General features: G+C 40.0%; 1 protein-coding gene across 2 annotated transcripts; it reads right to left on the bottom strand.

Annotated features, from left to right (window-relative positions):
* Window positions 1-58636: 58636 nt before the first annotated feature.
* LOC148015356 (nuclear pore complex Nup85-like protein) lies at window positions 58637-129567 on the bottom strand. Of its 2 annotated transcripts, XM_087664891.1 has the most exons (18): window positions 129053-129567; window positions 108989-109091; window positions 108765-108875; window positions 108595-108678; window positions 108429-108500; window positions 108282-108338; window positions 108079-108198; window positions 107764-107964; window positions 106316-106426; window positions 106137-106174; window positions 105890-106046; window positions 105588-105692; window positions 105452-105508; window positions 71243-71392; window positions 70609-70679; window positions 66403-66514; window positions 59479-59535; window positions 58642-59394 (listed from the first exon to the last, which is right to left on the bottom strand). In XM_087664891.1, exons 1-18 carry the CDS (start codon window positions 129463-129465, stop codon window positions 59209-59211), a joined length of 2205 nt encoding a protein of 734 aa, XP_087521017.1. In that variant the 5' UTR covers window positions 129466-129567; the 3' UTR covers window positions 58642-59208. The 2 variants fall into 2 exon arrangements, with proteins under 2 accessions (XP_087521018.1, XP_087521017.1); XM_087664892.1 differs by lacking the exon at window positions 107764-107964 and having other exon boundaries at window positions 58637-59394.
* Window positions 129568-144179: the final 14612 nt, after the last annotated feature.

The raw sequence follows: 144179 nt of genomic DNA, 5'->3' as shown, positions 1-144179 counted from the left end.
TTGAAAAAAGTTGGCATCCACCATTTTGGCCATATCTCCCAACTCGAAGCTCCAAAAAATTATTTTAAAAATACCAGCCAAAAATTCAGCTCATGCACTACAACTTTCATGTTGAAAAGTGTTTTTGGATTGGAGTGGAAGTATTTTTAAAAAATCTTAGAAAATCATGTGCCTGATTTTTCTTTCACTAATGCTTCCAAGAAGGGTCGCATTTGGTTGAATTATCATAAGGCTCCAAAGTCATGACATTATGAGACTCACATGCCCTTTGGATGGCTCCAAATCCATTTCATATCTTTTCTTTTCACATTATACATTTTTACTTCACCTTACTCCATTGCACTTTACTCTTCACTCCCCCCTTTGGTAAACTGGTCCATGAAATATTTCCATCCAGTGATTTCTTGGATTTCCCAAGACGTTGTTCCCACCCTCTTCTTTATTTCAAAGCTCCAAATGTACAAAAAATCAACAAAGTGTTAGAAAAATATTTTTTTATGATTTCCTGGGATCACTTCCTTAATTAACCCATTAATCACAGGTTCCTTTTCATAATTTAGGGCACAAACATGAAGACAAGATAACAAGATCAAACACTTCCTTAACTTATCTTCACATTAATGTTTGTCTTCCACCCATACAGGAGAATTAAGTGTCCCTTTCTGCCTCTGCAGAAAAATCCTTCTATCTCCCACCAATAAAACCCGAAGGTTTATCCTACCAAGATTTTGCCTTGTAACTAGTATCAAGGCCTCGAGATCCCATCTCGAGTCACGTAGAATACTTATGTAGGGTCCGGAGGCCTTGGGATTAACGGCATGAGCCCTCCCTGGCACCCTTGCATCCCCTTATGCCAAGTAATTTCCACGGAGAGACCTCTCGCAGCGGGTTCGGTCCACATTTTCGGCGAATATTCATAACCCCCTTGGTTAGGGTTTGGCAATTCGTGGGGGTAGCTAGCACCATCCTTCCTTAATTATCCCTTTAGGAAATAATCCATAGCTAAAGCAACTAGCCTAATAACATTTACCAAGTAAAACATCCCTTTTGTTCCCATCGCAATTTATCCTTACAGTTCTCGCCATGAAAATATAATCACTTGGATATTCATCCAAAACCACAACCAATCCTTAAGTACCCTTTAGGAAACAATCAAGTTGAAACAACCAGCCTAACATCCTTAACTAGGAAAACATCCTTTCCTAATCCAGCAAATAACCACTCTGCTTACTAACCTCTTTTCCATCTTCAACAAGGTCAACCAAGGCAACGGACCAGCCTTATTTGCAACCCAACCAAGGGTCTTTTATTCTTCCAATTCTTTACTCAACTCCCTCTAACCAAGTTCAGTTTACACACTTGGCAACGCAAGACTTTTCATCTAGGCCTTCAAGATACAGTCTAGATGCATGCGTCCCATCCATTTCTCTTAGTGCGGTACTATGTGGAATTTTCCAATCAAACTTACCCATCATGCACATGGCGCATTTAATATATTAGTACATCCTAAACGACCTTTAACTCTCTTCGTACCTGACAATGAATACTTATTCCTAATGCACCGGATCTCATGTGACTTGCGTATATGAAATTCTAGGTTTCTACCCATCCGTGCAATTGCTTCCTATGAATGGAAACTAACATTTCATGTTTTTAATTTTTACACAGATGCAAATCGTGATTTTTATTGGTTAATTTAAGCATTGCTCTACGTGAAGGTCTATCATTTTATGTAAAAATTTATGAAAACCTTATCATTTCATGTGTGTCAATCCATGCAGAATCCATTCTATTTGTCCACTTGACTCCCATGCAATCATCTCGTATTTGTAATATTTCGTGCAACAATATTTCATGTACTAGGCTAGTTCATATTTCATGCAACTCATCCACTTGACTTTCAATAATCATGCACTTTAAGTATGGAAGAAAACCATGAACAATAAGCAATAGGAATAGCGGGAGGGTTAGAGGACACCATTTTTGAGGGGGTGGTCAATGTCATCTTGCTAGGTATCACGAGCAATCCACGGACTTCTGGTCTCATGCGTCTGCATAACCCTAAGTGTCCTTGATTTCTTGATGGCCGCAAACAAGTCTTCATGCTTGGCCTTCTAATTTCTCTTCAAGTTCTCTTCTCTCTCCCTCTTCTTCTCTTTCTTCTTCCCCTTCTCTCTCTTCTCTCCCTCTTCTTCTCCTTTTTTCTCTCCCTTCTCTTCTTCTTCTTATTCCTCTTCTTCTCCTCTCTCCCTCTTCTTCTCTTCTCTTCTTCTCCTTCTCTCTCTCCCTCTTCCTCTTCTTCTCTCTTCTTCCACTTCTTCTTCTCCTTTTCTCTCTTCTCTCCCTCTTCTTCTCCTTCTTTCTCTCCCTTCCTCTTCTTCTTCTTCTTCCTCTTCTTCTCTGCTTCTCCTCTCTCTCCCTCTTCTTATTCTTCTTCTTCTCCTCTCTCTCCCTCTTCTTCTCCTTCTTCTTCTCCTTCTCTCTCTCCCTCTTCTTCTTCTTCTTCTTCTTCTTCTCCTCTCTCTCTCCCACTTCTTCTTCTTCCCCTTCTCCTTTCTCTCCCTCTTCTTCTCCACCACCAGGGGCGCTAAAATTACGAGGGGGGAGGGGTGCTGACGTCACGACCAAGGGGGATGCAGTTGCCTGGCAAAGACGGACGAGGGGAGGAGGGCTTGCGGCTTCTCCAAACAGAGGGGGGAAAAGGGTGTTGTCCCCTTATAATGGGGGAGGGAGGGAGGTATGGGAAGGGGAGATGGCGCTCACCGCCATCTGGGGGGGTTGCATGTCCCCCCTTCTCTCACTTCTCTCTCTCTCTCTCTCTCTCTCTCTCTCTCTCTCTCTCTCTCTCTCTCTCTCTCTCTCTCTCTCTCTCTCTCTCTCTCTCTCTCTCTCTCTCTCTCTCTCTCTCTCCACCATGCACATGGTAAGGGGAGAGAGAGGGAGGGTAAAAAAATTTAAAAAAATTAAAATTTTCTTTATCGGGGGTTCTTATGGGAGAAAACCATGAAGTATGGAAGAAAACCATGAACAATAAGCAATAGGAATAGTGGGAGGGTTAGAGACACCATTTTCGAGGGGGTGGTCAATGTCATCTTGCTAGGTGTCATGAGCCATCCACGAACTTCCGGTCTCATCCATCTGTGTAACCCTGAGTGTCCTTGATTTCTTCATGGCCGCGAACGAGTCTTCAAATTTCTCTTCAAGTTCTCTTCTTTCTCACCTTCTTCTTCTTCTCCTCCTCCCTCTCCCTCTTCTTCTCCTTCTTCTTCCCCTACTCTCTCTTCTCTCCCTCTTCTTCTCCTTCTTTCTCTCCCTTCCTCTTCTTCTTCTTCTTCCTCTTCTTCTCCTCTCTCCCTCTTCTTCTCTTCTCTTCTTCTCCTTCTCTCTCTCCCTCTTCCTCTTCTTCTCTCTTCTTCCACTTCTTCTTTTATCCTTCTCTCTCTTCTCTCCCTCTTCTTCTCCTTCTTTCTCTCCCTTCCTCTTCTTCTTCTTCCTCTTCTTCTTCCTCTTCTTCTCCTTTTCTCCTTCTTCTTCTCCTCTCTGTCCCTCTTCTTCTTCTTCTTCTCCTCTCTCTCCCTCTTCTTGTCCTTCTTCTTCTCCTCTCTCTCCCTCTTCTTCTTCTTCTTCTTCTCCTCTCTCTCTCCCTCTTCTTCTTCTTCCCCTTCTCCTTTCTCTCCCTCTTCTTCTCCACGGCCAATGGCGCTGAAATTACGAAGGGGGGTGCTAACGTCACAGCCAAAGAAGGGGGGAGGGCTTGCGGCTGCTCCAGACGGAGGGGGGGAAGGGTGATGTCCCCTTATAATGGGGGAGGGAGGGTGGTATGCGAGGGGGGGAGATGGCGCTCCCCACCATCTGGGGGGGATACATGCCCCCCTTCTCTCACTACTCACTCTCTCTCTCTCTCTCCCCGCCATGCACATGGTAGGGGGAGAGAGAGGGAGGGTAAAAAAATTTATAAAAAATTGAAAATTTCTTTACGGGGGGGGTTCTTATGGGAAAGACACGGGGGGGAGCACGAGGGTCACGAGGGGGACATTACATCCTCTCCCCCTTAGAGGAATCGAGATGTCCTCATCTCGAGAAGAAACTAGGAAAGACAAGCACTAGTGGGGCTTATGACCTATGGGTTAGGACCCACCATGCATCTACTGTGCAACTCTAATCATGTAGCACTCAATCCTTTAACATTTTCGCTCCGATACCAATTGTAACGTGCCCGCTCCTCAAATCGCGGGACATGTCTTAGCACTCCATCCAAAGATATATCTAGAAGATGCCGCCCGGTACTCCCAAGGAATGATCTGGGGTTTGCCAACTAGGGTCTCTCGAGTTTGCCCCGCAACGGAACTTATCTGGATGTTCCCACTAGGATCGACGTGAGGTCCGGGTTCCTTGTAATCGGGTCTTCCTAACAACCTTCTAGCATTGATCTACAATTGCTCCACTTTGCACAGACACAACTGGGCCAAAGCAGACTTAGACTGCACTTGGTTCAAAGAGAATGGAAAACAAGAGGGTTGCATCGCTTGACCTCTCTGCCCGTAGGGCATAGTCCCATTCTGGTCCCCTAAAATGGTATGAATTAGGGTTCTAACCAACACTATCTAAGGTCATCGTTCGACTTTTCCTAATATTCCTCGTTAACATTTTCTTTGAGGAAAGCTCTCGGCTAACTGAGACCACACTTTCGTAGAATAGACCCATTGGTCACATCCACCACGCTTCCCTTGGGGGTTGTTTTAGTTATCTAATTATCTACCACATTATGTTTGACACATAAAAGTAGCTTCCTTAATTAACCTGTTAATCACATGTTCCTTTACGTAATTTAGGGCACAAACACAAATACAAGATAACAAGATCAAACACTTCCTTAACTTATCTTCAGATTAATGTTTGTCTCCCACCCATACAGGAGAATTAAGTGTCCCTTTCTGCCTTCCGTCTCTCGGCAATAAAACACGAAGGTTTATCCCACCAAGATTCTACCTTGTAACCAGTATCAAGGCCTCGAGATCCCATCTCGAGTCACGTAGAACACTTGTGTAGGGTCCGGAGGCATTGGGATTTACGGCCAGAGCCCCCTTGGCACCCAAGCGTCCTCCTATGCCAAGTAATTTCCATGGAGAGACCTCTCGCGGGCAGGTTCGGTCCACATTCCTGGTGCAGATTCATAATCCCCTTGGTTAGGGTTTAGCGATTCGCGGGGGTAGCTAGCACCATCCTTCCTTAATTATCCATTTAGGAAATAATCCACGGCTAAAACAACTAACCTAATAACATTTACCAGGTAAAACATCCCTTTTGTTCCTATCGCAATTTATCCTTACAGTTCCCGCCATGAAAATATAATCACTTGGATATTCATCCAAAACCACAACCAACCCTTAAGTATCCTTTCCGAAACAATCAAGCTGAAACAACTAGCCTAACATCCTTTAACTAGGAAAACATCCTTTCCTAATCCAGCAAGTAACCACTCTGCTTACTAACCTCTTTTCCATCTTAAACAAGGTCAACCAAGGCAATGGACCAGCCTTATTCGCAACCCAACCAAGGGTCTTTTATTTTTCCAGTTCTTTACTCATCTCCCTCTAACCATGTTCAGTTAACACACTTCGCAGCATAAGACTTTTTATCTATGCCTTCAGGATACAGTCTAGATGCATGCGTCCCATCCATCTCTCTTAGTGCGGTACTATGCGGAATTTTCCAATCAAACTTACCCATCGTGCACATGGTGCGTTTAATATATTAGTACATCCTAAACGACCTTTAACTCTCTTTGTACCTGACAACGAATACTTATTCCTAATGCAATGGATCTCATGTGACTTGCGTATATGAAAGTCTAGGTTTCTACCCATCCGTGCAATTGCATCCTATGAATGGAAACTAACATTTCATGTGTTTGATTTTTACGCAGATGCAAATCGTGATTTTTATTGGTTAATTTAAGCATTGCTCTATGCGAAGGTCTATCATTTTATATAAAAATTTATGAAAACCTTATCATTTCATGTGCGTCAATCCATGCACAATCCATTCTATTTGTCCATTTGCCTCCCATGCAATCATCCCGTCTTTGCAATATTTTGTGCAACAATATTTCATGTACTAGGCTAGTCAATATTTCATGCAACCCATGCACTTGACTTTTCATAATCATGCACTTTATGGAAGAAAACCATGAACAATAAGCAATAGGAATATCGGTAGGGTTAGAGGACACCATTTTCGAGGGGGTGGTCAATGTCGTCTTGCTAAGTGTCACGAGCCATCCACGGACTTCCGATCTCATCCATCTGTGTAACCCTGAGTATCCTTGATTTCTTGATGGCCACGAATGAGTCTTCATGCTTGGCCTTCTGATTTCTCCTCAAGTTCTCTTCTTTCTCACCTTCTTCTTCTTCTCCTCCTCTCTCTCCCTCTTCTTCTCCTTCTTCTTCCCCTAGTCTCTCTTCTCTTCCTCTTCTTCTCCTTCTTTCTCTCCCTTCCTCTTCTTCTTCTTCCTCTTCTTCTCCTCTCTCCCTCTTCTTCTCTTCTCTTCTTTTCCTTCTCTCTCTCCCTCTTCCTCTTCTTCTCTCTTCTTCCACTTCTTCTTTTCTCCTTCTCTCTCTTCTCTCCCTCTTCTTCTCCTTCTTTCTCTCCCTTCCTCTTCTTCTTCTTCTTCTTCCTCTTCTTCTCCTCTTCTCCTTCTTCTTCTCCTCTCTCTCCCTCTTCTTCTTCTTCTTCTTCTCCTCTCTCTCCCTCTTCTTCTCATTCTTCTTTTCCCCTCTCTCCCTCTTCTTCTTCTCCTCTCTCTCTCTCCCTCTTCTTCTTCTTCTTCCCCTTATCCTTTCTCTCCCTCTTCTTCTCCACAGCCAAGGGCGCTGAAATTACGAGGGGGATGCTGACATCATGGCTAGAGGGGGGGGCCAATTGCCTGACAAAGACGGACGAGGGGGGGAGGGCTTGTAGCTCCTCCAGACGGAGGGGAGGGGAGGGCGCTGTCCCCTTATAATGGGGGAGGGAGGGAGGTATGGGGAGGGGGAGACGGTGCTCCCCACCATCTGGGGGAGCTGCATGCTCCCCCTTCTCTCACTGCTTGCTCTCTCTCTCTCTCTCCTTGCCATGCACACGGCAGGGGGAGAAAGAGGGAGGGTAAAAAAATTTATAAAAAATTAAAAATTTCTTTACGGGGGGGTTCTTATGGGAAAGACACAGGGGGGAGCACGGGGGTCACGGGGGGGATATTACATCCTCTCCCCCTTAGAGGAATCGAGATGTCCTCATCTCGAGAAGAAACTAGAGAAGACAAGCACTAGTGGATCTTATCACCTATGGGTTAGGACCCACCATGCAACCGCTACGCAACTCTAATCATGTAGCACTCAATCTTTTAACGTTTTCGCTTTGATACCAATTGTAACATGCCCACTCCTCAAATCGCGGGACACGTCTTAGCAGTCCATCGAGAGATATATCTAGAAGATGCCGTCTGGCACTCCCAAGGAATGACATGGGGTTTGCCAACTAGGGTCTCTTGAGTCTGCCCCGCAATGAAACTTATCCGGCCGTTCCCACTAGGATCTACCTAAAGTCCAGGTTCCTTGTAATCGGGTCTTCCTAACAGCCTTCTAGCATCGGTCTACAACTGTTCCACTTTGCATAGACACAACTAAGCCAAAGCAGACTCATACCGCACTTAGTTCAAAGAGAATGGGAAACAACAGGGATGCATCGCTCGACCTCTCTACCCGTAGGGCATAGTCCCATTCCGGTCCCCTAAAATAGTATGAATCAAGGTTCTAACAAACATTGTCTAAGGTCATCGTTCGACTTTTCCTAATATTCATCGTTAACATTTCCTTTGAGGAAAGCTCTCAGCTAACCGAGACCACCCTTCCGTAGGATAGACCCATTGATCACATCCACCACGCTTCCCTCAAGGGTTGTTTTAGTTATCTAATTATCTACCACATTATGTTTGACACATAAAAGCAACTTCCTTAATTAACCCGTTAATCACAGGTTCCTTTATGTAATTTAGGGCACAAACGCGAAGACAAGATAACAAGATCAAACACTTCCTTAACTTATCTTCAGATTAATGTTTGTCTCCCGCCCATACAGGAGATTTAAGTGTCCCTTTCTGCCTCCGCAGAAAAATCCTTCCGTCTCCCGATAATAAAACCCGAAGGTTTATCCTACCAAGATTTTGCCTTGTCACTAGTATCAAGGCCTCGAGATCTCATCTCGAGTCACGTAGAACACATGTATAGGGTCAGAAGGCATTGGGATTTACGGTCAGAGCCCCCCCTAGCACCCAAGTGTCCTCCTACGCCAAGTAATTTCAACAGAGAGACCTCTCGCTGCGGGTTTGGTCCACATTCCCAGCGCGGATTCATAACCCCCTTCGTTAGGGTTTGGTGGTTCATAGGGGTAGCTAGCGCCATCCGTCCTTAATTATCCCTTTAGGAAATCATCCATAGCTAAAGCAACCAGCCTAATAACATTTACTAGGGAAAACATCCCTTTTGTTCCCATCGCAATTTATCCTTACAGTTCCCGCCATGAAAATATTATCACTTGGATATTCATCTAAAACCACAATCAATCCTTAAGTATCCTTTCGGAAACAATCAAGCTGAAACAACCAGCCTAACATCTTTTAACTAGGAAAACATCCTTTCCTAATCGAGCAAGTAACCACTCTGCTTACTAACCTCTTTTCCATCTTAAACAAGGTGAACCAAAGCAATGGACCAGCCTTATTCGCAACCCAACCAAGGGTCTTTTATTCTTCCAGTTCTTTACTCATCTCCCTCTAACCATGTTCAGTTAACACACTTCGCAACACAAGACTTTTCATCTAGGCCTTCAGGATACAATCTAGATGCATGTGTCCCATCCATCTCTCTTAGTGCGGTACTATGTAGAATTTTCCAATCAAACTTACCCATCATGCACATGGTGCATTTAATATATTAGTACATCCTAAACGACCTTTAACTCTCTTCGTACCTGACAATGAATACTTATTCCTAATGCACCAGATCTCATGTGACTTGCGTATATGAAAGTCTAGGTTTCTACCCATCCGTGCAATTGCATCCTATGAATGGAAACTAACATTTCATGTGTTTAATTTTTACGTAGATGCAAATTGTAATTTTTATTGGTTAATTTAAGCATTGCTCTACACGAAGGTCTATCATTTTATGTGAAAATTTTATGAAAACCTTATCATTTCATGTGCATCAATGCATGCAAAATTCATTCTATTTGTCCACTTGACTCCCATGCAATCATCCCATATTTGCAATATTTTGTGCAACAATATTTCATGTACTAAGCTAGTCAATATTTCATGCAACTCATGCACTTGACTTTTCATAATCATGCACTTTAAGTATGGAAGAAAACCATGAACAATAAGTAATAGGAATAGCGGGAGGGTTAGAGGATACCATTTTCGAGGGGATGGTCAATGTTGTCTTGCTAGGTGTCACGAGCCATCCACGAACTTCCGGTCTCATGCATCTGCATAACCCTAAGTGTCCTTGATTTCTTGATGGCCGCAAACGAGTCTTCATGCTTGGCCCTCTAATTTCTCTTCAAGTTCTCTTCTCTCTCACCTTCTTCTTCTTCTCCTTCTCTCTCTCCCTCTTCTTCTCCTTCTTCTTCCCCTTCTCTCTCCTCTCCCTCTTCTTCTCCTTCTTTCCCTCCCTTCCTCTTCTTCTTCTTCTTCTACCTATTCTTCTCCTCTCTCCCTCTTGTTCTCTTCTCTTCTTCTCCTTCTCTCTCTCCCTCTTCCTCTTCTTCTCTCTTCTTCCACTTCTTCTTCTTCTCCTTCTCTCTCTTCTCTCGCTCTTCTTCTCCTTCTTTCTCACCCTTCCTCTTCTTCTTCTTCTTTCTCTTCTTCTCCTCTTCTCCTTCTTCTTCTCCTCTCTCTCCCTCTTCTTCTTCTTCTTCTTCTCCTCTCTCTCCCTCTTCTTCTCCTTCTCTCTCTCCCTCTTCTTCTCCTTGTTGTTCTCCTCTCTCTCTCCCACTTCTTCTCCTTCCCCTTTCCTTTCTCTCCCTCTTCTTCTCCACGTCCAGGGGCACTGAAATTACGGGGGGGGGGGGGGGGGGCGGCGGGGGTTGTTGATGTCACGGCCAGGGGGGTTGGGGGGCGCAGTTGCTTGGCGAAGACGGACAAGGGGGGGAGGGCTTGCGGCTGCTCAAAATGGAGGGGGGGAAGGGCACTGTCCCCTTATAATAGGGGAGGGAGGGAGGTATGGGGGGAGATGGTGCTCCCCGCCATCTAGGGGGCTCCTGCCTCTCCTTCTCTCACTACTCACTCTCTCTCTCTCTCTCTCTCTCTCTCCCTGCCATGCACATGACAGGGGGAGAGAGAGGGACGCTAAAAAATTTAAAAATTTTCTTCAGGGGAGGGGGGTTCTTATGGGAAAGACACAGGGAGGAGCATGGGGGTCACAGGGGGGACATTACAAAATACATGTATATCCTTACCTACCTCATAAAAGACTCAATAATGCAAAGTGGACTTTACATACCTTAATATATGTCTAATTTTATCCAAATGAGGCTTTCTAGGCATCTGCATAAAGTGACTAACAAGACTAATAGCATGACAAAAGTCTGGCCTTGTGATAGTAATGTAAATTAGACTCCCTACTATCCTTCTAGATATAGTAGGACCTTCTATCTCATCCCCAACATTAGCACTCAACTTCACATTTTACTCCAATGACACTAAAATAGGCTTATACATTGTCATATCCTACTTAGAAAACATATCCAAGCCATATTACCTTTGGGATAGTCATATATAATCATCATATTTTATCACCTCAATACTAAGAAAGTACCTTAGCTCACCCAAATCCTTCATTTCAAACTTCTTTTTCAAAAGATTCTTAACTTTATAATCCCACTGTCACTGTCACTTGTAATAATCAAATCATCCACATAGATGATGATGATGATCAAACTTGCATCTCCCTTTCTCACACAAAGAGAGTGATTAGCATCAGAAACATAAAATCTAATGTTGACAAGATATTCTCTAATCTTGTTAGACCATACTCTAGGTGCTTTCTTTAGCCTTCTTTAACTTGCACACATATGTGGTATGCTCTAAATCCTCATAAGCAATTGATTGCTCCATATACACCTCTTATTGCATTTCACCATGTAAGAATACATTATTTATGTCCATTTTCTTCAAACTTCAAACCTTTGGCTACTGCTAAAGCAATCACATATCTAACAGTCACCATCCTTTCATAATCTTACCATATTGTTACAATATAGGCATGGGAATTCACCCTAAGCAAGAGTATATGAGGATAGATGGATGTGAATGGCCTTAAGGGGTAGGGGAAACCCTAACCCTAACTTGGCAGAGGCCATATAACCAGCCTATGGGTCATTATCAAGTGTGACATAGAGTGTACCCAAGTTGTACTTTGAGCAACTTAGTAAGCAAGATTTTGTTTTTGTACCTTGAGCTCTCATCTACCTCTTGTGCACATTCTTCTTGATTCAAGTCTAATTTTCCACATGGTATTAGAGCCTCCTATGATCCTTTTAGCTTCCTCTAACCTCAGCCTCACTAAGTGCATAAGAAAAACTTCATTCTCTCATCTTGGACCTTCAACCTCCATAGCTATCTTGACCCCCTGACTTTGGAGGACCTGGGCAAGCCAAAGGAGAGCATTTCAGCTCCTAGCTTCAACTAAGAACTTCTTCCCCAACACAAGGCACTTCATCATGGCACGTTAAACACAGGGATTAGTCGATGTGAAGGGCAGTATTGCTCAGTTCTTAAAAATGGCATAGTTTTGGGCAGTGTGATGTTCCAGGGCATGGCGTGGTCTGCAAGTGGTGCAATCTTCCTAGCCACCTTAGGGCTTTCAAAGCCCCCTTAGTGATCTATCTACCTCTAAGAGGTTTTGGTGAAATTCTTCCTATGGTAGCTGCAATCAACCAAACCCTAACTGTTTATTTCTTGGCAGCCATAGCCAGGAAGCTTCAAGCTTTTTCATTCTTCAAAATTTTCAATGTCTGAACACTAACAGTGATTCTAATCACTAATCGATCTTCTCCAAAGTTAGTTGAAGGTTTGAAAGCTCAATTTCAAAGTTCTTACACTCGGTGGATCTCTTTAATTCGGCAAACAATCCACATCTTACATCTCAAGTGGCATAAACCTTGAGATGAGTGCTTGTAAGCACTAATGTTGCATTTTACAATCATGTTACTAGTTGGATTATTAACTCAATCTGGTTTTTTTATCAAAAAATTAAATCCATCAAAGTGTTTTATAATATTTATCCCTTCATGCTTGGTTGTAAGGCTATGTGTACAACTATAAACACATAGACCATATCCCAATATTCGTCTATTGGTACATCAGAGATATAAGTGTTATTATTTGATTCATCCAAGAGCATCATCCAAGAGCATAGAATTGATCGATAAGCCATGCTCCACCAAGAGCTCCTCTAATAGGCCACATTATCGGAAAAAGCCTGAAATCTAGTCAAAACTCACCATGTTGAAACCTAGAAAAACAATAAAACCTAAATCAAAAGTTGTTCGAAGAACATGACCTCCTAAATCCTAGCTTGAGATATTGCATATATGATTTCCAACCGTTTTGAACTCTACAACTCTAAAACTTGGCTATCACTTCTATTATTCGGTTGTACTTGGCCACCTGTAAAGGATTAGACACTACCATTGCTTAAGGCAATTGGTAAGACCTTCCTACAATGGCCATGGCCTGTGTAGATGTAAGGCCTCAAATTTGCAAATTTAATGGAAAAGATTTCCATCCTTGGCAAGTCTTGGTAAAATACAAAATGATGGAAAGAGACTACTTGCCCTTCATAAAAGGGACCAAAGTAATTGACCCATCCAATAACCATGATGTAGAAGATGATGAACGGGCTCAGGCCATCATCATGCTTCATTTAGATGAATCTTTAATTCATCATATTGACCAACTCTCCACTGCCAAAGAAAAGTGGGATGAGCTTGAAAGGCTCTATGGTGCTACAGGGAAGAACTCTAAGATATTTCTCAAGATTGAGTTTTTTAGCTTGGAATACAAACATGGAGAAGATCTAAGCAAGTTTATTTCACATATGAAGGGACTTATGGCACAGCTTGTCTATGTTTAAGCACCCATCCATGATGAAGATGCCATTGCCATCTTGCTAAAGTCTGTGAAGAAGGTTTTTCCAACCCTTATGACTACCATAACTAATATCCCAAACCCAACTTTGGCAAGTACCATCCAGTCTTGCCTGGATGAAGAGAAGAGAAACCATACTAAAGGAACTTCAGCAGTCACTTCTCGTGAGCAAGTGTTAGTCCATATCGCTTCTACTAACTGCTCCTTTTGTCACAAAAAATGGCATATTGTAAGCAATTGCTAGAAGAAATGCCCTAACAAAATGAAGTGCAACAAATGCAAAAAGACTGGGCATATCACCAGTAAGTGTCCTAGTGTTCCATCAGTATCTAAGGAATTGGAGGCCAACTTTGCATCGCAATCCACTGATGATCAACTCTTTTGAGTCTTGTAACATCCTCTACCTATGAATATCCTTGTAGCCTGATTTATAAAGGCATCCCACTTGATCAAGGGGGGAACTTTAACATGTCTTGTGATGCAATGCCACCCTGGCATTGAGGGGGGATGTTAAAATATAGGCATGGGAATTCACCCTAAGCAAGGGTATATGAGGGCAGATGGATGTGAATGGCCTTAAGGGGCAAGGGGAACCCTAACCCTAGCTTGGCAGAGGCTATATAAACAGCCTATGGATCACTATCAAGTATGAGATAGAGTGTACCCAAGTTGTACTCTAAGCAACTTAGTAAGCAAGATTTTGTTCTTGTACCTTGAGCTCTCATCTCCCTCTTGTGCACATTCTTCTTACTGCAACTCTAATTTTCCACAATATATTAAAGCATAGTCTTTTCCAACTAGCAGTCTTATACTTGCTAAAAAAACCATTTGTATTATGCCTAATTTTGTAGATCCACTTACAGTCAATAGCTTTCTTCCCATTAGGAAATGATACTAGATTGCATGTCTTATTGGCCTCTAATGCAACCATCTCCTCATCCATTGCTACATCCCAATGAGCATGACCAACATCATCTTCAAAACAAGTGGGCTTAACATCCTCAACCACCTTTACCATATAAGCATAATGGTGAGATGTATAATCCTCAAAACCAAATATTCAACATGGTATCCAACTTTTCTAGACTTGTGTATCACAGGATCACTTAATGGAGTCTTTACATTACCATGTGCTCTCTATACACTTGGTGTCCTAGTGGCTGAAACTCATAATCTAAACTCTTTGAACCATTGTAATCTCCATTAAACCTCAAATGACTAGAAAATGCATCATTACCATCTAACACTTTCTTCTTCCCTTTGTCTTTACTTACAATACTTGTAGATACACATGAAGATGTGTGGCTACTACTTAGTCTTCCTAATTGTAGATGTAGTACTAGATGATATTTATGGTCCACTAAGATTGTGTGATTGTTGCTTTTCTTTCTGCACATAACTATCATGATCATGATCATCATCCAATGCATCACCATTATATGCATGCCAACTGCTCATCTCATGAAAAATAACATCCCTACTCACTCTAAACTCACCCATGAGACAGGGTTATAACAGTGATATCATTTTTTCTCTAAAGAGTATTCAGTGAAAATACATTTTTCAACCTTTGAATCAAGCTTCTTGTGCACCTCCTCAAGTACATGAACATATACAATACAACAAATACTTTTAAGTGTGAACATTGGACTTTTTGCTTGTAAAGCATTCTTTAGGGGTCATTCCACAAATTGTAGCTACGGGATTTTTGTTCATAATATAGATAGTAGTATGAACATCTTTAGAGTTAAAATATTCTTATAACTTTTTTTCAACTATCCATGCTTGTGCAAATTTTGCAATACCTATTTTTTCTTTCTGCAACTCCATTTTTCTATGTGGTGTACCTGCAAGTAAATGATCTCTTTATTCCATGAGACTTCAAGAAGTCACTAAACTCATTAGAGAGGTGCTCTTTCCTTCCATCATCTGACCTCAAGCACTTAAATTTCAAGCATGTTTCTATTTCAATAGCAGCCTTGAAAGTTTTGAAATGCTAAAAAACATCAAGCTTTTCCTTCATGAAGTACATCCATAGCTTCCTTGAACAATTATCAATAAATATGACAAAATATTTGTTGCCACCAAGAGATATGTTCTGTGTAGGTACCCAAACATCTATATGTACAACATCAAGTATATTCCCGCTCACATCTCTAACATGCAAAACATGTTGTCTTGCTTGCGTACCAAACTGACATGCTTCACACACTTTATGAAACTTTGCAACTCTAAAAGTAGGAAACCCTATAAACAACCCTTTAGATTGCATTAATTTTATCCTTTGTACATTTTCATATCCAATACATTTGTGCCATATTTCAATGTCTGCAACAACCACTCCTTTTCCTTTAGTATACACAACAACATTCATAGCATGAATTCTAGCATCTAAAGTGAACATGTGGCCAACTTGACTTCCTTTTGTAACCAACTTGTACTTATCATTAAAGTCCTTTATGAAACAACCTTTTGTATGAAATCAAACCTTGCATGTTTATTCCCACTTCTTTCAAACGATTCACCTTGCATATTGATCTCTTTCAGTGATCATGAGAGAGACCAACTCATCAAAAACTGGAAACAGCCTCCGTGTATATACAGAAGTGATAAATGATCTCTAGGCTTTCTCATTATTAAGGCCACCCAAAGTAGATGAAACCAAATCATGATCATCAAGCATTACATTAAAGCTGCTAAGGCCTCTGCAATACTTCTCACTTTTAAAACATACTCATTTACAAGAATCTTTCCTTTCTTTAAAGTATTCAAATCTTTCTTAAGTTGGATCTTCCATGTCTTTGTGTTTATAGAAAACATATCCAAGCTCCATGTGAAGTTTTTTCATTTCTAATATGCCCCAACATAGTGTTATCCAATAACTATAGATAGCCAATACATTCTCTTTTTATCTTTTACATTTTATTTTTTCCATGCCTTTAATTCTTCTACAATTGTAGGATTACTTAGCTCTAGCTCCTTTTCTTCACTTGAACAAACTCATAGAGGCCTTTTCCAATAAGAAAGTTTATTACATGAAACTTCCGTGACGGGTAGTTATTCTTGTCCAACTTCTCAATGATGAGGTTTCCACTATTCTTTACCATTATCAAAAAATTGGTACAAAATACCAAGCAAGACTTCTGTAACCTTTCACAACAAGTGCACAGCAACACACCAAGTAAATTTTTTCATTATGCGCAATAGTACATGTGATATGTAACTTGTTAGTAGATAAAACTTATGTTTCTTCCAAGCAAACATCTCAAAACTTATAGATTCAAAATCTGTAATATTTGCACCTACCTTTGAGATCGACACAATTGAAATTGTAGTATACCCTGAAATTGCTATCCGCTATTATGGGAGCACTAGGCTATGCTCGAGAGACTAGACTCGATGCAAGATTTGTTACAAGAATTCTGATTACAAGATAATCCCATGTACATGCACAAGGTACAATGACAACTCAACAAGATTCAAAAAATCCCACACTCCAGACCATAGGTATGGATATAAGATGTTAGAATTACAAGATCTCATGCTAGGATATTACATGGTGATTAGACAACACGAGTATAATGGAAGACAAGAAAGACTAGATGCCATGACTAGACAAGAATTAGAACTGGAACTTGAAATTACTTACTTGGAGGTCTCGACTCCTTGAGCTCCCAAGACTGGCATTGGCAAGACTGAGGAGCTCTATGGCAAGCCCCTCCTTTTTTAGGTATTCGAGGGTGGCTAACAGGTCTTCTAGAATGTTCCATGATGAGATCATTGATGATGTAGGTGATGACTTGGCATATCTTCTAGAAGGTTCTATGATGACATGGCAAGGGTGGGTTTGCATGGTTGGCTTGAGGATGTCTTGGTAAGGGTGCATTCACATGGGGTGTGGATTCATATGGCACAAGTAGGAATTAATCCGTACACTTGATCATGGCATATTTGTGACATCACCCCCTCCTCTCGTGACAAGTTCCGAGAGAAACGGTTTGTTGGTTTGGTCCCAGTTTCATTGGGTTCCTCTTATGAAATTCTTTAACTTTGAGAGGTGTTCTTTTGAAATATTTTGCAAGTTCCCAAGTGCGACCATTGATGTCATATCCTTTCTAGTGAACAAGGTATTCCAATCAATCCTCGACAAGTCTAAGACATGCTCGATCTCAAATTCTTCATGATCTTCAATTTGGACAAACGATGGGAGATTAGATCTCTCCCCACTCAGTGTGGTGAGCTATGGTATGACTTGAGCAAGGAAGCATGCAAGACTAGGTGGATCTTCACAGTGGTGGGGAGTTGGAGTCGGTAAGCAACTGGGTTGATTTGGGATATGATAGTAAAGAGCCCAAATTTGTGGTGGTCTAGCTTGGTGGAGTGCCTTGTTGTTTGGAGGTTATGCCTAAGTAACGATACTTTATCACTGACTTTGTATGTTGGATGTTGGAGAAAATGCTGGTCCACATAGTGCTTATATTGATTCTGAGCCTTTTGGATTTTTTGCTTGAGTTCTTGATGTATATCTGCTAGAGGTGTTGAGCTTTATCTTAAGTGGAAGTGTTCTTTACTTAATTGGAGAGGTGCACATCCATCATTGGATATTGTCTATAGTTTGCAAAGAAAGGATTTTTCTTGGTAGATGCATGTATACTATTATTATAAGTAAACTTTACAAAGGGCAAGAGCTCAAACCAATCATTTTTTATATTAGTTGATGGTACAACGAAGATATTCTTCCAAGTCTTGATTTAGTCACTATGTTTGACCATTAGTCTTTGGATGATTGGTTGTGGATAACTTAACTTGGACTCCCAGGAAGTTGCAAAGGCTCTTCCAAAAATGAGATATGAATTGGGGTTCCTGATTTTCTGATGATGTCATCTGGGAGTCCATGTAATCTAAAAATGTATCTGAGGAAAAGTCTAGCGGTAGCTATGCCTATGATGGTCATGGTAGTAGGGATGAAATGTGCCATTTTTGTGAACCTATCTACCATAACAAGAATAGAGTCATGTTTCTTTGATTTGTAAGATCTGTTATGAAATCCATGGATAGATAAGACTAGGGTCACAATGGAATGGGCGAGGGTTGCAGGAGACCATGTGGTTTGTGATGAGCTGCCTTGGTCGTATTGCAAGTATCACATGTTTTTATATATTCTTAACCTCTTTCCACATCTCGGGCCACTAAAAATCTCTTGAAATAAGCTCTAAGGTCTTATTAACTCCAAAGTGCCCTGCTACCAAGATCTTCATAAAGATGATATTCTCAAAATATCCAAAGGATCATGAGCACCATGTAAAATTAGTTTTGGAAAAGCTCCAAGAAAAAGGATTATATGCAAAACTTGAGAAGTGTTTTTTCCATAAGAAAGAAGTGTAATTCTTGGGGTACAATGTCTCCGAAAGAGAAATCTTCATGGAGCCCAAGAAGATCAAGACTATTCTTGATTGGCAAACAACCACATGTGTCCACGATGTCCAATGTTCCCTTGGCTTTGCCAATTTCTACATGATATTTATCAAGGATTACTCAAAGATAGTCACACCACTCACCAAACTCATAGGAAAGTCAAAGTTCTCATGGACCCCAAAAGCCAAGAAGGCCTTCCAAACCTTGAAGACCACTTTCACCACTGCCCCAATCCTAGTCCACCTAGATCCTACCAAGCCATTTTTCTTGGAGACCAATGCATCATCAGACTATGCCTTAGGAGACATCTTGTCCTAGCATGGAGATGATGGCCATATGCATCCAATGGCATTCCATTCAAGGAATTTCTCCCCTCCAGAGATAAACTATGAGATCCATGACAAAGAACTCCTTGCCATTGTAGATCCCTTTGATACTTGGCGTCATCATCTAGAGGGTGCAACAACTAATAAAGTTATCATCTATACAGATCACAAAAATCTAGAATATTTTACAATAACCTACATCCTCAATCAAAGACAATCCCAATGGAGTAACTTCTTATCTAGGTTTGACTTTATCATCACCTATCACCCAGGATCCCAAAAATGCCAATTAGATGCTTTATCAATAAGAAGATCCTACCTCACACCTAAGAAGGGAGAAGAAGCTTTTGATCAACAATGAGCAATACTACTCAAGCCACAGCACCTCCAACTAGCAGCCATCTTTAATTGTCACCAAGATGATCCTACCTTGATCCAATTAATCCACGAAGCCCTACTGCGTGATGATTTGGCTAACAATGTCAAGAGAAAAAAATCAAGAGGGAAAAGGAAATGAAGTTTCTGAGTTTCAAGAAACTAATGGATTGTTATACTATAAGGATCTACTTTACATCCCTCCACAAAATTGAGACTCCATGTACTCCAACAAATCCAAGGTGTTCCAAGAGTTGTGGTATCAATGGAAAAGGGTATCGATTCTTAAATGTTATCCTTTTGAGTCCTAGATAATCCATACACATTCAAAGTGACCTATCTTTCTTCTTCAAGAATAGAATTGGGGCTCTAACAGGAGCCTTTGAGAGTTCCTAATGAACCCCTTGGCTAAGTTCTCATCAATCTTCTTGGATAATTTAGCTAGTTTATCAGGGGGGATAGCTTGTAGATGGGTCCAAAAGGTGGTTGAGTCCCCTCATGGAGTTCTATAGCACAATCATATGGTTTGTGTTTGGGAAAGAGATGCGCATTTTTTTTTCAAAGACATCTTGAAATTCTTGATACTAGGGCTTGGTAGCTTCATTCACTCATCCTTACTAGATTCTTGAGCTAGTATATGATATATCATGTAGGTTGGTTCCTACCTTGCTATGTGCATAAAGGCTTGGGCTCCTAGATATATCATCTGTCCTTGATTTTCACAACGCGTAATATTTTGATTAACTTAATCAATTTTTTATTTGTGTTTCTTTAGCCAAGGCATCTCAAGGATGATTGGATTTGTGGGACTAGATTTGACATTAAAGCATACATGAGATTTGTGATCTCCAAGAGTTACCTTGAGTGGTTGGGTTTCCTTGGTAATATCTCCAGATGCTAGAGTTCTTCCATCCACAACTCTAGCTATTGCAAGATTGGTCTTTTGGAGTATTGGAATTCGGTATCTGTTCATAAAGCCATCATCAATGAATAGGAGGCCTTATAGAGTTGACTAGGGCTTTGAGGGAAAGGTCTTTCTTGGTAGGATCATCTGAACTATGACAAGCAAAGTTTCCATGGATGTGGTTGAGATCAAGAGACCCTTTCTTATATCAAGATCCAATTATACAGTCTCATTTACAACCAGGATGATGTGTCCGAGGTTTCCACAATATAGGCATAGATGATTCCCTCTTTGTTTTTGCTTTTCTTATGGGATCAAGGGGGGCTAGAATTTGGTATTATTTATTTGCATCAATTCTCTGATTGGGGTTGGGTTCCATTGGGGAGGCCTTAATTCTTCTCGCTTTTCTTATTGCCTCTTGAACAATCTATTATCACACTAGATGGCTTGCATGATATAATCGTTGAGTGTTTTTGCCTCATACATAGTGAACATGAGGTCCTTGTTGATGTCATCTCAAAGACCCTATCCGAATTGGCTAATAAAATACTCCTCATGCCAAGTGAGGTGAGATTAATTGCCTAAAATTAAATGCATAAGCAGAGGCAAGGCAATTACCTTGTCATAGCTTCCAAATTTTTGTTTTTGCTACTTGACTAGTATTTGCATCTCCAAATGTGAAATTGTACTTGCAAAGAAATGCATCATAGTTATGAAGTACTAGCATATTCTTTTCCAAGATTGGGACAAATCATGATAAAGCTTGACTACAAAGCAAAGTCCCATCCGGTTGCATGCAAATATAGAGCTTTACTTGTTGCAAGAATTCCCTGAATTGCCAATGGTTGCCATAGAACTTCTGTGGCATGTTGATATTGGGTTCTCTTGTTGGGGGTTGATAAACATGCAGAATCATCTGATCACTCCCTTTGTTATTCTACAAGTCTTGAATTTGGTCTTGCGTCCCTTGAAGCACAAGGCCTAGATGCATAGGGTAAAAGCTGCTGAGTTGTCTAAAACAACGCAATAGAATACTTCAAAAACTAAGGCAAGAACCTTCATCGCATTGTATTGGAGCTATGGAGGTGCTGAGTTGTCCGAAACAATGCAATAGCATAAATTAGAACTTTTGCAACAACCTACATCTCATCGTGTCGGGGCTATAGAGCTTCTTCTTGTCTTCTTGCACTGCATCGTGTTTGGGGAACTCATGCATTTGTGTTGCATTGGAATCTGCCAATACAAAGTAATTAGGGCAAAGGAGGAACTCAATTTTGCTCTATCGTGTTGTATTGGTCTAGCCTTTATTGCAAAGTGAGAAGGAGGAGTTCAAGGCTTCCATCTAGTCTCTATTACGGTGCGATGGGAGTCAGTTGTCTTCATGTTTAGCTTCCTTATCATGCCATGTGGGTTTCAATGGCTAGGACAAAACAAACTGCAAGAAAGGTGTTGGTGAAGAAATCTTCTAAAGAAGGCCACTGTTGAGGAGACAGTTGAAGAAATTGTTGTCCCTGTTACACCAACTGGTAAAGTTTGTTTAGGTGAATCCTCAAAAAACAAATTATGTGGTGAGTTTGAGTCCTTAGCTTCTCCTCACTCTCAGGTTTTCAAGGAAGCCCGTGTGAGGAAAAAGAGAAAGTCAATATGTTTTTACATGCAGAGGTGTTTTGCAAAGATCAGGAAAGCTCAAAAGTCAACTAGTCACCTCATTCCTAAGTCTACATTTTTTAGACTGGTCAAGGAGACATCTGATAGGTTGTCCTCTGTTGCTTCTATGGATGACCTCAACAAGACATGGAAACTGTCTGCCCTACTATGCTTGTAAGAGATAGCATAGGAATTTTTAATAGATTTTATGAATGATGCTTATATTGCAGCTGCCCATGCACATCGAATTACTTTAGTGAATAAAGACTTTAGTATGGTTAGCAGACTTAGATATAGGTTTGACAAAGTTTTGAAGCCTCTTCCATCAACTAATCAAAAGGCATTTGAAGTCCTCAATGTTCCACCCAAGAGAAAGCAGAAAGAGTCACCAGTACCCAAGATTGAAGAGGTTGCCCATTTGTATCCTACAAGGGTTGCAAGTGAGCAGGAGGTTGTCTTGGAGGAGAAAAGGAAAGAGGTAATAGAAAGTGAGGATCCGATCTGGCAGAGAAATATTTTGTCTCTTGGCCAAGTAACATACTAGAGGATGGGAAAAGTGTACGGCCAAATGGTCGTGAATGTTTCTGTTAGTTCCTTGAGAAAGAAGACTACCTCCCCATTTCTCTAGAGGATAAGATTCTATTTGAGAAAAATGATACTCAACTAACAGATTTAGTAGTTTATTGTTGTTTGAGGTAAGGTATTTTGCTTCTCTTTATTTATAATGAATTTTTCCAAGGGTCCTTATATTGCACTTATTCTCTTATTCATTCTTTACTTTGTATATAGGGCATATATTGCTTTTCTTAGCATTGATATTGCTAAGGGTATATTTGTTATTGATCCACTTCTCTCTGTGGATTTGTTTTCAAAATCCGATTCAAATATTACAAGGTTTTTTAAGGACTTTGATAGTGTCACAAACCATCATATTTTTTTTCCATATATTGAAAGGTACTTTCTTCAACGTTTTATCTCTTGACGATTTGTCTTTAAGGTTGTTTCTCACTTGTATTTTGGTTTATAGAGGACATTGGAGCCTAACCTACATTGGCATTCCTGCAAAGAGAGGTCATTTTTATGAATTCTCTTTCAAGAATCCATGGCCAATCAAAGATGCACTGTCAATAAATGCTCTTTATTTTATCTTTTATTGGATAAAATTTATAGTATTCGCTAATAAGTTAATATGTGCAATGCTGCTAGACTTGTTACTGCCCACTTGGACACCAACTTTCAAAGCATTGTTGATCTTAGAGACCTTTCAAGTTTCTACTTAAAGAGGTCCCATTGCAAAATGACATACATAGTTGTGGCTAGAGAGTGGTTTCAAATGCTTCGAGGATAATAGATTCAAAGTTACTGAATGTAGAGGGGGTGAATGTAAGTTTCCTATGCTTTATCCTTTTTATAGTGAAAGTCTCTTGCTACTTCAAATAACTTGTGTGCTTTGTTACAGTGCAAAGACTGCCCTGAGTCATACATGTGGTGGATACGAGAGAGGTGTATTGAACTAGTTTTAGATAGGGCAAGTACACCAGTGGACCCAAATTCCCCTCTCCTAGCTAAAAATTCCAAAGGATAGGCAACAACGAAGGGCAAAGGCAAGATAATGGCAACCACCAAGAAAAAGAAGTCTCCAAGGTCCAAACAAAAGGGGATCAAAATGAAGGGCATGCCTAAGCTTTCTCCATTGAAATTTAGTCCATCCCCTCAAAAGCCCAAGGAGAAAAGAGTGCCTAAGGTAATTAAGTTCTTCGAGCAACCAAGGAAAACACCTACTAAGAGGAAAGTAGTGATGACGAATGAAAGTATGGAAGATGAAGCAACTTTTCCAAAGAAAGAGAGAAGTCTTAAGGAAAGAGAAGCTATAGGTCAAGGAGAAGCTAAAGAACAACCCAAGGATGGAGAAGCCAAAGATCAAATAGAAGCTAAAGAACAGCCTTATAATTACCAGGTTGTATATTTGTATTGAAGTAACAGTCCCCTTGTGTATACATCTGTACTACAATATTTTAACCCAACATGTAATGATATGTGATTTTGATCTTACCCATGAAAGACGTTATCTTGTTCATAGAATCATAGAGAATTATAAAGCTTTTACCAAGTCTTTCTTATTAAATTGTACTGCAATTTTTTAACTCATGATATAATGAAATCATTTTGGTCCACAAACGACGATTTGTTATTCACAGAATCACTGCAAAGCTTATACCAAGATTTTTTTTAATAGTACTTATCAATATGTATAATTCCATGTTTCTTGCAGCAGTATTTGTGAGCAAAAGAAAGATTCAAAATTATTTATACATGCATATTTATGGTCTGAGACTCACAACACTAGGAGGTAAACAACTCATACATGATATAGAGATATCAGCTCTTTTTCCAATTACAACACCATTTACCTTGAACTTATATCCAGTAGTAACATTCTCTAGAAACTCCAAGGTGTCTCTTACATCCTTAAGACTCCACTTTGAAGTAATGTTCACCTCCTTTAGTTCTTGTGCGGTAACTTGCAGTGTAAGTTTCAATGTCTTACAATCAATATCTGAATCTAAAGGAACCCAAGCACCCAATCTAAGTTTGTATCTTCTGTAATCAAAACCTACGATAAGAGATTGTTGAGATATATTATAGGATAAATCCAATGATTGAGGGCAGACTTTGCACCTTATAAATTCACCTTTGTGGTCAGATTCCTTGACTTTCCAATATAGACCTAAAATTTTGTTCAAATATTTCTTTGAAAATTTTCTGTTTAGCCATGAAACCTTCATCCGTTGTAAACATGCTATTTTAAAGCAAGCTACAAAAACATGTAAGGGTAAAAACCATGATAAGTGTACTCTTCTCAAAATCCTTCTAGGAGTCATAGCCTTTTGAAAATCTTGAGCAATCTTGAGTTTAAAACTCTCCATTGTTGCTTCATCAAGCATCTCCCAATCCAAAGATGAGAAGCTTGGTAACTGCAGATCTTCAAGGTATACATACACACCTGCTCTTGAAGGAACCACATATTGTGCATAATCCATAAAGATTTCATTTTCATGGAAAAAACTTGTGGTTTGATCAGCATAAATAATGTCTGCAAATTCTTTATGAATGGCATGGAATGTTTCGCTTAGGCTCTCCACAGGTTGCCACTCGAAACTTATTGATGGAAAGATATCTACAACCAACAATCCATTATTTAGCATATGCTTCAAACAAAACCATATACTCACGTAAACCTCACAACTCAAACTTACAGTGTGCTTGCTGGAAAAACATTCCCGTGGAGCCAAGTGCATATATCTAGCCATGTAAACATGTTGCACCAAAGCAAACCAAGCTTGAGGCATGGTTTTAAAGGCAAAGATACGTCCCTTCAAATGATATTTGATATCCCCTTGTTTTGTTTTTTTCACTCTATGAGAGCTCATGCAAGATGGTATCATTGTAACCCAATCATTTATAATAAATTTTTTGGGCTCCCATTCTCCATTTGTGCTCTTTCTATACATGGTGCAAGAGTTTATGGAATGAGAAGGACGCCTTGTGGATGCCATGTAAAAGACAGCGAGTATGCAGACAATGTGCAGAGAAAGAAACCTAAAAAGAGAGGTCAAGGAGACAAATTAAAAATACTACGAGCACCAAGAACTTTGAAAATTCTCCCGATTTTCAAAATGGTCTTAATTAACTTAACTTTTTCATGTCTTTGTTTGAGGTTTTGACAGCTTTTATTAGTTAATAGGGGCCGTTGGGACTACCAAAACTTGTCAGGGTTTGAAGATTTGGGCTAAATAGGAGGGGAGAACCACAAAATGAACTCTATTATCTCAAAAGCAGAGGAGACAAGAATACCATATTTTTGTCCACGTGGAAAAATCTCTTTGGCCCTTTTCTTAATCCATGGATTAACAAAAGTGTTGTTTATAACATTTTTCAGCCCTAATGTATGGTTTCTTTATCGAATATAGAGATTGAGTACAGAGATGCTACTATGGTAGCATGTGAGATGGTATGGCTACAAAAGTTATTGGATGAGTTGGATGTGTAGGGAGATAGTCTAATTGTCATTCACTATGATGACATGAGTAGCATACAGTTAGTTAGGAACCTAGTGTTCCATACTAGGACAAAACACATTGAGGTGACTTACCATTTTGTGAGAGAAGATACTTGTTGTAGGTGAGGTCAACTTGGTATATATTAGCACATAAGATTAGATAACTAACATTTTTACAAAGGAATTGGATGCAAAGAAGTTTGGAAAATTTCAAATCTCACTTGGAGTTGTAGAGATACAGTTGATCTTTAAGGGGGAGTGTTGAGATGGCAAGCTCAACAAATCTAGACATTGATGATAGACCGCCTAATTAGATGGATCTACATGGCTACACTTAGCACATCGATGGTCATTATGACTCTGACATGGCCACTAACTTATCATTTATTGTATTTGGTTTGTTGCACCTACCTATAGTGAGCATAGTTATAGCACCAATCCTAGCATTGGTTTTGCATCAGTTGATTAGTATAGCATGTTATATGTAGTGCTTGACTTGGTAGACCACTTTCCTTCATATTATATCTTATCTATACTTTGTGTTCATTATATTGTGCATGAAAGAAAAAGAAAAAACCAACAAGAAAATGCTTTATCTCTATATCTCTTCTTGTATTCTTGAGTGAGCTTCCTCTCATGTGTATGGTGTGTGTCAAGTGCAACAACTCAAGCAAATCCCCTACCATGAAATTTGTGACAATCATCTCCAATGAAGGCATATCAATAGACCTTGCTATAGTTAAGGATATTTATAATTGGCTACCACCCAAGAGTATTAGAGAATCTAGGGATTTCTAGGTCTCACAAGTTGGTACATGATTTTTATCGAAGCTTACTCCTTGATAATAACACCTCTTATTGAATTTTTTAAAAAGAAAGTAAAAATTACACAGACATTATGAGAGAAAGAGAGCTTTGATAAGCTAAAGAAAAACCTTAATATTGCTTTTATCATGAAGCTTCCAAATTTTGCAGAGGAGTTTGAGGTCGACGTTATTGATGCCAATATCATGCTACTCAAGAAGGACGTCTAGTCGCATATTCCTCTCGCAAGCTTAAGCCTTACAAAAGAACTATGCTACGCATAATATTAATCTTTTAGTACCATTCATTCATGCCTTGAAACTGTGGCATCACTATTTGCTCTGGAGAAGATTCACTCTTGTGAGATATAATAAAAGTGTTAAGTGGATTTTCACACAACCTGATCTCAACATGAAATAGAGATGATGGATTGAAGTCCTTTAGGTATTTCACTTTGAAACAAAATTTTAATCTAGAAAGGATAATATAGTATCTAATGCCCTAAATAGGAAATCCTTCTTAAATTCTTTACTAATCAAAGTACTAGCGAGCAAAGTATTTCTTCCTAGTTTAATTTTCACACCTAGTAATCCCATTTCAGATATTATAGTTGTTGAAATTTCTAATGACCCTAATTACCTTGAGCTAAAAAGGTCCATTAAATCTAGGAAAGATAGCCAACATGTCAAGGCCAAATTCAAGGCTTACTATATTGAGGGTGAACATTTATACTATCACCAGAGTTTATGTGTGCCCAATAGTTGAGACCTTAAGAAGAAGATTCTATGGGAGGCCCATGATAGTACGATAGTTGGACATCTTGGCTACACAAAGGTTGTAAATGCGATAAGAAAAAGTTATCATTGGCTAGCACTGAAAGATGATGTATTAATGTAATATTCCCGTGCCTCCCCACAGGAACTCCCCCCTAATTTTTTTTAAAAAAATATTAATTTTAGTGCAAATTTTTTTAACTCCCCCTCTCTCTCCCACCGACAGCACATTGAGGAGAGAGAGAGAGGGAGTGATGTGATAGTATAGGGGGGCATGCAGCCCCCCAAGTGGGAGGGGTGGCGGCCATGCCACCCTCCTCCTCCCCCTCCTATAAAGGGGACCTTCCCCCCCCCCCCTCATGAAGGTACAGACGGCACCCCCCCTGTACGTCGACAGGCATCTGTGCCCCCCCCCCCCTCGTGCTCGTCACCCCCTCCCTACGGCAGCAACAACAGCCCCTGGGGCTTCCAACAAGGAACTCCCCCCCCCCCTCCATGAGGCAGCAACAGCATGCCCCCCCTGGGGCTCCGACTGAAACCTCCCCCCCCCCCCCCCCCCCCCCCCCCCGCGTGATCAGAGAAGTAGAAGAAGGAGAGGGAGAGAGAAGAGAAGAAGAGGAGAAACAGCGAGAGAAGAAGAAGGAGAGGGAGAGAGAAGAGAAGAAGAGGGAGAGAAGGAGAAGGAGAGAAGAAGGAAGAGAGGGAAAGAGAAGAGAAGAAGAGAAGAGGAGGGAGAGAAGGAGAAGGAGAGAAGAAGAAGGAGAGGGAGAGAGAAGACAAGAAGAGAAGAAGAGGAAGAGAAGGAGAAGGAAAGAAGAAGAAGGAGAGGGAGAGAGAAGAGAAGAAGAGAAGAAAAGGGAGAGAAGAAGAAGAAAAGAAGGAGAAACAGAGGGAGAGAGAGAGAAGGAGAAGGAGAAGTGAAGAAGAAGTAGAAGAGGTAGAAGGAGAGAAAAGAGAGAAGTACAAGTAGAAGCAGAGGAGGTAGAACGAGAGAAGAGAGAAGGAGAAGAAGAAGAGAGGGAAGGAGAAGAAGAGAAAAAGAAGTAGAAGAGGAAGAGGAGAGGGAGAGAAGGAGAGAAGGAGAGAGAGAGAGCGAGAGAGTAGGAGAAGAAGAGAAAAGGAGAAGAAGAGGAAGGAGAGAGAGAGAGAGAGAAGAGAAGGAGAGGGAGAGAGAGTAGGAGAATAAGAAGAGAAGAAGAGGAAGAGAGAGAGTAGGAGAAGGAGAGAAGAAAAGAAGAAGAAGAGGGAGAGAGAGAGGAGAAGAGAAGAAGAAGAGGAAGAAAGAGAGAGAGAGAGAGAGAGAGAGAGAGAGAGAGAGAGAGAGAGTTGGTGAGTGGTGAAGGTTCGAGGAGCCACACTCAAGCCAACCCCTCATCAGCAAAGGACCCCTTCCCACGACCTTTCCTTCCCGAGCCTGTCATCTTGAAGGCCGTTAAGGACGGACTATCCAAACTTCGCATGGAAATGGCTCCCAAAAAGAGAGTCATGGAAAGTGTAAGTGTCAAAGCTATCATTGGCACTGGAAATGTGAGAGAGGTGAGCGGAGCAACCAACGCAATAAATGCCCCTATGATCACGAATCAAACCCAGGTTCTTTTTGAATATCCTAGGTTTTATAATCAATGTTGATTAAGCATATTTTGTAGCTACATGCATGGGACAATAACAAGCATTAGGACTTTTTGTTACTCTAAGCGCTAGGTTGCATGCATAAAATGGTAGAGTATGGAGTTCTCATAAGTTTATATGCATGAAATGATAGCTTTTGCACACATAGAATGATAAGGTTTTCGCATTATTTCATATAAAATAATAGCTTTTAAACCATTTCAGTGCATGAATAGTCATTTGGAATTCATGCTTCGCAATCATGATTAAAAGAAACACATGAAATGTTAGTTCTGTTTGTAAGATGCATTTGCACCATTGGAAATAAACCTAAACTTTCATATACGTAAGTCACATGTGATCCAGTGCATTAGGAATAAGTATTCGATGCCAAGTATGAAGAGAGTTAAAGGTTGTTTAGGATTTACAAATATACTAAATGCATCATGTGCATGATGGGTATGGTTGATTGGAAAACTCTGCATAGTACCACACTAAGAGAGATGGAAGGGACGCATGCATCTAGACTGTATCCTGAAGGCCTAGATGAGGAGTCTTGCGTTGTCAAGTGTATTAATTGAGCTTGGTGTTAGAACTGGAAGAATAAAAGACCTTTGATCGGGTTGCAAATAAAGGCATGTCCATTGCCTTCGTTGACCATTTAATGCTTTGGGTTAGGGTTAAGATACCATAAGGTAAAACCCAAGGGAAAGAGCAAGTCAAATTAAGTTAACTTACCAAGAACATTTGCTTGCATGGTCTTGTTCGAGATTATTGGGATCTCACCAAGTCGCAAACGATCTAGGATTGGATGCTGGGAGCATCCGTGAAAAAGGTCCAAGATCGAATGCTGGGAGCATCCGGGAAAAAGGAATCACACCTTAGCAATTGGTCGTACAAATGGCCTCTGAAATGTTTGTGATTGTACACTTAGGTACATTATTTGATCTCCTTTTCTCAAGGAACTAATTGAAAGAAAAACACTTAATGCTTCAAGTTAAAAGCCTAGAGGAAGAGGTAGGAATAGTTACCTCCAACTGTCTACTTGGCCCTATCTAAGGGTTTGTTAGCCGCATCGGGTATATGGACCTAACCCGTCGCGAGAGGTCTCTCCATGGGTGTTGCTTGGAGTGGGAGGACGCTTGGGTGCCAGGGGAGGCTCTGGCCGTAAATTCCTTGCCTCCGGATCCCGCACAAGAGGTCGACGTGACTCGAGATGGGATCTCAAGGCCCATGTACTAGTCAATGGACAAAACTTGGAGCAACAATCCTGTAGATTGCTGCGATAGCCTTCGGGCATGATTTTGGATGTACTCCAAAATCATGATAAATAAAGAATAAATATTTGAGAAAAATGAACTTGCTTGACATTGTTCTTTTGTTCAGTGTGCCTAAGTTACGTAAAGGAACCCGTGAACGATTTGATTAATTAAGGAAACTGCTTTTGCATGTTAAACGTAATGTGGTAGGTAATTAGATAACTAAAGCAATTGAGAAAAGTGCGGTGGACATGAATTGGTTCTGTCCTACGGAAGGGTGGTCCCGGTTAGCTGGGAACTTTGTTCAAAAGACGAGACAACGAGACTATGAAGACCTAGCATCAGTAGGGTTAAAATTCCGATTTATGTTGTTTTAGGGGAAATGAATGGGAGTATGCCTTACAGGTAGAGAGATTGATCTTTGCATCCCTCTCATTTTCCATTCTCCATGAAGCAAGTGCAGCATGAATCTACTTCGACTCTATTGTTTCTACACAAAGTGGTTCATCTAGAGCTCGACACTAGCCTCTTCCTAGAGACTTTGCTGTGTGACAGGTGTTGAGATGACAAGCTCAACACATGAGGACATTGATGATGGAACGCCTGGTTAGATGGGTCCACACGTCTCCACTTAGCACGTTGGTGGTCATTATGACTCTCACATGGCCACTGACTCATTACTTATTATATTCAAGTTGTTACACCCATTTACAGCTGGCATAATTATAGTGCCAGTCAACTAGTGTAGTCGGCTATGCATTGTTTGACATAGTAGGCCACTTTCCTTTATATTGTATCTTATCTATACTTTGTGTACATTGAAAAGAGTGTGGAAAAAGAAGAAAAAAACCAGCAAGAAAACGTTTTGGCCTCCATCTCTCTTCTTGTCTCTTGAGTGAGCTTCTCCTTGTGCATTCTGTGTGTGTTCGCAGCACAGTATCTTGAGCAAGTCCCCCCACCACGCAATTCTTAACAACAGGAAAGGAACCTTGAGTTCAGGTTGATCCTAAGTGGTAACTGTAAAATATTATACGATGCAGCAAACAGAATCTAAGAAAGAGATAGAGAGTACACAACAGATAAGAGGAAAATCAGTAAATTCTTTAGCTTCAAAGAATTGATACAAAGATGGCTCTATCCACCCGTGCGCTTCCACTGTGTGAAGCTTAGATGGCGATCTAGATAGAAGATAGATGAAGAGCTTAAGGCTAGCTGGAAGAACAACTCTGACTGGGTGAAAGATGAATAATGGATTGCTGTGAAGGGGTTTAGCTTTTATAGCCTGCGAAGGCCATTACGTCGACCTGATCGACCTACCATATAAGCCTCCACTAGTCGGCCAGGGAATATTCCACTAGTTAGTCCCCGGACCCCAAAATAGGGGCTGCTTTTACCTCCCTTACCACGCAACTCAATGCAATGCACCTCGAGTTGCTACCAACTTAACCACTCTGTCTAACCCAAAGATTAGACCCACAATAGTCACCTTTTTGCCATCCGGTCACATAGACCTCATCTGATATACAAGTCAGGACTCCACCAATGTCCGGACTCACATTCGGCTTCTCCTCATAATGGGGGACTTACAACTTTGAGCACCATGGATCATTGGTGGCACCTAATAAGGGTGGAGCATTGATCATATCTAACACCCCCCCCTCAATGTCCACCCATAGGTGAACTATCTCCTCGTCCCAATGCCGAGTCTCTGAAGATGAACTTGAAGCAGATCCTTCCTAAGTGCTTTGGTAAAGATATCTGCTCCATTCTCCTCTGTTGGACAGTAGGCCAGTTCCACTATCCCATCCTCCATCAAATCACGCACATAGTGATACTGGATCTCTATATGTTTGGTGTGTGCATGAAACACTGGATTTTTGGCAATGGCGATGCAACTCTGATTGTCACATCTCAGCACAGTTGGTTCTTCATTCTGCACTCCCATATGCCATAGAATCCATCTCAACCATACTGCTTCACATGCAGCAAAACAAGCTGCCTTGTACTCTGCTTCGATAGAAGACAATGCCACTGTTGACTGCTTCTTACTAATCCAAGAGAAAATTCCTGAACCCAAAGAGAAACAATAACCAAAAACTGACTTCCTAGAATCAATGTCTCCTACCCAATCTGAGTCACAGTTCTGCACAAGAGAAGTTCCAAAATTATATGTGATACCATAGTCAAGAGTTTCCTTCAAGTATCTGAGCACCTGCATCCCAGCCTTCCAATGACTCTCATGAGGCTTGTTTGAGAACCTGCTCAAAACACCAATAGCAAAACTAATATCTGGTCTGGTGTTACACAAGTAGATTAGAGTGCCGACCAACCTCCTATACCTCCCAATGTCTGCTAGTGCTAATGTATCCTCAACGGATAACTTTGCATTCACTTCCATAGGTGTAGCTATCTCCTTGCACTCAGTCATGCCAAATGCCTTCAAGATCTCCCATGCATACTTCTTTTGAGAGATGAAGATCTTTCCTGGCTCTTGCCAGACTTCAATCCCCAAACAATAGTGTACCAAGCCCAAGTCTATCATTTCAAACTCAGAACTCAAAGCCTTTCGAGTTTGATTGATCATATCTTCACAGTCACCTGTAATAAGAAGGTCGTCCACATATAGGACAATCACTACAAACTTTTTACCATCCCTGTAAACATACAAGTTAGCATCTAAGGCACATCTTTTGAAGTTTAGGTTTAAAAAGAACTTATCTATCTGCTGGTACCATGCTTTGGGGGCTTGTTTCAGCCCATACAATGCCTTCTTCAGCTTACACACTTTGTTCTCAGAATGGGGGGCCTCAAACCGTGGTGGGTGGCTGAGCCACGTACACCTCCTCCTTGAGGTCACAATTTAAGAATGCTGACTTAACATCCATTTGGTACACTGGACACTTCTTGTGGGCACCCACTGCAAGTACCGTGCGAATAGTGGTCATTCTGGCAGTTGGGGCAAATGACTCTTGAAAATCAAACCCTTCAACTTGTGAAAATCCTTGGGTAACCAATCTAGCTTTGTACTTTTCTAAGGTACCATCAGCCTTGTACTTTACCTTCCAGATCCACTTGGTGTCAATAACCTTCCGCTTTGCTGGTCGATCCACTAGCTCCCAAGTGTCATTCTTCATTATGCTGTCATACTCTGCTTGCATAGCAGCCTTCCATGATGGATCTGCAAGCGCTCCTTCTAAGTCAGTTGGCTCCTTTACTTCTCTCATAATCTCAACCATCAAGGCCATATTGACTATGTGAGCAGAAGCCCTCCTTTGCTCCTCTATTCTCTGAGACCTCCTTGGTCCATCTGCCTTCTCCTCAACAGATGCAGGCATAGGATTATTGTGGTCATAGAGCTGCTTCACCCAGCACGGAAATGGCTTTTCCGGTGGGGTAATGTTAGGTTGGTGAACTTTTTCCTCATCATCTGAAGATGATGCTTCCTCCTCCTTAAGGATAGGGACAGCTCTCGGGACAGGTTCATAGTGGACTACTTCTTCGCTTGATGATAAAGTGGAAGAACTTGCCTTCTCCTCCTCCACTGTATGCGGCTCCTCCTTGAACACCACATCACAGCTCGCGATGATATTCTTTGCCTCTTGCTCATATAATTTGTAAGCCTTCTGCTCATTGCTATAACCCAAGAAGATACATTTTCTACTTTTTGGTTTTAACTTGTTTCTCTTCTCATCTGGAACATGAGCATAACATTCACATCCAAAAATTCTCAAATGTGAGACAGATGGTTTCTTACCAGTGTAAGCCTCATGAGGTGTTTTTCCCTTGAGAGCCTTTGTGTAGCTCCGATTTAGAATGTAGACTGCAGTATTAACAACTTCAGTCCAAAAATGGTTAGGCAATCCCTTGCCCTTTCGCATGCATCTTGCCATCTCCACAATGGTGCGATTCCTGCGTTCCACAACACCGTTCTGCTGAGGTGTGTGAGGCGTCGTCAATTGATGCTTGATCCCTTTGCTCTTGCAAAAGCCTTCAAACTCCTTTGAGTTGAACTCACCACCACCATCTGTTCTAAATTTCTTCACACTTTTCCCTGTTTCATTCTCAACAAGTTTTAGCCATTATTTAAACTTACCAAAAGCTTGAGCCTTATCATGAAGGAAGTACACCCACATCTTCCTACTGTAGTCGTCGACAATCAACATAAAATAAGAAGATCCCCCCAAGGCCTGTGTAGGCATCTTACCACACAAGTCAGCATGCACCAACTCTAGAGGAGCCTATGCTCTATTCTTGCTTTCTTGTGGAAATGCATTTCTCTGTTACTTGCCCATCATACAAGCTTCACATGGTTCCTTCAATTTAGTTATTGTAGGTAGGTGAGCAACCATACCTTGCTTTTGCATCTCCTTCAACACTGCAAATCCGATGTGTCCAAACCTTTCATGCCAAAGCTTACTTGTGCCCACTCCAGCGGTGGCTGTAAGAGCACTTAGCTCATACAGGTTGTTCCTTCTTTCTCCTTTCCCAACAATTGTGCCAGCACTATCAAGAATTTCTGCACCTGTCTTCTTGAACCTCACTTCATGACCAAGATCAGTTATGGCAGCAAACTGATAACAGATTTCTCCTAATTTCGAGAACATACAACACATTTGAAAGCTTTTTGACTTCACCATTTGCAGAAACAAAAGAAATAGTACGTGTGCCCACAGCAGGGCATTTAGCATCATTTCCAACCGTCACAGTGATGGATTCTTGTAGAGGCTGCATAGAACTGTATAGACCTTTCTTGTTGGTCATGTGACGAGAGGCCCCACTATCCAACACCCATGAGTTAGTGGTAGATTCTTCTTGCGCCGAGGAGCACACTTCCTCAATGGTCACCATGAATAATTCCAACTCTGCTTCAGCCGTATTGGCTGTCTCTTTCCCTTTACTTTTAAGGGTACCATTCTTTTCATCTGCCTTCTTGACACGACAATCTACAATTGCATGTCCTTTCTTCTTGCAGTAGAAGCACTCCCCTTGAAACTTCTTCTTGCCACCCTTCTTCTTTTTGTCACCATCATTTTTGGTGGAGGAACCACCTTTGCCTTTTGCATTGGCAGAGAATGCAGTATCTCCATTGTTGCTTCCTTCTCGGGCTTTCAGCCTCAACTCCTCCTCCATCAATAATGCACAAAACTCCTCAAAATTCAAAGCTTGAGGTCTTACCTGAGTATTAAGGGCAGTTACTAGTCCATCAAACTTTTGTGGACAAATCCGAAGACACCTCGGAGCTAGCTCTTCGCTAGTCTTTTGTATCCCAGTGCCAGCCATTTGGTCGCGCAGATTCTTAATCCGAGTGATGAATGCTTCAACCGTCTCTCCTTCAGCAAACTTCTCCACTGTTAGTTGATTCTCCAAGTTTTGAATCCTTTTTTGGTTTCGTGTTTCATACTGACTCCTTAGTACATTCCAAGCCTCTGACGCTTTGGTTGTATGCCGAATCAAAGTCAAAACACTGTCAGAACAGCTTGTAACTAAGGCACACAATGCATCTGCATTCCTTCGTTTCCAAGCGCGTAGAAGATCTACATTCGGAGGAATCATCACACTAGGATTTGATGGGTCGCAGGTAGGCTGTGGTTCTGCATCAGTCCCCAGCGCAGTCTCCAGAAGCTCATAAGAATCAAGGATAGTTGTAATTTTGAACTTCCACAAGGTGTAGTTTGTACCATCTAACTTGCCTTCGCTAAAGGTTGGTGGACGAATCCTCAGTGTTTGAATAGCCGATACAGCAGCACCACCTCCTGCACCGCTTCCTGATGCGCCAGAATGGCTTCTGGAAGTCGACATAGTTTCTCTTTGCTGTTGAAGCCTTTGCCTCTTGCACACTCTCTAATCTCTAGAGTCCCCTGGGCTCTGATACCATGTAAAATATTACATGGTGCAGCGAACAGAATCTGAGAAAGAGATAGAGAGTACACAGTTAGGGTGCTATGAGAAGAACGGGTATCAAAGGAAGGGATACCCCAAGCTTCTTATGACTTATTGTTTCCTGAAAATCCATGACCCCACTCCATATTATTATTCCCTCCATGTAGCCAATTGTAACACAATCCTATTTTCCCCAAACTGATGTATCAATCAACTTGTCCTACTTACCCAAAATAAATGTACTCAAAGGGTTATGCCCTCATGAATGAATAATACTTTTTACTATCGTCTATCTTGATTGTAAATATTAGCTAAGGTGTTAAGTGATCAAATCACTTGGCTAAAAGCTGTGCTAGTCGTATTAACATAATATGGGAAACGTTTGATAAGTTGTTAACATAAAGAATCTTATTGTCCAGACGCAACCCCAGGCGCAAGTCCCAAGTCCCCGACTCCTGCACTAAGTACAGCTGTGGTTCAAGAGAAGAAGTTCATTCTCAAAAAAATTAAGCCACCCGAGTTTGATGGCAAGGGGAGGACTGTTCAAGCCGATGTCAAGATCTGGATTGAGTCCATGGATGACTATTTTGAGGTCGCAAGAACTGCACCTGCTAACCAAGCCATGCTCGCCAAACTTAAGCTTACAAGCGAAGCGAGACTTTGGTGAAAACAGTGGTGCAAAGACCAAGCGATCTCGAAGGGGACAGTCACTTCGGAGAAGCTTAAGGAAGCTGTGCGAGGGAGGTATCTGCCACCTGCCTACCGCACACAAAAGATGAATGAATTATATGACTTGAAGCAACTAGGACTATCCCTTGATGCATATTATTCAAAGTTTGTTTCACTCCTAAAGTACGCGCCTCCAATGGATATGACACAACAAGTGTCAAAATTCTGTGCTGGGTTGAATCCACCCATAAATACTCGATTGGAATCAATGCGCCCAACGGACCTACAAGATGCACTCATTCAAGCTGCTCCAATAATACAGGAAGTGTAGACCAAACCAAGGAACAACAAGACTTGGCCTTACATAGATCAGAATAAGGATATAACTAGGGCTTAGACTAAGAGACTGCAGGGTCAGAATCAGAGCCAAAGAAAGAAAGCTAGGGTCAATGTTGTCAACAACTTTGTTCCTACACAAAGTAATGACTGCAACCCACGCTGCTTCCATTGCAACAAGCTCGGACAGTTCAAGAGGAGGCAGTATCCCAAGCTTAGTAGAGGACATCGCTAAGGGCAATTCCAAGGTCAAAATAGAGCCGCTCATGGCCAAGGAACCACCATTATGGCCAGAGGAAGAACCTCCAGTGTTTCCAACAAGGATCTGGACAATGAAGAAGATCCATCCATGGATGCTGACATTGAGAAGGCAACGGTTCATGCCGCTCTTCACAAGAAGGGTCAGAATCGCCAATTCTCGGTGATTCAAACTCCATCAGATTATGAAGGTAAAAGCTTCAAAACCCTGATTGACTGTGGTAGTACACATTCCTTCATTTCACCGATTTGTGCTAAAATATTAGGGATAGCCACAATAGATGCACCTACTTTACTTGTGGAGTTAGCAAATGGTCGTGAGGTCTCTTGTACTAGGCAAACTGCTAAGGTGAAATTCCTACTGGGGGGGAAGCCAACTTCGGTGAGATTCAAGGTAACAAACCTAGGTGTCCACGAATGTTTTCTCGGAATGGATTGGCTAATACCCAATGATGCCCACATCCATTGTGGGAAGGGCCAAGTCTCCTTCCGAAATTTTAAAGGGGAGCTAGTCATGACTCAAGGAGAGGCTGGTAAGCCAAAAATACAACTGGCAAAAGCAACATGGATAATAAAAGGTGTTAGAAAGGGCCTACCTGTGTATCTGATTAAACTGAATAAGCTAGATTAGAATCAGGAATCTGGGGAAGAACCTTCATGGTTAAAGGAATACGCAGACGTGTTTCCTAAAGATCTGACAGAACTTCCTCCTCAAAGGGAAGTCGACCACGAAATCAAACTGGTACCAGGAGCTGCACTAGTCGCAAAGAGGCCGTATAAGATGTCCATTCCAGAAGCTATCAAACTGAAAGAGCAACTCAAGCAACTGTTAGACCAAGGCTACATCCGTCCTAGCAGTTCACCATGGGGAGCTCCAATGTTGTTCCAAAAGAAGAAAGATGCAACGCTTCGTCTATGCATTGACTACAGAGGGTTGAATCAATCAACCATCAAAAATAAATACCCCATTCCAAGAATAGACGAATTACTTGACCGTCTTCAAGGAGCAAAGATCTTCTCCAAGATAGATCTCAAATCTGGATATTATCAGATAAGGATCAAGAAAGAAGATATCTCGAAGACTGCATTCAGCACAAGGTATGGACACTTTGAATTCCTAGTGATGTCATTCGTGCTAACGAATGCTCCTGCTACCTTCAACAGGTTAATGCAGGATATCTTTAGGCCCTATCTTGATGACTTCGTACTCGTCTTCTTTGACGATACCCTAGTCTACTCTAAACAAGAAAAAGATCATGAACCCCAGCTTCGCATTGTTCTTGAAACAATGAGAGCACACAAGCTTTATGCCAAGAAGAAGAAGTGTGCATTTTTCAAGTGATAGATTGAATATCTGGGATTCATTGTATCAGTGGAAGGAATTTCAGTAGATCCAGCTAAGGTCAGAGACGTTCTGGAATGGCCAACACCAACTTCTATCAAAGAAATACGTATCTTTCTTGGATTGACAGGATGGTACAAGATTTTCATCAAAGATTATGCTTTGATTGTAGCACCTCTGATTGATCTACTAAAGAAGCAAGTAGCAATGGTATGGTCACCTGCCGAACAGACCAGCTTTGATTAACTAAAGCAAAGCTTAGTACTAGCACCCATCCTGAAACTTCTTGATCTTAGTAAGGAGTTTGAAGTGGTAACTGATGCTAGCGCACTTGCTTTAAGATGTGTGCTTATGAAAGAAGGTCATCCCGTAGCATATTCTTCAAGGAAATTGAAGAGCCATGAAAGGAATTATGCTACCCACGATCTGGAGTTGTTGGCTGTCATCCATAGCCTCAAACTTTGGAAGCATTACTTGCTAGGTAACAAATTTTCCTTAGTGATGGACCACAAGAGTCTTAAATGGATCTTCACCTAGAATGAGCTCAATATGAGGGAACGTCGATGGATCGAAGTGCCGGAAGAATATGATTTTGAAATCAAATATAGACCTGGAAAAGAGAATGTGGTTGCCGATGCACTCAGTCCGCAAGGCATTTCTAAATTCTCTTATTTTGCAAGATCCATCAAGAGCAAGATCTCTAGCCACAAAGGTATCAATGTCAAACAATCCAATTCTTGAGCTAGCAAAAGATAAGGCATCTCATGACCCAGTCTATCAAAAAATGCTAAGGGAGATCCCCATCAAGGATCAAGACCTGAAGCTAAAGATAAAGTATCAATAATTCTCTGTCTTGTCTACTTTAGGACAAGATTATGTATCCCTACAAGCCAAACTCTCAAGCAGAAGATGCTTTGGGAAGCCCATGACTCCCCTTGCTCAGGACATACTGGCTATGCCAAGACCCTTAATGCAGTCAGAAAGAGCTATTATTGGGAAAGGCTCAAAGGTGACGTTCTCAAATATGTCATGGAATGCTTGTCTTGTCAACGCATTAAGGCAGAACATGTTAAAATGCTTGGAAAATTGCAACCACTTGACATTCCCCAAATGAAATGGGAATTCACTAGTATGGACTTCATTGTTGGCCTACCCCAAGTTCAGGGAGGATATAACTCTATTATGGTTGTAGTGGATATGCTCACCAAGGTCGCACATCTCATCCCTGTCAAGACAAACTATAAGGCTTCAGACATCGCAAGATTATTCATCAAGGAAATATTCAAACTGCATGGGTTACCCAGAAGAATCATTAGTGATTGTGACTCTCTATTCACATCACACTTCTGGAGGGCTATCTTTGAGGCTATTGGAACTCAACTCTGTTTCAGTACATCTTACCATCCCCAAACTGACAGTCAAACATAACAAGTCAATCAAGTCATTGAAGATATGCTTAGAGTATACTGTTGTCACGAACCCAAAAAGTGGATTCAATATTTGCCACTGGTTGAGTTTGCCTACAATGCTTCTTACCAACAAAGTATTTAGATGACCCCTTTTCAAGCATTGTATGGGCACGATTGTCGTACCGCTTTGAGCTTCTCGGATCCAACTTTGAGGATAGAAGCTTCAAGGCAGATGATGCAAGACATGGATGATCAAATCAAATCAATAAGGCAAGACATTCAAGCTGCCAAGGATAGACAGAAGGCTTACGTTGACTTTAAACGGCACGACAAATCCTTCATCGAAGGTGATATGGTCTTCATCCGCATACACCCTAAAAAGAGTTCACTGTCCTTGGGAGAGTACAAGAAGCTAAGTCTGAGGTATTGTGGACCTTATAAGATCACTAAGTGCCTAGGGCCTAATGCTTAAAGACTACAACTGCCCGCAACCCTAAAGATTCATAATGTATTCCACGTTAGCCTATTGAAAAAGTATCTACCTAATCCGAATCATTTACTTGATGACCAGCAAATTGTAATGCCTAGCCAAGGAGTCCTTGAGCTACGGCCTGATAGAGTCTTAGATGTCAGGGAGAGGCATTTGAGGCCAAGGACCTTGAGAGAATACCGCATTCAGTGGAAAGATTATCCCAAAGAGGATGCCACCTGGATGGATGAAGATACTCTCAACCAACAATACCCCCAAGTCCTCTCGAGATGAGGACATCTCGATTCCTCTAAGGGGGGGAGGATGTAATATCCCCGTGCCTCCCCATAGGAACTCCCCCCCTAATTTTTTAAAAAAATTATTAAGTTTAGTGCAAATTTTTTTTAACTCCCCCTCTCTCTCCCTGCTGACAACACATTGGGGAGAGAGAGAGAGGAAGTGATGTGATAGTATAGGGGGGCATGCAGCCCCCCAGGTGGGAGGGGTGGCGGCCATGCCACCCTCCTCCTCCCCTCCTATAAAGGGGACCTTCCCCCCCCCCCCCCCACGTGAAGGTACAGACAGCACCCCCTAGACGTCGACAGGCATCTACGCTCTCCCCCCCTCGTGCTCGTCACCCCCTCCCTACGGCAGCAACAGCAGCCCCTCGGACTTCTGACAAGGAACTCCCCCCCCTCTATGCGGTAGCAACAGTGCGCCCCTCCCCCTGGGGCTCCAACTGAAACCCCCCCCCCCTGTGATCAGAGAAGTAGAAGAAGGAGAGGGAGAGAGAAGAAAAGAAGAGGAGGAAGAGGGAGAGAAGGAGAAGGAGAGAAGAAGAAGAAGGAGAGGGAGAGAGAAGAGAAGAAGAGAAGAAGAGGAAGAGAAGGAGAAGCAGAGAAGAAGAAGGAGAGGGAGAGAGAAGAGAAGAAGAGAAGAAGAGAAGAGGAGGGAGAGAAGGAGAGGGAGAGGGAGAGAGAAGAGAAGAAGAGAAGAAGAGGGAGAGAAGAAGAAGAAGAAGAGAAGGAGAGAAAGAGGGAGAGAGAGAGAAGGACAAGGAGAAGTGAAGAAGAAGTAGAAGAGGTAGAAGAGGTAGAAGAAGAGAAGAGAGAAGTAGAAGAAGAAGCTGAGGAGGTAGAAGGAGAGAAGAGAGAAGGAGAAGAAGAGAAAAAGAAGTAGAAGAGAAAAAGGAGAGGGAGACAAGAAGAGAAGGAGAGAGAGAGATAGTAGGAGAAGAAGAGAAAGGAGAGAGAGAGAGAGAGAGAAGAAGAGAAGGAGAGGGAGAGAGAGTAGGAGAAGAAGAAGAGAAGAAGAAGAAGAAGAAGAAGAAGAAGAAGAGGAAGAGAGAGAGTAGAAGGAGAGAAGAAAAGAAAAACAAGAGGGAGAGAGAGACAAGGAGAAGAGAAGAAGAAGAAGAAAGAGAGAGAGAGAGAGAGAGAGAGAAAGAGAGAGTTGGTGAGTGGTGAAGGTTCGAGGAGCCACACTCAAGCCAACCCCTCATCGATGAAGGACCCCTTCCCACGACCTTTCCTTCCTGAACCGGTCATCTTGAAGGCTGTAAGGGGACTGGACTATCCAAACTCCACGTGGAAATGGCTCCCAAAAAGAGAGTCGCAGAAAGTGTAAGTGCCAAAGCTACCATTGGCACCGAAAATGCGGGAGAGGCGAGCGGCGCAACCAACGCAACAAATGCCCCTACGATCACAAATCAAACCTAGGTTCTTTTTCAATATCCTAGGTTTTATAATCAATGTTGATTAAGCATATTTTGTAGCTACATGCATGGGACAAGAACAAGCCTTAGGACTTTTTGTTACTCTAAGTGCTAGGTTGCATGCATGAAATGGTAGAGTATGGAGTTCGCATAAGTTTATATGCATGAAATGATAGCTTTTACACACATAGAATGATAAGTTTTTTACATTATTTCACATAAAATAATAGCTTTTAAAACAGTTCAGTGCATGAATAGTTATTTAGAATTCATGCTTTGCAATCATGATTAAAAGAAACACATGAAATGTTAGTTCCGTTCGTAAGATGCATTTGCACCGTTGGAAAGAAACCTAGACTTTCATGTACGCAAGTCACATGTGATCCGATGAATTAGGAATAAGTATTCGATGCTAGGTATGAAGAGAGTTAAAGGCCGTTTAGGATGTACAAATATACTAAACGCACCATGTGCATGATGGGTAAGGTTGATTGGAAAACTCTGCATAGTACCACACTAAGAGAGATGGAAGGGATGCCATGCATCTAGACTGTATCCTGAAGGCCTAGATGAGGAGTCTTGCGTTGCCAAGTGTGTTAACTGAGCTTGGTGTTAGAACTGGAAGAATAAAAGACCCTTGATCGGGTTGCGAATAAAGGCATGTCCATTGCCTTCGTTGACCATTTAATGCTTTGGGTTAGGGTTAAGATACCATAAGGTAAAACCCAAGGGAAAGAGCAAGTCAAAATAAGTTAACTTACCAAGAATATTTGCTTGCATGATCTTGTTTGAGATTATTGGAATCTCACCAAGTCGCAAACGATCCAGGATCAGATGCTGGGAGCATCCGTGAGAAAAAGGTCCAAGATCGAATGCTGGGAGCATCCGGGAAAAAGGAATCACACCTTAGCAATTGGTCATACAAATGGCCTCCGAAATGTTTGTGATTGTACACTTAGATACATTATTTGATCTCCTTTGCTCAAGGAACTAATTCAAGGGAAAACACTTAATGCTTCAGGTTAAAAGCATGGAGGAAGAGGCAGGAACAGTTACCTCCGACTGTCTACCTGGCCCTATCCAAGGGTTTGTTAGTCGCGTCAGGTATATGGACCTAACCCGCCGCGAGAGATCTCTCCGTGGGTGCTGCTTGGAGCGGGAGGACGCTTGGGTGCCAGGGGAGGCTCTAGCCATAAATTCCTTGCCTCCGGATCCCGCACAAGAGGTCGATGTGACTCGAGATGGGATTTCGAGGCCCGTGTACTAGTCAACAGGCGAAACTTGGAGCAACAATCCTGTAGATTGCTTGGATAGCCTTCAGGCATGATTTTGGATGTACTCCGAAATCATGATAAATAAAGAACAAATATTTGAGAAAAAGGAACTTGCCTGACATTGTTCTTTTGTGTCAGTGCCTAAGTTACGTGAAGGAACCCGCGAACAATTTGATTAATTAAGGAAGCTTCTTTTGCATGTCAAACGTAATGTGGTAGGTAATTAGATAACTAAAGCAATTGAGGAAAGTGTGGTGGTCATAACTTGGTTCTGTCCTACAGAAGGGTGGTCTTGATTAGCTGGGAACTTTTCTCAAAAGACAAGACAACAAGACTATGAAGACCTAGCATCAGTAGCGTTAAAATCCCGATTTATGCTGTTTTAGGGAAAAGGAATGGGACTATGCCTTACGGGCAGAGGGGTTGAGCTTCACATCCCTCTCTTTTCCATTCTCCATGAACCAAGTGCAACATGAATTTGCTTCGACTCTGTTGTTCCTACACAAAGTGGTTCATCCAAAGCTCAACGCTAGCTTCTTCCTAGAGACTTTGTTGACAGGAAAGGAACCCTGACTTCAAGTCGATCCTAAGTAGTAATGGCCGGACCCTTCCACTCGGGGCAGACTCGGGAAGACCTGGATCACAAACCCTGTGACATTCCTTGCAAGTACATTATCTAGAATACATTTGTGATCCAGGTCCAAGTTCTAGAAAAACCCTATGAACTCTTAGGAATACCATGTCTCCATCCTTGAATGTGTGAGGAGTCCTCTTGGGGTCAACCTAGGCCGTCTATTGGTATTCCTAAGAGTTCACAGGGTTTTTCTAGAACCTGGACCTGGATTACAAACCTGTGACCTGGATCACAAACCTCAAGGGATTCTAGAAGTTCAACCTAATAGAATCCTAGAGATTAAGGAAAAACCTCTTAAGAGTCGTATTCTCCACGAGTACATTATCTGATGGAAAGACTTTCCCAATGAGTACATGGATCGAGTCTGTCCTTACGAGACACCACCATAACTTTCTCTATTTTTCGAAGGGAAAGAGGATGTAATATCCCCAAAGAAATATACTTCTGCATGATTTTTCAATCCTACATATTTTCATCAATTATCAAATTACTTGGATAAAATTTACGGCTTACCATACCACATGTGCAGGAGGATTATGCAAGTTGAACCACACTAAAATGGACTTGCAATGCGGGCACAGAAATGAAACCATAGAACCGCCTAGAAACCACCCAAAAGGGGAGAAATGTTTTTTAAGCTTAATAAGGTTAAAAAGTGTTGAACCACATTGAAATGGATTCGCAATGCACGTGCAGAAATGGAATCTTAGAACCACCTAGATGTTCAAGATTCAGAGGGAGAGAGAGAGACAAAAACATGGAGATGTAATAAAGAGTAGTATGCTCTCATTGTTCTCTACTTCTCATTATTCCATAATGCTTACTAAATTCTAGTCACACATAACTGAAAACACACTAGGCCACGATCGTACCCCTAACTGTGGTTGAGTTTGTCTAACTCGATCTATTACAACACACATGGAGAGTGTCAGCTAAGACTATTGCTGTCTAGATAAGATCGGTGGTCATCTCGATGATACTAACTCCCAAACAAGCTCAAGCTAACTATTGTACTCCAAGTAGCTCCTTGAAATGCACAAACTTCTCTTTACCAAGTGATTTGGTAAAGATATCAGCTACTTGGTCTTTTGTCTTCACATAGAGTAGATGAATCTTTCCAACAAGTCAAGTGTTCCAAGTGAGCTCTAATGGCTATCTCTCACCTAGCCGACGTGCCGTCGATCCTACGAGTGTAGTGAGGTGCTGCTTGTGAGAGTACCCAATGGATGAGATAGGTGAGAGACTAGGTGAGAGTGGTCTGCCTCAGATGGTCAAACTCCTAAAACCATATGAGCTCTGTTATAACCCGACATTTTGGTTCTATTGTTAGGACAACAAAATCAACCATTTGGAGAATTAGCCTCTCTGCCATGCATAGGAATAGGAAATACGCTATGAAGAGCAAGGGAGAGATCAAGAGAGGCTTGATTTTTCCTTGCATGATAGCTATTTTTGAAACATGCATGGTTAGATTAGGAAAGGAGAGAGGGTGGTGTCGATATTTTCCTAATCTAACATGAGATTGCTTCCATATTCTATTGAATGTGATGAGGGAGCCCCTTCTAGATAGAACTGTGAGATAACATTTGAGTGTGAATCAAAATGTAACCATTTGAGGGCAAGAAGCACCTAAACATGGGAGAGCTAGAGCAAACAAGAGTTCAAAATCACTGGGAGGCAATCCAACATTGTCTAGATTTTTCTTATTTCCCCTATTTATACATAGGTTTTCTCACCTAAGCATAAATGAAGGTCCTACAAAAAAAGAGGATAGGAACAACACCATTCTATCATATAGAGCCCTTGTAAGATCCAAACATTAGAGAGGAGATAGGAGCCAATGAAGAAGCCACAAAGATCCCTATCATAGAGGTTAATCATATTGGAGAAGAAAATTGTTAGTGAAGATTGACGCCTATTTGAGAAGCTCTTTTCTTCCTTTGTTGAAAGTTGGACAAACTTGTTTCTTTGATAGTGCTCAAAAAATCTTCAATGGACCATTTAGCACATAGCATGCCCTGTTGACAAACTTGTACCTTTCCATAAGAAGATCTAGAGCTTTAAGGAAATTGAGGGAGATTGAATGTTGGATTTCTTTGAATTGCATGCTACATAGAAAAATGTTGCAAGGACAACCGCCATTTTCAAGAGCTATCTAAGGTCTATCTATCATTCTAGGTGTCCTATACATCAATACTACATGGCCTATCTATGTTTTCATTACTTACTTGTAATGTCTATATGCCCTATATAAGATACCTACAACCTTATTTTTGTTTCATGGACCCTCTAGCATTCTACTATCTCTATCATCACATGCATCATTATATGCTTATAACATCACTTTAGCATTTACTCAAGCATTCACTATACTCTTGGATTTTTCTCACCCAAGCTTTAACAAATAATGTCCAAGTCTAATCACACATTATCACCCAAGCTTTAACAAGTAATATCCAAGTGGTATACACCTCATCAACAACTACACATGGCATGGTTGTCCATACCATGGTTTGCTATTGCTACTTGTATCTTGGATAGTTTCATAACACGTAGTTGGTTCCAAAGCAAATGAAACATGGCTCTCTCATAATCCTTTCTATAATCTTTCTTGTCTTCACTTATGCTCCCCTCTCTAGCTCTAGCTTTAGAGATGAGAGTTGTCAAAAGATGCATAGCTGTAGCTTTAATAGTGTTAGTTTTAGGTGCCTCATTCTAGACACAAGCTAATATGCAAGTGAATTTGATATCAAATCTACCTTAGAATTTGGCTCTATTGATTTAAGGAAAATAATACAAATAAATGAGAATATCACGTGGGAAAACTTTACCTCTATTGAAAGGGGTGTGGTTTTTTGGGGAGCTTTTTTGGGTGAGCTTTTTAGCCATGAGATTAGGTAGGAAAGCTTTTAAGTCATTTGACTTGAAGGTAAGTCAAGTCAACTACATTCACATTGGCATTTCTATGCCTCCAAACTCCACCAAGGTTCTTCTTACTTAGGCAAGTCTACAAGCTTTGGTAGACTAGGGGCTAGGTCAAACACATGTAAGTCAATGCTAATTGATGTGGTTTGACATTTCTTGTTGTTTGTCGACTCTTATTTGATGTATACTAAAGCTTAGGTGATGATGGACCCCACACACTACATTATAATAATGCAACAGGACACCAATGAAATCTCTCCTAGTCACCCCTTTTTATGCAAGGTGTTTTGTATTTATTGATATTTTAATGGTTGGCTAATGTTGTCAAAGATTTGATGTAATAGGTATTCATATGACTCTAGTCTTCACCCAAAAACCTTTTTTGGAGCTAACACAAAAACCTTTAACCTTGATGATTTACATGTCTTAGATGAATACTGTATAACTTCATTTATAGGATGCACATTCAAAAACCTTTAGAGATGCACTTTTAGTGAAGCCACTAGAAAGCATTTTTAAGTCCTTTTGGGAATGCAATGTTATTGATTATTTAAAACTTTTCATATTGAATCAATATATATTTTATTTAGTGAAATGTTGTTATGCTATTATATTATTGTTCAGTGTTATTCATTGTATGTTGATCCTATAGCATCAAAGATACCTCAAATCTACATGAAACATCTATGTAATATTCTTTAAAAATGATATTTATGGTGTGCCACACAATGGTGCATGCATCCCAAGAGCATTGCCTCATGATGATGTGGTGATTGCTGATTGCCATGTCGGTGGTGGCCCTAGGCTAGGTGGCAACAATCACAGGGATAGTGACAATCTATTGAGGTATACAAGATGGACATGACCCTATGGTTGAATCCCATGCTTAGGATTTACTCATAAGGTTTGGATCCTCAATTGTTCATAATTTTTAGGGTTAGGTACTTCACTAAGAAATCATCAAGTAATAGGAATTTATCGAATTTTTTGAATTTTTTTAGGTTCGTAATTACAAAAGATTTGATAATTACTAATTAATATCATTAAGTATAACACTTTGTGATATATGCATTGTCATGTAATAGCCATCATAATTTAATGGCAATTCATCAATAGAGTCTCGTAGAAATTACAAATTGGAGGAAATTGAAAGGATTTCAAGATAGTAGAAATTGTGATTACTTCATGTATAGTTGACTTATTGATTAAATTTTAATTATTTTAATTGTTAAATTTTCATATTGTCACCAATTCTTAATTAAAACGGTGAATTTGAATGAGATTAATTATTGCTATCCTTGAGTCTACAATTAAAACTATTGCATCGACAATTATATGCTATTGCCTCGTGCACCTAATACACAGGTGGTGAGGGAAATAATGGACCTATGCTTGTGGTTGCAACATCTTACTTCACTCCAACCATTGTTGTGACAAGCTCCACTACAATTGCATGATGATTGGGTACCATTGTTGAATGAGATTCCTTCACAATCTTGGTCATGTACATTAAGTAGTTATAATCGATCCGATGGCTTCGCATATAAAACACTAATGAATCCAAAAAAATTTGAGCATGTATTGAAGCAAATTAGGAGATTTTGATACTCAAACCCCTTATTGAATGCAATTAAATTCACCTCTAAAATAGATCGAGAAATAGTAGATAATTAACAAATAGTAGATCGAACATTAGGTGAGATTTGAACTCACTTTTGAGCCTTTTAAGCTCTTTGGGATTCTAGAGAATATTGCACAAGGACCAATGAGGGTCAGGCTACCATTATAGAACTTTCGAGGTTACTTTTTGGTTGGGAGGCCATAACTTGAGCATATAAATTCCAAATTTGCCACAAGTTGGTGCGTTAGAATCCTCTCATCATCAAGACCTTTCCAGTGATATGTTACATTATATAGTTTTGAGGTACAATGGATATAGTTATTCATGGGGCCCCCTTTTTTAATAGGATTATGATATGGCAATTCGTCCAAGTCCCAAAAGGGAGTCCAAATCTCCCTTAATGTAGTCTAATAATAGTCGATAGTGTGCAAGTAGGATTTTAAGGGCTTTTTTAGGTTGATTATTTAGAGAGGTATTTATAGCAATATTATCTACTATAAATTGAGCCAAGTCAAGGCTTATATAAGCCCAAATCTAAGGCAAATCACTTATCTACAACCCCAACTATCAAAGTAGATCATTAGGATGCTAGTTTCAAGCTACTAAGAGAGCAATGTAGAGGCTAATTTGAGGCTGAGAGAGGGGTGTACACTTATTCCAACAACATATAAGCTTATTTTATAGCTTGTATACAGCTATTTAAACTTCCATCCTCTCTTGTAGAGATGGCCAACCCCATCTTTAGGTCTCTAAATTAGTTTAGAGATAGTAAAACTTACTAAAATATGTCTTTTGTATTAAAGGATGGCTATGATTGGCTAAATCTCTTAGTTTTCTACTATTATTTTCAATTTTCAATAAGATTTACCATAGAATAATCGGTAACATCAGTCCAAAGAGATCCCATGGGGATTTATGATCACGAGATAGCCAAAAGATGGTTTGGATAAGTCCAAAGAGGAGTAAAGTGCTTGAGAAGGAGATTTAGTTGATTTCTCCAACACATGTCAAGATGACACTTCTTGCTGCACCAAAACTAAGCATAATATCCTCTTAGATCGTCATAATTTCTAGCCTATTCTTAGGTTCTTCAATCCTTGGCCATTGTTTTCTTTATATCTTCACTATATTTTTCCTACTTCTAACCATAAACTTGAGTTCTATCATGGTTTTTTTTTTCCATAGCTAAAGTTTTGGCTATAAATATAATATTACCTTATTTCCTAACACTATTATTCAATGTTGAGAATGTATGCAACATTAGTATTTTATGTCAAGAACACTTAAATGATGGGTTTTTGGCAATTTGCATTGTCGGTTCTATGAACTCTTGGGTCAAATAACTAAGATAGACTACTGAAATAAGATCGTACAAACAATAAAAGAAATTTTTGGGGTTACCAAAACATATAAGATAGGTTAAAATAAGGATGCCAAAAAAAATGAGCTACCTCATTGAAATGTTCGATCGATTCTACAGATGCACCTTTGGTCATCCAATCACATTGGAAAATGTAAGGGCCGCTAGTCTAGCAAAATCTATTAGAAATGAAATACAAGCTCGCAATAGTAAAAGATTTGAAATTAGTAATACAACAAATACACATGCCACATGGCACAATAGGAAAATCATGCCAATGCTCCAAATGGACTTCTACCTAAAACCCATGAATTCTTTCAAATAGAAAGTAGGTATTTCATTTTTGTATTTCACTTTATTTGTCTCTAGGGTTCTAAACTTGCTCTTTCCATAAGAATGAATCATATGAAGCAAACCGTGCAACCCCATCTACCTCCTGGCCAAAATGTAAAGCTCCCACTATGGAAAGGGTAAACCATCTAGGCAATGCAAGGATGATGAGGAAAAGAGGAGAGTGATGTACAACATAATGGAGATGAGAAGTGTGGGGACCAAGGTGACAATGAAGAGGATGAAGATCAAGAGTAGACTATACTCAATTAGGAAGCACAAGGATGAAAGGGAGCCTCATGGTCGTGGAAAAGTGAATATGATCATGCTCACCATCAAAGGCCCCACACTTACACAACAAAACCTTGCTCTTTTGCACCAGACATTAGGGAAAATCTGGAGTAACTTTTGGGTTCTTTAAGCTGTTTAGGATTCTGAGAAATATTACAAAATGATAAATTAGGGTGATGCTACTGTTAGAAAACTTTAAGAAACTAGTTTTTAATCAAGAGACCATGACTTGAGCATATAGACTCCAAATTTTTTGAAGATTGGTGTGTTAGAATCCTCTCATCAAGAACTTTCCAATGACATGTTATATTATATAGTTCAAGTACAATGGATATAGTTATCCATGTGCCTCCTTTTTTTAATAAGATGGTGACATGGCAATTCTTACAAATGAGTCCAAATTTTTCCGAATGTTAGTAAACCCCCAAGCCACATGCACCCACCCCTTGCTCACATAAGCTGCACAACCTCGCCAAGGGAACAAAAGAATGTCTATTACAACATGAGTGCTAGGGTGATGGATACAAAGGAGGAGGAACTACCAGTTGAAGGCCCTAAGAGAGATTAGGATGTATTAGAAGAGTACAAAGTCACTTATTTGTAAAGCGCCATTTTCTCAAATAGTCAAAGAGATCTTGTGGAACTAGAAAGATGACAAGGAGATGCAAACTGCAACCTTAGAGGCCTTACAAGAGACAGCAAAGGTTGGGTTAGTTAGCCTATTCAAAGATGCATATCTATGTGTGATTCACACAAAGAGTATGGCAATCATGCATAGAGATATGCAAACAACTAGGAGATTTAGAGGTACCTAGGATTAAATTCCCTAGTTTTATAATTCATTTGGAAAAATCCAAATGAATATACATCAATGCAATGGAGTTGGTTTTGTAATTTCTATGGTAGAGTAATCCATTTCCTCATTAGGCATCAATGAAATCAATTCCTTTATTTGTATCCATCCAATTGTGGACTTGTTTTGGAGAGTGTTTGGTGATTTATACATTTTAACTTATGTGGATTACATGTTTTTAACACTTGTCATGTGGACCCCATGATGATTACTATGATGTTGTGCATTTTCATTAATACTTAATTTCTTCCCCAAAAATACTTGTTTTAGCATGCCAATAGTACAAATTAGCATTTGGATGTGCCTATATACCTATAACGAGTAGCTACTCATAAAGGAAAATCATAGAGTTTATTTTCGCGTGACTACTCTTGACACACATGCAAGCATATCTAGATGCCTCTCTAAGCTCTAGAATTCTATTCTGGTACCAAATATCAACATTGATGGTAATTTTTTAGTTGAATGTCATATATTCAAATGCTTCAAATTTCTTAGCCTAAATTCAAATACAATCTTGATATTACAACCACCCATAACTTCCAATTAATAGTAACATCACATATTCATAGTTGCATACATGAGTTGAATAGAAACAAGATCAAGTCACCATATTTGAATGTGGGAGTTATAAAAAAAAGGAAAAAAATATTAATATCATCATAATTTTTACACTAAATGGCTTCTTAGCTGAGAACCAGTGTAGAGCTAGAATGGGAATACAAAGGTAATTAGTTCTTCAAAGAGGCAACTTTTGTATGCATTCAACTGCTTGTTTACGACATCTTTTCATTGTGACAATTGCTCCTACACCATGCTAACCACCATCTCTACTTTTGGAACCTGAAAAGCACTCCCCAAAGCCAACAAGCTCATGATTCACCCACGTACATGCATGCCAAAAATGTGTCTCATCGACTCCTTCTCAACAAGGATGATCTTGTTGGCATTCGAGAGTATACTTGAGACACATAGCACCTTTATGCACCTACAAGGACATCAATTGCACCTTAATCTCTTTGAGCTTGGAGGACAAGGTAGGAGCTGGCAACATTGATATGGTATCCAAAGAAAACTCACATGTTGTTGCCAGCATGGAGAGTGCCTCGTCCTCCCGCATACCAAGCACCTTCTCCACATCATGGAGAAAGGTGAACTCTATAAGGCCACCAAATATTTTGGCCAAGCTACACCTTAAGTCTACATCCACTCTCATCAACCTCATCTTGAGCTATGGAGCAACTCTAGGCACTCTTCGAAGGGAGGATCCCTCAAAGACTCCCATCCCCTCACCACTACCAATGGCCTTTGTAGATGAGCCCTCGAGGGGTGCCGGGAGTATGGTAAGCTCTACCCTCATGGTATCTATGACTTTGCATAGAGTTGAGAGCCATGTATAGTGATGATGGAATTGAAATTGAAGAATAATATATAATGACACATTAGTTTTTGTTTGTTTTATAAATGTTCTTCTTTTTTACTTTTTAATGATCATATCCCAAAAATTTAATAAAATTTTAATTATCTTATCTCAGACCCTATATAGATAAGCTCACAAGTTTCTCATTCTCATATTTCACAACTTTCTTTTTGGTTTCCTGTCACCTCATGACCCTTTCGCTCCCATCTTTCCTTACATGGTATATAGAGGGCTTTCAATTAAGCAAGTTCAAGGATTTCTTGGAGAGGATTAAATTTAGAAGTCACACCGACCTCTTATAAATTGTAAACCCTCCCATCCCTTTCTATGATATAGTAATTTGGCATGGGGCTAGCCTCAAAGACACTGCTAAATACATGAACATCCATCTTTGAGGTTACATGGTGTCTTTTGAGGGATCCCAAGAGGATTGGGTCTACATTGACCTCTTAACATATATCAACCAAGATGAACCCTTGGCAAAGCAAATCTCTAAGTTTGTAAATAACTTGACTCTTGTCTTCTACTACATGAAACTTACCATGTGAGAGGCCAGGGTACTTGGGATTGATACATTTAGTCACCAATTCCTCTCATGGATAACTACATTTATCCTCCTACTCAATGACCAAGAAGAACCCCTTGATATCCACATCAATGAAGAGGGTAGAGTTGTTGGCTTGTTAAAAGATGTCCTAGACAACCCAAAGCCACAGCCACTAAACAGAGCTTAGGAAGAGGTGGTTGCCCCAAACACATTTAAGTGAGCTTTGAATAGAGGCCTAGGGCCACTAACAATAATTTGATGGCTCCCGATCATATCAAAGGGAATACCAAATGGTCTCACCTAAAGAATTTGGAAGACCAAAATGTTTTCACCATAGAGGTCAATGGAGAGCAAACTTGATTTTTGGATGGGCTTCAAAAGCCCTAATGTGCCCTCAAGATTACTATGCCAAAGATCAATGGAGAGTGAGCTCAATGCCAAGATTGCTTTCCAAAGCACTATTGTGCACTCAAGGTTATTGTGCTGGAAATTGGCAAATCTAGTTGCCTAGATCATCTCTATTAATTTCCCCAATGACTACACCAATTTTGTCCCAAGTTTGGCACCAACTCCTTCAATATCAAAAAGCAAGGAAGCTAGATCCAAAACCAAATTAACACCACTTACTACGCTAATGCAAAAAACAAAATTGACAAAAAAAAAAGCAACCAAAAAGACATAAAGCTCATGGTTGTCTATCAAAAGCAAGTGTCAAAACTAGCCCACGTTGAAGTGCAATAGCCTAAGATAGTTTTTTCTCCAAATAAGGAAACAAAGGTGTCCCAAAAACAGCCACCATCACCTTCAAAGAAGGAAATGAAACATTAGGAGCACCATGTAGTTTCTCAATTAAAAGGCTAGATTACAAGGAAAAACAATAGAATCATCCATCACAAAATAGCAATAACCCAAAGTAGATGGAATATCATCTGAAAAATTTAAGACCACATTGCTAAAGGAGAAATGGGGAACACACATCATGACTCTTCACTACAACTTAAATCAAGAAACTCAATCCTAAAGGGAAGCAAATAAAACGCCAAAATTTTGACAATATCAATCTAAGATTATTGTCAAACCATACACGAGACTTCTAAATAGGCACCTACATGTACTTTATCCAAGGATGTAAGAAACCATACTTGTTTGATAGTGCTACCAAACCAGCTAAACTTGTAGCTACTACTTCCAAATCAAGGGTGGAATTCAAACAATTGCACCTCCTAACTATAAATAATTGCATTGAATTAGTGAAATCAAGAGTTAAATTCAATGGTCACAACTCCGGCCGATGACTACTCCCATTAACTTAGCTAAGGAACAAGCCCCTACTGCTTCAATAACAATGGATATAAACTCCAAGTGAAACAACACAACTTAGCAACTGCGAGGATGTGCTCTTCTTGATCAAAACCTCAAATTAACTTGAATCCTAAATTGATCATGATCTCTTATGAAAATGGCAAAAGAAATGTCATAAAATGACAATCAAATAGTAATTAAGTGCCTCAAAAGTTGATCATATGATAAGATTACTTGCTCAAATCTTTTCCCAAGTTAACACCATCATTTTGGTTGAGGATCGTGAAAAGCTTCAAATGATATTGGTGATATGGGCCCTAGACTAGAATGAAGAGTGAGTATGGAATGAAATCTATACAAAATGACTACTTTGGAATCCAAAATGTTGCCCTACAATTGACTAACTAGGTGGGAGGACTTAGGCATAAAATCCTATAAATGATACTTGTAAAAAGCTCTAATAGTATATAAGGAAAATGGAGTGCCTATTCACCATATTTTTTATTCTTCTTTTGTTGAATAAACTATTGCAAGTAATAATAAATAAAAATGAGAAAAAATATGGATTGGAATTATGAGAATTTACAAGGAATAGACATAAGTGAAGTTGTGAGAATATTTTATGCCATAGAGTAGATGTGTAGTGATATAGAGTTTTGATATAGAGTTTTGTAACCTTGAATCAAAATTGGAAAATTTTGGAACCTAAAAATCATTTACCTATCCAATCAAATATTTCCTATATGCCCCAAGAAGTCTCATATTACTTCACATTCATAAATTCACATGCAAGGGCCTATTATAAAAGATATTATTTATAGTTTTCATGAAGATGGCAATACTCAATTTTATTTCTAAAATATTAATACATCATTCAATTTAAAAATCAACACAAAGGCTACGTTTTTTGGCGCAAGATATAATGGACCTCAACTTTTGCTAACGATGATTATCATGATCAACATGATTTCTTAATTGTTCTTTTACAAACTATGAATCGGATTTTACACAACCCCTAGTGATACCAATTCAATAGTGCTATACATTCACTCACAATTTTCAATCATAATGAGGAAGTTCTTAATTTGAAAGAATTATAAAAGTGAGTTCCTTCATTATTTTCACATCAAGCAACTAAACAAGCACTAAGATAATGAGTCCATGCATATCTAATTATGTTATGAATTTCAAACATCCACCAAACTTGAAACGCTTACTTGAACTCAAGTTATCACATGGCTTGAGAGGCTATTTATTAAATCTCTTTCCCTTATCAATCTAGCATTACAATTTTTTGGTTATGCCCATTGGACTTACTAAAACACCAATCACATTTAGCATGAAATTTCCTCAAGTGCCAAAATTCATACTTTTTTCCTCAATAATATTTTGGGCTTCCTAAGTTTGAAAAGAAGCCCCCGAAAAAAAAAAAAAAAAAAAAAATCACTTGTATTCAATTCCTTCAAAGAAAATCAACTTTATGCAAATCGAGATAAAACTACTACTTCCAAGAGTTTGATTACCTAAATCGTATTGTGTCAAAAATTTGTATTTCATTCCATCATAAGGTAGAAGCTATTCATAAATGCTGCTACCTAAAAATTGTAAAATATTACACGGCGCAGCGAACAGAATCTGAGAAAGAGATAGAGAGTACACAACAGATAAGAGGAGAATCAGTAAATTCTTTAACTCCAAACAACTGATACAAAGATGGCTCTGTCCACCCGTGCGCTTCCACTGAGTGAAGCTTAGATGGCGATCTAGACAGAAGATAGGTGAAGAGCTTAAGGCTAGCTGGAACAACAACTCTGACTGGGTGAAAGATGAGTGTAAGATGGCTGCGAAGGGGTTTAGCTTTTATAGCCCGCGAAGGTCGTTAGGTCGGCCTGCTGACCGACCTACCATATGAGCCTCCACTAGTCGGCCAGGGAATATTCCAGGGAATATTCCCTTTACCATCGGGCCGGGGGCGCTGCCCCCGGACCCCCGCCAGGGGGGCCGCTGGCCCCCCTGGGACCCCCCAGCCAGGGGCCGCTTCCGCGGCCCCCGGACCCCACAATAGGGGCCCCTTTTAACTCCCTTACTACGCAACTCAATGCAATGTGCCTCGAGTTGCTACCAGCTTAACCACTCTGTCTAACCCAAAGATTAGACCCACAATGGTCACCTTTTTGCCATCCGGTCACATAGACCTCATCTGATATACAAGTCAGGACTCCACCAATGTCCGGGCTCACACTTGGCTTCTCCTCATAATGGGGGCCTTACAACTTTGAGCACCATGGATCATTGGTAGTACCTAATGAGGGTGGGGCATTGATCATATCTAACAAAAATATTCATGAACTGTAGTATCTTTTTTGTCTAAATAACTTCCAAGAAAAATCGTGTGAATCTTCTCTTATTGCATCACCTCGCCATACTTCTACACAAAAGAACTTTATAGGTAGGTAGATTCCCAACGCAATTGCTTTTGAGAGAGAAAAGCATTCTTAAACATATACACAAATATTCCAATCATGTAACTTTAAAACATGTTTATTTGTTAAATCACGAATGCTAATGGTGTAAGCAAAGGAGCTCTACTAATGGGAGATGACCATCTCATTGCCTTCGAAAGCTACAGACCGCATTGGATGTTTGTAAATATGGTTTCATAGGATCTAAACTTCTAATCTATCTTGAATAGCAAAACATTAAATATTCACTTTCACAACCTTAAATCGCTAATAGACATTGCTAAATTTTTGCAACCTCTCATTCAATATTACCCTAAAAATGCAAATGTTGTAGCTAATACATTAAGTAGACAACATAAAATTTTAGAATCTAATACTTGGTTGCCTTCTCATGGTAATTCTGTCTATTCGATTTTTATTTTTTGTTAAGCGTGTGCTATCAATGCATTTGACCACAAAGTCTAAAGGAGATACATCGATCTTTTCTATATTTATGCACTTAATGATGTCATATGGACTACAATAAATACATTCAATAGATAAGCCCTCTCTATGGCTTGCAAAAACACTAATTGCATCTCGTATTCCATGAGAACAAGCCAATGTAATTGACAACCTTGATAACAATGACAATGCAGTTGGCCATCCATGGACTTAAGATTGTATGTGCAAGTGTATGTATGCATGCACACATGCATGCATGCTTTAAAAAGGCATACATGCCTTACTAATGTAGCAACATTCGAACATTGAGATGAGCAACAGCCAAGGAGGCCCAAGCACATGTACCTTCTAATGGGTAAGAGGGGTCTGCCTCTAGCCATGTTAGACAGCTCTAGTGAGGATACGACCATCACTCAACTGAGATGAGAAAGCATAAAGGGGAAGGGTGCAGCACATCCATACATCCAACACCAATTACATGGTGGTGAGAGAGAGGGGATTTGATTGGGAGGTACTAGTTAGTGCCCTGAGAAACATGGATTAGAACCCCCTTTTGGGATTCAGCTAAGGGAGGTCCAGGTTTCCTGCTCACCCTACAATGTGACCGAGTGGTAGTGAGGAGTGGTGATCCCCCTCCCCCCATTACTAAATGATTGCTTCAACTAATTTAGTACATTGGCCTTTGACTTTACAATTGCTAGGTCATTAGGTCGTGCATGTTTGCATACTTACAGTAGCATTACTTTTCTTGTAAGAAAGGCAGGCTCTTGACATTTTATTGCCTTGTTTCTTTCTCCATTTCCCTCTGAAACAGAAGCTCCTAGACATAACGGAGTGATCACTAAATATTGCAATAAAGATCAGCTAGTATTCAACAGGCCAAAAATAAAAACTGCAGTATAGATCATGCACAATTAAACCATCATTGCTCTTCACAAGGGGCTGGCTTGGCTGTACAAATGGCCTGTCATTGAAAACCTGAGGTGCCCAAGCATTCGGTCCGGATTGCAATTATCTTAGAGCCGAAGGACTGTGGAGCATGTTGCAGCCACTATTGGTGCTGGTAGCAGGGAGAGGAGCTACAAAACCCTCAAACACCCTGATTCTAAACAGGAGATAGCATCAATCAACTACTCAGAAAAATTTAGTCTCTTTTTTCTTTTCTTGGGAGGTATTCCCGTAAACTTTTTGTAAAGACCAAATTCTCCTTTGACCTCTCATTGGGCACTAGTGCATTGTACAATTGTCTTATGATACCCCTGATTAATGTACACATCAACTGCCATTCACCTCCTACATGGCTAGCTTCTACTCCTTCTGTATGGCCCTTGCCAGATTACGCGCCAGTGCCAGCCTCAACTTATCCATAGACTCGCTTGATTTTACTTGCTCAATTGACACATCAGAAAGTAAAAAACTTTGCAACTTTGATAACAAGGCATTTGTCTCAGCCACATTCAAAAGTACATCTCCTTGAAACTCCAGTAGCAATACCTGTGACAAGACCCAATTGAAAAGTTGAGATTGCACCCTCAAACAGGCAATGCCCTTGTACTATGTAAAGTAAACCTTACTTACAGATTCTCGCAGCAAAGGAAGTACAAATTGATGTGGGGTTACAGCTCCATGTAGCAACTGCAGATTAAACACCAAAAAAGTTGCTAGCAAAGACATGTCAACGAACTGCTACTCAGTACAGCATCTCCTTTTTTTAGTAAAACAGATTCACAACTACAAGGCAAGAAATTTCAACCTCCTGGAACCCCTCTCCAGCTTAATAAGATTTCGCCTACAAGGATAAGCATCTTATGTCTCTAGTACATGCTACTCCACACTTCTTATGCATGCATGTGTGTGTTTTGCCTGGGTTTTTTCAGGCATGTGCATGAGAGCGAGACAGAGAGAGAGAGAGAGAGAGAGAGAGAGAGAGAGGTATGAAGCACCATGTGACAGATTTTGCATCACATAACACTAAAAAGGGTCTGGCCATAGGCAGAGATAAAATGAAATGACAAAGCCTAAAAGATGTTTATGAAGTTTGGTTTACAACAATAGACCACCCTTTTCCTGCTTCTCTTATGACTCACCTTGGCTGATTCACTTTTCTTTGTCTTGAGTTGGGTTGGGGTGAGCTTGTCTATCATCCCTTGCCCAGTGCCGTTCAAGGAGTCCGATTGCTTCCAGATCTTCTCCTATTTCACTTCATTTGAATGGTGCAGTTGTCTCTAGCCTCTATACATGGCATAGCAATATTTCTGAAGGGAAGGAACTGGATAATCCTTCTACGTAAGCTCATTCTTACAAATGTATTCTCTTGGTTTGGCCCTCTACTTAGAGCATTTCTCTGCTCTGTGACCTTTTTTTTTCCTTCTTTTTTGGGGGTGGGTTTTTGGGTTTGGGGTGTGTGGTGTGGTGTGATGGTGGTGGTGGTGGTGGTGGTGTGTGGTGTGGTGAGGTGAAAGGGGCTGGTGTGTATCTTTGCATGTGTGTGAGCACGCTGAGTTTGAGATTTCAATTCATGTTTGCTGAAGGCCAAAATTACCTATGAAGCAAGAGGTGAGTACAATTGGTGATTGGTACATCCATCATGGAAAAACATAAAAAATACAGCAGAAATTTCTTTGAATCTGTGTACAAGAAGCTCGAGCCTCGCAGCTACCAGCTTTCAGCCTAATGTTTCAACTGCAAGTGCAATTCTGAGGCTGGCCACTGGAAGCCTTTGATGGTATTTCCCTATCATGGCTTTTGGGTTTACCAAAGCTCCAACTTCTCAGGGCATTATCATTGTATAATTGGTGCAATGATGATGGTGGACACCAATTCTCAGGCCAGGTAATTTCTCTATCTGGTTTTCAGCTTTAAAGGAAGCATAAATTGTTCTTGTTCGCACATATGAAGGGGGCAACAAGGTCCCATTTAACACGCATTCAGAAGAGGCATTATCAGAGAATGGCAACACAGTTAATGAATCACCAGTGCCATTTCCTTTAGCCTACAGGATCTTCCAAGACACAGTTTGCCAAACTAGCCCCAGAATCCGTCTTTAAACAGCCAACAGAGCAATAAATTAATCTGGTATGAAGAGTTATCTACATGGTTTTAGAATTAGAATTGTGACTTTTTTATGTCTCCATGAACCCCTTTCCAATATTCTCTAGAAGCCAGAACATTGAGACTTGAGGGAAATCAGCAGCATCAATTAGGCTGGACCTCATCAACGTACCATGAACTATGAGATCAAGGAACATCCATGAGAGTTTGGGACTCTTTTCAAGGTGATGAACTACATGCAACAGAGATGCCTACGCCTTCTTCTACACGAGATCTGCAAATGTAGAGGCACATTACTGACATAGCAACACCTTTCAGAAAGCTGGTGGCCAATAAGAGCCTCCGATTTCCTATGGCTTGTGGCACATGGGGATCTGGAAGTTGGCACGCTTGATTGACCCAGATGCAGCAGGACGGAGTCTGCTAGCACTGCCCACTGCAGCACTTGGAGAGTCCAGACTGCCAAAGTATGGTCATGTGAGGTGGCACAGCTGGTGCAGAAATGTGCCTCCCAAGCAACCCAGCCTGAGGTGTATTTCATGGGGGCCTTCTGCTGGCAAGCAGGCAGGCAGTGCCGCTACCTACTCTACCAGGCAAACATACCATCTTCATCCTTGAGACTAGCTCATGTGCAAGGGTAGGTCTGGTGACTTTGCCCAGCTGCCAAGTTACAAGGAGCTCTGGTCATACTCCGTGGCTATTGGGAGAAGCCATAGTTGTCAAGTACGAAAGATACGATACGGTACAATACAATAAAATACGGTACTAAATGGTACCTTAAGATTTTATAAGATACGGTACGATATTAGTACGAAAAAAATAACTTGATTATTTTGGACTAAAGATAATAGAATAGATATTTCAAGTCTAAATAGCAATGCTATTAGAGTATATAAGATGAGTACTTAAGGGTAACATGCCAAAACCTAATGTTGCATGCGCAACATGCGCTACTGCTACCTACAACTTATATTTACATAGATAGGAGTGAATACATCATGCATGCATGATCATACAAATAAGAGAAGTGCGGGCTTGAGAGAGAGAAGGTTGAGAGAAATTGTTTGAATCTCAAATAACCTAATCTCATGGGAGAATCATATTAATATAAGGAGCATTTAGCTCGTTCCAAAGTGCAGTTTGAATGGAAAAGATGTATCCATTAAGTTGGCACCTTATGGTACTAATACATAAGGTACGGTACCTAAAGTATGGTATAGTATCAAACCTTTCGTACGTGGTACTAGTGCAACTATATCACGAGAGAGAGAAAGAGGCTAGAGAAAGAGAGAGAGAGAGAGAGAGAGAGAGAGAGAGAGAGAGGAGAGGCTTGAGAGAAAAAGAGGGTGTGAGAAGCTTGAGAGAGAGAGAGAGAGAGAGAGAGAGGCTTGGGGGAGAAATAAAAAAGAAAGAAGAAAGAAAAAAGAAAGGAGAAAGAAAAAAAGAAAGTTGTAGACTTAAAGGAGAGTGGCCAAAAAGTGCCCATTTTTTCGTATTAAATCGTACGGATACGTACTGTACTGTACTGTACAGATCAATCTCTACTACATATAGAGACAACCCTAGGAGAAGCTTTAGGAAGACTCTAGATACAAACAAAAGCTCAAAAGTTTGGCAACATTGGGTTAGCCATGGCCCATTCTTCACTTTACAGGATGGCAAACCCCAGTGGTGCAATACTCCAACATGGCTTTACCTGCATCCCTCCAGTCCGCCCCTAGTATATTGGAGGTAGACTATCTCCGAGCCACAATTCTAAGGTAATATCTAGCATGTTATTTTTTCAAAAAGACCTTGTATTTGATTTGATCTGATTTCAACAAAGCTCCATCTGGACAATTGAGCAATTATACTTCTTTTGTATTTTCATCAGCAACACCTTTTTTTACAAAATTTGAAAAAAAAAACCTCACTGGAGGATTAGTGCAGGTGTAATAGTTTCCATGATTACTATGAGAGGAGTCACACCAAAGAAAGCCTCATAGCTTGGTCAAGCCAAACCGCCAAGGCTTAGGAATTCTTCCCAACGATCTAAGCTGCATAGAGGGATCCAACAATCATTCCCAAATATTACCCAAACATTTCAAGGTGACTCTAATACTATGCATGCTCACAAGTATTAAAGTCTCCCAAGAGCTTTCCCCTTAGCATCTACAAATCTACTTGTCTAAAACCTCTCCACTTCACTTCGATGACATCCACAAGTTTTTTCCCCCTTGGCATCTGCAACCTAAGAAAGCAAACCCTGTCAAGGGATAATATCTGCCAGCTTAATCATGTCGATCTGCCAATGATAAAGGCCTCTCAAGTGGATTATATAATTCCAAACTCCTGAAGAGGAATCAAAAATGAAAGCACTCTAGATAGTCCATATATGCAGACAACCCTAGAAGCGGAGAAAGTTGAAGAGCACTTTCATATCGAGCTACACAGGGTTCGAGAACTTGGGGTGTCCAAAGCCCAATCCTTTGGAAGCATCGACAGCCCCACTTGAGACCCAATGATAGACAACAACAACCAAACTTTTCTCACCATTAGACGAGAAAGGAACCAATAAAAAGAAGTTTCCACATGCCGTACAAAAGAAAAAACAGCCATTCGAAATATGATGTTTGGAGAGTGCAGAGGCAAAAGAAACATTTGTGAGATTAAGATCTTGTATTTGAATGGTATTTTGTTCACCCAACTGGTCATTACCACAAATTTCCACGAAGTTTACATTTATGGAGACCCCGAGTGTTGTTGCCCTTCTAGGCAAGCCAATCCTTATCCCGTATAAGCAAGTGGTATATCGGATTCATTGGTACATTGCCCAAATGCAGCCAACCATTAATCATCCAATCTTGCCAAGGGGTATCTTAGTTGAAAGGGGAAAAGGGTTGCAAGGCATGTAATGATGATAGCCTCTAGGAACACCAAAGAAGCATCGAACTAATCTATAAGACATGGCAGCCACACTCGTAGGTAGAAGAGCATCAACAACAGTGATCAATCCTAGGCATGCCATTCTATTCTCAACACGGCCTTTGTAATTGTCTACCTTCCCATGAGAGAAGCTTCGAAAGAGCCAGCAATTCAACTCTTAAGGAGTTTGCCTGATCACAATCCAAAGGTGGGTACTAAGAAGATTTTGCAAGCACCGATCTCCAAGAATGGACCAAATGATTCAAGAGCATGGAAGATTTAAAATGATTAAGCTGTTCAGCATTAACCATATGCCACCATAAAGCAAGAATGGCAATATTTCCATACTCAATACCTCACCTTCAAAGAAAAACCTGGCAATCAAAGACCATGGCTGCTAGACTTAACACAAATCATGAAACAATGACCAAGAAAAAGTAATCGTATCTATCTCAAAATCCAAAACAGCCCCACCTCCCACTCTTTTTGGAGTTCAAACATGGTGCCAAGAGATCCAAGATATGCCTAGTCATGTGGAATCCTTCTTCTAGAGCAAGAAGCAAATGGGCTAAGTGATTTCCCATATATGAGACTTTGACCAAGGGAGCAATGGTAAGTAGTATGAAACCATCAAAAGAAAGTCTTGTAGCGAGTCAATTAGAAGAGAATGTGGCAATGCTAGAAGTTGCCATGTAGCGAGTCCAATCCAAGTGGATCTAGGTTTCGAGGTATTGCACTGAATGAAAGGTATAACCATGTTCAAGAGGGGATAACCAAGACCATTTCAGCACCATCAATGCAAAAGCATTCCAATCCTAGCATTTGGGCCCATCCATTAGTCCATGCCTAGAGATCGAATGAGATAGATCTGCTCACATACTAAAGTCGCCCATGATAAATCCAAGTCTTTCAAGAAAAAAGACATCATCACAAACTGCTGCCATAATTCACCACCACCAAAGATATTATTGGGAGCATATATGCTTACTTGCCATAGTACTTCCCATTCGCTAGTAATCTCAAGAACTATGAATCTCCTTTTTTTTTCATAATCAAGTAGCTATCCTAGTAGTAAGCCACTTATTTTATTAAACCACTAACCCCAATTCAAATCTCCCCTTTTCTATACCTTTACTAAATGACAAGGTGCAATGTAGAAGTTAAACCCAAGACCATTTGGTCACCATGCATTCAACACACACTCTCTCTCTCTCTCTCTCTCTCTCTCTCTCTCTCTCTCTCTCTCTATATATATATATATATATATATATATATATATATATATATATATGAAGAAGAAGAAGAAGAAGAAGTTTAAATTAATATACAAAATGTTTACATCAGGCCTTCAAGCTAGCCAAGCCCGATGAAAGACCCAACAGCAAATACTCATGAAGCCGAAAGGCTATGAAAACACCATTCTACAAGAATAAAAGAAGAGCATCATGAAATGGGCACAACATAGGTGGAGTGAACAATATCCACGCATGGAGTAGCCATCTCTCCAAGTGTGAAGCCAGCCAAAATCATGGAAGAAATCTCCATAATAGCAAGCCCCGCACAACTCACATGACCACGCATACTTGAGGCTGAATCAAAGATAAAAGCATTGCAAGTCCACCAATATGCGAAAGACCAATCCATCACATGAACTAAAAGAGGCAAGGATGATGAGACTACAACCTGGCCATGGACAACATCTTACCCTAAACCAAGAACAAATGATCATCCTCTAACTTGCAAAAAAGTTCCATACTCTAGAAATGAAGTCCCAAACCTTTCTAGCAACCAAACAAAAAATGAAAAGATGAGCAAGGGTCTCATCACAAGAAGTACAAAAAATACATTTGCCACACGACATCTTGTGAGCCCACAACACATCAATAGTGGGCAGACCCCCAAAAGAAGCCTCTATACAAACTTTCCCTTGATAGGGAAGCTTAGACCTCCATTGATGAAGCAAGCAATCGTGTCACTTATATGTACTATCACAAACAAACCAAACTTTATTCGCTTTCTCAATGTTCCATCTCTTATCCTCTACCATTTTGTCGTAAATCTAATTGGCTAACCATTTCAGAAAATCCTCCGGTAGCACAAAGGTGCAATCCAACCATGGCGATAAGGGCTGAAAAGCACGCAAGGGAGAGTGCCTCCAAAGCTAGTGCTCTGAGGTCGACCAGATCAGCCTCTGACCTCAAGATTCAGGCTTGTAATATGTCAAAAGATAGCACTGCACACAGCGTCCTGGAAGTTTTATTCACAAAGGCTCAAACAAGAGAGAAGCCTGCAATGATTTAAAACCTCCTAGCATCTATGCATTGCTCAGCCAAAGGCTCTACCAAGACAGAAGCCTGCAAAGCTTTGAGCTTCTTAACATTTTCGCATTGGTCTGCTCATGCACAAATTATCATTCCAACTGTATCGAGTAAAAGAACTCCCATTGCACAATCGGGAGCACAGGAAAACATAATCACACATGCACATGAAAAGGAAGATGAAAATAAATAGATAAAACTACAGAAAATTTTTGAGAGAAATATGTACCTGCATCAAATGCTTAGCTGCATCCTTTCCAGCTGCCGATGCCTTCTCAGGTCCAGCATCTTTGCTCTTAATTTCTTGAAATTTATGAAGTGACATTTTGAAGTCCTTATACCTGCAAGCATTTCAAAATTACGGACTGCTCCTCATATTATCCTGACAGGTTGACATTTTGGCCTTATCTGACCGAAATATTCTATCGGAGTTCAAAGAACTTTTGGGGGTTAACCACTAGTTTATCCATCTGGTACACATATATCTATATCTCCAGGAATCAAATGAGATTGTGTTTTTCATAGGCAGAGCTAGACATAATATTCTAATTGCCGTGGCTGAGGTCCTCACAGCTTCACACTGCATGTATTTAATTATCCTGTTGCCCACAGCTGTCACTACCTTCCTTACCTGTTATTGTGTCACTCACATACCTGTTGTTGACTCATGAACATAGATTAGTAAGAATGCAAAGAATTTACCTTCAAAGACAGGAATGAGCTTCCTTAATTCATCTTTGACATTCTCAAGTTCCTCCTCTTGTGATAAGGACGAGAACCACTCATATGAGACCAATAGACACACAAAGCAGTAAGAATTGTCTTATAACTGTTTTTCAAGCCAACACATTTCTCTCCATGGGATTTTCGTTCTCATCAAGAGTTTGCATACATTGTTGGATGGAGAACTGAGAATGTAGAAACAATGCAGCTCATAATCCTTAAATGAAAAGTTGGCACTGGTATCATCGATGACAAAAGATGATTTGTTATGATAGAGAACATTTGGATGAAAACACACCTCAAAGCCAAACAACAAGAATGGATTGTGTAACAGCTAGAAGTGTATCTCCAATTGGATGTGGTACAACCTAGTGCACAACCAAGATACAGAAGCATGCAGAGACATTAAGGCTCCTTAGAAAACTTATCTTTCAGTTTAGCAGAAAGAAATCGGAAGGGGATCTTTTATGCAATTGAGATGAGAAAGTGTGATGCTATAATTAGGATAGACTGTCTTGTATAAGATGCTTCCAGAGAGAATTAGATTCTTTAGTTGCAAAGTTCACTTTTCTTTTCAACTCCTGGGACAATTTTCCAAGAGGCAGAAAATGTGAAACTTCATAATTTTGTATTCCTGAAATGCATGTTGCAGAAAGTCTCTAAATTAATTTGTTGAAATGTTTTGGACGTTTTGGTGAAATTTCATGCTGTGCAGAAATTCTTTGTCTAGCCATTTTTTGTGCTGGCTGTCATCTTGTACGTTAACTCTGCTTAGAGTAGAGGCATCATTTGGAGAAAGCCATTGTGGGGGAGTTTGGGCAATCTCATGGAGAAAAAGTATCCCAGTGGCGAGTGAATATTTGTGGATCACTCCTCTCATATGGATTTCATGGCCCAAAAGTGTGTGCTAAGTGGTTTGAACTAAAAGTGTTCCTAGATTTCTGTATCAAGTTCTAGACAAAGGATCCAATTGAGCTTCGGTTGATGAGGAGGATCAGATCTTCAAGAAGAGCTATGAGGCATGTCCCATTGGATCACCAAAGCAAGCATGGCAATCCCCAAAAGAGGGTTGCTTTTCCCAATGTTCTTTCATTAAGAGCATCTGTGTCATCCACATGGTTTGTGCATGAAGAAAGATGGTTATACAAGCTTTTTCACGCAAGCACGTGGAAACTCTCTAAAAGCAATACACAGATTGACACTTCTACAAGATTGAAAGGGTCATTTTTCAAAGCTCTTAAAAGCAGCTGTTTTTGAATTCTTGGTGATTTTTGAAAAAGCTGAAAGTTGTTTTTCCAATGTTCTTCTTTAAGGACATCTGCATCATCCACATGGATTGTGCATGAAGAAAGATAGATGTCACAGTTGTTCAATGCAAGCACATGTAAATTCTCTAAAAGCGGTATGTGGATTAACACAACCTTCCAAATGACAAAAAGCTGCCATTTTTATTCTTGAAAACGACGAAATGCAAAATGACATGTTTTTTATTATAAGGCCTAAAATCCATTAAAAGGTGTAAAGAGTGAAGAGCATCAAACAGAAAAAGAAGAAGATTCAAATAAAATTTAAGATCCAAGTGAGAGTGAGGCTCATCAATCCTTTTAGGTTCAAGATTAGGTGTAAGGGAGAGTGAGAATCAGATAGGTCACAGGTGAGTCTTGGTCGAATGATTCAAGTTCCAAACAAATAAAGTGCTCCTTCTCTGATTTTGTTATAAAGAAACTTTTGATCTGATAGAAAGTCTCCTGCTCTATTCCATATCTTGTTATAAAGAAACTTTCCATACAATAGAAAGTCTTCTGCTCTATTCCATATCTTGTCTACCTCTTGAAGATTTGACATTGCTTTACAAGGATAAATGTTTCATAAATGAGTAGTTTGCTCCAACTAGACGAATAGGCAAGTACCCTTAAAACATGACCTACTCACATTTTCTGTCCCCCGTTTTACATCATACAACTATCTTCACATCTTAATCTACTACACAGATCCCTATAAATTAGTGTGTTTCATTCTCTTTCTAATTTTTGTTTTAATTACTATACCACACATATTGGAAATGTCTCATTGACATTCATTGCTAGCCCAATAGGTCTTTGTTGTTGCGTGAAGAAGTCTTTGATTCCCTCCCTCCCATAGGTTGGATGACTTGTGCGGCAATGGTGGGTTCATCTGATACAAATGGTCAACCTATGCCAACTGCTTGAAAAGCGGCAAGATAATAGCTTATGTGCATCAACTAAGTCTAATCATTGGTCATAATAAGACATTATAAAATGCATGGCATAAAATTTGAAATTAGGTTTGTGGTTTGAACAACCAATGGAGTAAGGCATTAGGCTTTCTAGATTTGGATCATCGAGATGAGAAGCAAAATAGGCTAGCTACAAACCTCCTAATATCAACTTTAGATTCATTGAGAAAAACAACTACTCAAGAAAGCCCCTAGACTTTGTAGATTATGCCACTAAGTTTGTAAGTCTAGTTCATCAAGATGTGGTGCATAGCATGCTAGCTATAAACCTTCCCATGTCAACTCTAGTTAGCACACTAGAACTTAAGAAAGAAAAAGATAATAAGATATGTTAGGGATACCAAAAGGAGGTTCACATAGAGCATTGATAAGATCCTAAAAGTATCATATGTCACTAGAATGAGGATTAACTTTCATATTGTCAACTAAATTTCATTAATGGACTTAAATTGACAAATTTAATATAAATTCAAGCATCCCTAGCTCTTGATAGGTGAGAACATTGCATTTGCAATGAGGATAAAGGCAAAGGACAAATTTAATATAAATTCAAGCATCCCTAGCTCTTGATAGGTGAGAACATTGCATTTGCAATGAGGGATAAAGGCAAAGGACAAGCATGTCAAGGGCATGTCTACTCCAAGACCTTGCAAGACTTAAGTCAAACTTTGATATGAGCTTTCCTAACATGTGATATGAAACTTTCATCAAGTTGAAAGTTAGTTTTCTCAATGTGCAATGTGAAACCTTCATTAAATTGGGAGTTTGGACCTTGTAACTTAGATCACATTAAAAGTTCCACCCAGTGATGAGTAGCTCACTCATGATAAGCAACCCTAGTGAGCAGCTCATTTATGCAAGCAGCCCATGTAGATCAGCTCTTGGACGTTTTTAGCCTTAAGACCTGTGAGTTGTGTGATCATTGTTTATATGGCAGGTAGACTAGGAATTCTCATAAAAAGTCTGGTATTCCACGCATGGGTGAGCCTTTGGCTCTTGTGCATTCAGATGTAACATCGTAACTTTCACAAATTCATCAAGGCCCAAATGTCATTACACAAGATAGCTTTCAATCAGTGATTCCCTGAAATATTATGAATAATGATGCTCTCTCTTTTGATCAGCTGTGCTATAGTTTATCAGAGCTTTAGTAGCTCAATCTAAACCCATGTGCCATGCCTCCTACCTGTTTCAGTTATGCCCAAAGCTCTAAAGTACATCATTATAGTCTGACCAGTTATCCCTAGGCTGTACAGTAAATTGAAGTTTTCCTACTGTGAATACTCGGGCTTAATCATATGGACATTCCTGTGATCTGTGCCTTGGCCTTATGAAGTGTCTTGAAATTTGAACCACTGCAAGATACAAAACTACACAGTTTCCTAATAAAATACACATGTAAGAAGCATTCATCAAAGATACTTGGCAGGAAAATTTCCAGTGCTCATTATTTACCGGTGTAAGAATGTGAGTCCTCCAAAGCCTTCAAATTGAGGACCTAGAAGGTCAATAAGGCCTTCAAACTCCTATTAACAAAGAAAAGCAAAGTTAGGAAGAATGTTGATCCAAAACAAATAAACAAACACAAAATAGTATTATGTATGTCTCATCCAACTACAAATTTCTGCAACAAAATAAAGATCTATATATTACATTAAATATGAAATAATAATGGATCACAAAGAACTGGGGACACATGTTGCACTTATTATACACCAGTTGGACCAGGCAAGCTGTGAGTTTTACTTTATCTCTCTTTCTTTGTCTTCATAGGCCTCTTATGTTCCTGTTCACTCTTTCAAATTAATTGTCCAGTCGATAGTGATACTGTACACAAATCATATGCTAGCCTTGATGTATTTAATTTCTAGAAATCCTAGACAACTCTTTTACAATATGGCAACCAACATCTTAAACCACTACTGCACACCCTGAAACTCATATAACAAAATGTCTAATGATTGGATTAGCTTTCCAACATATTTGTGCATCATCCACATAATCAGCCATTCCTCTGTAAAATAAGTTCCAATGTCTAAAAAAGTAGACTAGTAATTGAGGGCTTCATGGTTGACACAATAGATAATACCTGCAGGCTGCTAGGATCTCCAGCTGCCTGAAACACTGACGACAGAAGTTCATTTGCAGCAGCAGACAGTCTGACACTATCATGGGCTCGTTGAAGCCAGAGGATTCCTGTTCCTTTTCTTCCATGCTTCCAATTGTGCACTCCCAAACTCTGCAAACAAACAATCCATTTCCTTACTACCGTAAAACATTAGTACATAGGGGTCCATGAAACAGCAAACATTCCTAAGCTTCATACAATGCTTACAAGTTAGTGCGAGAATTTTCTCAATAGAAATTGTGATAAAGAGCACCATATTTGAAATCAATATTGTAAGACAGAACATATACATAGGAGCACACACCCTTATCACAAAACTTCATCTGAGACCTCAAATTACAGAATGGAAAATGAGTGAAATCCAAAGAACCTTCCGATCCACAGACTTGATTGCTTTCGATTTCCCCCATAACATTAAAAACTATTTCTTCAATAGCTATGCCTTCACCATGGCCAACCTACCCTACCTTGCCAACACGTCAACAGATTTAACTCCTCTCTTCTTTCTAGCTTTTTAGCTCTCTCTCAAAAACATACATTGCCAATTCATGTTCCATGGCTGAAACCAGCAATTTTTGCAACAAAGAAAAAAACAACAATTCTCTACAAACTTGGACTTCTCAAATGAAAAAGAGACCCCAAATAGATAAATCAACTTTCTAAATGATTCACTAGTTGTTGCTCCAACAATATTCATACTTGGTTAAGGAATTCGTCAAATGCAAACTAATATAAGTGAGTTGCTCATTGGATGAAACTTAAGCACCAATCCTACTTTACAACTTAAGTGAGTTGCAGCTTGATTACTAGGCAAAACTTTCAACGATCATCAATTTAAGGTGTTTACAACTTAATTTTGCTGCTTATTGGGCAAAATTTTCAATTTAATGAAAGTTTCACATTGCACCTTATTCCTTTTGCCTTATCTTTATACCACATGATATATATACTTATTGACTACATGGCAATTGTAAAATCTTTCACTACCAATGGTTATCATGCCAAGAGCTAGGGGGACCAAAATTAGAATTCGCAGTTGATTAAATTTAGAGCTACACATGTCCTCACCAAACTCTAGCCGAGGCTCACAAAACCAACAGATGAATATAGAGAAAGACATGAAATCATATCACTACTAACAGACGGGAGAAGGGGTTGTTGCCCATCTTCAATCCTCATCTTGTCTCAATCTCTTTTACATGTTCATGGTTGTAATTTATTTCTGAATAATTGTCATATTCAGCCTAAAATGTTTTTCTTTGCATTTTCTTGGAATTTAGTCACAAAAACAAGTGAATATTATGAGGCACTTATAAGCAGCATGATAGCCATAATAAACACAAAATACCCATTGTTTCCTCCTTTCTAACAATCATTTGGACAATAATCCATCTACTCTTTTCTCGCAAAGGCACCCAAGGACTAACTACAATCTAATCTAAAGCAAAAAGAAATCTAGTGTGCTACTCCTTAGAACTACAGTAACCTACAACAAGGCCTCACTGTCAATCCACACCATATTCAAAAATTGTCACAACTCAACAAGAAATAAATTTTTGAAACCTTTGATAATTTCCTAGTTAATCTTATTTGTTTTCCTTGAGATCAAACTATTGAAATAGTAGTGCATTACAGTTGGTCACCGTTGAGTAGTCACACGTTATAGACCTGTGCAATGCCTTAGAACAAAGATAGTGCACAATTCCATCTACCCCATTGGGTGCTCAAGGCCACTAGAATTCAATATCAAGGTCACACTCACCACATAGAAAGGATTAATGCCTTGGAATGTGAAATAGAGATTGAACAAAATGGTTTAAATGAATATGATGGTATGCTTGTGAACATTTGCTCATAAAGCTAAAAACATATCTTTTAAAGGAAGTCTCAAATTGAAGAAGACTTCATTTATTTAAGAATCCCTCAATTTCAACTGGCCCCAAAATTTTAGAAGCCTCAAATCGGCCTACAAACATCAGCCCCACAAAATAAAGATAGTATACGTAAAATAGTTAGCTTGTGTCCCAATAATTTTCACTTAGAAACATTAAAAAGCAAACAAGTTTCAAGTCACTTGTCATTCAAGCTTCTAGTGTTCCCCACTTATACATTGTTATGACACCTAGTTGAACACTTGTCTTTTGCTACTTAGCTTTACACTTGAATCTAGTCTTTCCTAATACCAAGTCTTTCTCCTCTATCTTTATTCAATAAAGTTACTTTGTTATAATTCCCCACACATCAAATAAGGATAGTTCAACCATCTCCATTCCATTTCCAACAAACCTAAAAACTCAATTTCAGCCCCTCCCTTGAAACATTTCTATTTCTCTTATTCTACTTTAGGATTGTGAAGAAAGCCATGCTAATGCAAATACTCATCCACCATTACAAATACTAAATTTTTCCATCTCATACTCTCCAATGGTAAGAATCAATTGGTATACTAACATGCATACTTGTCAACCATAAGAAAAGCTAAATTTCACCATCTCGTACTCTCCAATTGTAAGAATATGACTATATGCACATAAGCATACATGTAATTGAATATGTTTGCATGATCTACGAGAGAGCAAGCAATACTTTTCCTCACTCTTGAGTTGGATTGCAAGTAGGGGTCTTAGGTTGAACGAAACTAGCTTTACTTGGAGGAGATGTATCATGTCTATATTCAACCATCAATTTGTCTCCATTTCTTAATATCTTAAGCTACAGTAATTCTCTTTATTTCCATGAGTTTCTAATCATGAAATCAAGCTACTATTTTAACTATTCGGCAAGCACAACACATTGGAGTTCTAAATTAATATAGTTAAGGTGACACAATACCATCATCAAATCATCCAACAAAAGTGGACTAACAAAAAGCCAAATCCAAGCCCTAGAACAATGGGCCACACTGATGCTAGCCAAATTCCTTGAAGTCTTGCCTCATAGAAAATGTGATAATTCCAAGGCCAAATCCTATAAAATACAATACGTCAAAAATAACTAGACACTTATTGTATTATGATTTGTAATATCAGTTTGCTTGGTTGGTAAATTTCAGCCTATACAAGTTAATTATCAACATTTTAATTGCAACCAGCAATTATGTTTTCAAGGAAGCTATACTACTACATCCTTGGATATCATGGATGGGCACTTGCAACATTGGCCACTAAGAATCACTAAGTGTAAACACGTCCTAAAAGTTAAGATTCTCTTAGCTAAAGGATTCTACAATATAAACATGTTCAAGGCATATGAACATGTTCACAGCACTTTAGGGTTTGGACAGTCGTGTTCTATAAAAGGAGCCTAGGGCTCAATAGCGCACATTAGCACATGCCACACTCTTGGACTTGAGACCCTAGGTAGCTCTCCTTGCAAACCCATATAATTTGTGGATTGGCCATATAGGACATCTGGTCTTGTCACTTGCAATAGAGGCTCAAGCCATTGGCTACATGGTTCCTACACTTGAGGCTAAGCTCGTATTAGCTCTATGGCTGAGAGCTAAGCACAATCTTAATTTCCTTACGTTCATTTACATGCTTGTATGGCTTGTGTGTGTTGTGCGCAAGACGGATCCTAGCAAGGCATCACATTGGAATTAGAGTCTCTTTTTGCTCTTCAAAGTGCACTAGAACAAGAGCTACAAAACTATTAGAGCTCATGCAACAATGGTAGTTCAATATCACGAGCTCTTTCCACTCTTGCATAGCATGGTATCGAACATTAGTAGCACAAGAAAAGGGCAAGGGAGGCACATGCAAGTTGATGGTGGGACTCAATGGTGAGTACTTTTTATTATTATTAGAGACCCCCATGTGTGGAAATCGTTTATTATGGTTGAAGATTTGGTTTTCTACGCTCTCCATTCCATCTTATGCCTTGAGTGTCATTCTTGAGGGTATGATGGTAAGACTACTATTTACATTTTCTAAAGTGATTTGCTCAAGTGTTGTGGTGGAGAAAAAGAAGAGGTGATGATTTGGGCATGCTGCTCCTCTGTTGGTCAACTTGTTTAGGCTAATTACAATTTACATGTCCATTCCCACCAAAGGTGGTGGAATAGCAATCGTTTCCATCCACTCACATGTCCAAGGGAGCTGATTCTCCTGTTGTTTCCTATCAAACATGTGAAGGGACTATTACACCTTCTTGGTGGGTGAAGCCATGGCATGAGGAGGCAACTCATCAATCTGCCTTTAGGCCAAAGGGCATTCAGCAAACGACTCACTAAGCTATCGATTTGAAGGGTAAGAACATAGCAAGATTCCATCATCTTGGCATTTAGGATGATTAACGCCCCTTTGGATTTCCTCTAGTGTGGCAACATGGCAGACAATGATAGGGCAATAATCCTAAAGGGCTAGTCCAAGTCCACAACATCAACCCAGGTGTTGCCTCCTTATACCTCGATCACAACCCATACAAGCAAGCAACATGTGGAGGGTAAGACAGCGCTTGACCAAAAGGTTTGTCTTAATTTGAACACAACCAAATTGCTTCCACATAATGTTATCTCTTTTGGTCCTAGAATCCTTTTTCAAGAGACTATGTTCCACTTTTGCCTTGTTGACACCCAATTTATGGCCAGGACGTATTTTTGGGCCAACTCCCACATGAAAGAGCCTAAGCAAGTGTATTGTACCATGGTCATTTCAAAGGCTTACTTCCTCGCACATATAAAGTTCATTTTAATTAGAAATCTTCATGAATTTTAATCAAATCATTAAATTCATTCTCATTCTGATGACATGGAGGGTGTGTGGTAATAATCCTAGCTCTTGGCATGGTAATCATTGCATAAGCAATGAAGGATTTGACATTGGGTATGCAATGGACAAGTATATGGGCTACATGGTACAAAAGTTAGGCAAAAGAAACAAAGTGCAATGTGAAACTTTTATTAATTTGAAAGTTTGCATCTTAGAATTGAGTTACATTGAAAGTTTCACCTAGTAAGTAGCTCACTTAGGACACTTGAGTTATTAAGCAAGCCTTAAGCTTAAGTTTCGTCCAATGAGCAACTCACTTATGATTAATGATCAAGTCATTAATTAGCCCTTCATCAAAAACATAATCTGATTAAAAAGCAATTGGTTATTCATTTGGAAACTTAATCTTAGCTATTTGGGACACTCTTTCTCTCCTCTTTATTTTTTGAGTGTGAGAGTATTTGCAACCATCCCAAGGTACTAAACAGCCGGGAATCAATCTCTTTCTTCTCCTTTCTCTCTCTTAAGTTGTGCAAGCTCTATTTTACAATATATCAAAATTAAGGCTTGCTATTTATAGCATATCTGTGGTTAGGGTTTGCAAAAATCAAACGTTTTGGGTGTGGAATTGCTTGTTAAAGATATTCCAATCAAAACCCCTTATTTCGCCCTTGTCTTGAGTCACCAAATCATTAAAGATTCGAGGCAAACATCAAGCAAAATGTATTCAAACATGAAGGTCTGATTTTTCATCCATTGAAAGCATTAATTTCAGCATCCAATCTCAAGGCAAATACATGCCAAAGATTAAGACTTATGGATAGCAAGTTTACAAGTCTGAATTACTTCAATTTGACAGTGAATTGAACGTGCACTAATTAGGGCAAAGCTTTAAGATTGTTAAACAATCAAGGTTGAGGCCTCATTTGACAAATTGGATTGGCTTGGGACTAAGCTTTGTGCAAATTCCTCATTCATTGCAATATGGCAGCAGTGAGAGACCATGGATGCATTTTTCAATGTCATGTTGGTCAACATTGGAGTGACGCCAACTCTATATGCTTGAAGTCGCACTAGTTTGAGCGTGTAATTGAGACACTTTCAAAGCTCATTGATCAAAGGTTGGTGAGAGCAACTAAAGAAATAGCAATTGGAGGAAATCTGGTCCATTGAAGAGCCATGCACGTGAGGAATCATTGGCAAAGAGGGTGCTGATCTGTAACAGCCATATTGATCACACCGGTGGGCCATAAGTGGTTCATGTCAAGGCTCATCTTCAACATTAAAGAAACATCAAGGGGCACTCACCTTGAGGGCCAATCTGGTGTCATCTACTATGCAAGAGCACTCTAGTTCTCAAGTTCTTTCTATCAAATATTGTCTTTGCTGAAATTGAATAGTGTCTGTGCTGTAATTTTATGTTCACTGCCCTATAGATCAAATCTATTGGCCGGTTTCACTCCCCCTCCCAAGGTTGACTTGACTCTGCCTATCAAAAAGAGCCACACCCATGTTTGACTTTTCAATCCTTGTCTTCTAGGTCATCACCCCCTCTTCATGGGTCATGACTTGTTCCAAATTAAGCAACCCCACTTCAAAGGGTAGTGGTTGAAATCATAACTTTTTGCCCATTTCGAGCTATTGGAGTTATGTTCCCGTGTCCAAGTCTATCTTGCCTCGATACCCAATTCTCTCACTTGGTAAAGGCCCATTTAGCCTCATAATGGCCCATTTTTTATCCAATGACCATGCAATGGATCATATGTCCATAGATGGCCACTTTTTAGGCCTCCAGATGATCACCCTGAACAATGGGGATCAGCAACCCTATTAAGACCTCAAAAAACCCACATTTTAGGGAGACTGTGATTCGATCACACCCATTGAAAAGGGTCGTGCTCCAATTGCCATGTTTCTTTCAAGGCAAAATACTCTCATTTCGAGCCCCTTGCAAATGGACACAACTATTATCTCTATAGCCATGGTCCCATCTTGACCCTTACACATTGGTGAACGCATTTGTCCTCGTGATACCCGCTTCACAATGCCAAACCTTGCTTTGGATCAACAATGTCTAGGCTGAGCCTCCGTACATGCCCATTAGATTAGACATTTCCTTGTTTTCAACAAATCATCTCTGTCAAGTGGGCTCTCTCCTCTCACAATAGTTTCTCTAACATATACACTCTATTCTCCCTCAATATATCACATCTACTGTTGGTTATTCATCATCCTCCATGTGTTCCTCACGACTTATTTTGTGAATGCATGTGTGTATAGGTATAAACGCCTAGCATTTGATAAAGGTAACGATTTGGGTGTGCACCTTGGCCAACATATCGAGGCTCTCTCTCGCTCCCTTGATCCTTGCCCTCTCTCCATCCCTCCCTCTTGCCTTGTAACGATGGTTTGCTAACTAACTAAAGATTTGTTGACTAAAACATTCAACACTTCGGGTCTTTTCTTGACAACTGCAATTGCCACCTATGCCTTTGGTACCCCTGCTCACACCACATCTACAAAAGATGTTGGGAGTTGTGAGAGGGCGCAACAAAAGAAGGAACATGAACACAAAGAGAAAGAGACAAAAGGAAGGAGGAGGAAGAAAGAAATTTGTGTGACTAAAATAAATGTTATACAAACAGAAGGATTGATCAATCCTTGCACACAGCCCGAGGTGTCAGTGAGGGCACTAGATCAAGCTAGAAATTGCGACGACAACAACAACATCACCAAAGACAAAGGAGAATGTCAAAGTTGAAGGACCAACCTGCAAAAGATGATGGCCAAAGCAAGGAGAGACCAGCTATAAATAATTGAAGTCCACCAAATCTGGCCGACCTGCCATATGGCCCAAAAATTGGCTGACCTGCTAGAAAATGACCATAGGGTTGCAATGAATATAGTTTGACTATATAGGAAAATGTGACAAATAATGACAAGCCATCCTAGATAATCTGGAAGCAAGTAGGCAGTGGCAAGAGGTGTAAACCGATTGCCAAACATAGAAAAAGAACCTAAAATAAGAGAAATGCACACTCAAATGCTAGAGCTCCCATGGCTCTGTCAGACTCTGACAAGAGCTCACAACAGGGAGATGAAAAACTTACCACACTAAAACAACAAGGCTAACACCCCCTCTTAGATCCTTGGAGTGTCTATAGACCCAACAACCTCACGTGATGAAGCATAGAAGCCTTGGGCAAAGGCTTCATGATTGAAGAGATCCATTCCATTGTCCTCCGTGGGACAATAGGCCACCACAAACTTGGAATCCATGATCACTCTCAAACATAGTGATATTGTACCTCGATGTGCTTCGTGCAAGCATAAAACATTGGGTTCTTTGCCAGAGTGAGGATACTCTAGTTGTCTGTGCATAGCTCCGTACGTCCCATTTGAGGAAAGCCAATCTCTACCAAGATATGACAAAGCCAAACTGCCTCCATAGTTGTAGAACAAAGTGCATGATACTCAGCCTTTGGAGAAGAAAGGGCCACAGTAGGTTGCTTCTTATTGCTCCAAGAGATAGAACCTGATATAAGGGAGAGGCATAACACGCGGTGGGCCATCTTGTATCCACATCACCTACCCAATCAAAGTCATTCCATCTAGAAAGAGTGGCCCCTCTCCATACATAATCCCTTGGATCATGTCCCCTATACATAGTGCAACACACAAAAGGCAACTCTCCAATGAGTCTGCATAGAAGTCTTCGTGAAAGAAGACAACAAAGCAACCACAAAAGAGATGTTTGGCCAAGTGTGGATTGACCAAATCGAAGAGCCAACAAGGCACATGTAGTGGGTAGTATTGGAAAGGGGATCAACTACTGCCAATAACCAACCATACCAAACTTTGAAAAAAGCTCAAAGGTGTACCTATGCTAGGAAATAAAAATGTCATGTGACATTTGATAGATCTCCGATCCAAGGAAGAAGTGTAGATCCCAAGATCCATCACGTTGAATTCTCGTCCCAATATCATCCGAGTGTAATCAACCTCTCATGTATTGCTCCCTATTATAATGAGGCCATCAACATACAAGATAACCAAGACGCACCTATCCTCCTAACCTTGTAATAAAGGTTAGGGTCATGATCTAATTGATGGAAACCACTATCCAAGAAGAATCGATCAATCCATTGATACCAAGCCCTAGGAGCTTACCTCATGCCATAAAGGGCCTTCTGCAACCTGTAAATATGGTCCTCCATCAATACACAAGAAAACCATGAGGCTATGAGACATAAATTTCCTTCTCCAAGACGCCATTCAAAAAGGCCGACTTCACCTCCATCTGATAAACCGACAAATGGTGATGAGCAGCTAAAGTCAAGATAGCTCGAATAGTGGACATCCGAGCTGTTGGTGCAAAAGTCTCACAATTAACAAACATAGAAAAAGAGCCTGAAACACCAGAAAATGCTAGAGCTTCCATGTCTCTATCAGACTCTAACAAGAGCTCAAAACCATGAAATGACAGACTCACCACACTGAAATAGACAAGGTAATAGGAGCATGGTGGCAAAGAGTCAATTGAAATCATGAGTCGTCTACCCACTGCTATACTCTAACACAAGGTCTAAAAAAGAGGAAAATGACAAGGTATCATGGGTGTTGAGCTAAAAATGCATTATAAACTAATTAGCTCTTTAAAACAGCCCCAAAATATGTAAATTACCAAAAGTTTCATTAAGTTGTGCACAGCTCTAGAGAGTTCATGTGTCCCATAAGCAAAAGCCTCACTTGGGAGGATCCTTCTACATTTATAAATAGACAGGTTGCCCATCATTCAACCTATCACGAGGACGTGAAGTTTTATTACTTTGCTTAGTATTTGATTAAAAGTTAATCAAATGTGCTGCTGTGATTTGCACATATGAGGTGAAAGTTAATCATTTCAAAGTGTGGGACCCAAGATCTCAAAATATCACTTGATGCCAAAGGCAAAAGTTGTAATAAGTTATGTATGACATGAGGTGTAGTACGATCCATCTGGTCCGTTCAATCTATGGACTTAATACGGTACCAAACATACACAAACAAATGCCAAATAAAATCCATTATTTCTTACGGTTATTTTTTAAAAATATATAGAAATTTAAGGGTCAAACTAATAGATATTACTTGTTTTAACATGAGAGTGGCTATCCATAAAATAAAGTGTCACAAGGCATTATCCATCCAATACTAATACAATTTACAAACCACAATGTCTTCGCTTCAGTTTTCAATAGTGAGTCTTGAACATGATGAGAGCTTGAGACAAAATGTAAATCCAAGACTCTAGTCACAAGTAATTTCCAAGATCCAATTTCATTTATAAAATTGGCACATATACAATGGATTAAAAAAAGAAAAATGCTATAATAATGGATCAAGATTCAGGAATCATGGTATGGCAAGTCACAAGTGCCAAGTGGTAAAGGAGCAGAAAATAGAAATAGAGCTACACATAGAAAATGGGACACGAGGAAGAGGAGAATGTAGAGACAAACTCCAGAGAAAAGTGGATAGAGAAGATCTAAGAGAGAATAGTAGAGGATCTTATAAGAGAGAGACAGAAGAAAAGGAGGTAATAAATGAGGTACAAGTAAAGATCAATGGGAATAACAAGAAAAAGAATAAAGCCAAAAAAAAAAAAATTTTACGCCAACTTTTTTTTAAACAAACGAAAACTGGACGGATCGTATACGTCCAAGCAAACTAGACAAATCGTACTATATGGACCCGTCCATGGACAGAATGCAACCTTGGTCTAGCAAAAACTAGATGGTACCTAGTGTTAAAAATTGACCTAGACTAAATTATTGGCCACTAATGTTAGAGGTGACATTAGAGACTAGGCATTAAATAGTTAATTAATGCTGATCTAAGGACTATTAATCATAGCAGCATGGAATGGCCAATTTAGATCCCCTATCCCTATTCCTCGTCCCTATTTCCCATTCCATGCCTATTCCATGGGACTATATAGCCACATGGAATGGTAAATCATAGCATTTGTTGTTCCCAATCCCCATTCCTGTTTCCCATTCAATGTTGCTATGCTAATAACTGCTCATGGATAGTTGGAAGAAAAATTCATGCACGTGGAAAAAACGTTTTTAGGGGCCTGGTGGAAGTCTATTCCAACCACTGCGAGAGAGAAAGAGGTTGTTAGAGAGCAAGAAAGATGCAACTAATGTGATTTGCAACCACTAGGGACCAGTCCTACAATAGGTGAGAGCAATTTGGAGCCCTCCAAGTACAAGTGACAACACCCCAAGATCCTTCTGGTATAAGTGATAGCACTAGAGGGCATAACTACCTTCTTAATGGTCCTGAGTTGTAGGTGACATCTTCCATGGCTGTTTGAGCAAGCAATAGCACTTTTTCAACCTTTCTAGCAATGAAACTCTGAAATTTCTCTCTCCACAACATTCTCTCTCATCCTCCAACCATCTCTCACGTTATCTCAACAGAATCCAACCATTTTAGTCATTGAAGGTGGAGATGTTGAAAAATATTTGCTATAAACCCCAATTTACAGCAAAACTTAGGTTTTGATAGTCACCTCGAGACGCGTGCTCAAAATTGACAACCTTGGACTTGAATTCTAGTAGTTGAAATTGAGGAATTCCAAGGAGATTCAAGAGACTAGCTAACAAATATCTGATTTGGGGCTGAATTTGTCCTTCAAGGAGCATGGTGAAGGCCAATTCCTAAGCAAACCAAGAGGCAAATTAGTTTGAAGGCTTACTAGTTAGTTTTGACAACAAGAGATACTTGGATTAGCAAAGGAGATTAGAGAATCTCAATAGCACTCCATCCATTTGCAATAAAAGCTAAAGAAATACCACAAGGAACGTCAATTTTGGGGCTAACATGTTATCCATTGTCCAAGATTAATGTGATAAAGTGTGCATTTCGATTTATGTGAATTAGTTAGTTGCTCTAATTAGTGTTAAATCAGGTCATTACTACCCTATCCTAGAAGAAAGACTGATTCCAAGGTCCCAAAGCTGAAATACCATCAAATTCCTTGACTTGGTGGACCCGAGGCACCTGATTGAAGATCAAAAGCATTGCTCTAGTGCTGAACTTGTAATCAACTAAGCATTATAACAAGAAAGTCTTCAAATAGTGAGATGGGATCGAGTAGGGATGATGCCTTTCAATCTGAAAAACTCAGAAAGCGGTGGGTATATGCAATACTTGATCTTAGCAAGGCATGCAGCATGGACAGCAAGCTAATAATGTTGGTTTACACCAAAATGTAGTCCCTTCTAGATCTCTTAAAGCTAGTTGTTGATGATCAACAAGAGGAAGAGAAATTTGATGACGTGTTCAAAAGGATAGCAAAGGCAAGAAGAGAAAATCATCTTTAAGAGCTTCAGGACAATAAGATCAGTGAAAGAAGAGCCAACACAACAACATGATGTTCCAAATGTGGATAGTGAGCATAACCAAATGATGCCAGTGGAGCAATTGATGTATATGCAAGGCAACTTGAAAGTGCCAATCCAATGCTTTTTAGATAACAAGGCATGCATGCAATGATGGGACAGCCAAGGTACTTTGGTTGTGGTACTACCTTCTAATATATATGCTATGGTGAACCAAGGACCGCATACAAGGAGCTTGGTATGGCTAGTAGTATGCAAATCCCCATGCAAAGTTACATTGCAAGGGTTCAAAGTATGCAAATAACAATGTTGTCTAATGCATCTAGTGCTCCTTACATGTCAAATACACATGAAGGGCTAGTCAAGTGGATGCAATATTACATGTTAGTTAAGTTGGAATTGCAACAATGTGAAAGTACAAAGCATCGCAATGCTTAAGAGGGAAAAAGGCCTAGAGCCTAGTGGAAGTTTTAAGGCAAATAAAGTTAGAGATAAAGTTTTCATATGCTTCTTGGGGAAGCTTCAGCATTGTTTCACCTATTTAAAAAATGCAACTAAATAGAGGAGGGTGACCTGGCAAATTATCCTCAACAATACACTTCACCTTGATGAGTTTCAGTTAAAGCCAATTTTGGATCAAGCTCAACAGAGCTTAGAAGGTCCAAAGTATTGTCTAATGCTCAAGGTTGCATCTCCACTCCCCTAGTGATGGACAACTCAATTATGTAGTGGATCTCCGATGTACTTGGTTTGCATCCAAGCATCTTTATGCTAATAGTATTTTAGCCATTGTAATCACTATTCGATGTACTAGTCACTCTGAGTTGATATGCAGATGTGTATCATTTACACATAGGCTCTAAAACTATATGTTTGCAAGGTTGCTAGCATAAATGGAACACATGGAATGTACATTTGGACGTGATGTACGTTTGCAAGGCATGTATGGGATACATGGATAATATGCGATGTATATTTGCAAGTGATGCAAGAGAAGTACAATTGCACAAGTTAGATGTGGTTTGCTGCTGATGTATACTTTACATGACTATCATGTGGTATATCACTGCTATGAGGTATCGCTTATGCTCAATTTATGCATTACAATGCCTAAGTCGTCAAAAACAGTATTGGGTTTTCGCATATGGATCCATCCCTTATAGCTCAAACAGTGGTTATGATTCATGTGTGTGGATTGCAACTGGTTTAGGTGACTAAAATTTCACATCCAGAGACATGGGCATGGTTAAGCAATAGGTGGACATGTTGTTTGACTACGATGCCAACATTATTTCTAGTAATAACAATAGATGCTTTGGCACATTGTAGTACAATTGAGGACAATTGAAAGCATTTAAAGAAGGTAGTCTCTCACAAGGAGATGATTTTATTGCTTTGCTTAGCATTTGATCAAAAGTTAATCAAATATGCTAATGTGATTTGCACATGTGAGGTATAAGTTAATTATTTCACAGTGTGGAACCTAGGACCTCGAAATATCAGTTTATGCCAAAGGCAAAAGTTGTAATAAGTTATGTCTGGGTGTATCTAGTGTTAGATTTTGACCTAGACCAATTTATTGGCCACTAATATCAATGGTGACATTAAAGACTAGGCATTAATTAATTTAATTAATGCTGATCGAAAGGCTAATCACTACTCAGAGATACTTGGAAGACAAATTCATGTAAGTCAAAAAGACGTTTTTAGGGGACTGGTAAAAGTCTATTCCAACCATTGTGAGAGAGGAGGAGCTTATTAGAGAGCAAGAAGATTTTACCGATGTGATTTGCAACCACTAGGAACCATACTTGCAGCAGGTGGCAGCATTTGGGAGCCCTCCAGGTACAAGTGACAATAGCCCAAGGTCCTTTTGATGCAAGCGATAGCACACAAGACAAGGCAGTAACCTTTTTTATGGTCCTAAGCTATAGGTGACAGCTTCCATAGCTGTTTGAGCACAACAATAGCAATTTTTCAAACTTTCTCACAATGAAACTCTAAAATCTCTCTCTTTATAGCATTCCCTCTCATCCTCGAGCAATCTCTCAAGTTATCTCAACAAAATCCAGTCATGCAGCAAACTCCAGCCGTTTGAGTCATCAGAGGTGGAGATATTAGAAAATCTCTACTGTAAACCCTAATTTACAGCAAAAATTAGGGCTTGACAGCCACCTTGGGATGTGTGCTCATAATTAAAAGCCTAGGAGATGAATTTCAACAATTGAAAAATTGAAATTGAGGAATTTCAAGGAGATTAAAAAGGCTAGCCGGTCAATATCTGATTTGGGGCTGAATTTGTCCTTCAAGGAGCAAGGTAAAGGCCGATCCCCAAGCAAACCAAGGGGCAAATTGGTTTGAAGGCTTATTGGTCAGTTTTGACAACAAGAAGTACTTGAAGTAGCGGAGGAGATCATAGAGTCTTAGTTGCACTCCATCCATTTGCAATAAAAGCTAAAGAAATACCACAAAGGATGCTAGTTTTGGGGCCAACAACCGTCCATTGTCCAAGATTAAAGTGGTGTACATTTCAATTTATGTGAATTAATTACTCATTCTAATTAGTGTTAAATCAAGTCATTACCACCCTATCGAAGAAGGAAGACTAGTTTCACATCCCATCCTTGTCTTACAAGTTTCGTCACCAACCCTTCTCCACTAGCTATCCAACCCTCAACAAGACGACTACTACATGGTCCACAGTTGCCGTCTAGCCTTCCACTACTACCATTGATCAACTGTCATCATCTTCAAGCAGTTACATTGCTATGTTTACCAATTCCAACCCCAAAGACTACTGAATTTTGGTTTCCAACCTACTACCCTTCCATTTCTAGCATCGGGTAATTAGTATTTGCATCTACAATAGGCCATTTTTGTGCTTTCAACACTTTTCTTCATCAACCTCTACTTCGACTGGTGATTACTACACTCAAGATCCATCCCCAGTGGACGACACACATCAACACCTCCCTCAACCCGCTCCCATGAGAGTCACCGGCTATTGAACAACTCTACCATTGAGCATTCTGTACATTCTCTCATTCATTTACAGCATTGGCCTATTCACTTCAGAGTTATCTTTCTTCTCTATTTATGTTTATGTTTTTGAGTTTTGCATTTTGCATTCAAGAAATGTGTTTATTGCATTAATGTTTGAGTTTCTGTGTTTCAACCATATTCGTCCATTCTATGTTTTCTCCAAGGAAACCCTAAGTATTAGAACCGGTGCTCTTTTAAAGAATATCAAGTGGCTACCGTGGAGAGCTCGATTCTTAAGATACACAAACAATACATATCGGATTCATGATGGCTCAGACGACTCCATCTTCAAATCCTTCAATGCTTTCTCCAGCTACTCCTTCAATAAAGGCCTTGAGGAGATATTATTATCTTGATTTGGAGGACAACACTCCTGCAAACCTTTCTTGTAGGAATCACTCACCAAAGCCCAACTCTCATTCGTCTCATACTCCTTCACAAGGTGCATCTTAGTTGGAGCACTCCATTGACAAGATTGATGACCTCTCAATTGAGGAAAGACTATCCACTTGGGACACAGTCGAAAGTTCAAACTCTTCACAATCAAGCCCAATGGCAGCTTCGTACAATTCATGTTTGTGTGAGTCTGATTCTGTATATGCTACTCCTTCTGATATGCATGAACCAATTGTAAGTCACCGTGGAGACCCAAATTGGTATTGATATATGGCTTTGAAGAGAACTCTATATTCAAAGATATTCCACAAGGTCATCCTTCATCCTCAATTTCATTTGAGTATGAGTTTAGCGCTTCCCATTCACCTTTACATTTTCCACCCTTCCCTCCTACATTTACTTCACATTTAAATCCCTCTACTTTCAATCTAGACCTGTATATTAGACCTACAATAGGTTATCCCATCTTAGGACACATTGTCTTTGATGCACATCAAGGTTTTAGACCATCACTTGACACTCAAAAGTATACCAGTCTGTGCCCTACTACATCATTAACAAAAATGCCACCCTTTAATAGTGTGCCTTGCATATGCCCGCAAGTGCATTGCTCTGTCCTCTGGTCCTATTGTATGGCAAATCCCCCTCCTACACACTGTACCATCCTCCTTGGTTGCTTAAACACATGAATCCCTATCATTGTGTTGATGAGTCACCTTCTTTGAAGGAAACAAGGAGTGGGAAGGAATCACCATCACATTTAGACCCAATTCCGCCTTCTCTGATTGACCCTAAACACGAACCACGTTCTGATGCCAGCAGTCAAAATCCTTTGAAGGAAAAAGAGAGCAATACACTCACATCCTCACAAAGACCCTCTTGGTACTTTTGCCTAAAAAGAATAGGTTTTGTACATTTTGCTAGAATCCGGGCCATGTAGACAACAATTGTTGTTTAAAGGCCAAGGGTCTTAGACCCACACCCAAAATCACCTCATCCCTAGCTAAAGGTCTTCTGCCTACACCAAATCTAAATCCAATCCCCATTCATCAACCAACCTCAATCCCTTCTAGCAATGATAGTGCCACTCCAAGGAGGTTGAGAGGGGGTCTTCACTAGGGAGATAGCATAGTTTCTCTACCCCCTCATATCCGTGTTCGGCTAGCCACAGATATAGTGGATTCTAGACCTCCCCCTTAGTATCTCATAGCATCTCTCACTGGTTTGGTCATTACCTTCCCCTAGGTTAGTCTCTTAAGAGTCCTAGGTTATACTTAAGAACCTCAAGCTACTTTCCTTTAGACTTGGCCGTACTTTTTCAAGCCTTCTGTTGCACACTTCCTTTTTTTATTCACTTTTGTTGCATCTCGCTCTTACAATATCCAAACCATCTCTATATGAAATATCTAGTATATAGGTTTCTGTCTTGATTATTGTATGCTAGGTTTTGTATTTCAGTTAACACTACAGGTATATTACCAGACATGCCTCAGGTAAAGGTTTGTTTTTCGGTTCTTGCCTTAGTATGTATTGCCTCCATCAACATGGAGACAAAGATAGTATCTTCTCTCTCGAAATCGAGCATCCTTTTTTCCTTCTCTTGCCATCCGTTTTTCTTTCCTTTCAATTGAGGTGTTTTTATCATTTAGCCATCATTATCCACACTTTTAGTTTACTTTTCATAACAGGTGGATTATTGCTTTGGTGATTATGCCTTCATACTTTTCGTTGGCATTAGGGATATTTCCTAAGGTTGAGTTTCACGCATGCCTACGATACTTGCTCAATATTGGAGCCCTCTCCCGAGATCAAGTACAAGCCCACCCCAACTACCTTGATGGCTCACTTTTCCCCACTCTTCTAGTTGGGAAAAGTCAAGACTTTCTTCTTCATCCATTCGATCTATTTACATGGTGGACTACTCTCTTAGTGCTTCTCAACTACCATGGAGCCCTCTCCCAAGATCGAGTACAAGCATATTCAATGTACCTAGAAGGTTGATTCTCCTTTGGCCATTCTAGTTAAGGGGTGCCAAATCTCCCTTCATCATCAAATTCTTCATGCTTCTTGACGCCATATAGAGACCAACATCATGTTCCTCTTCCTCCTTCAGCATCAACATCCATGGATTTATGTCCTTCACTAGTATTCTACAAGTCTCTGTATTTGCTTCGACATCAACCTCCTATCCCTGTTGTACCTTCCCTTTGCATTACATGATAATCATCATCTTTGTAAAAGGGTGATTGGGCAAGTGAACAATTTCCCTGCGAGGGACATTGTCCAAGTGGAACCTACTACATATGCATTCTCATCCTATAGCATTGCTCTATGTATCTCACTATGCAAAGCACCTTAAGCAAATCCTAAGCTATTTCCACGAGCGGTACTTTCACAACCTTACATCTACACTTGCATACTTCTTCTCCCCTTTTGTTCATCATTAACATCCACGAATGAATGGAAGAGCTTGTTTGTTTTGTAATGTGGTGTATCTAACCATCCCTTTTCATTCTCCCACCCCTCCCCAAGGCACAGTTACTTGATATGCCACAAACCATACCTTCTCCCATGTTCAAAAAAAGGACATGACAGCATGCACTCTTACCATATCAGATAGATAGTAGGGTTTACAACAAGGGAGAAACACAAAGTGTATGGCAAACACTAAGAGAAGAAAAACTCAAAAGCTTCTAAGAGTGAAGAATGATGAACATTGAATCATGATGAATAATCATGCTGATACAATGGAGCAACGCTCTGAGATGATTGCACTATCTCAACTGACCACGCAATAGCACATGAAGAGAATCTGCATAGTGAACAAAAGTGCAGCTTCCAATAAGTAGAATATTGAAATAAATGCTCAAAGACGATGGACAGCAGTGTAGGGAGCAAAATGCAATCCTTAAGAGTGAAGAAAACACAAAAACGAAGGAATCTAATGTAGGGCTGATAAAGAGGATGTAACCTACTGAATGGCCTGAATCTACAGCAAACGAAGGCTTCATAAAGTGGTTGATGGCTGGGAATTGTCACCTGGGTGCTGGGGTGGCAGTAGAACTTGAAAACACAAAATAATTATGAAGATAATACATTGCACCAATCCAAGGAGTGAAACCAGCAAATGCAGTAATAGGGATGACGAAAAACAGGCTACCACGCTGAAAACACAGCAATCTGGATTGTCTAATGATGATGTGAAGATGACCTCCAGAATGAAATCACCTGCTGGTATGGCATCACGATCTATTGGACACCACAAACTCAAATATTCGTGAAGGTAGGAGTGTGAACAGCAATGGTAGAAAGCCTTTTGAACCCAAGTAGAGGAGGGAGTGGAGCGAGGGGTATCACACAGAATCTCCCCGATGTCTACATTGGAGTTGGTTTCCATGAAGCAATACAAGGGACGCGATGAAATAGGTAGCTCTTGTGAAGCCACAAGTGGGTAACAACCTTTCTCTCTCAATGGAGCAGACTGCAAAGCCAAAGGAGAGGAAGGACTCAAACAACCATTATCTCCCGAAGGAGCGGATTAACAAAAATATTGTACTTGTTATGGGAGCACTAGACTATGCTTGAGAGACTAGACTAGATGCAAGATTTGTTACAAAAATTCTGATTACAAGATAATCCCACATAGGGACACAAGGTACAATGATAAATTAACAAAATACGGAAAATCCCACAACCAAGGATAGTAGGTATAGACAATAGGACTCAATAGGATATGAAGAATTCCACAACCTGGGACCATAGGTATGTATACAAGAAACTAGGATTACAAGATCTCCCTCGACAAGGATGAACAAGATACAAGACAATACTAGACAAGATCTCATACTACGAGATTACAAGGTGACAAGACAATAGGAGTATAATGGAAAACAATGCAAGACTAGATACCACAACTAGACAAAAACTAGAACTAGAACTCAAAGTTACTTACTTGGAGGTCTCAACTCCTTGCACTCCCAAGACTAGCACTGGCAAGACTGAGGAGCTCTATAGCAAGCCCCTCCTTTTATAGGTGTTGGAGGGTGGCTAAAGATCTTCTAGAATGTTCCATGATGATATCATCAATGATGTAGGCGATAACATGCCATATCTTCTAGAAGGTTCTATGATGACATAGCAAGGGTGGGTTCGCATGGTTGGCTCAAGGATGTCCTATTAAGGGCGCGTTTGCATCGGGTGTGGATTCATATGGCATGAGCAAGAATTAATCCATACACTTGATCATGGCATGTATATGACATCACCCCCTTCTCTAGCAACAAGTTCCACAAGGAGCGGCTCGGTGGTTTGGTGCAAGTTTCGCTAGGTTCCTCTTGTGAAATTCTTGAACTTTGAGAGGTGCTCTTTGGAGATATTCTGCAAGTTCCAAAGTGCGATCATTAATGTCATATCCTTTCCAGTGAGCAAGGTATTCCAATTGACCTCGGGAGATTCTTGAGTCTAAGACATACTCGACCTTAAATTATTTATGATCTTCAATCTGGATAGGTGGTGGGAGATTAGATCTCTCCCCCCTCATCAGTGGTGAGCTATGGTATGCCTCGAGCAAGGAAACATGGAAGAATGGGTGGATCTTCATGGTACTGGGGAGTTGGAGTCAATAAGCAATTGGGTTGATCTGGGCTACGATAGTGAAGGGTCCAAATCTTTGGTGGTCTAGCTAGGTGGAGAGCCTTGTTGTCTAGAGGTTATGCCTGAGTAACCATAATTTATCACCAACTTTGTATGCTGAATGTTGGAGACGAAGCTGGTCTGCATGGTGCTTGTATTGATTCTAAGCCTTTTGGATTTGTTGCTTGAGTTCTTAGTGTATATCTGCTAGGTGTTGAGCTTTATCTCGGGCAACAAGGTTCTTTGCTTGATTGGAGAGATGTACATCCATCCTTGGATGCTGGCCATCGTTTGCAAGAAAGGAGTTTGCTTGGTAGATGCATGGATACTATTATTATAAGCAAACTCTGTAAAGAACAAGATCTCAAACCAATCATTCTGATGGTAGTTGATAGTGCAGCAGAGATATTGTTCCTAGACTTGATTTACTCATTCTGTTTGACCATTAGTATGTGGATAATTGGCTGTGGATAACTTAACTTAGACTCCAAGGAGGTTGCAAAGGCTCTTCCAAAAACTAGATATGAATTGGGGACCCTGATCGCTAATGATGTCATTTGGGAGTCCATGTAACCTGAAAATGTATTTGAGGAAGAATCTAGCAATAGCTACACCTGTGACGGTCTTGGTGGTAGGGATGAGCCATTTTTTAGAACCTATCTACCACAACAAGAATAGAGTCATATTTGTTTGATTTAGGAAGATTTGTTATGAAATCCATGGACAGAGAAGACCGGGGTCGCGCTAAAATGGGCAAGGGTTGCAAGAGGCCATGTGGTTTGTGACGAGGTACCTTGGCCCTATTGCAGAAATCACATGATTTTATATATTCCTTAACTTCTTTCCACATCCGGGGCCACCAAAAATCTCTTGAAATAAGCTCTAGGTCTTATTAACTTCAAAGGGTCTTGCTGTTGGGGTATCATGGCATTGTTAGAGTACCTGGATTCTCGGCTTTCTTGGAGGGATGTAAAGTAGATTCTTATAGTATAACAATGCATTAGTTTCCTAAAACTCACAAACTTCATTTCCTTTTCCCTCTTGATTTTTTCTCTTGATATTGTTTGCCAAATCATCATGTGGCAGGGCTTCATGGATTAACTGGATCGAGATAGGGTCGTCTTGGTGACAACTAGAGATGGATGCTAGCTGAAGGTGCTCTGGCTTGAATAGTATTACTTATTGATCATCAATAGTTTATTCTCCCTTCTTAGGTGCCAGGTAGAATCTTCTTGATAAAGCATTTGATTGGCATTGTTGGTTTCCTGGGTGATAGGTAATGGCAAAGTCAAACCTAGATAAGGAGTTACTCCAGCGAGATTGTCTTCAATTGAGGATGCAAGTTGTCATAAAGTATTTTAGATTTTTATGATCTGTATAGACGATAACTTTATGGGCTACACCTCTGGATGAGGACGCCAAGTATCAAAGGCATCTACAATGACAAGGAGTTCTTTGTTATGGATCCCATAGTTTATCTTTGGAGAGGAGAACTTCCTTGAGTGAAATGCCACTAGATGCATTTGACCATCATCTCCATGCTGGGACAAGATGGCTCCTAAGGTATAATCTGATGTATCGGTCTCCAAGAAAAATGGCTGGGTGGACTAGGATTTGGGAAATGGTGAAAGCAATCTTCAAGGTCTGGAAGGCCTTCTCGGCTTTTGGGAACCATGAGAACTTTGAGTTTCTTGTGAGTCTGGTGAGTAGTGTGACTATCTTTGAGTAATCCTTGATAAATATCCTGTAGAAGTTAGCAAAGCCAAGGAAACACTGGATATAGCAGACACATGTGGACGTCTGCCAATCAAGAATAGTCTCGATCTTCTTAGGGTTCATGAAGATTCCTCTCTGGGAAACATTGTACCCCAAGAATTCCACTTCTATCTAATGGAAAAAACATTCTCAAGTTTTACATATAGTCCTTTTTCTTAGAGCTTTTCCAAAACTAATTTTACATGGTGCTTACACTTCTTTGGATCTTTTGATAATATCAAGATATCATCCAAGTATATAACTACAATATCATCTAGATGCTTTCGAAATATATCATTCATTATATGTTGAAATATTGCATGAGCACTGGTGAGACCAAACGGCATAACAACATACTCGAAGTGACCATACCTTGTGCAAAAGGTTGTCTTCCATTCCTCTCCTTTGATCCATACAAGATTGTAAGTCCCTCATAGATCAATCTTTGTGAAGATCTTTGCTTTTCCAAGGCGTTCCAAGAGCTCTGGTATCAACGGCAAAGGGTATCGATTCTTAATTGTTATCTTGTTGAGTACTCGATAATTCATACACATTCAAAGCGATTCGTCTTTCTTCTTCACGAACAGAATTGGGACTCCAGCAGGAGACTTCAAGTGCCTAATGAACCCCTTGGCTAAGTTATCATCAATGTTCTTGCGTAGTTCAGCTAGTTCATCAAGGGATAGCTTGTAGATGGGTCCAAAAGGTGGTTGAGCCCCCTCATGGAGTTCTATAGCACAATCATATGGTCTATGTTTGGGCAAGAGATAGACTGACTTCGTAGCTTGACTGACTCATCCTTACTAAATTCTTGAGCTAGTATATAATATATCATGTAGGTCAATTCTTGCCTTGGAGTGTACATAAACGCTTTGGCTTTTAGATATACCGACTTTCCTTGATTTTCACAATGTGTAATCTTTTGTTTAACCCAATCAATTTGTGGGTTGTTTTTCTTTAGCCAAGCCATCCCAAGGATGATCAGATTTGTGGAATTGGATATGACATTAAAGCATAGACAAGATTTGTGATTGCCAAGAGTTACCATGAGTGGTCACATTTCCTTGGTAATATCTCCAGATGCTAGAGGTCTTCCATCCACGACTTCAACTGTTGCAGAATTGGCCTTTTGGAGTACTGAAATCTAGTATCTATTCACAAACTCGTCATCAATGAAAGATGCGAAGCCCCAAAGTCGACCAGGCCTTTAAGGGAAAGGGCCTTTCTTGACAAGATCATCCGAACTGTGACAAGTAAAGTTTGGTGTGGCTAGGATCGAGAGACTCTTTCTTATACCAAGGTCCGATTGTACAGTTTCATTTACAACAGGACATCCTTGTTTTCGTGCTCAAGGATAGTTGCAACAACTCTTGGGATTCTTGCCCTCTTATTTGGGCAATTTAGGGTGATGTGTCCAAGGTTTCCACAATATAGGCATAGATGATTCTCTCTTCGTCTTTGCTTTTTTTGTGGGGTCAAGGGCTAGAATTTGTTATTATATATTTGCGTCGATTTGGGCTTGGTTTTTTCTCTAATTGGATCTCTGATTGGGATATGGGTTTCATTGGCAAGGCCTTAATTCTTCTCGCTTTTCTTACTTCCTCTCGAACAATCTATTATCATACTAGATGACTTGCATGATATAATAATTGAGTGTTTTTGCCTCAGGCATAGTGAGCATGAGATACTTGATGTCATCTCGAAGACCCCATCTTAATTGGCTGATAAAATACTCCTCATTCCAAGTGAGGTCACAAATTAATTGCCTAAATTCAGATGCATAAGCAGAGGCAAGGCGGTTACCTTGTCGCAACTTCCGAAGTTTTGTTTCTGCTACTTGACCAGTGTCCACATCTCCAAATGTGGAAGTGAGCTCGCAAAGAAATGCCTCATAGTTATGAAGTATTGGCATATTCTTTTCCAAGATTGGGGCGAACCATAATAAAGCTTGACAACAAAGCAAAGTCCCAATGAATCCCACCTTGGAAGCATCATCTGGATGCATGGCAAGGGTGGGTTCGCATGGTTGGCTCGAGAATGTCCTTTTAAGGGTGTGTTCGCATGGGGTGTGGATTCATATGGCATGAGCAAGAATTAATCTGTACACTTGATCATGGCATGTGCGTGACAATACCTAACAACCACTCTCTCTCAATGGAGCAAACTGTAGAACTATGAGCTGTGGAAGCATTAGGACCCAAAGATGGGTGGAGAAAACCTCTATAGCGCATTGCAATGGTCTCTAAGACGGCTTATTACCACATGGGGTCTTAGAGCCTCCTTTTGCTCTCGCGAGGACTTCGTGCGCATCAGATACATCTTATTGCCTTGAGCATACAAATCTCATAGACAATATTGTAACACAGAATGGTAAAGAGGCAGAAGGAGTGCCAAGAGAAGATGCATATACTCTGGTGGGATAGGGAGCAAAGGTCATTAACAACAATCTTGTTGGCCGAGGCATGGAGAGATTGTGCGATTAGTTTAATGGAAAAATGGATGAGAATGAAAGAATTAATCGATACACAATAATATTCGATCCCAAATGAGAAGTAATGAATTAATGTGAGAGAGAGAGAGAGTATAATGCTCTAGACGATCACATTGAATAATGCCAATCCTATGCAAATGAGAAACGAAGTGTCTTTAAATAATAAAAAATGAAACCCTAATAGCTTAACCATCATAGGAAACCCTAAAATAAACCCTAAACCTAGTGTCGCTTACTACTAGGACACTAGGGACAACAACTACATTTAATGACACTTCAAAAGCCTAGGGAGCTCGGATCATGAATCAAAGGGCACCAACACATAGCCCACAAGATGGCCTACAAAACCCCTCCATGAAATGGGTGGACTGATCTAGGAAAAAATGATAAAATCCTAGAGAATAAGAAGAAATATAATGTCATGGTTGCACAAGTTCATCCAAGTGGATATAGCAACCTATGACAATACAGAGTATGACAAATCATGAAACAAATGAAATCAAGTTCAAGGCTTGCCAAAAAGCCTGGAACTTTGGTCAAGAAAGAGCCTTCGTGAAAATATCTACCAAGTTGACTTCAGTGAGTAGATAAGACAACTCTATTTCTCCAGTTGACATCCGCTCATGTACATAATGATAATAAACTTCTATATGTTTTGTGCAAGCATGGAAGAATGGGTTTCGCGCAGTGGCTAGAGCACTCTGGTTGTCAATGTAGATAAGTATCGAAGCTGTCTAGTGCACATGAAGATCTGCAAGTAACTTACGAAGCCAAACATACTCCATTGTAGCTGTGAACATTGCTTTGTACTCAACTTCACAATTGGAAGTAGCAACTTGAGTTTGTTTTTTGTTGAACCAAGAAACAAGAGATGTACCCTAGAAGAAGTAGTTGCTACTATGAGAGACACGAGAATCTGAACATCCAGTCCAAACACTATCAAAATATCCATGTAAAGAGAGTAAAGAATCAACCTTGTAGAAAAGGCCAAGATCATGGGTGCCTTTAAGATATCGAAAGGTACACTTCACTACCTGCCAGTAAAGTACTAAAGAGTTGTACATATATCTACTCAACTAAGAGACAACAAACTAAAGATCGGGCCTTGTGTGACATAAACAAATCAAGCATCCAATAGCCTACTGATATAAGCAGTACCAAAGGATCCACTACCATCATCAAAAGTGAATCTAAAACCAAGCTCCAAGGGAGTAGACACGAGCTTGCAATCCTCAAACTGAAAGTGTTGAAGAAGTTGTTCAATATACTTGGACTGTGTCATAATGATGGCCCTCTCAATGGTGGCAAATTGAATATCCAAATAATAGAAAAGTAGACTAAGATCTATCATGGAAAATGTTTGTTGTAAATCATTCTTAAATGATAGCAGGTACAATTTGATCAACATTGGTCCCAATGACAAGCATGTCATCAACATAAAGCACAAGAACAAAAAAATCAGATCCCTAATGTCGAATGTAAAGAGTAGCCTCAATAGCACTATTTTGAAATCCATGATACAATAGATGAGAATGTATGTGAGCATACCAAGCCCATGGAGCTTGCTTTAAACCATACAAAGCCTTATTAAGACGACAAACTTTGTGCTCAGAGCCTTTAACTGCAAATCCTAGAGGCTGAGAAACATATACCTCTTCTATGAGATATCCATGGAGAAATGTCGTCTTGATGCCCAGCTGAAGCACCTCCCAATGAAAGTGGGCAGCAAGGGCAATAGTACTCCTGATGATAGCAATGCAAGAGGTAGAGGCAAAAGTCTCCTCAAAGTCAATTCTTGGCAACAAGGTAGGCTTTATACTTGTCAATAGATGAGAATGTATGCGGGCATACCAAGCCTGTGGAGCTTGCTTTAAGCCATACAAAGCCTTCTTGAGACAACAAACTTTGTGCTTAGAGCCTTTAACTGCAAATCCTAGAGGTTGAGAAAATATACCTCTTCTATGAGATATCCATGGAGAAATGCCATCTTGATGTCCGGCTGACGCACCTCCCAATAAAAATAGGCAGCAAGGGCAATAGTACTCCTAACGGTAGTAATGCGAGAGGTAGGGACAAAAGTCTCCCCAAATTCAATTCCTTGATGTTGTGCACTTGAAGATAGAGAAGATCATAGTAGCTCTCAATGTTTGTCAACAATGCCTCTAATGTAGCATACATGACCATCCTGTCACCAATGCCGCAGTGCAGAAATGACCATGGATTCCCCTTCTTTAGCCAAACCGCCAAAGTGTCACCTCATGTGAGCTCCAGACGAAAGTCATCCACTCTCTGTCAAGTAACCAGCCCATCATGAACTTGGATATCAACCCTAGCTCCAGGATTTGTACCTACCAGACTTCGGTTGATGCGTCAGGAATGTCCCTCTCTGGATCGTGTGCATGTGTATAGAAATATAGATGAGGCGCGGCTGCCTCATCTCACCACCCTCTCACACTCCCTCTCTGGCACTGGAGAGTTGTAAGAGATGACCACATCACCACCACTAGAAAGTGGCTGAGAAAAGGACTACTAAGCCCTTCCCACAATCCAAAGAAGAGGATCCCTTCCACACCTTGGACTTCACCTTGGTTGGAGGAGCTGAGTCGAAATCTGAGGCAGGTGATGACTCGTCGGAGGAGTCCACATCCCGTGTAGTCTTCCGCTCCTTTTTTCTCTAGGAAGCCGCTAACTCTTTGCAGTCCTTCCTTAAATGACCTTTCTTGCCATAGTGGTAACACTGGGCCTTCAACTTCTTCATCTTCGAACCCCTCTCTGAAGCTGCAAGAGCCTCACCTAAACCTCCATATGGAGTAGCATCAGTGGATGTGCATGGAACAGTCATCTATAGAGGATTGAGAAAAAAAGTAGAGAAAAGAAGGTATTTGGAGAGGGAACACAACCAAACCATGAGCACAAACTGCAAAAAACAAAAGTTCACATATAGTATAACCCAAAATCTGATCAAAATAAGCCAAAATCTGCTGCACACAGTCAAAAAACTAGTTCAAAACTACCAAAAACAGTAAAAACGGCCTCATCTGCCAGCCGCCTAGCCCCAAAGAGTGCTGAAAACAGCAAAACACAAGCTGCACACTACATAAACAGGTGTATGGAACTGTCACTAGCAGCCTGATGATGAAAACACAGGTAGCATGAGGTGTTGGACAGGCAAGCGATGCAGATGCTGATCAAAATGCAGAGTATGGAAGCTAAAAACTGGTCGCAATCAGGTTGACAACAGTCGCCAAGGCAGCAAAGGGTTAAATCAGTCCTAAAATCAGCAATAAAACACAGCAGAAACACAAATCCTGAAATCTGATACCATGTCAGAAGTGGCACAGTAGTGGAAGCATAAACATGTACTAAAATAAACTATTGAACACAAGACAAAAGAAAAGAAAGAGATAACACAATATAGATGAGAACTCAAATGTAAGCTTGGGAAATGGAATCCATATACCAAGACATCAAACAGTACAGAAACAATGTGAGTCACCGGCTGTGGAGGTACTGGCTATGACTAGTCGGCCATAGAGGTTCCTCATTGCATGCTATAGCCACAAAAGTGCACATGCAAAAAGATTACCTTGATCCTTACAAGCAAAGGCTCGTGTGCAGGAAGCCAAAGGAAGAGGTTGTTTGTTGTCCCAAAGAGTGTCTAGCAGCCAGCAAGGAACTCTTTTAGGCTGCTGAATTTCAGCCCTTGTATACTCCAGTTGATCAAGAATAGGGAGTTGCTCTTCACACAAGGTATCACGATGCTGTTGTGGCTATAAATCAGGCTGAATAGACTGCTGTAATGTATCTGTAGATGGTGGAAATGAAGGCTGAGAAGAAGGACCAGCCATGGAACCATTATGGAAAAGTAGTAGTAGACTGTCCAAGATGTCTAAAGCATCAATAGTAGGCTGTTTTTGACAATCCAGCAAGGGGTGAGAAGCATTTTCAGCAAAGATAACATCTTTGCTGACAATAACCTTGCTTGTAAAGGGTTGATAAAGACGGTACCCTTAACTTTCAGTACTATATCCAATAAATATATAGCAAACAGCCTTATCATCCAACTTATGCCTTTTTTGAGAAGGCACATGATCATACGCCAATGATTCAAAAAATCTCATATGAGAGAGAGAAAGCTTGGAGCCAGTCCATGACTTATGAGTGATGATCTCTTGTGGAACACTTGTTCAAAACATAAGCCGCACATAGAATAGCATCAAACCAAAAGGAATTTAGTAAATTCTTATTCTTCAACATGCATCTTGCCATTTCCATGAGCAACCTATTCTTCCATTCTGCTACTCCATTTTGTTGTCGGGAGTAAGAAACGGTATATTGATGATGAATTCCTTGAGATGCAAGATACTCTAAAAATTGTTTGGAAAGATATTCACCCCCCTGTCGGTGCGAAGGATCCAAATGCAAAAGCTATGTTGGTTTTCCACCATGGCAATAAAATTCTTGAAGTAAGAGAAGACTTCAGACTTAGATTTCAGCCCATATACCCAAGTGAATTGGGATTTGTCATCTATGAATGTGACAAATTATAGAAATCCACCAATGGATTTGGTTAGTATAGGACCACAAACATCATTGTGAAGCATATGCAAAATATACAGCGAATGAACATGAGAATCCTTAGAAAAGGAGAATTGATGCATCTTACCAAGTAAACAACCTTCACAAATATGATGTGATGGCAAGTAAATTTTTGGAAGATCTTTGACTGTATCTGCTTACTAGAGCTTCATCAATGCTCGATAGTTAATGTAACCAAGCCTTTGATGTCTTTTAGTGAGGGTGCACATCAAGACAATGGAAGAAGTCTGATCATCATATACCACACAATGGGGGCCATAAAAAATGGCGTGAAGCCCCGAAGTTGCAATGGCTGAAATGGAAATAAGATTCGTCTTGATGCTAGGCACATAGAGAACATCATGCAGTGTCAAAGGAGTGCCCAAGAGGGAGACAATCTGCACATGGCCACTGCCTTTAACAACATAAGAGACATTGTTAGCACACATAACTATATCCCCCTTAGGTACATCAAAGAGAGATGAAAATAATGTTCAACAAGAGGTGATTTGCTTGGATGCACCACTGTCAAAATACCAAGTAGAAGCCGCATCAATAATAGAAAAACAAGCATCATGAATAGAAGGATTATATCGACACTGAATCAAAACCGAACTCCTTTTCCAATGCAATGTGCTTACGACATTCAGTGATGTTGTGCCCTATGTTCTCGCAATAATTACACCTATTAGCTTTGTTGAATGGACCCTTGGAAGGATTGGAAGAGGATAGACCAGCATGGAAGGGTGTCTTCGATGTAGAAGGGTTGGAAGAAAAAGGATGACCAGCATGAAAATTTATTATTTTTTTACTAACCACCTTGCTTTTTACCTTGGGTTTAGGTTTTCCACGATGATGGATTGAAAAAGGCTTGCTCGACTGCCATGGTATCATTGTGGTTGAGACGGCTCTACTCCTCCTGTAACAAAAGAGACACAAGCTAGTTGAAGCTATAGGTAACTTGATTGCCCATAGTTACCAACCACAAAGTGGTTACAAAATCTTGATATGACTCTGATAGGCCATTAAGAGTGATGGAAACAAGCTGATTATCAACAACGTCTTCATTAATATTTAATAATTGCTCAATAAGATCTTTGATGCCGATGAGATAGACATCCATATTACCTCCTTCTTCCATGCGAACATCTTCCACTTGCTTCCGTAGGTAAGCAACGCATGCCTCATTGCACACTTAATATAATGATGCAAGCATTTGCCATGCATCCTTGGATATCTTGCATGATCAAATGTGTGGAATGATGGCTCTCTTCACGAATAAAGCAATTAGGGCATGCACTTGGGCATCACAACCATCCCCTGGTCTTGAGTGGGAGGTGTTATCGAAGAAAACAATGATTCGGCAACATGAGAACCACCTCGCGATGTGGAGATTGGAGGTGGTGCCCGCATTGGAGAAGCCGGCCTTTGCTCAGCACCACTCCCAATATGCCATACATCCTTCGAGACAAGAATATGTCACATCATGTAAGCCCACATTGGATAATTGGTGCCGTTGAGCTTGTCGTCGGCACCAAGCAAGCCCATTAAATCATTATTATTGCTGGCCATGAGTGATGATCGGCAATAAAATAATATTTTCCAAGTGAAGAGAGAGAAAATAGATGCTGAAACAATAACAAGTCACTAATAGAAGAATTGTTGTCTACCTTAATGTAGTCAAATAATATGGAGAATAATAATTTCTCTTGCTGTTTTTCTGCTGAGGAGAGAGAAAATACGCAGAAAATAATTATTTTCAGAAATAAATATTACCCGATCAAGGCGGTGATCAGCAATATGCTGAAATCAGAGATTAATGACTGGAAATGCTCCAATAATGCAAACAGCAGCAGAATATACTCAAAATTTGCCCAATAGTACGCCGAAATAATAAATTCTGTCTTCAATCTTGATAGAGATAGGCACGGACAGTCTTGAAAAGGATGTCTTCAATGTGTAGTAACCAAAGGAGATGATTTGAATCAAAAACCCCAAATTTTGGCAGCCCAATAAAGAAGCAGCACAAAGACCTTGTTGGGAGGGGTACTTCATATGCTGAAGAAGAGAAATTGGGCAAAAGCCCCAAAATTTTCTCAAAAGTTGAAGAGAAATTCAATAGAATTATTACCCAATTAATGCCGAATCACAAGGTCAATTGAGCCTCAATATTGATGAATCTTGATGAATTTCAGAAAAGCCCCAAATTTTATCAAGAAATTGAAGAGAAATTTGACCATTTTTGTAAAATTGTTACCCAAAGATGCTAAATGTCACGCCTGATGATGAATTCTGCCTCAATGTCGATGAAGAATGCCAAATTCTTGAAAAGCCACAAATTTGGCCGCAAATTTGAGTGAAATTTGGCCAATTTGATGAAAAGCCCCAAAATTCGTGATGACTGATGCCAAATTTCTTTCAATTTGATGAAATTGATGGAGAATCCACCGATTTTGTTAAAAGCGCCAGATTGGGTGAGTTTGGTACAATCCCCAAATTTTGGCCAAATTTGTGCTTAGAAGGGGGCTTGTGTAGAAACAAGAGCTATTTATTAGAGTAAAATAATCAAGTTTAACACATTTGACTATCAAACCTCAAAAAGAATGTGTCGGGAAAAAGACGACAAGGTGGCGGACTGTTGGGGCTTAGGTGGCAAAAAGGTAACAAGTTCCTCCGTGGCAATCCATGTTGGCACGATGTGGTTGCAAACTATCGGTAATTAACAAGACAACTAGCGGTGGCGTATGAATCAATGACGGGGCGAACACAACAAACACAACGTGGCATGAGATAGGCATCAGTGACAACCTCCTAGGAGTGTCAGTGAGCAGCAAGTCAACGAAGGCTAACAGGCAATTGTTGGGTGAGACACACAGAGACTTGTCATCCGGGTAGATAGAGTACATGGTTATAGGTGACCTACAACTTGTCCAAAGACCATAGTCTCTTGGAAGTCCTCCATCGCACGAATTGTTTGGAGCTATTCCTCAAAGAGAATCATGTGCAAGGAGTATGATAGGGTGCAACCATGGGTTGCACTAGCATTGAACTAGAGGTTGCTATTGCATATATGGTCTGTTAGAACCTCCTAAGTATGCAACTAGAGAACAAAGGAAATGAAACCAACCTTTCTCTTTGGATACGGTGGTAAAACCTGATCAAGCACTTAATTACAGCAACTAATAACTAAGCATAAACTGAAATACACAATTTACATTAATAATCTTGGACATTGGACATCCTATTGACCCCAAAACTAGCATCCCTTTCAATATTTCTTTAACTTTAATTAATAATAGAATGAGTATAAGCTAAGATTCCACAATCTCCTTTGTTGTTCCAAAAGCCCCTTGCTTGTAATAACAATCAGCAAGTAAATCAAGCCATTTGCCCCTTGACTTCTCACCCAAGACTTGCACAATTGGAACCACAAACTTGCCAAATGCTACCCCAAATTATGAATGGGCTCGCATCTAAATTCCCCGATAATTACACAAATTTCAGGTGCTAAATTTCGTGTACAATGTATTTTCTTGTTGGCGTGGGTCCTAAGGTTACTGTCAAACCCTAATTTTTGAAAAAAATTAGAATTTACAACAGAAATCCTCATATCGTCCACCAAATATGGCTGAGATCTGCTCCAAATGATTGAGAATTGTTGAGATCTTTTGAGAAATTACTAGAGAATGTGAGAGAAAGCCAAGATGAAAGAGAGATTTGATTCTTCACAAGAAAACCCTAAAATCTGCTTGTTGCATGCTCTAATGTGCATTTAATGCAGTCGCCTACTGCCAAGCACCTTTGAAATGCTCTCACCTGATCAGCAATGCTGTTGTCAACCCTTGGAAGGTGTCTCCCTCTATTGTCCCCTACCTATTGAGACCCCCAAATGGCTATCTTCTGCAGCAAATTGCTATTTTTTTATCAAAACATGGACCATTAGCTTCCTCTCTCTCTCTCTTCCAAGCTATAAACTAACTGAATGGGTGAGACCCAGTCCCCAAAAACATTTTCTCAGTTTACATAAGCATTTTTGCCAAGTGGCAACCTTCTAAACCCATTTTTCAGCATTATCTAACCATTTAATTAATTTTTAAAATTAAATCATCTTGAAAATTAATTCCAACCCTTTTGACCCTGCCCAAAATTAAATGCACCCATCTATAATTAAATTGGCTAGGCCATTTGCAACCTGGAGTGATCCCCAACCTCTATTGACCCTTAGATTGGCATTAATTAATTAATTAATGCTAGTCCCTAGTGTCACCACTGACACTTATTGACTAAATAATTGTCCTAGGGTCAAAACTGACACCAACTAACCCCCAAAGCCTAGCTGCTATAACTTATCACAACTTTTACCTTTGATACCCACTACATCCTCAAAGTCACTGCATCCTTGGGATCCTTGGCCTGTTACCATGAAATAACTGCCATGTGCATCACATGTGCTAAACAACCTTGCACATTTGATTAATAACTTAATCAAATGTTATCGGCAAGATTAAAGCATTTCAAAATTTCACGTCCCCCTAACAAGAAAGGGGGAAAAGCTGCTACAGGAAGTGAACAGAAAAGTGCAACTCATAGGCAAGATTGTCAGAGTTATCGAACTCTCTAAGTAAGTAGAAACACCTAGGCTTTAAAAGCCATCACCAAAGCTTAGATGTACTTTTGTAGTGTTCAAATCAGTGTAATATTGCATAAAACCTCTTTCCACCCAGCTTCCACAGTTTTAGGATTGATATACTTTCCTAATTAGTCCATCCAGCAGTCAGATAATTCTTTACTCTTCTAAATACTCTTTTAGCATATGATAACCAGGCCAGGCTAACAATATTAATAAAACAAAAGCTCATAAAACCAATATATAGCTGGAGCAATGCAGGTGATACATCATACTATTTATGAATTTACTCTCACCATTAAAGCAATGGCTCTTACATATGGAGCAACAATTCATATGTGGCAGCTTATGTTCAAGCAGGGCTGACACACATGTTCTTAAGTGTGTGTGGTGGATTCCAAAGCATTCCATGGCTCCCATTACCAAAACTTGTACATTCTGACTACAGAGGTGATACTTGAAGATATAAAAGGAAAACTTGTATTCATTGTATGCAGCTGGCATTTTTCCCTGAGCTTTGACAGAGGCTGAAAGTTTGTGAAAGCATACCCTCATGATTTTTTCAGCAACCATGTGAAGATCATACATACGGCAAATATCAAGCACCTGTCAGCAAACAAATGCAGATGTAAAATGTGGACCATGCAATGCTGAAGAAAACAAATGGCCTGAAATATCCACATACTTTGAGGGAGAGACGGCTGTGGTCACAAACTGGTTGCATCAAAAGCAAGTTTTCCAGCAGTCCACGGCCTTGGCGAGGGCAAGCTGCCAGGTATAATGGGGCCAGCTGCAAAAAACAAGCTTTCATTGAGCTTCGTGACAAGACCAACTAAACAAAACCCTGTTATCAACAAAACCGTTTAGATATTTTACACCAAAGGTTGAAAAAGGCAACAAGACATTAAGGTTTCTTGAACCAATGACCCAAGATCTTCAAAACATAGTGATAGAACAAAAGAACCATGGAATAAACCCATTGCCAACCTGCCAGGTGCAAGGATGTGAAGATAAAAGCTGAGCATACACAAGCTTATGGAGCTCCAACAGACTAATACCACCAAGAATGTCTTTTTCCTCGCTCAAACGAGCTTGAGCTTGTAAATTCCTTGCAGTTAGGAGCTCTGTCATGTGAGCCAACATCCTGTGGAACAAGGACACAATTTCAAGAGTGCACATGATTACAGCATGCCAAATAATATCTCCATCTTCAACTATATAAAAAGTCAATTACCATGGATCAAATAGTTTGGTACACTCCAAGAGCAATACCTGCAATTATTCACATGTTCAAATATCAGGAGTCCTAAACTTGGCCTCTAAGATTGTGATACAATGGCAACATTGACGCACATATGCATAATATAATGTTGAGAGAACTTAAAATTTGGCCAACTTACCACAAACTCATACCTCTATGTTCTCTCCAATAATAGCCAATATAAGCTCAACAAGCTCATCATCTTTTGATGGTGGCTTGAGTTGTGTACACCTTCGTGCAAGGCTCAACATCCCTTCAGAAACCTACAAAGCAGTACAACCTCATTTTGTCTTAGAACACTGGGCAAATCCTGATATGTATTTGATCTGTTTTAAAGAAAGAAGCATGATTTCCAAAAACATCATGCAGAACAAAATCACGATTCAGAACCAGCTCAGCTCACAAGAGCATGGGTTTTTAAACGTTGCAATGGTGCAAGAAAAGACAGGCATTCCCATCTTGGATCCTATTGCTATTTCTTGTAGCCTTAGTATTTTGGTAATTTTGCCACTACCTTGCCTTCCTTTATTCATAAGTACATCATTCTCATTTTCAAAAACTCCATCATCTAAAAAGGGTGATTGAACTTTTCCAATCAATATTCATCATGGATCCATTTGACACACTGATATAGATATTGGCATTGATTACAGGAATTTTGTTTGAGTTTTTATTGATGTTGCGTGCATATAATTGAATGGTCCCTCTATAGTTAAAGCTAATGTTGGTCAGGATAATGGACCATGATGCAAATAAATATTCATGTTATGATGAATGTCCATTTACATTGTACAGAATTACAAATCATGATCAATGTGTGCTTGCTATGTCGCATGGGGCATATTATATACATATATAAACTTTCATATTTTTTCTTTCATCTCGAATCTGTTTCTAACATTTTATGAAACTCATACGAAACCTATGAAACCCATTTCATATCTCCCATTTCAGAAACCCCTGGCAGCTGTGGTTTTGATTAGTCTATCGTCGATGCAGGTCCTCTGGGTCACTATGTGCCTATTTTTGTTTGGATTTTAATTATGCTTACAGATTTCATGGATGCTATGGATTCATAGATACTGTAATTAAGCCATGAAATCAGATGTGTACCATCTAGCAGTATGAAAGTCTAATTAAATTCTTACTGGCAGTATTGTTGATGTCCCAGGCAGGGGTTGCTCATAAACGCATGGGTGATATATTGAGCAACAAATTGATTCTTACCAGAATCAAGAATGATTATGGATGAAGTGCACTATGTCCATACATTATTACAAATTAACATGTCAAAAGACCATATAAGATGAGCCCCTAGAAATCAGTTTGAAACACTGTCACAATAAGTCATTAAGCCCTTGTGAATAACATGTACTGCAAGAATGAAGTAGAATATGAAAGCTGTCTCACACGTTTCCAAAAGTTTAAAAGAGGCATGGCTTGATCCTACTGAAATGCAAGCTCTTGTAATTATCATAAGTGCCAGGTCAGGCTCCAAAAATTCAAGCACCAACAGCTAACCTGCAAAGTATGTCCTCTTTTTATAAATACTAAGCTTCAACAAAGCATATAGTAAACAGAGGGTAAAGAGCCAATTTACCACAGAAAAAGGCCTGATAAAAAGGAAATGTGACACTAAAAGCTCCATCCAATGTTTCGTAGCTGCAGCAAGGGTGTCAATATCCCCAAGACAGACTTGTATCAACCTTTTCAAACCAGCAAGGGTGCCTTTGTGTGAGCACTCGAACCAAAATGTACTTCCGTTAAGCTTTGCAATTTGATTATGCCATTTTTCCCAAGCCTGAACATTTTCAGACCTAAGAAGCAATCCAGAGCAACATCTGATGCACACACTACTACTTTGGCATACTCCATGGTCTACCTTGAAAAACTTAAAAGAATCTTCAATGTCTACCTTGGAAAACTCAGGCTTGAAGGAGTAGGTCAGCCCCAAATCTTCATTTGCAGAGCTTGGACGCAACCTTGGCATCTTAGAGATGAGGACTGCTACAGCTTCAACAAGTCCATTTTCTGTCTGATCTCATTGGAAAATATTCAGAAACGGGTGTGCTCGTATGTGGTTAAAAGTAATACTTAAAAGCTAACAGTGTAGTATACCTGCCGGTCATCTATCTGATCATGCTGGTAAGATCCATGCATACGTAGAAGCTTGACCTGAACATTCAGTCAGAATGCTATGGCGTCATCCATAAATTGCAGAATAATACAAAAGAAAACTGTCTCCTCTCAATAAACAAATCATACCACTATATCAAGCCAACCAACTGCGAGGGCTGATGCAATGCCATCCCAGTAATCTACGTCATCTTCTGGAAGCTGACAATAACAATAAGAGACAATTCAGAAATCCCCAAGGCAAAAAACTGATTGCCTATCTACAGACTTCAACCATGTAAAGTTGAATTCCTACCCGCATATTTGACAATTTGAGCTGGAGACATGCCAGTTGCATGTATACTGTTGGTTCGACTCTTGAAAGCACCCTGTCATAACTCTGACAAAAGATGCATACCAAGTAAATGGCAGAGACAGAAAAGAATTACCAGTGAGCTCAGTAATACCATTAAAGAAAAAAGTCACCTGCAGCCAATCAACAAGCTGTTCTGGAAGCCATGATAATGCATGCTTATCAACATAAAAAATCTCCAAGAGATCCCATATGGCCTTCAAGAGTGTTGGTCCTTGTGTATCCTGTAAGTAATGTCTCGTTGAACATGGTCAGTGTTCAGCCAAGTTCACGATACAGCACATAGCAAGTCTTGAAACTCTAGAGTGAATCATCATATGATCGAGCTTGCTCTTGCCTTTTTCAATTTAAACAGCTGTTTGCTTGCTGTACCAGAATAGCTACTACGTGGTCCAAGAACAGCACTTATACTACGGCTATACTCAAGTACAGCTTCCCACCTATGACCACAACAAAAAAGCAAACAATCAGAACCAAAACAGTTTATCATCAATTTTGAATATCGCATCAATTCAAGCAAAAGATGCAACCAGTGTCTGCAAGGGTTGAAAGAGTTCGTCTTTGGCATGATGTTCAAGGAGCCATGTAGAAGAGACATCCAAGTCAATGTTAAGCAAGGCTAAATTAGGCTAAACAAAAATGCCAATTAATGGCCAAATTAATGCTTTTGAAACAGCCTCAAAAAGGGCCAAATTATTTAATTTAATTTTTTTATTGTTGGGTGGTCATACTATGCGTCCAAACTCTATATAAGAGACACAAGGGAAGCCAAAATTCATCCCCATCATTGGAGGAGGACCAATACCCAATTGTCCCCGGAGACTTTGGTGCCCTTGCAGTCCTTTTTTTCACATTAATCCAAGATATTGTTGTAGACCCAAGAGAGAGGCCACATCCCTGAGAAATTGGTGGGCCTTGCCACAAACTAAAAGAATATGTCCAAGCGGTCCGAAATTCCTCTATTGACAATGCACAATCTCTTACAAAATTTGGAATCTCTTGCATTCCCATATGACCAGCAACAACTATGATTCAATTTGCCCCTTGATTCCACAACCAAGGGAGCCCAAATTGAATATTCCCTTGTTGCATGTAAATGAGCCCACCTATAGACCTCCACAATCTCGCCAAATATTCCCTTGTTGCATGTAAATGAGCCCACCTATAGACCTCCACAATCTCGCCAAATATGCCATCCATTGACAAAATTTGCATCCACAAAATTCACAAACATTGAGGCATGCATGCACATATTCTAATTTCTAACGCAACCATGCAAACCCTAAACCTTGCTGGTTTCAAACTTGGGATCAGCAAATTCCAATCATCAATACATCGTGTCCAAGTTTGATGCTTGAATCTTCAGGTTTCATCACCAAATTCAGCATGACCAAGATGAGATAGAAGAAGAAAGGGAAAATTATTATTTCCACCCAAAAACTCAACCTGAAACAAGTCGCTTGTAGCCATAAATACTCTAAATGGTGTTGGAGCTCGGTTGGGGATGTGCAGCAGTTCGAGAAGTGAGAGAGACGGCAAGAGAAGTGAGAGAGATAGCAAGGAGAGAGAGTGAAAGTACGATTAGATTTGAGTGTACCAACAATATGTTCGTACACAAAGAATAAAATGTATTTATACTTAGGGCATATAAGGGTGCATTCACATATACAACTGAATAGTGTGTGTGTACTATACACAGAGGTCAAATGGGCCTTTATCCCAACAACCTCCCGCTTAAAGTCCAACGTGAACCTCTAACCAACTCCCACTAGTCGTATGCGATGCTCATGTTGAGCTTTACTTAGACTTTTAGTGAGAACATCTACAAGGTTGTCCTGTGTTTTGATCTTGGTCAATGTGATTAGACCATCTTCCAGAATCTGTCTAATAAAGTGATATCGCACATCTATATGCTTTGTGCGTGAATGATACATAGCATTTTTAGCCAAATACACATCACTCTAGCTATCACATCCCAAAACTGCAGTACCCATAGACATGTCGAGATCCTTTGCAAGTCTGCTCAACCATATAGCTTCCTTAGAAGCTTCGGTAGCCGATATGTATTCAGCTTCACTAGTACTCAGTGCGGCGATGTTCTGCAACCTCGAACACCAAGAAATGGCCCCACCAACAACTGTAAAGACATACCCGCTGATGGACCTACGAGTGTCCAAGTCACCTACCATGTCTGTATCACAATAACCCTGCAAACTAAGTGCACCCTGCCCATAGCAAATACAATTTCTTTGTGTACCCTTTAGGTATCGAAAAATACACTTGACAGCCTCCCCATGTGTTTTGTCAAGATTTGACATAAACTTGCTAACAACTCCTACTGCATGAGCAATGTCTGGACGAGTAGCAACCATAGCATACATAAAAGAGCCACAGGCTAATGCATAAGAGACTCCCTTCATAGCATTTGCTTCCACGACATCTTTTGGGTTGTTGGCTTTACTAAGCTTAAGATAAGGAGATAAGGGTACCCCAAAAGGCTTAGCTTCAATCATGTTAAATCTGTCCGGTACCTTTTCAATGTACTTTTCTTGAGATTAAAACAGCAATTTCTGCATTCTATCTCTGCACCCAAAATATGCCCTGCATTCCCCAAGTCTTTCATGGAGAAGGCTGATTTCAGCTGATTTTTGAGAGCATCCAAGCTAGTCTTTCTTTTCCCAGCTAGCAACATATCATCCACATACAAAACAAGTATGATGGGGCTACCATCTGTATCCTTTTCATATACAAACAATGATTTGCATGGCTGCGTGTAAACCCATGAGATAGCATAAAAGTGTCAAATTTTTTTGTACCACTGCTGTGGTGCTTGCTTCAGTCCATACAGACTGCAATTTATTTTACACACCATTTGCTCTTTTCCAAGAACTACAAAGCCCTCAGGCTGTTTCATTTAAATTCCCTCATCAATGTCACCATGCAAAAAAACTATTTTTACATCCATTTGATACAACTCTAAGTCCAATACAACAGTGAGAGCAAAAAGCACACAGTGTGGTCATCTTCACAACCGATGAGAAGACCTCTTGGAAGTCAATCCCTTCCTTATGTGCATACCCTTTAGCAACCAGTCTTGCCTTGTACTTGGGTTTCCCATCACTTGTCTTTACTTTGTAAACCCATTTGTTTGGAAGAGGCTTCCTTCCTTTGGGCAATGGCACAAGATTCCAAGTATCATCATCTTCACAACCGATGAGAAGACCTCTTGGAAGTCAATCCCTTCCTTCTGTGCATACCCTTTAGCAACCAGTCTTGCCTTGTACTTGGGTTTCCCATCAACTGTCTTTACTTTGTAAACCCATTTGTTTGGAAGAGGCTTCCTTCCTTTGGGCAACGGCACAAGATTCCAAGTATCATGAGCATACAGAGATTTGATTTCTTCTTGTATAGCTAGCTCCCACTTACTGCTGAATTGGCATGACTTGGCCTCTTTGTATGTAAGAGGCTCACCCTCATCTGTAAGCATCACATAATGGAAGAAGGGGTCAAACCTATGCGGTTGCCTTCTTATGCCTGTAAACCTGTGTACCCAATGATCAACATTTTCAAGAATTGGGTCTACATTTGGAGGTATGTTATTTTCATCATTTATTGGCTGCTATAAGCCATTTTCAGCATGCTATTCATGCCAGCATGCTGTTCATACTTCACAACACCTTCATTTTCATTACCAGCACCTGCATTTTCATAAAGTCTATCTTGCTGTCCATGACCTCCTTGTGCTTCTATTTGCTGTCCATCATCATCTGGCTCAAAAATAACCAACTGATCATCAGTTTCAGCCTGTGGTACAGCACCATATAGGTGGCCGCAAATTCTAAAATTTGACATTTTTCACATCTTTATTAGAGACTAAAGTACCTTTCGGCAATTTTGCATCATTAAACACAACATTACAGCTGCGAATAATTTTCTTGAACTGAGGTAACCACACTCTATAGCCAAATTCACCCTCATCACCATAGCCCATGAAAATGCCTTTGGTGGATTTTGGTTCAAGTTTGTTCCCCATCTCATCTCTAACATGCACAGAAGCATCACAGCCAAATATGCGTAAATGGTCATATGAGGCTGATTTGCCAAACCAAACCTCCTCAAGGATGCCATTATTTAAGGACCTATTTGGAGAGCGGTTGTAAATGCGAACCCCACTTTTGAGTGCCTCTCCCCAAAATTCATGAGAGAGATTAGCAGTGGACAACATGCACCACACTCTTTCACATAAAGTCCTATTATATCTTTCAGCTACCCCATTTGAAGAAAGGTTGTAAGGAGCTGTAAAATCCCTCTTAATTCCACGCAAGTCACAAAAAGACTTGAATTAAATAGATGTGAACTAACCCCCATTATCAGTTCTCAAGCATTTCAACTTTCTATCTGTCTGAGTGGTCACAAATGCATGAAAAGTTTTAAAAACAGCAAGCACTTCACTTTTCTTTTTCAACACGTATACCCAAATCTTTTCTGAGCAATCATCAATAAAGAAGAAAAAATATGCAGCACCACCCAACGATTTCACAAGCATACTACATACATCAAAATGCACTAAGTCCAAGACACTGGGCTTACGAGAGACACCGGAGTAAAATGAATTTTTTATTTGCTTTCCAAACTAACACTCATACAAAAGTCAAGTTTAGAGCCTTTTCCATCAACCCTCTTCAAAGAGGTAACGACATCAAGTCCTTTCTAGCTCATATGGTCTAATCTCTTATGCCATAATTTCAAGTGACTGCCAATTTCAGCAACTTCAAGAAACTGGCCATCAAAGCTTTGCAGTGCAAACAATACAAAGTGCCCTTCTTGGTTCCTTTTGCAATTAGCATGGAACCCTTTTTCACTTTCCACAAACCACCACCAAACAGTGTAGTGTAACCATGCAAGTCAAACTAACCAACAGATAGTAAACTCTTTTTAATGCCAGGCACATATCTAACATCTTTCAACACAAGCTCTTGCCTGTTGTCTAAAGACCAATGTACAATGCCAATCCCATCGATGCTACACGCATGGTTATCTCCAAGTTACACCTTTCCATAATTGCCTGCATCGAACATAGCAAAACACTCCAAGCAAGGAGTAACATGGAAAGAGGCACCAGAGTCTACAATCCAAGTCTGAGTGACACCATCATCAACTGACAAAAGTGCATCAATCACATCAGCCTTGGTAATCTGCATATCCTGCATGTGACATACAAGGGCATCATAATCAACTACACATAATATATGAGCCTCTGTATCCGAAAGCTCCTCTATGACCACACTGGAGGCCACATTGGCCTTTTCCTTGCCTTTGGCTACTTCAGATGCATCTGTCTTATCTTCCTTCTCCTTTTTGTCTCCTGCATTCTTCTTTCTCTCTTATTCCTTCTTGTAATATCTTCTTGTGGCCCTTTTGATCACAGTGATAGCAAGTAATGTCACTCTTTTGCTTTTCTTTGCTCTTGCTATTGTTTCTTTGTCCTACATTTGCATTTTTCTTTTCAGCCTTGCCTTTTACATTATAAGTTGAGTTGTTGCCTTCTCCACTAGATATATGTCTAATTTCTTTATTCAAGATTGAACCCCTCACCCCATCATATGAGAGATTGAGATTATTGCTGAAAGAAACCACCAAGGTCTCCCAAGAATCAGGGAATGTCATGATCAAAAAAATCGCCCTCAACTTATCATCAAAATCCAAATTTGCATCCTTGAGCTAATCTAAAATGCCTGTAAATGCACTCAAGCGCTCAGCTGCAGGCTTTGACTCATCCAGTCGCATATTCACCAACTTGCACATTAAATGCACCTGATTAACAGGTGTGGTGATCTCATAGGCAGTTTTCAGCTTCTCCCATATTGCATAACCTGTATCTAAACCCTCAATGTCTGTCAAGATGACGTCAGTGACACCCATCTTAATGTAAGCCACAGTCTTTTTGTTTACTCTGGCCCAATCTGCATCAAACATTTGTGCAAGTTTATCTTCCTACAAAGCATTCTCACAATCCTTTAGGAACAATATGCCTTGCATACGATCTTTCCAAAGGTCAAAGCCATGACCATCAAACCGTTTGATTTCCATCAAACTCTTGATGTTTGAACTGGAAGAAGTTGCAACCATTTTATCACGAACACAAGAGTAAATGCCCTGGACTGTAAAAGCAAAAGCTGAACCAGCAAACACACTGTTGTTCTTCCTCAAACAATAATAAATCTCTATTGTTGGTACATGAACCAGCCACCATATGCGCAAAAATGCAGAAATTTACCAAATTCTGCACAAACCCCCAAAATTTCAGGTCCAAAAGTGCATAAATGTCAGCCAATCTGACCCAGCTGAGCAAAATTTTACCGATACATGAAAAGCCCCGATTTTCTGGGATCCAATGTCAAGAAATCTTACTCAAAAGAGTGAGATTCTCACAAATTTGGCAAAATCCCCAATTTAATTGAGGTCAACACACACAATGTCTACAATTTCTGACCTAAATGTCGCTGTCAAGTATGAATGAGATCAAATCCAAGAAAAGCCCCAAATTTTCGAGCTCAAAGTTGCACAAAATTGATGACTGTGCTTTCACATGTGAACTCCCATCAAGGAAAAGAAATAAGAGAAATTAAAGAAAAAATTTCTGACCCAAAAATTTGAGCAAGGTGCGCAACGTGTGTTTGTGTGTGTGTGTGTGTGTGTGTGTGTTGGGGGGGGGGGGGGGGGGGGGGGGGAGGGCCTTCTGTTGACCCGCCGGCCTATTGCATCAATCACGCAACGCGGCCGGTTGCCTCTGTCCTGTGGCCCGTCACGCCTAGTGTCCGCGTGCTGTGCTGCTTGTGGACTAGTGATGACGCGTGCTGTTGAATGTCCCATGCACCTATTGCCCACAGTCACGTCACAGCCCAATCGCCTATTGCCCGACACACTAGTCGCCAAGAACTCCAGCCGTCACATCGACTAGTTATGCTGACAACTAGTCTCCACGTCCACTTGTCGCCAAGTCACTCGCTAGATGTCAGCCTTGTCACGTGTCACTCGACTGCACCTTGATCTCGAAAAGCACGTAGAACCAAGCTCTAATACCAGTTGTTGGAGCTCAACTGGGGATACGTAGCAATTTGAGAAGTGAGAGAGACGGCAAGAAGGAGAGAGAGAGTGAAAGTACGATTAGATTTGAGTGTACCAACAATGTGTTGGTACACAAAGAATAAAATGTATTTATACTTAGGGCATATAAGGGTGCATTCACATGTACAACGAACTCTGTGTGTGTGTACTATACACGAAGGTCAAACGGGCCTTTTGTCAGAAGTGGAGCAGCGGTGGAAGCATAAACATGTGCTGAAATAAACTGCTGAAACACAAGACAAAAAAGAGAAAAGAAAGAACATGATACAGATGAGAACTCAGATGTATGCACGGGAAATGAAATCCATATATCTGAACACGAGACAGTCGCATACAATAGTGAGTCACTGGCTGCGTGGGCACTGGCACTGGCTCCTCTCTCCACAGAGTCTGCAGATGGTGAAATGAAGTGACTGACTGAGGAGGAGCCACTGAGTATAAATAGGCTGAAAAAGTGGGGAGCAATAATGCTGGTCGGACAGCATTAATGCTGGCCAACTGGTGCATAAAAATGCTCCACTGGCATAAAATGCCACATCAGAAAAATACCTAAAATACCTAATAAAAATGCCCAGCCCAGATCAAGCTCAGACTCACACATGAGCTGACAAATACTCTGCTAACACCCTCTCTCAGATCATGAGGGATCTGATACAAGACAATAGTACAATAAAAAGGGATCAGAAACTATACAACATAGAACCACCAAGTAGAACCATGGATACCCAAGCAGTGGGTGATCAAGCCACCACCAAGGTGCCTCGAAGAGAACCTAATGTCGATATCGATCATACCAAACACCTGAAAATAGAGAAGATCATAGCATGTCTCTGTGTCCATCACCAATGTCTCGCAGGAGCATACAAGACCATCCTGTCAAAAATGCCTCTGAACATATGTGACCATGGAGTCCCTGCCTTTGGCCAGACCGCCAAAGTGTCCCCTCATGTGAGCTCCAGACGAAAGCCTCCCGCTCTCTATCAGAGAACCAGCTCAGCATGAACCTGGATGTCAATCCCAGCTCCAGGATTTGATTCCGCCAAACTGAAGTCGATGCGTCAGGGACGTCCCTCTCTGGAACCTGTGCACCTGTATAAAAGTATAGATGAGGCACGGCTGCCCCATCTGAACACCCGCTCACACTCCCTCTATGGCACAAGAGAGTCGTGAGGGATGACCTCATCACCACCACTAGAAAGCAGCCGAGGAAGGGGCCACCAAGCCCTTCCCGCGATCCGAAGAAGAGGATCCCTTCCGCGCCTTGGACTTCACCTTGGTCGGAGGATCGGAGTCGGAGTCTGATGAAGGAGAGGACTCATCGGTAGAGTCAACATCCCGCTTCCTCTTCTGCTCCTTCTTCCTGAAAGCCGCTAACTTCTTGCAGTCCTTCCGCAAATGTCCCTTCTTGCCACAGTGGTAACACTGGGCCTTCGACTTCTTCCCGTCACCCCTCTTTGAAGCTACATAAGCCTCACCTCCATAATGTGCCGGAAGCAGCCCCTGTAATCTCAAGGATGTCTCATGCTCAAGAAGCATCGAGGTCATATGTAACTTATCATCAATGGAAGTGCACAGAGGAGCCATATGGAGAGGATAAGAAGAGAAGTAGAGAAGAGATGGAATTTAGAGAGGAAACACAGCCAAAACACAAGCACAGACTACAGAAAATGAGAGTTCCCATGCAATAGAACCCAAAATCTGATCAATAGAAGACAAAATCTACTGCAGAAAGTCAAAAAATCAATCAAAAACTGCCAAAAACAGAGAAAACGGCCTGAAGTAACAGTCATCCAGCCACGAGAGATGCTGAATCAGCAAAACCCAGGCTGTAAACTAGAGAAAAACAGGTAGAAAACTGTTGCCAGCAGCTGCAGATGAAAAACGCAGGCAGCAGAGGGTGTGTAGGCAGCAGAGGGTGCGGAGGCAGCAGGCGAGGGCAAAACTGCAAAAAACGCAGGCTGAAAACAGCCCTAAAACAGGTCGCCTGGTTGCGACAGCAGTCGTCTGATCAGCAGGGGTACAAAACAGTCCTGAAATCAGCAAGAAAACACAGCAGAAACACAAATCCTAAAAACTGATACCATGTCAGAAGTGGAGCAGCGGTGGAAGCATAAACATGTGCTGAAATAAACTGCTGAAACACAAGACAAAAAAGAGAAAAGAAAGAACATGATACAGATGAGAACTCAGATGTATGCACGGGAAATGGAATCCATATATCTGAACACGAGACAGTCGTATACAATAGTGAGTCACTGGCTGCGTGGGCACTGGCACTGGCTCCTCTCTCCACAGAGTCTGCAGATGGTGAAATGAAGTGACTGACTGAGGAGGAGCCACTGAGTATAAATAGGCTGAAAAAGTGGGGAGCAATAATGCTGGTCGGACAGCATTAATGCTGGCCAACTGGTGCATAAAAATGCTCCACTGGCATAAAATGCCACATCAGAAAAATACCTAAAATACCTAATAAAAATGCCCAGCCCAGATCAAGCTGAGACTCACACATGAGCTGACAAATACTCTGCTAACACCTTTATCCCAACAAATGGCATATGCTAGCAATAGCAACCATTATTGCCTAGGAAGCAATCATCTATAGCTGAAATGTTCCAAAATTAGGTCGTCTTATAGAAAATTGGGGTTTTCTTGTTGTTCGGAGTCCCTTAAACAACTCCAAGCTTGTTACCCTACTGCCCTGATGACATAGTAACATGGAACAAGTAACAGGGACGGGGATGAGGGATACCTAAAACCAAGGAACGAGGACGTGGGGTGGGACGGGGAAGGGGAAGGGGATGGCATACATAAATAGCATTTGAAAATGCATGCATGTGATATGGTGGGTGAATGTATGGGCATAGCAACAAGGGATGGCCATTTTGTAGTTTCCCATCCCAGTCCCATCCCATCCCCATGTTAGAGCTCCCTCTCACGCTAACTAGGTATGGCAATTCATTATTCCTGTCCTCGTCCCCATTCCCATCCCTATCCCCAAAACCGGTCACATGTTACTACATGGGTGGGTGAATGTATACTACCAAAGAGCATGTGCATGTGCATGTGCATGCAAGTATACATGTATTTTCCATTGTAGAAAAATTGCATATGTAATGTGGGCTGATTCCATTCCACTTCATACAAAAATATGCTGTTTTATATATGTATATGTTACAAAAGGAGAAGTCCTTGGAAGAAGTCCCACAAAAAAACCCACCAAAAGACACCCACTCAAAAAAAAGGTCCCTTAACCGGGGACATGACAAGGGGATGGGGTAGGGGATGATCGAGACAGAGGGATGGCTGTTGGGAATAGAACAAGGGAACGTCCCCCATCCCATTTCAATGTCCCATTTCGACACATCCATTCAGGACGGCGTTTCCGCATTCCAAGGCCTTGGGACAATCGTTCCCTATTACTATGCCTAATGGCTCAACTACTCTCTCTCAATCCAAAACTCCATTCTCCACACTGGAATCTGTCCCAAACGGCCCAAAATGGCCTCGCACAACCTTGCATGGCTCCTAAACTTAGCTAATTGCCAAGTGTCAAGCCTACGGTCTACCATGCAAACTCAACCTCTAGACTTAATTTCCAACCAAAAATGATTCAATAGAATTAAAAATACATGGCCCCTATCCAAACTTTGGCCATCCCCAACCTTAATCTTAAATTCCTAACCTCTTGGAGCACAAGTCATTTCCAAGGGGCTACTCAATGTCCCCTAACCAAGGTACCCAACTGGCACTTGTCCACAAAAACTTTTGCTAGTCTCCCCCACTACCCAAGCTAGGATTGTCTTGTCACTATAAGACACATCCAACTTAATCTTCCATATGTACCATATATGTCCACACCTTAAGCATCCAAAGAGCATTGAGTTAAAAATTGGTGACCTTGTGATAGTCCTCCCCCTTGGAAACTAGCAATCAACCCGGATTGCATATAGCAATGATACAAAGGTATTAGTTACCACTAGAAATACATGCAATATCATAGTCAAACAACACCTATAACTATTGATTAACCAAGCTTATGCCCTCTACATATCTGAAGTTCCAATCACTTACACTAGTTATGATCTATATATAGGAATCATAACCGCTATCAAAACCAAAAGCATTTACCAACATGCCATTCTAACCCAAAAATGCCTCAAACCAAGATGTATACATGCATTACCTACATCATGTATAACTTAAATAACCCATGTAAATTGCACGTCACCTACAAATCACATGTAATCCATACATTTGTATATCTCATGCATCCCATGCAAATCTACATAAATACCATCCAAATGTACATCCCATGTATTCCATACATACCACACAAATGTATAGTTTCAAATTTGGAGCAATACAATAAGAAGTTTTGGAATACATTGTTGCCCATTACTTTTTATTGGGTTGTCCCTCTTCATAAGCAAGTGGAGAAGCATTTTTGCGAGGATGCTTAAGGAATTAGGGATTTTTGCATAAAGACAACCATGACCAACATGTCACAACTCATAGAGACAACAAGTACCACCAATGCTTTGCTGCATGGAAAGGATTCAAGTTTCCAAGATGATAATGATGAGCCATCTAAGAAGTTTTCAAAGGCTAAAAAGAGGGGCAGATCTGAAAATAGGGATAAGAAGAGGCAAAAACAGCAAGGAAGAGCTTGGAAAACACTTACACAACCCAAGGAGTCAATGGCTCCAAATAAATGCTTTGTATGTGAACAGGAGGGCCACATGGCAAGGGATTGTCCCAATAGGCAGCAAGCTAAAAATAAGAAATATTAGAGGTGAAGTTTGGTAGCAATTCCACTCATCTAGTGATAGCAAGCTCTAGTATATGGTGGATCCCGGGTGTAATCAGCTTGCATCCAAGATACTCCTTGTTGATAGTATGCTTGCCAAAAGGTCACTATTGTACTAGTCACTATAGTTGGTATACACATAGTATGGTTTTCACTACAACTCTGAAACCCTACATTTGCATTAGTGTATGATCTTTACACTATGATCATCGGATTATGATTGTTATCAAATTTACAAGAATAATTACAAGAAAGTAAGATAATAATTTAAAGTATTTGAAATCTCAATATTGTTTAATTGTTGCATGATTGTAACTTATCATATGTAGACCTATGTGTGACATAGTTTGCTCATACTTGATAGTTAAATGGGAGGAAATAATGTCACTTGTGTTTGGTGCAGCAAATTATTAAGTGAAGACATTATTTTTCGAAGAGCACTTATGGTACACAAGGAATATTTATTTATTGGACGCTTGAGTAGCGCGAAATTATTATACTTTTGATGCATGCTCCCTAGCATGATGGTTATACATGCATAAGCGCTAGACATTATTTGTGAGCTAATTTATAAAGGCCTCAAATTATTCTTTCATTGATGCATTTTTGGATTAGATTAGATTAGGATTGATATTTTAGATCTTATCTTTAGGACAAATAGTTCACTTTATATAAATAAATTGGAAAAGATGAGCCATGAAAGGAAGAGAAGTGTGTGGGTTTATTTTAGGGACATATTTTGTATTTTAAGCACCAAGAGAATAAAATTATAAATATATGCATGGGGGATGTGCTCACCCATGCATGGGAGGGAAGATTGTACCTAATTGATCTCTTGTGTACGCTTCTCTCAACTCTACTCTTTGGCAATTAATTATTCTATGAATTCTCTTAGATTATATGCAAAGCGAAGGTAAATTCATGCAACATTGGTATTAGAGCGCAATGATTGGTCTATGCATCACTTTCAAGGTCACCATCAAGATCAAGGCATCTATCCATCATCAAGGTCTCCTCCATCTTCACCATCCAAGCATCACTAAAGTGTATATGGGATAAAATGGCAGCCATGGCACCTTCATTTGCAAGTATGTTTTGATCTCCCGCCTCCTTCCCGATCTTCCCAGCCTTCATTTGGCACCTAGCAGGGCTGTATTGAAGCCCCCTGATCGTTACCAAGTGCTGAGTACCACTATTGAAGACTCCCCAGCCCCTAGAAGGGGCCAGCACAAAATGCGACGCATTTTTAGGGGGCTGGGTTGATCCACTTTTGGCATTTCCAACTCCTTCCCCGGCTTCCTGGCATTGTTTACAAGCTTCCCAATCATCTTCGGACTCCCCGGCATTGGTTCTTGGCTCCCGACAATTGATACGAGTGCTTCCACCTTCAACCATTGCTATATACACAGTCCCAGGACTGTCAAAAACAGGGCAACACTTGACATTTCATGTTTGATGTTTCTTGGCATTGCACGTTTGATGCCTATTGATGCCCGGTGATGCCCAGATGTTATGGGATGCTATGTCTATGCTTTGGGACTGATTCAGAGCAGATTTGGACACTAATTGAGCTTCATTTGATAGTGAATATGTTGCTGTAATACAATGGGCTAAAGCTCATTTACTTGGTGTATGCATACGAGGTGCTTACCGGCAATTTGAATGATCATACCGATGTATTTGAAGATTGTCAAATGCTTTTTTCTTTGGTTCTGGAATGCTTTTGAGCTTGGATAAGGCTTCTTCATGGTCATCATTCACTGGCATTTGGATTGAGTTGGCATGCTTTGGAACGGTTTATGCCCATTGTCATTGCTTGACATTTAGGCCTCTTGCATTTATGCTTTGGTCAGATATGGCTGCCACTTGGTTTGCCCATGCATGACAGCCACTTGGAGCTTCGTCTTTGGATGCTTTGGGCATGGAAGATGTCAATTTCATCCTTTCCAAGGCAAAATAGACATTGATTCTCTTCTCTCTCGGTGTTTGCCGTACATACTCTGTGTTACTCCCCACAAACCCTAATGTCTCTGCACTGTCACTTATTTTGACATGGTATCAGAGCATACCTGTTATTTTTTACAATTGGTGGTTAAATAGTAGCATATTATTAAGTGAAGACATTATTTTTTAAAGAGCACTTATGGTGTGCAAAGGATATTTATTTATTGGGCGCTCGAGTAGTGCGAAATTAATGTATTTTCAGTGCAACCTTCCTAGTGTGATGGGTGTATGTGCACAAGCGCTACTCATTATTTGCAAGCTAATTTATAAAAGCATGGAATTATTTTATTGATGTACATTTTGATTAGATTAGAATTGATATTTTCAATCTTATTTTTTAAAAAGATGGAAAACATGAGCTGTGAAAAGAAGAGAAATGTGCGAGTCTATTTTTGGAATGTCTTTTATATTTTGAGCACCAAGAGAATAAAATTAAATAAATTTATGCATGGGGCATGTGCTCACCCATGCATGGGGGGAAAGATTGCACCCAATTGATCTCTCATACACTCCTCTCTCAACTCTAGTCTTTGGTAATTAGTTGTTCTATGAATTCTCTTCAATTATGTGCAAAGCTATGGTGTTTTCTTGCAACAATGATCATCAAAGGCTGATTCTTAGTTGCTGGTTTTCAGCACATGATCATTAGTATCCACTGGTATTCAGCTGGTTTTTATGGACAGCAGCATGTGAAGTAATGCTACTAATAGTACAACCATGGTTTATGCTTAGTTTATGCTTTATTATGACTGTTTCGTTATAACACTCTTGAGATAAAGTTAACATATGCATCCATAGTGGTTCTAGCAATAGTTAGAGTTTCTTTTTGGTTAATTATGACGTAGTTATGAGGGCTCGAAATTTCAGCATGAGTTAGGCAATAGCATGGTAGAACAACAGCGACTAATGTTCTTTGACTATGATGCCTATGTTTTTTCCAGTTCAATAATATTTTGCTTCTATCACTTGGTAGTGCATGACAATTGCAAGGATTTCAAGGGGAAGGTATATCACAAGGATGTGTATATTAAATGCTTAGCTTTGGCATTATCAAGGGAAAGGTATGTCACAAGGTACACATGTAAAATGCAAGTCAACTAAGTGATAGTGAGATCTTAGTAGTGATTAGTGGCGCATGAAACTTGGAGAGAGAGGGGAAAGCTGACTATGAGAGAGAGGGCACGAGAGAGAGAGAGAGAGAGAGAGAGAGAGCATGCTAGAGGCTAGCTCCTACATGTTGAGGATGGCATGTTCTATCAGCAAGGCGCACCTAGCAAGAAACGAATGGAAAGGTTGTGTGACCAACGGGAGACCAACATGAGAGAAAAATAAAACAAAAGGACAAAAGTAAAAGGTAAGTTGACTATTTTCTAAGAAACGCCCATTCCAAACCATTCCAAATAGGGAACAACAAACGAAAGTGAACTAACATGCCACGGAACGGGTTGGAACAGGCATGGAAACAGGATAGAACATTCCGATAACATTTCACCTACAAGGATGCCGACTGAAATGAGTAATTCCATTTCTAAGGCTTGGAATGAGCATTCCTTGTTTCTATGATTTCTAACCAGCAAGAGACTCTCTAAGATTTGGTGACATGCACAAAAGAGACTACAACAGTAGATGACAGCACTTTGAGGGTTGTTTCAGCCAAGTAACATCATATTCAAGGTGTTCCATCAGTGGAGACAACTTTCATGGCTGTGTAGACAAAGCAACTGTTTATTTCTTCCATTTCTCAAAGGTCTGAATTTCTCTCTCCTCAGCATTCTCTCTCTAGTTCATATGTCAACGACACTGACCATAGACCTATCACACCTCCCACTTGGCTATCTTTTGATTCTTGCAAGGCATGCTCAAACTAGCTTCACAATTCTATTGCACGTTTCTACTTTTACTTCCCTACACCTTTGGCGTGCCTACCTTTTGGTAGTGAAACATCTCAAACCCAACACATTGCACTCACAAGTACTTTTCATTGAAGTTGAGGTATGCATGTTTTATGGTCTTAACCCAAAAGATGTCCTAAAAGCTGTCTTAAGCACATCGTCCAGTCTAATGCATATCTAATAATACCCACTTTTCAAATCTATATGGTTGTATGGCTGCCCCTTGCAATCTATCCATAACATCATCGATCCAAGGGATCGGAATCCGATTCTTTATCATGATTTATTCAAAGTACAATAGTCAACACACATAAGCTATGATCCATCCTTTTCATGCACCAAAAGCACTAGAGAACAAAACGGTGAAGAGCTAGGCTAAATCAGCCCTTTTTCTAACTCATTCACTTGGCTTATTGGGTGGGCTACTTCCAAGATAAGATCTATCTCATAATTTTCATGCCTTTCAAACGATAGCCACCCTGGAAGTGACTAAGAGAAGCAATCAGCATACATTTTCATAAATGAAATGCAATCCTTCCCTACCTTTGACATATTCTCAACATTTTCTTTGTTAACCCTGCTGCCTATAGCAGTCCTTTGCAATGTGATCCTCATTTTTATAAATAAAACATTTATTTGCAGCCATTAATTCCCTACACTATACCAATGATTTCTAGCCCTTTCTTTGCTAGTTTAACCTCTTTTCAAACTAATTTTGAGATCTTCCCCTTTCCTCAACATTGGGTAACCTTTTATTTTGCTTCTCCCCACTCTGTTGGAAGCCCAAATCCTTCCCATGCAACAAAGCATCAACTGTAGCAGTAGTCTCTATGAGGTGAGACATGCTAGATACAATAGATCTTAGGCAAAAATCCCTAATTCATTTGGGCAACCGACACATATACTTTTCCACTTGCTCATGAAGGGGTACCAGACAATAAGAAGTGATGGGCAGCAATGCATCCCAAAACTTCTTATCGTATTGCTCTAGACTCTTGCATTCCTTTTACATCAAGTACCTTGCATCAAGAGAGTGGACTACCACTACCATGCATTTCTCCTTCAAGAAAGTGGCTGCCTTTCGAAACTTAAAGGATTTAGTGAAGTTTCCCTCTAAATAGATTGCATCAAACTATTGAATGAAAATCAAAGCTTTTAGCCTAACTTGTGCACCACTAAAGAACTCAAACTTCACCCCTTTTTCACCTTCATTATAGACTTTTGCTGCCCCTTTAGGAGTCAAGTTGCCATACACTGGCTACTACAAAAAGGATGCATTTGTTGTATTTGCATCATGAACAAGACCAAAAGAAGAATTCATAACCAGCACTCATTCCTTGAGCCCGATAAGCATTCGAAGATGCAAATGCATTACCAAACATGCCATTGTACGCCCTAGGCATCAAACCAATGCTCCAATACATAGGGTTTTGCATATTACCAGCCATATACGAATACATTGGGCCTTGCACACCATGCATTGACTATTGCATACCATAGGGAGTTATGTCATACATTCCCATATGTGGTCCTTGTCCAACCATTGCATGGAAAATCGCGCTACCACCAAAATATCCTAGCTGCCCCATCATTGCATACATGCCCAGCTATCCAAAATCCATTGGATTGGCGCTTCCATAATGTCTTGCATTTGCACACCTTGCCCCATAGGTACCAATTGTTTTTCTTCATTGACTTCTTTGGAAGCTTCAAGTGAAGCTTTTCATACTATCTTCGATGCACCTTGTTGTCCTGAAGGTGTAAAAGATGACTTCCTCTTCTAACCCTTGTTGTCCTTCATAGGAGCATTCAAAAATTGAACAAATTAAGGATCCTTTGCCAATTTAGTAAAGAGATTTAATGTTATCCTCATCTAATTCTTGAACTGGTCATCAAATTCCTCTTCCCCTTTCTAGTCATCAACCCATAGAAACAGGGAACGGCAGTTCCGGCCTGTAGGAACGGCCTAACGCGTTCCAAACCCTCCAAGGAGGTGAAACGGCCAGGGAACGTTCCCTGCCGTTCCCCCTACCATTCCCTGTTTGGAACGGTCGTTCCAGGCCTGTTGGCTGAAAATTGACATTTTTTCCCGCTTTTTTTTTTGCTTGGGTCACAGTCTTTCTACCACATATTCACCCATCTCCATTGCCTAATGTGCACACACTAATCTCTCTCTCTCTCTCTCTCTCTCTCTCTCTCTCTCTCTCTCTCTCGGGTTGAAGATTCAAAGTGTCAAGACAACCCACAAGCTAATTAGGAGTCCATGCAAAGTTCAAATTTGATGCATTATAAACTCCTGCAAATCAGAATCAAATTTCAGCCAATCCTCAATTCCAAGGTATTCATCCATTTATATTGTCTAATTTCAAGGGAAATTGGGATAATTGGGGCAATTCAAGGCAATTTGGAGCTATGGGGATAATCGAGTCAATTTTGGGACATTTGGGTCAATTTCACACATTGACGCGTATTAGGGCAATTAGAGGGACATTCTTTGGGGCAATTTGGGTCATGCAGGGCATATTTGGGGCACTTAGGACATGTGTCATACCCCCGTTCCCGTTCCCCGACCTTGGACGTTCCCCCCGTTTCAGAGGGTCCCGTTCCCGTTTCCATTCCCCGTTCCAAGTAACTATGCATCAACCTCATTTTGCCTTCAGTGCCCTACATCTTGTCCAATAGCAACATTTTCAGCTTGTTGTCCATCATGTGAGCCTTGTACAAGACCATGTATTGCATTCCCTATTTTCCCATGTGAATGCCCATATTGAGAGGCATTATCACTCTTTGATTTCACCTCACTATATAAAGACATCTTGCTGTAATTACTCAATTGAGCACAAAATTCTGCACTAGCACAAAGCTCTGGCTTGCAAATCAAGTGTCTCAAGCCCACCAAATCAAAGGATTGAGTGGTATCCCAACAATGGAACCATGAAACCAACATTTCTTCTTGGAGAGGGTGGTAAAACCTAATCAAGCACTTAAATACAACAATTAAGAAATGAATATAGACTAAGATACATACTTTATCATAACATTCTCGAACATTAGACACCTTGTTGGCCCCAAAGCTAGCATCCCTTACAATATTTCTTTAATTTGTATTGCTATTGGATGGAGTACAATTGAGATTCCACTCTTCTCCGCTGATCCAAAAGCCCCTTGTTGTCACAACCGATCCACAAGCAACTCGAGCCAATGGCCCCTTGATTGTCACCCCAGACTTGTACAAATGGAACCAAAAACTAGCCAAATGCTGCCCCAAATCAAATCGGAAGGGGTAGCATTTGAAATCCTTGAATTTCAATTGTTGATTTCAATGTACATATGTCTTGATAGAAGGATATCAAACCTCCTACTATTTGCATGGTAGGGCCCTCAATCCTGCTTCAAACTTGGAGTATGTGCATGGTCAATGTGGACACAAACAACAAAAGATATTAAGATAGTGGAAGGAAGAAGGCCTAGCATCCACATCTTTTGTACACTAACCTTAAACCACTCACACTATGACTACATGAGTGTTTGACTAAGGCAACTAAATCTAAGGGCTGACTAATTGATTGGGGACCAAATTTAGCTTTAAATAGCCACAATGCTTGAAGAAGTAATTATCTAGGACCTTGAACAATATAAGAGATAGCCAAGTCAATGAATTTGACCTTTTAGCTATTAGCACAACTAGTTTCAAGTCAAAAACTTATGGCAATATGGACCCATGATCTAACCTTCTACTTTTGTTATGGCCAATACTGTCATATCACAAATGCACCATATGCATGCTCCTATAATGCTAATGCACTTTCCCATCACATAACTTGTAAGGCACATGGTCACCATCAAACCATCTCCAAGTCCGCTCAATCTATCACACCGCTATCCCTTTTTGATTGTTGGTTGATAATTGGCATTTGCCCGGTCACTTAATCTTATGTGTTTTCTTGCCTTGGCTGAATTGGCCTTGTCACCTATATCTACAATATACAAGTGTGTTCACAAGTGGAGAGGCGACCATCCAATCCAGCTATCCAACTAATGAACCTATGTCCAAACTTAATTTCATCTTAAACATGTAACTAGCTCTATCTGCTTGAGTCCTTGCAGTCAACACTAAAACCTATGCACATGTTGGTAAATGGATTACACATTTCACCTGCTTCTCTCAAGTTCAACCCTACATGTTTGCCATCTAATACCTTGAATGAGTGTATATTGTGCTGTACACATTGCAATAAGGATGCATTATTGCCACGTTACCTTGTGTACTCTTGGCAATGTCCATGGCAACATACCCGGCACGACAAGATGGGGCCTGTTTCTGCAGCCTTGCTAGTCCTAACTATCTTTACATAACTGACAAGCTAAATTATTTTCATTCGCATGGGCAGCCTATGAAACATGAAAATTTACGTTTCCTTACATTTAGTCACAGTATGCAGGCCTTTCTAATTATTCCCCTGTTTGTAGCGTATCAAGGTGGATGAATACTCAGCTGTGGCAATCATGGCCCTCTTCTTCTCCGGTTTATTAGAATCAAAATACACAGATAACCGAGGAGGGAGCATACCAGTCTGATGGCAAGCGTCCTTCTTCTGGATGCAGGTGAGATTGCTTGCGGCTTTGAATCAATGCAAAAGCTGGGAGGGAGTCATAATACAGTCTGCGTTTGGCCGGGCCGTCTTCGTTGCTGTTTCCCACTCTCACTTCCACTACTCGGCCATGGCGATCATCGTCCTCTCCTCCTCCTCCTCCCACAGACGCTGCTCCGAACTGCTGGTTCCTCTTTTCCTGCTGAAGGTACGACAAGCGAAGGCGGTTTCCCTTCGACCACGATAACTGGACCTTAGGCATGGCAGCCCGCTGCAAGCCTGTTGTTTCTGCGGCACGGCCATCGACATCGCCATCGCCAGAACTGTCGCCTTGCACCTGAGAGGCAAACCGCATTCCGAGGGGTCCTTCGCGACCCGGCATCCCAGGCATCACTTGCTCCTGAGCTTGGCGGGTAAAGCTTTTGGTCGAACTGCGAAATGGTAAACTCTCTCCAGGTGCAGCATTTCTATCATACCTTTAGCATTGCTACTAAGGCTTTTGTGTAGTTTGGTTTTAATGCAGTATTTAGTAAATTATATTTCTCCGTCATCCACACGAAGGTGAAGACGAGTCTATGTAGCTAGAAGCCTTCGTACCTAGTTTTCTCAAGTCTACTAAGAAATCCTCTTTGCACTCGAGCCTATATAAGGTGGACCAAGCTACCGAGGTGTAGTTCTCCCAAAAAGTTTAGCATTCCTATGCTTCCAAATATCTTTTATTGTCACATCCTTAATTACATCCAAAAGCGCCCCATAGGATCATTGAGATCGCCACAATTGCCAAAGAGGAACCCTTAACATAGAAACCAACCATGTCTACCCATTTCATGAGCGTGGTCCATGAGCCTTTGACCTCCTAACACTCCCAAAAGAGGTGTTGCAATGTCTCCACAAACCTCTTGCAGAAAGGGGGGAAGTCATGCCAGATTTGGCAAGCCTCTCTCTAGTCAACATTTGTTCATGACCGTGTTCTAAGAGACCAAGTTCAATTTCCTAGAAGTGTTGTCTTAATCTTGGCTCTAGGGAACTTTTGTCTCCTACATTCATACGCCTTGAAACAATGCCTACTATCTCTTACATGAAAGCCCCCTTGCTTGGTTGCTTCTACAAGCACCTTACGTCTCTATAATTTGAAACATTTAAGTGGGTTGATTTCCTTCACTACATATGAGGCTAGCCACTTGCCTTTGTGGTGCCCTACCACCTCTGCCAAGTCTCCTTCTTCATCTAGCATCACACTAAGCGACTTCGTCCAAGGACTACCATGTGAGGGTGTTGCCAACCCAAATGTCTACCCACCTTTTACCCCTTTTTCGTACAATGCTTTCGCCTTATTTAGATTGTCTCAAATGGGTGAATAGCCATCTTTAAAAAGATATGTGCAAAGCCAATCTACAATAAGCTCACATCCCCTTGATGATCCTCCCTCCCACACCATTCAAACATCTCAATGATGACTCTCCATTTTGCTACCATTTTTTGTGTCGCTATTGAGGCTATGACTTTTAGCTTGGCACTTTTTCTAAATAGCATTTTGGGAAGTCTACCACTCGCTTGGGTAGGTCATCAATGCCAATATATAGAAGCTCAACTTTGTTGCAGTTGACAAGCAACCTTGAACATCTAAGAAAGTATGGAAAGTCCCCATCAATGTATCCACTTGCTCCTTGTCTACCAAGACAACATTAGAATGGTTATTTGTAAAATATTGTGACATGAAACTGTCCACATAAAAAATGCATAAATGGTTTGAGATTTCTCTATGAACAAATCAATGGACTTTTTCAATAGAGGGCCAATAACTATAGCAAGGAGAAGGGATGCCAAAGGCTCAAGGGGATCACTCATGAATATATGTATATATAACGTGAGTTCAAAATAAGGGGTTTTTAAAACATCATTTTTATACATTTTTTACATATAGAAGGGTGTCATATAAAGGGGTTACTTACAGATTGAATAGAAAAGGGTTGTATTTTACTCAATAAAAATTCATAGATTAGGATATTTATAAATAGGTCATGAACGCACGTTATATAGAGAATATATATATATATATATATATATATATATATATAGTGAACCCCCCGAGGCCAAAGGGCACCCCTACCTAATTGATCTAACCAATTTGAAAGGCTTTGAGATTGGTATGTTTATGTCAATCTATGCTAATGCATTGGAGAAAGGGGCTTTGACCATGCCCATGAAGCCTCTCTTGAAGCTCAATGCATGCATTGTAGTCAATATGAACTCCTAGCTAATTTAGTTGCATGCTTTATCAAAATCCATATTAGCAACCAATGCCTTCTATGCACTAGTAATAGCCCAATCCACAATAGTAACCAAATGCAAAATAACATCCTAAATTCTCCTCTAAAATATAAAGCTATATTGGCGGTGATAAATCATCCTTGATAAGATATGCTTAGTCCTTGAGGCGACAAACTTTGGCATGAATATCTATGATAGATTCAACATAATAAGGTGTATGCTCAAGATCTTGATCTCTTGCCTTTCACTTCATGCTTCTTACTTCTTGCATGCTGTTGAAAGAAAGAGAGGGAGTGAGGAAGTGCATGCTATTGTGAGAGTGTGAGGGATAAGAAGTACAATGATTTGAAAATTCCACTATCTTCTTCCCTTCTTGCATCTTTACTTTGTAATGGTGGTGGGAGCTTAGAGAAGATTTAGAAGTGTGAATCAAGAGCTTGGAGCTTGAGATGGTGGCACAAGGATTGTGAAACCACCATCGTCGTTGCATTGAGAGTACAATGATGGGCGAGATTGAGGTACTACAATCTTCGAGCTATTGGTTGCTTTTACTTGATAGTGGGAGTAGTCAAGGGTTGGAAGAAGGCAGGCAAGTGATTAGGTGAGAGATGGTCATCATTGAATGATTTGAGCTCTTAAAATAATTAGAGTTCTACACTTGTCCTTCTGTTGAGAATATTTTGGCTCGACATTTTGGTTCTATTTGTTAGGACTATGTAATTAAGCATTTCCGTCTCAGCGTCGAATGATTTAAGATGTTGAAATAATAAGAGTTCTACACTTGTCCTATTGTTGAGCATATTTTGGCTCGACATTTTGGTTCTATTTGTTGGGACTACGGAATCAAATAACTCACTTCTCTACCACGCATAGGAATAGGAAGTGTACTAGAGCTTGTGAACGAGTGATCACTGAGGAATCAATTGTCACTTACATGTCGCTTGTTTCTAAAACAACCATGGTTAGGATAAGAATTAGAATTTTGATTGAATTACAATACCAAGGTTAATTGAAATCGTGGCTTTTTTGTTGATTGTTTGGTAGAAATCATGAATTTATAAGGGGATTCATGGAATCCAATTTATCATTATTGGAGCAGATTAGAGAGATGATGCTTGTATTTTGACCTTTGAACAAGGGATTCAAGGAGGACTTTGTTTGAGGAAATGTAGTCAAAATTCAAGAGACCCATTAGAGTCAACAAAACTCAAAGTAGAGAGACTCTTTGGCCATTAAATCATGAATCTATAAGGGGGTACATGGAGTCCAATTAATCATTATTGAAGTGGATTAGAGAGATTATACTTGTATTTTAACCTTTGATCAAGGGATTTAAGGAGGAACTTTTGTTTGAGGGAACGTAATCAAAATTCAAGCAACCCATTAGAATTAGCACCGTTCAAAGCGAAGAGACTCAATGGTCATTAAATAAGCAACCCTCAAAGATTCGTGTGATGAATTAAAGAGAGTAACTCGAAAGGGAAAGTCAGACTCACATTTGAATGCTAACACTCAAAAGCTAGCATTTAGATGACACTAATACTCGAGTATAGTTTGCACTCAAGTTAAGTTGAGAAGGGGGATAGAAAGGGAGGCTCCTTCTAGCACTTGAGGGGAGAAAGAGCAAAAGAGGCAGATGCATAGGGTAAAGGGGCCAATAAAGTGACGCCCCTAAAAAAGAAACACACCCCAACCCAATCAAGTGACAATTTTGTAAAAGAGATGTGGCCTTTTTAGTTACTTAGCATTATGATAAAATTATTATTAAATCACAAATAAGCTTAATGTGACTCTAATAGTTGAACCATGTAAAAATTTTTACATTTTAGATTTTATAAAACCTTAAAAAACATATATATTTTTGTGTCACTCTATTGGCCCCTCATTGTCGCTCTTTTATGAACCTTTCATTTCTAACCAGAGCTACTTGAAAAGGCAAAGACTAACACAACTGTGAAATATACTTGTGACAAAAACTTCCACAATCACAAAGGCAATAAGATGAAGAATAGGGCGGGATAGGAAGAGAGGAGTACAAGCAACTTGAAGCCATTTCATAAGAGTACAATGGATTTCACTAGAGTGCAAGGTTCCAACCCAACCCCAAAATCACAAGTAATTCGACCTCCCCTTTCAAGCCTTGTGTGAGCATATTGGAATAGCACCCACCTTAACAATCATTGCTAATTATTATTCAAATTGATAACCATTGTCAAATTGTTGCTTGTCTAATTCCCAAAAAAGAACAAGGCTTTCCTACAAGTCATCCATTTGAGTGCACAGAGGCTTATTTGAATCTCATAGAAGCACTTTTGGTCAAACTCAACTTTAGTTCTCAATTTTTGCTGCTCTTTCTACTCAAGTACACAATGCATTGATTTGAGCATTCCTACCTATCCCTTGTGAGCATAGAGCATAAGCCTTAGTCCACCACACAATACACCGCAGGTGAAAGGCTTCCATTATCTTCTTTTGTCATCATCTTCTAAGCAAATGCTTCTAAAGTATAAGCATAGTGCTAAAAAAGGGCCCTCAACCATTCCCAAACAAAAAAAAGGGGAGGGGGGAGAGAGGAGCCATTGACTAGAATTTGAGTATCCTCCAACTCAAGTGTGTGCTTAGCTACACTTCTCCATTTTGGAGTACACTTCAAAAGTCATCGAATTGCCTTGAAGAAGACCATTCCATTCAAAATAAGCATTTGATTGTTTTGAAGAAGAACATTTGATTCGAGAAAAGCACTCGATTGCTTTGAAGAAGAGCATTTGATTTGTTTTGTTTTTTTTTTTTTGGGTGGGGGCGTTTGTTGGGGGGGGGGGGGGGGGGGGGGGGGGGGCACACCACGATTGTACTAAGACTAAAGACCACTCCATTCAAAATCTCTAACGATTGCTTTTGCTATTAGAAGAAGACCACACGATTGATGACAAGTAGTAGCCCTTGAATTCCCATCGTGTGCTTTATTTAGAACTCCTTTCTATTATTGTGATCGCTTGCTCAACAATAGTCCTTTCTATTATTGTGATTGCTTTCTCAACGATAGCACTCAAACTCCCATTGCTTGTTCCTCTTAGAACTCCTTTTTGAAGTTGAATCTTCATAATATCAGAGATTGCTTCGATACCTTTCTTTATCAACAAATTGTTGGATGTTTGATTTATTTATGCATTATTAGGTTTGATATTTAGTTTGTAATCTCATAAATGAACAATTTTATGCATAGCCTAGAAATCAAGCATTATAGGCAGTGGAGTATATCTTTTACTTCTTGAATGATAGACGGTACCTTGGGTTGTTTTATTTGAAGGGAAGATCATTATTACTAGATTTACTCTCTCTTTTTTTAATAATTTGAATTTGGTTGACTATTATAACACATGTATTTATGAGTGGTTTTTGATTCATGATCAATAACGTACGTATGTCATAGTTGGGTAAGTAGCACCCATTGTGTAACTTCTAATTGTGAAGCTAAGTACAAAGCAACTTTCATAGCTACAATTGAGTGTGTTTGACTCAAAAGTCTAATACCATATTCAATAGTGATGCGCATGAACACATTTAGGATCACTAGGGTACTTTTTCCCCTCTTTAGGAAGTATTTTGCCCTTGATCTTGTACACATGTTTAGTCAATTTAGGGTATAGTTAGTCTTGTAAATATTGTCTAATGATATCACTTAATATACATTGTATTGTGTGCTCTCAAACTTCTCAAATTTGTATATGTGCATTCTTGCAACCTTAAATCCAACTTATGGATCCCTTCCTTTTAAACTAAATACTTTCTTCTTAAGAGAATCTTAGCATCCTCATGAAGATGAGGTAGGTTTGGGAGACTACAAGGCGTAACTGGGAGGATCCAATGATAGCCTAGATAGAGTGCAACAAGACAGTAAAAGAAGTAGCAAAATAACATGGTAGAAATGTTGCATGTCAAAGGAGAAATGTTGTGGTTTGATAGTGCTAGCTCTTCTTACTACTATTAGTATTTCTCATAATAATAGTATTATGTTCTCTCATACAAGAAGTTTGCATTTTTCTTAAGGCTCAAGAAACCACTAGAATTCTTGAGAAAGTTCAATTAAAGGCACACTAGGAGGTAGAAGGCAATGTATGAACAAATTTGTACTTTGAGACACAAAAAAAGGTAGAAGGGAGTCCATCAATTACATCAAATGGTTGAGTAGGTTGAATCTCACAATTAAATGGAAGATTCTAGCCACCTTTAAAATGAGTACCTTTTAGCCAATGTCTGTAAACACCATAAAAAGGTTGCAAATTATAATAATGAGGTAAGCAACTTCTTTGAAGAGTGTGAATCAATTTTAATAAAAGTCAACAAAAGATATCTTAGAGAAGACTTTTTAGAGGATGAAGAGGAGTATCCTTCAAGGAAAATGAAGGATGGAAAATCACCTAGTTTGGATGGTTTGTTCATTGAGTTCTACAAACGATATGGGAAGTGTGTGGAAGAGACTCGAGTCAATTCCTTAATTCATGTATGAGGAAGGGAGACATACCCTCTAAAGTTAACTAGGGTCTAATTATATTTATCCTAAAGTCATATAGCAAGATTAGAATGGATCAGTGGAGACTTGTTATGTCAAGCCAAAATGCACTTGATTATGAGACAAGTGCATAACTCTTATTCTTTCAAGAGGTCAAACCATTCGAAGCTATCCTACTCACTCATCTCCCTTCTCCCAACCATTGGCTACTTCCATTATCAAATAAAAGAAACCAATAGCTCTAAGATTGTAGAAGAAACATCTCAATATTTCTTGTCATTATAATTTGATGAAAAATGTGGTTTCACGATCCTCATGCCACTACCTCAAGCTCTTGATCCAAAGTTCCAAATCTTGAAGGTGACCAAAGATACTCCAAGCTAGGTAATTCTATTCAATGATTTCTCTCTAGCATAAGTCATCTCTCAGGAATCAACTCTCCCAAGGGAAAACTTGCCACTTCATGAGTGATTCTAGGATTGTCCATGTAAGAAATAGGGAGATATGACTTTTTCACTTCCTCTTTCAATTCAATTTACTTTTGGTATTCATCTCACAATTGTTACTCTAGTGCATAGTGGAAACTTTGTGTTGCACTTGGGGGTCAAATACAATTATGTCATCTCGAGATGGAGGTATGAAGCATGGGTCACTAAAGTTGGAGATTTCTCATAGAAGTCTTGAGGTACATGCAAATGTGTATGCTTCATGGGGGTATGAATATCTATCTATATAATAATTTGTGCATGAGTTGGTGCAATTGGGAGATGGATTGAACCCTAGGCAATAGGCAAGTGAATAGTGTTATTCCACACTTGAGGATTCAATTGATGCATAATTAGATGCGTGGTGTAATGCTCAAGGTGATTGGTTGTTCGATATGCTCTATAGGTCCCACCTTTATGCTATCTATTTTAGCATTCAAATCAAAGAACTATCTTTAGGCTCTCTATGTCTTAAGCATTCTTTCATAGGCCTCTCGTTGCTTTAGTGTGACTTCTGTAGCCTAGGATCTTAAGATCTTAAGCATTCTTTCATAGGCCTCTTATTGCTCTAGTGTGACTTTCATGGCACGCTACCATTCTGGGGCTTCTTTTATAGTTTTGTCTAGCTGTATAATTTAAGGGCTCTGCTATGCTTATCAAAGATGTCATGACTCAAGCTAGTTGTAGGAATGTTTCCAATGGTGATAAGTGATCTACATTAGATGATGGGGAGGCAAGCAATTAGAATCCCATTTCTTTCAAATTTTGGTCATGATATCTTGAATAGCAAAGGTGGGCCACCAACTTGTCTCTAGTAGGTTATCACTCTAAAATTTTCACCAAAGTCAATCTATTTCAAGGTAGATGTAGCAATTCCTAGTTGAGCCTTTAGTTATCCACTCGGTCTATTTAGGTTCTTACTATTTTATGGTACATCTCTTTTGGGTTAGAGATGACATGTCTATACACAACCACATGCTCTTTGAATTGATTTCTTTCATTAGCTAGATCTATAGGCATGTGATGAAGCATAGTTATATGAGCATGTTTAGCTTCTCCTTTTATTCTAGTTATTGCTCTTGTAAGATTCATCTCTACTATGGTCTATAGGCTAGTGAAGGTGGTTTGTAACTAAGTGTGGACTTGTTAAATGTCTGCAAATTCCCTTGTCAGGGTCACTAAATTGGCTTTCTCTTGTTTCATTTGGACTCTATATCTAGCCACTCGTAGCTAGCTTCCTTTGCCTTTTTTTGCACCTATACTAGGCCTTGAATATGGACCTTCAATTCTTCTACTTCTTTGCCTTTGTCCTCGAATTCTTTATCCCTATCCTCAAATTGGCAATGGAGGTCGTGCTATTTTGTGTGGTTTGTTTTAAACATTCTTGGTAAGACTTCATGACTTCATTTAGTCTATTTTGCAACACCTAGTTATCCCTAACTTCTCAAGCCCTGTCCTTCTTAAACTCTTCACATAGTTATCCTAGTGTAGTCAAACTACTCTTGTATATATTGAATTATGTGGTTGATGTCCATCTCTTTTGGAAGTGGCTTTTTCAAATAATCTCCTTTTCTTGAGCTTTAATAAGTCTACTTGCACATCGTGAATGGTTGTTAATCAGCTTCTGTAGATGCATTTTTGCATCTCTTATAAAAGTCTTATGTGTAAGTCTTCTTGGAAAGAAAGATGCATATGCATGAGTAAATCTTCATGCTCCTTCAAGAATGTAGGGCTCGTTCTTGCTACATGTCCTTCAAAGATTGTCTTATGATTAGATTGATATTTTACCTTCCTTGCTTAGACCAACGTATCTTCATCCCCTTTTCTACTCTTATATATTTGGTTGTGTCTTTCTATACTTATGTTAGTCACTATCTCCTCTCCTCTTTGCCTTTTTCTTACTTTATTGCACCTTGCTTTATCATGCACTACTCTATTAGATCTTGCACTCTTATGTCTTGCCCTTTGTCTTGGTCTATAGTGGATGATGTAATAGGAGAGGTTGCACCCTTCTCAAGACAGTTAGATTACATGATTAGAATCCCACAATGAAGACTCTTGCAATAACTAGTGCTCCCAAAGTGGCACATATTACTTGGGTGAGTTTCGTACCATACATTATCATATCAACTCTTGTAGAACCAACACATCAGTGTACCAATTCTTGCCTTTATTCTTGTAAGCTTTCTTAATAGCCTTTTGAGAGCGGATTTTTGGAGCTGATTTTAAAGTGCAAAAGTGGCCAGGGAGGCATAAAATAGCAAATTTTCATGGAAAATGAAATGGTTGCAAATCAAGGAGCTGGAATTTTCCTAGATGCATTTTGACGCCAAGAATTCAATGCAAGTGTCTGTTCTACAATCAGAGCACGTTTGATCCCCCATTTAATGGTTGCAAGGTTCGGTGTTATGAAGTTGCTACCAGATCTAGAAGTTGGAAAGCATCTGAGAGATGTTAGGGTGATAGATTTCGACGCCAATAAGTCACCTGTCGTCCTGTCCGATCGCAATTTTGAGCTTGTTTGTCCCCTCAATTGGGTTGGAACCAATTTGCTCAAGTGCGAAAAGACCAAAATGAACTAGATAATTTAAAGCTTATTAGTAATCTTGATTAAAAGAAGGCTAACTAATGAGAAATGAAATGTGATTAGGGGGACGGGGTGTCATTTTTTCGGTGTCTCCTCAAATCCTCCAAAAATGGCATTTTTGAGCATGTAACCATTCTCTTTCTTTCCTTGGGCTTGAGTTCCATCATTTTTTCACTCTACATCACTCCAATTCTCACGAAGAATGATGTAGTATTTAGCAAGATCCAAAAGCAATCTTTCTCTCTCCTCTTTCTCTGTTGCCATAAACATGGTTCATATGGGCTCAGAGAACGAGGGGGAATGGGTGTTGGTTTGCAATGTGATGGAATGCAAGGGATAGATCAAGAAAGCACCAAGGAAGTATCAACAACTAGAAAATCGCATGAGTGGCTTCCCGTTTTTGAATTACAAGGCATGCATATGCGGTTTTATAAGTAAGTGGGTTTCTCTCCGTTTTATTATGCATATTGGTTTCCTATGGTTGAAATTGGTTTCTAGTGTTTGAAATTTATTCATTCTATCAGAAATGTCAACATGAACAATGAGTCTTGATCATTTATACATGTTACATAAAACACACAAAAGTGCGATTTTATGCTAAATCCTAATATTTATGAGTTCCAACATGGCAAATCGTGTTCCCATAGAGGGAAATGGGAAACAATGATGAATCTTAGTATTATTAAGTGTTTTACATCAAAAATTGAAAAAAATAATTTTAATAAAAAATAATTGTGAAAAATAGAGAAAATATGAGTTTTAATTGAGAAAAAATTAGATATCACGGGTGAAAAATTATGGAAAATTAGAATCATGTTTGTGCAAGTATAATGGAGGTAAGGCATAAGGATTTATCTTAGTTTGCCCCCATTTGTATGTTTTAGTGTGTATTTGGTATTTACATTATAAAGAAACATACAAAAAAACCTCTTAACCTACCCATCACAAGTAGAACCCTAAACGATAGGGAGAGAGGGGGTATTATGTGTTGAATATGGTTCAAAATTTGATTTGTTTTGCTGCACTTTTCATACAGGTTTCAATTTTATTTTAAGTGTTAAGGGATATAGTGCATGAAGTAGTTTGGCACTGCCTTATCACCACAACAAAGTTGTTAGTAATGTTTGAGCACATTCACAATGTTGATTTTGTTTAAGTAAAATGATTGTGCACTCAAAGTCATCCACTTTGCATTGCATTATATCAACATGGTATAAAGAGAACTATCTCTTGGATACATAGTACTTGGTTTTAAACTATTGACCCACGATGAGTGCGAGGCTCCCTATCTTGTAGGTTTATTATAATGGTTTCCTTGGGGACCGATTTGGTGAGGAATATACTATCTATTGGAATGAATATATGTGAAGAGTGGACTTTGTGCATATGTGTTATATGTTGAGATGGCGCATCTTGGGGCCAATCCCTAAGGTGTAAGAGAGCCATAATGGGGCCACAGTGATAAGTTGGGGGCACTCCCTTTGTTTGCGTTACGAGGTGCTAGCCACCTATATGTTTGGATACTCTCTTTACTTGGAGTTGGAAAGGGCATCACGTTGGACTACAATCTAGAGATTGTCTCTACAAACGCGGTCTTTCCATAAATCAGTTCATAGTGTCTATATGCTCTTGGCCATGAGGCCACAAGGTTGTTTGGGTGCGTATAGGAGGCCCGACTAGGGCCCTAGAGCCAATATAGGGCCCATTTTTGGTCCCGACACCTTTGAAGCATATTTTTTGCCTTGGTAAGTGACCTTGTGATAATGTCAATCCACAAGTTATTCAAGTTTTGCCTTATTATGCTTATTGACAATATGTTCTCCATGAGAACCTTGGGGATTATACTAGTTGATAAGTTGGATTTATTGTAAGTGAACGTATTGCAAAAAACTTGGGTCGCAACTCTCCTAGGTGATCAAACTCATCTAGGCCTTCTAACATTATATCTAGATATCTAAGCTTAAAAGAGGTTATCAAATGGTCACATAAAGCTTTTTCTTTAGTCAGTTGTGTTACTATAAGCTCTTCTAATATTGTGGCATGCTTGATGAAAATGAATTCATACTCCTCCCATGAGCATGTAAGGGCTTTTATTACCTCTACCATTTTTTGCTATCAAGAAGATCTAGGTCTAGCCTATCATAGCTATGAGCAAACAAGGTAAATGTATTATCAAGAAGTTTGATGCTTGTGACTATGATTTTACATGTATTGGCAGTCATGTTGACTATTAGGTTGAGGATTAACGGTTGTTTATAGGATATCTGGTGATATAACTATTGCAATCAATTCACTATGTTATAGGCATACAAGCTCCATAGTAACAATAATTGTGTGCACATAGTCATGCTTTTCAACTTGCTAATGCTCCTATCACATTCTTAAGGCTCGTATCTACAATCTTCAAGGACATGCTATGAAAGTGGCTCAAGGTGTCATACATGATATGTGTATCTATACTACTTGGGAGGAATACTTAAAGAAACTCCAACTAGTCTTTGAACGATGTCAACAATATGATCTCTACTAGAACCCTTAAAATACTAGTTTTTGATTAAATACAAATACATTCTAGGACATGTTGTATTGAGTACCAAAATTTCCATAGATTTCTCGAAAGTCTAAGTGATCATTGAGCTTCCACCTCCAACCAACGACAAGGATGTTTAATGCTTCCACCTCCAACCAACAACAAGGATGTTTAATGCTTCCACCTCCAAGCAATGACAAGGATGTTTAATGCTTTCTAAGCCTCCGACATGCAACTTGTAGTAAACTACTCATTAATTACTAGGTCCCTATGCAAATTTCTTATTTTATTTGAGTGGACTAGTGAATGTCAATGAGCTTGTGAAACTTTAAAAAAGACTCTAATCGTGATATCAATCTTACAAGCCCAATATTGATTAGCAACCTTTCATATGCATATTGATGATTCTAAATTTTCCATCTAAATGGTATTAGAGAAGGTCTAGGAGTGGTATTTACTGTGTCATTATCATTTAGCAACACCCTTCACATTTTTTGCTAATCATCATGCACTACTATATCTTGTTAATAAACCATATGCAAATAGATGCATTACTAGATTTTTATGACTTCTTTTAGAATTCAATTTTTCTATCACAGTTTAAAAGGGCAAATATTATACATGGCAAACTACATGTCAAGAATAACAAATAGGGAACTTGTGGAAAGAGGAATCATGGACGATCTTTTGGATGCCCATTTGTTTAGAATCTTTAGAGAAAAAGAGTTATATAAGCCAAATCTTACTCCATATTGGGCAAACGACATCATCGAAATTCTTAAGAAAGGAATTTCCAATCACTCAATCGAGAAGGCAAGGCCTTGGCATCTCCTCATTAAGACACCCCACTAGTAGACTAATTGTACTAATTGTGCTAGGATGGTCTTATGAGACTATGCATTTATAAACATGAGATACACAATGTACTCACCAAGGCACATGGAGAAATTGCAAGTGGACACTTCAATAGAGATACTACTACAAGGAAAGTTCTTCGATCTTAGTTGTGGTGGCAAACATTGTTCTGTCATGAGGCACAATTTATTAGCATTGTGGTGAATGTTAATCCACAAAAGTGCCAATAAGAAAGAAAAAATGGAATTGATATCTATCATAGCCTAGCAACCTCTTAAGAAGTGGAGCCGAGATTTCTCTAGACCTATCATCCCGATAGCATAATACTTATAGCCAAACAAAGTACATCATTGTAGCTATTGATTATCTAGAAAAAATGACTAAGGTAAGGGCCGCTCCAAATATTGATACAAGGATAATATTTAGGTTCTTATGGGAATGAGTAATCTCTCAAATTGTCTACCCCATCAAGACAGTGTATGACCAATGCAAGTACTTAATCAATGAGGTGATTGCCTACTTGTTGTTTACTTTTATGGTCATTCACAATAAATTCTCACCCTACTACCCTCAAGTTAATGACCAAGTAAAAGCAACAAATAAAAATTTGATTGATATCCTAACAAATAAAAATTTGATTGATATCCTAACTAAAGTAGTCTCAAATTCTCGAAATCACCAGGATAACAAGCTGATGGCAACATTGTGGACATATCATACCACTTACAAAACCATAATAAGATAAACTCCCTTTAAAATAAATTAGGGAATAGACATAATCCTTTTGGTTAAGTTATTTGTTTTTAACTTACACAGTTTAGGATAAGAATGATGGCTATAGCCCTTGACTAGGAGTAGGGAATATTCTTTGGCCAACTAGTAGACGTGCACATGGAAGGTCAATAGACGCATGTGCATATGGAAGGTCAACATACACATGTGCACATGGAAGGTCAATTGACATACGTGCACATGGAAGGTCAATAAGCACAAGTGCATATGGAAGGTCATCCATCATGACCCCCTTCACATGCTGTAAAAAGTAGAACCCTTCACAATTTTCATGATCCATCGTTTCACCCAATCAAAGTTATTCCACCTAGCCTTAAGCTCTTCATCTATCTTCTGTCTTCTAGATCGCCATCTAAGCTTCACATGGAAGGTCAATAGACACATGTGCACATGGAAGGTCAATAGACACATGTGCATATGGAAGGTCAACATACACATGTGCACATGGAGGGTCAACATACACATGTGCACATGGAGGGTCAGTTGACATATATACACATGGAAGGTCAATAGACACATGTGCATATGGAAGGTCAATAGACACATGTGCATATGGAAGGTCAACATACACATGTGCACAAGGAGGGTCAATTGACATATGTACACATGGAAGGTCAACAAGCACAAGTGCATATGGAAGGTAGTGCATCATGACCCCCTTCATAGGCTATAAAAAGTAAACCCCTTCACAACTTTCATGATCCATCCTTTCCCCCAATCAAAGTTATTCCACCTAGCCTTAAGCTCTTTACCTATCTTCTATCTTCCAAATCACCATCTAAGCTTCACATTGGAAGCGTACGAGTGGATAAAGCCATATTTGTATCAGCCTACTTGGAGTTTTTAAAAAAATTGTTGTCCTCTTATCTGCTATGCACTCTCTTTCTCTATCTCTTGCTCAAATTCTATTCATCACCGCAGTGTGTATTTTTCATAAAACAATCACAACACTCCTTATGAATTGTTGAACTTCTTAATAGTCGCAACCCTCAAAGGCTCCCTCATCATTAACCACTCTTGACACTAGCCAACCCCAATAACTAGATGGAAACAACAATTGTCAAAAGGAATGAAT

Source organism: Lygodium microphyllum, chromosome 24 (genome assembly GCF_053477565.2).
Source record: "Lygodium microphyllum isolate KBCC chromosome 24, Lygodium_microphyllum_v1.1.10, whole genome shotgun sequence".
Lineage (NCBI taxonomy): Eukaryota > Viridiplantae > Streptophyta > Polypodiopsida > Schizaeales > Lygodiaceae > Lygodium > Lygodium microphyllum.
The sequence above is the reverse complement of the archived record's forward strand: the minus strand, read 5'-3'. Positions and strand labels throughout refer to the sequence as shown.

Bases quoted from the DNA above. Each gene is read 5' to 3' on its own strand.
- LOC148015356 (XM_087664891.1), bottom strand. From the start codon at position 129,465: ATGCCTGGGATGCCGGGTCGCGAAGGACCCCTCGGAATGCGGTTTGCC. The intron at 108,199-108,281 runs GTATACTACACT...CAATGAGATCAG, and splicing joins ATCAGATAGATGACCGGCAG to ACAGAAAATGGACTTGTTGA. The intron at 70,680-71,242 runs GTATTATCTATT...CTTTGTTAATAG, and splicing joins GAGATCCTAGCAGCCTGCAG to GAGTTTGAAGGCCTTATTGA.